General features: G+C 39.8%; 3 protein-coding genes across 4 annotated transcripts; 1 reads left to right on the top strand and 2 right to left on the bottom strand.

The window, feature by feature from the left end:
- The first annotated feature begins 6,007 nt into the window (after positions 1–6,007).
- Positions 6,008–51,188, top strand: AKNAD1 (AKNA domain containing 1). Its single transcript, XM_052638036.1, has 12 exons — positions 6,008–6,994; positions 9,101–9,140; positions 9,304–9,452; positions 9,550–9,612; positions 19,039–19,172; positions 29,083–29,239; positions 37,504–37,589; positions 43,037–43,134; positions 46,239–46,361; positions 46,485–46,589; positions 50,237–50,364; positions 51,057–51,188. The coding sequence occupies exons 1-12, from the start codon at positions 6,008–6,010 to the stop codon at positions 51,186–51,188; spliced, it is 2,202 nt and encodes a 733-aa protein (XP_052493996.1).
- Positions 51,189–57,408: 6,220 nt separating this feature from the next.
- On the bottom strand, positions 57,409–104,597 carry STXBP3 (syntaxin binding protein 3). 2 transcript variants are annotated; one of them, XM_052637401.1, is made up of 19 exons: positions 104,549–104,597; positions 91,960–92,009; positions 91,265–91,346; positions 90,395–90,471; positions 87,584–87,662; positions 86,249–86,349; positions 82,318–82,472; positions 79,118–79,208; positions 77,947–78,071; positions 75,863–75,958; positions 75,665–75,722; positions 71,186–71,251; positions 70,326–70,406; positions 69,300–69,438; positions 68,197–68,303; positions 67,531–67,623; positions 65,549–65,634; positions 58,585–58,733; positions 57,409–57,688 (listed from the first exon to the last, which is right to left on the bottom strand). In XM_052637401.1, the coding sequence occupies exons 1-19, from the start codon at positions 104,595–104,597 to the stop codon at positions 57,594–57,596; spliced, it is 1,779 nt and encodes a 592-aa protein (XP_052493361.1). In that variant the 3' UTR covers positions 57,409–57,593. The 2 variants fall into 2 exon arrangements, with proteins under 2 accessions (XP_052493361.1, XP_052493362.1); XM_052637402.1 differs by having other exon boundaries at positions 91,265–91,333; positions 104,549–104,574.
- A 5,094-nt stretch (positions 104,598–109,691) lies between these two features.
- FNDC7 (fibronectin type III domain containing 7) lies at positions 109,692–138,854 on the bottom strand. The gene is made up of 12 exons (XM_052638117.1): positions 138,792–138,854; positions 138,264–138,282; positions 133,959–134,213; positions 132,723–132,983; positions 128,491–128,748; positions 127,615–127,869; positions 125,901–126,158; positions 124,933–125,187; positions 120,914–121,168; positions 117,855–118,115; positions 114,870–114,899; positions 109,692–109,723 (listed from the first exon to the last, which is right to left on the bottom strand). Exons 1-12 carry the CDS (start codon positions 138,852–138,854, stop codon positions 109,692–109,694), a joined length of 2,202 nt encoding a protein of 733 aa, XP_052494077.1.
- Between the last annotated feature and the right edge of the window lie 5,325 nt (positions 138,855–144,179).

Consider the following 144,179-nt stretch of genomic DNA (forward strand, 5'->3'; position numbering starts at 1 on the left):
TCTTCTTTCTTTTCCTTAAGAGTCATAGCAAAAAATAAATTTTATCAGTTTAAGCAGAATGATATTTTAGAAATTAGGATCTGGCTAACAAAGGGTCTTTTCCAGCAAGAAGGGCTTGGAGCTCAGCAATGAGCACCTCAAGATACAAAGAAGGCATGAGGATGAGTTTGGGGGCCACAGTTTGGGTCATGAAAAGTCCTGCAAATCTTAGAATTCATCTTTCTTTTCTTTGTAGGCATTTAAAGATGCTCTCCCTCTCAAAAATTAGACAACTTTTAAAAATTGAAATATTTTGACATATTACAAAGTATAATTTTAAGGTATATAATATGTTAATTTGATACATTTATATATTGTAGTGATAACTAGATCTCTATCATGTTACATAATGATCATTTATTTAGTGGTTGGAGTAACTAAGTTCTAGTCTCTTAGAAAGTTTGATGATTATAATACTATTGTCTATATTCCTTGTACTTTACTTTAGATCTCAAGGGCTTACTTATGGCCTGTTGCAAGTTTGTTCCCTTAAACAACATGTCTTACCCCTCCATCCGCCACCCTCTGGTAATCACCATTCTACTCTTCATTTGTATGAATTTGGCCTTTTTAGATTCCACATATAAGTTATACCATACAGAACTTGCCTTTCTCTGTCTGACTTATTTCACTTGGCATAATGTACTCAAGGTCCATTAATGTTATGGTAAATGGCAGGATGTCATTCTTTCTTATTATATACATATGTATATGGCAGGAGTCATTCTTTATTATATACTTATGTGTACCTATATATGTATACATGACATCTTCCATACATGAACCCTCATGTTCATAGCAGCACTATTCACAGTAATCAAGGCCCAGAAACAACTCAAATGTCCACTGTCAGATAAATGGATAAAGAAGATATGGTGTGTATATACAGTGGAATACTACTCAGCCAAAAACGAAAGAATGCTGTTTGCAGCAACCTGGTTGGCCCTAGAGATGATCATACGAGGTGAAGTAAGTCAGAAAGAGAAAGGCAAATATCATATGATATCACTTGTACGTGGAATCTAAAATATGACACAAATTAACTTATTTATGAAACAGAAGCAGACTCACCGACATAGAGGACAGGCTTGCGGTGGCCGAGGGGAGGCGAGAAGGGCAGGCTGAGGAGTCTGAGACTGGCATATGCAGGCTAGTATCCACAGAAGGCATAAACTTCGTTGCTGTTGTTCAGTTGCTACGTCGTGTCTGACTCTGAGACCCCATGGACTGTAGCCCGCCAGGCTCCTCCATCTGTGGGATTTCCCAGCAAGAATACTGGAGTGGGTTGTTATTTCCTTCTCTGGGGGATCTTCCTGACCCAGGGGTCAAACCTGTGTCTCCTGCATTGGCAGGCAGATTCTTTACCACTGAGTTATCAGGGTAACTTAGACAATGCTTTATCTAAAATTATTTTGTATTGGTTTTCACCATCAAACAATAAATTCACTTAAAGGTAGATTTTTTTTAAGTAGTTTTGAGACCCCTATAGAGGTCCTGTCTCATACAGGCCATTTCTTCCTTTATCCTGCCGATATGCCACAGATAAAGAGTACCTAGCTTTTTGTACTGGGCATTCTTCAGCACTCCAACACTGAGACTGGGTCTGTTTCTCATTTTTAAACTACCCTTATTGATTGCTCCCTCTGTGCCAAACACTATGTCAGAACTTTGTATACCTTATCTCACGTTCATCTAGCAATCCTGTGACCTAGGTATTATTCTTCTTATTTTTCAGAAGAGGAAACTAAAACTCAGAAAAGTGACGTAACTTGCCTGATGGCATAGAGCTAATGAGTAAGGGAAGCCAGAATTCAAATCCTGGTCTCCCAACCCCTTCTTTCCCTCCGTGCTTTTGACCTTCCTGGGAAGCATTTCCCTTGTTCTTCAAGTTCAGTTGCAGTGGCCTATAATTCTGTTCATACACCTCACTTTACAGTAAATGTTAGACTGCCAAAGTAATCCTGCAGTGATGATGATGGTTCTTTTTCTGTGTTTCTCTTTCTCTCTTTAAACAAAATACGTTTATTTGAATACTCTAACATTGACACCTATCTATAAATTCAAATTTTTGTACAATGTTTTATAGATATCTTTACCACATTTTATTTTTCGTGCTTTTTTCTCCCCCTCAGAAAATTTAGCTCGCTTTTTTGGGTCAAACATATCCCTTTAGCTTTTTAGGTTATATAAATAAAGTACAAGTTATAGACTCATAAAAATTTAGATGGGGGAGACAACCTCAGAGAAATGCTTCTCCAACCCCATCATTATATGGGCAAGGGAGGCCGGCCAGTGGTTGTGGCCTCTTAGTTGACTCAGAGCTTCAGTTATTCCAGCTAAAACTGGAGGCAATTTGACTACTTCTATAAAGTTGTCCCAAAAGTTTATAAATCAAGAAGAGATATTTAAATGGGTGCTTTCAATTTTGTTTAAAAGAATACAGTGAAAGTGTTAGTCACTCAGTTGTGTCTGACTCTTCGTGACCCCCTGGACCATAGCCCGCCAGGCTCCTCTGTCCATGGAATTCTCCAGGCAAGAACACTGGAGTGGGGGCTTCCCTGGTGGTCCAGTGGTTAAGAATCCACCTTGCAATGCAAAGGACATTGGTTTGATACCAGGTCTGGGAAGATCCCACATGCCAGGCAGAAACCAAGTCCATGTGCCACAGCTGCTGAGCCTGCTGGCTGAAACTACTGAAGCGCATGTGCCCTAGAGCCTGTGCTCCGCCACAAGAGGAGCCGCCACAATGAGAGGCCCACACACTGCAGTGAAGAGAAGGCCTTGCTCACCGCAGCTAGAGAAAGCCCGTCTATCACTGAAGACCCACCACAGCCAATAAATACATAGTTTAAAAAAAAAAAAAAGAATACTGGAGTGGGTAGCCAATCCCTTCTCCAGAGGATCTTCCTGACCCAGGGATTGAATCCAGGTCTCCTGCACTGCAGGCAGATTTTTTACCATATGAGCCACTAGGGAAGCTCCCCCAAAGAATAAAAGACTCATACCAGATGGCAGCTGGTTTTGCTCTGAACATTTTCAGGAGTATCCCTAAGATGTGCTGCTACCACCAAACTGTGGCAGCTTGACAGGACTGCTCAGACTCTTCTTCGTTGCTGTTGACTTACAAATTTATTTTAGCTTCAGGCATGCTGCTGCTGCTAAGTCACTTCAGTCGTGTCCAACTCTGTGCGACCCCATAGACGGCAGCCCACCAGGATCCCCCGTCCCTGGGATTCTCCAGGCAAGAACACTGGAGTGGGTTGCCATTTCCTCCTCCAATGCATGAAAGTGAAAAGTGAAAGTGAAGTTGCTCAGTCATGTCCGACCCTCAGCGACCCCATGGACTGCAGCCTACCAGGCTCCTCTGTCCATGGGATTTTCCAGGCAAGAGTACTCGAGTGGGTTGCCATTGCCTTCTCCGAGCTTCAGGCATATAACATAGTAATTCAATATTTTTACACATTATATTCCATTTAAAGTTATCATAATATATTGGTTCTATTCACTGTTCTGTATAACAGATCCTTGTAACTTATTTATTTTATACACAGTAGTTGGTGTCTCTTAGTTCTCACTGCTAATTTGACCCTTTCCCTTTCTCTCTTCTTACTGATAATCACTAGATTGTTTTCTATATATGTGAGTCTGTTTCTGTTTTGTTTTGTTTCATTTTTTAGATTCTACATATAAATGATTGCAGTTATCTTTGACTTATTTCATTAAACACAATAAACTCTATGTCCATCCATGTTGCTGAAAAAAGTAGAATTTAACTTTTACAGCTGACTAATATTCCACTTGGAAGGAAAGTTATGACCAACCTAGAGAGCATATTCAAAAGCAGAGACATTACTTTGCCAACAAAGGTCCATCTAGTCAAGGTTATGGTTTTTCCTGTGGTCATGTATGGATGTGAGAGTTGGACTGTGAAGAAGGCTGAGTGCCGAAGAATTGATGCTTTTGAACTATGGTGTTGGAGAAGACTCTTGAGAGTCCCTTGGACTGCAAGGAGATCCAACCAGTCCATTCTGAAGGAGATCAACCCTGGGATTTCTTTGGAGGGAATGATGCTAAAGCTGAAACTCCAGTACTTAGGCCACCTCATGTGAAGAGTTGACTCACTGGAAAAGACTCTGATGCTGGGAGGGATTAGGGGCAGGAGGAGAAGGGGATGACAGAGGATGAGATGGCTGGATGGCATCACTGACTCGATGGACTTGAGTCTGAGTGAACTCTGGGAGATGGTGATGGACAGGGAGGCCTGGCGTGCTGCGGTTCATGGGGTCGCAAAGAGTCGGACACGACTGAGAGACTGAACTGAACTGAATATTCCACTGTGTATTGTGTTAGTCACTTGGTCGTGTCCAACTCTTTGCAAGCCCATGAACTATAGCCCACCAGGCTCCTCTGTCCATGGGATTCTTCAGTCAAGAATACTAGAGTGGGTTACCATTCCCTTCTCCAGGGGATCTTCCTGACCCAGGGATTGAACCTGGGTCTCCTGTATTGTAGGCAGATTTGTTAACTGTCTGAGCTTATATATATGTATCTATAGATCTATAGATACATATATGTATATATATATATACATCACATCTTCATTATCTATTCATTTGTTGACACCTGGGTTGCTTCTATATCTTGGTTCTTGTAAATAATGTTGCTGTGAAGTTTGGGGTTCATTTATCTTTTGAATTGATATTTTATTTTCAGATGTATACCCCAAAGTGGAAGTGTTGGATCATATGGTAGTCATATCTATAGGTTTTTGAGGAACCTCCATACTGTTTTCCATAGTGGCTGCACCAATTTACATTCCCACTAATGGCACAAAGGTGAAGTGTTCTCCACATCCTTGTCAACATTGGCTATTTGCAGACTTAAAAAAAACCTTTTTATTTTATATTGAAGTATGGCTGATTAACAATGTTGTGATAGTTTCCGGTGGACAGCAAAGGGACTCAGCCGTCCACACACATGTACCTAGTCTCCCCCAAACTCCCCTCCCATCCAGGCTGCCACAGAACTCTGAGCAGAGTTCCCTGTGCTATACAGTAGGACCTTGTTGGTTCTCCATTTAAAATGTGGCAGTGTGTACAAGCCGATCCTAAACCCCCTAACCACCCCTTCCCCCCATTCTTCCTCTCTGGCAATCATAAGTTCATTCTCAGAGCAAGGCAGCCTCTTGAACTGGGTGCTGTCTGGATTCTAATCAGAAGAGGAATGCTTGAAGGCAGACTAGCCTCCAGGTGTTCAAAAGACCTTTTTGTTCCTTGTTCATATTTCTGTCAGTCATTCTCTGCCTTTCGCCAACATACGAGGGAAAACCAGAAGAACGGGACCAGAATGTCTAGGGGGAGACGGATGAGAAAGCACTAAAACAGAGAAAGTCGGTGCTTTGTTTGAGCTGATCCAGCTCTCAGTTCCACACACTGAGGCTTATCAGTGGTATGTGGACAAGGGACAGCCATGGTACTTAAAAAAAAAAAAAAAATCCCTTACTTGCATCCCAAGCTGCTATTTTGGGAGCACAAATTTCAAATAGTACTTCCTAAGAGAAGTTGATAAACATTTGGTCATTAACTGGAAATGATGTCTTCCTCAATGTTTAATGAGTGAAATATTTAGCCTCCCCCTCCTTTCTAATTCCTTGATTATATACCATCAATTATGTTAATGTAATATTTAGGATCAGTTCTTCTTGGCAGAGCTTTCTGCCTTAACGTTTATAACTGCATTTCTCTAAATGGAAAACATCCACTTTGATCTGCATAAAAATGATCTGCATCCACTTTGATAAGCATAGTTTCATACATTACATTAATTATATTTAACAATGATGTTCTTTTCATTTTGCACAGATGAGGACACACAGTGAAGACAATTAATGAAAACTAGACAATGTATTGCTATAATTAAGAACATCAAGATCGGGAGCAACTGATAAAGGAGGTCACGCTGCACATACATGGACAAAGCCTATTTCCTGGAAGACACAACTTCTAAGCAACAGGAGGATTTGCCTTATGATGAGGGTTTCTTCCAAGTTAAGATATACCATGGTTATAATCTTACCTCAAGACATGACATCCTTGATGTCTCAAATCAAACGAATTTAGCAGAAGATGAGTCTCAAGAAAAGGCTACATATAGAGAGACTTGCCAAGAGGCAGATATGACCATGATTTTGGATAAAACGACTGAAAATGCTGTCAGTGAAACATGTGATAAAGAGAATCAGTGCACCATAAATCTTCCTATTCCAGCTAATCAGGAAGACACTTCAAAGTCAAACATTTCTGATATTTTACTCCATCACCTTTGCAAAGAAGAATTCTCCAAAGATCAAGGCATTAATTGTGAAACTCTCCCAGAGATCTCTAATAATGACAGTTTTGATGAGACTATTATTAAAAATATTATTGTGTGGCATGTTAAGAATTCTTGGCCGACAGAACAATCCTCAGAACTCACTGACCAACTCAACTCTGAAAGCGATGATAAAAATAGCAATAAGCCCAGTTGTTCTCTGACCGTGACAGAAGAAAACACTTCTGATTCAGATGAGTTAGTGGCTGCTGGAGAAAGCAGCCAGGAGGAAAATTCAAATTTTCTATCTAAAATCAAGAGTCTATGTGATAAACAAAAAAGTTGCCTATGGCAGACACCACATAATCAGGCTGAAAAAGCAAACTCTGGCAACAAGTTCAAATATGGCCATAGTCAAATTTATTACTGGTTCTCTAATTTCTCTAAGGTTGCTCCCAAAGTGAAAATTCCTAAAAATTACATAATTGACAAACCACTTATAACAGATCCACAAGCCAGCTTTTCTCCTGAATTGAGAGATAAGTCATCTGTTGGGCAAGATATTTCAGAAAGCACATCTAGATCAAATTATGTTGAAAAACAAGAGCAGAGGTGGGAAACTACTGAACCTTCACAACTGGTAGAGGTAAGTGGAAGCAGTCTTCAGGAAACACACCCTCAGGACCGCTGCTCATCCATATGAGTGTGGGTCTTCAGAAGGTGCAGAGAACTAAGCTGTAGTTCTGAGGTTCTGAATTCTAGTTCTGGGCCGGTACCCTGACCTCTCAGGAGCGCAGTGGTTGTCCTTATGAGAAGAATCTGGAACTGAACTAACAATAACACAGAATAAAATCCAAATTCTTCAACCAGGAATTTGCATGTCCCCATTTTTCCTGTCATGCTAGCCTTCTGAACTCAGCTCCCCTCCCCCAGGAGTCATCCTCAGTTAGTGGGCTGGCCCCACCTTCTCTGAGCTCCTGCCTTACCGGGAACATCCCACCTCTGCTTATCAAACCCCTGCTCATTTTCATGGTCTCCTTCAACTCCACACTGGCCATAGGACTTTTCAGAATCCCACAGCCAGTCTTTTGCATCCGTGTTTCTTAAATATTCTGTCAGAGCTTATCTCAACCTGCTTGCATCATTACGATTTCCAAACATCTGTTCCTTCGACTAGATTTCAAGACTCTGGAGGCAGCTGCCTCGTCTTCATCTTTCCATCACCCAATTCCCCCAGAGCCCTGGCCAGGTGTTTGCATATATTATGCCCTTGGTTATGAATGCTAACTTAAATTATGATCTTTGATAACATATTTCAAGATTGTTATACTGGTAACTATTTAGTACAACAGTTTGTTAACATTTAATCTATACTTTTTCCCCTTTCCCCATCTTTCCATCCTTCCACCCACCTTCCCAAATGCTGAGGCTGAGGATCCCATTGACTATTTGAGGTTCTGTAGTTCAATAAGTTCACATTAATGATCAAAGTAAATACTTGAGTTCGGCACTTTGCCAGGACTGTATGATCTTTCTTTTAAGCAGTCTATGAAGGGCACCCTGCCTGAACACTCTCTGCCTGTCTCTATTTCCACCCCTTCATCCACCTTTTCTTTTAACTGAAACTTCTGGGGAATTTGAATAGAACCTCCCTTATCCCTTGCAACACACACACACACACACACACGTGGAGTCAGCAGCCCACTCAGCCTTGACCGGGATGCTTCTCTCAGTCTTAGAGAAATCTGTACCCCTGTGACACCGGGAAGTCTCCACATTCCTCATTCTGCTCGCAGAAGAACCCTCTTGGGTGGGCACAGTTCTCAGTGCCCTGTGGGTAGTAGGGGCAGATAGAATATCAAGTTCATCTGTCTCTGGTAATGGGAGTCTGAAGTGGGGCATCTTCTTTTCTCTTGTCCCGTCCATTCAGGTTGGTGCACTGGGCTCTGTAGTTTCCATAGCCATTGTGTACCCGAGATATTCCTAGTAACCACAGTCTAGTTTGACCACAGCATTGGCTATCTGTCTCTAGTGTGTTTGTGCGCTGTGTGTGTTGGGAACAATGGGAAGATCATCAAGGTGAATCACTCTGGAATTTGAACTCTTATCCAGTTAGCCTCTGGTGAGTAGGAAAGGGAATGTCCTGTGTGAAGTCACTATCTTGCTCCCAGACACTAGCCACCATGTATCTGGTGTTAGTGAGAGCCCTAGCAACAAGTCAGTGACGAGACCAACAGAGGTCCCTGCCCTGGGGGAGCTTGTGGTCGAACTGTAGAAGGGTTTGAGTATTCCATATAATAGTATCAAACATGATAACAGTAACAGCTAACATATACTGAATATTTACCACGTACTGGGTGAACTCTGGGAGATGGTGATGGACAGGGAGGCCTGGCGTGCTGTGATTCATGGGGTCGCAAAGAGTCGGACACGACTGAGCAACTGAACTGAACTGAACTGAACTGAACCAGACTATGGTAACATTTAATTCTCATCTTGACACTATGAAGTAAGTTCTGTTACTATCCCCATTTTATTGCTGAGGAATTTGAGGTTTATAGCAATGACGTAATTGCTCTGGATCACCCAGCAGATAAGTGTCAGAGTGGAATTCAACCTTGGCATCAGGGCCTCAGCTCTTGACATAAACCTGGGTGGCCTCCATGATGACCGGAACACATTGGGTCATCCTGCATAATGGTGTCATTGGTTAATATCAACAGTAATGTTTTCTTATCCTTTCATTGTGCAGATGGAACCCACAGTACATATCCACCAAGAACATCTCACAGGTACTAGCATTTTTAAACCTCTTTGGCTTAGATACACCTTTTGAAAGGAGATTTTTTAAATAGCAAATGGTGGTGATTGCCACAGACTTCTGTTTTTAGTACTTAACAAAACTGCAATGCAGTTGAGATGAATGGTAGCCAAAATTTATTGTTTCTTATATAGGAATAGAATCTGAGCCCGGTCTCTCTAAGCTGCCATCGACTTCTCAGGAAGACCCTTCCTTGAGTTCTTCTTACATATTTCAAAAGATATCTCAGGGGAAGCAGATGTGTCAGAAGTTAAAAGAACAGACTGATCAACTGAAGGCTAAAGTAATACTTTTAAAGCTTATTATGAAAAATAGAAGTAACCAAATTCAAATATAAGACATCAGGCCCTTAATGAAATAATCCATGTTTTTCACTGCAGGTACAAGAATTTTCCAAATGCCTAGCACAGGAGTCTCCCTATCATTTTCAACACAGAAGGCTGGTAATGAATTTTATCACATTTCAAAAATCTTTATTAGAGAATTTGACATGTGAAAATATGACAAATGACCTTATAGCATCATATTTTCTCTACACTGGTGGGAGTAGGAATGTTCTAGTAAAAAAAATTTTGCTGAACATTGAGCTATCTTTGTCTTACAAGGAGTAAAAGAGACTAGAACTTTCTATTTCAACATATATTTAGCCCCTTTTCCTTCTCAGGGGGATCTGTATGGCTGTTTTTCCTCAGCAGTCATCCCATAATAAATCGGAAACCATGGTAGGTTCAAGAAAACAATATGTCAGCTATTGTAAAGGGCAAGCACAACCAGATTTGATGGGCCTGGGAGACATGGGCTATAAAAATTGCCAGGATCTGCAAACTCAATATATAAAACTTAAAAACCCTCAAAGTCAATCCTGAAAACATGCTTTTCAGATCAAAATCTTTGGCTTTTACATCCTCGCTTTTTGTCACATTTCATCAAATTGCTCCTTTACATTGGAACCCATCAGCGTCAGGGTCGTGTGAAGCAGAGGTGGAGCGTGGCAATGGGGCAAAAGCTGAGACTGCTAGAACCAGGGATGTGTGAAGTTGAAGCTGTAGTTTTTAGGCCATTGGGCCAGCAGCGAGATGGGTGATCAGATGTCCTGACACAAAGGGCACAGGCAAAGGTCAGGACAGGCTGTGCTTCAGAAGCTAGACAGACAAAATCTAGGAAGATTCAAATGCTAAGGCACACAGTTCATTATTCTTTCATCATATGAATTAAATAACTCACATTCATTCAACAACATTTGTGGGGTACTCCCTATGACTCAGACTCTGCAACAGGCACCAGGAATTTGAAGACAAAGAAACAGTCCCTTTTTAAAGTGAATTATAGACTCCTGGGAACAACAGACCAGTAAATCCACAAGTAACATACAGTATGGAAAGGTTACCTATGATTACATATGATGCTAATGGCAGCACGGAAGAGGCTCACCCTGACCAGTGGGAGAGTGCTTTGGAAGGCTTCCTGGAAGGGATTTCTGGACTGGGCAGTGTAGGAAGAATATGGTGGAGTAGGGCAAACGGGTGTTCCAGGAAAAGGAATCAGCAGGTACAGTGGCACAGGGGCAAGACAGTGCTGAGAGCGTGAGGAACCGTGTGGCAGTATAATTGACCAGATGGAGATCACAGGGAAGGGAGGAGACTGCAGAGAGGTCCTTAGATAAGGACTACCATGAAAAGCCTTTATGCTATGCTAAGGAGGTTAGATTAATTTCATCTTGAGGTGGCATGACGGGGCAACACTGGAGGGTTTAAAGCTGAGAAACAGCAACAACCATGGGGGCAAGACAGTAGGAAATAGGCTAGAAAATTATAATCCAGGTAACAAATTATGAAGTCCTAAACCAAGGCTGGCAATAAGGATGAAGAGGGGGACAAATCTAAGAGTTTAAGGAAGCGGTGGCAGACTGAATAGGGTAAATAAAGGGAGGGAGGAGGCGTGGATGCATGCCAGATTTCTAGCTTGGCTAACCAAGGTCAGGAATGAAAGTGGAGGATCCGGTTAAGAATGGGTGTGGGAGGCAGGCAGGAGGCCAGATGTCAAGTTCAGTTGGGACATTTTGAGGCACCCGTAGGACATCCAATTGGAGGGGTCCAGTAGACATCTATTTCTGCTTTACTGACTATGCCAAAGCCTTTGACTGTGTGGATCACAATACACTGTGGAAAATTCTGAAAGAGATGGGAATACCAGACCACCTGACCTGCCTCTTGAAAAATCTGTATGCAGGTCAGGAATCAACAGTTAGAAATGGACATGGAACAACAGACTGGTTCCAAATAGGAAAAGGAGTGCATCAAGGCTGTATATTGTCACCCTGCTTATTTAACTTATATGCAGAGTACATCATGAGAAACGCTGGACTGGAAGAAACACAAGCTGGAATCAAGATTGCCGGGAGAAATATCAATAACCTCAGATACGCAGATGACACCACCCTTATGGCAGAAAGTGAAGAGCAACTAAAAAGCCTCTTGATGAAAGCGAAAGAGGAGAGTGAAAAAGTTGGCTTAAAGCTCAACATTCAGAAAACGAAGATCATGGCATCTGGTCCCATCAGTTCATGGGAAATAGATGGGGAAACAGTGGAAACAGTGTCAGACTTTATTTTTTGGGGCTCCAAAATCACTGCAGATGGTGATTGCAGCCATGAAATTAAAAGATGCTTACTCCTTGGAAGAAAAGTTATGACCAACCTAGATAGCATATTCAAAAGCAGAGACATTACTTTGCTGACTAAGGTCCGTCTAGTCAAGGCTATGGTTTTTCCTGTGGTCATGTATGGATGTGAGAGTTGGACTATGAAGAAGGCTGAGCGCCGAAGAATTGATGCTTTTGAACTGTGGTGTTGGAGAAGACTCTTGAGAGTCCCTTGGACTGCAAGGAGATCCAACCAGTCCATTCTGAAGGAGATCAACCCTGGGATTTCTTTGGAAGGAATGATGCTAAAGCTGAAGCTCCAGTACTTTGGACACCTCATGTGAAGAGTTGACTCATTGGAAAAGACTCTGATGCTGGGAGGGACTGGGGGCAGGAGGAGAAGGGGACGACCCAGGATGAGATGGCTGGATGGCATCACGGACTCAATGGTCGTGAGTCTGAGTGAACTCCGGGAGATGGTGACGGGCAGGGAGGCCTGGCGTGCTGTGATTCATGGGGTCACAAAGAGTCGGACACGACTGAGCAACTGAACTGAACTGAACTGAGTAGGCAATTAGAGCCATGGATCTGAACTTCAGAGGATGTATTTGGATCAGACACGTAAATTTGGGTACAGCTGTAGGTTGAAGCTGTGCAGTATAGAGATTGCTCAGGCAAACAAGTGGAGTAAGCAGTGAAGAAATTCAAGGTAGAGTCATGGGAAACAGCAACCAGGGGCAGGTAAGAGATGGATAAGAAGAAACTGGAATGGTCAAGACAGACCTGGAAGGGGCAGAGCTACAAAAGCCAAGAGAAAAGGGTCTGAGAAGGGGAAGTGGGCCACACCATCCAGTCTTCAAAGAAGGAAGGAAAGCAAGATGTGCATTGGATTTGGCCACTGAGAGATCATGAGGGACCTCGGCAGCCCTGATTTCAATGAAGAGGTGGATCTACCAAAGCCAGATTGCAGGAGTTAAGGAGTGAATGCCAGGCGAGTACAGCGAGTGAGTGAAAAGCCGCTCGGTCGTGTCCAACTCTTTGCAACCCCGTGGACTGTGTAGTCCTGAATTCTCCAGGCCGAATGCTGGGGTGGCAGCCTCTCCCTCCTCCAGGGGATCTTCCCAACCCAGGGATCGAACCCAGGTCTCCCACATTGCAGGCGGATTCTTTACCAGCTGAGCCACCAGGCAACCCCAAGAATACTGGAGTGGGTAGACTGTCCCTTCACCAGTGGATCTTCCCGACCCAGGAATTGAACCAGGGTCTCCTGCATTGCAGGCAGATTCTTGACCAACTGAGCTATCGGGGAAGCCCTCCTAAAACCCAGGCTTTCAGAAACCGGGAGAACATAAATTTTGAAAGGGCCAAGCAAAGCACAGGAAAGTGGTTCGAGGCACTAGCCTTCTGAGGCCTCGTTTCAGGAAGTTTCTTCCTATGTTAGAGGCAGTGTGGGGATTCGTACTGGGACCCAGAGAAGAGGAGAGGTGATCTCTGACAGTGTTAACCTTGGCCTGAGATTTCCAGGCCCATTTGGTTCAGTGAAGGAAGGCCAGACAGGGCTAAAACTAACCTTCTCAGCATGAGCAGCAAATGTACAAAGCACCTGGATTTTGGAGCAGACATCCTGGTTCTGTGTGTTGACTGTACAAGCTTAAACCTTTCACATACCTGCCCATCTCAGAGTCAAATTTGTTAAACAAAGTACATTTATGGTAAGAAAACTATGTCCTAACTTCTTCTGAGGGTAGAACACAATTAAAATTCTGAGATTCCAAATTATAATTCATAATTGGCTTTCTTCACTTTTCTCTTTCCTTTGAACACCTCATTCCTTCTCCTGGCTTTAACCACCATTTCCATGCTGCCAATTCCCAAAGACTAGTCCTCCCTTCTCATCTATAGGGCCACACGCTGGTCCTGATTTTCCTTTGGATCTCCTGCTCTCACTGAACATTGTACCTTGTCCAACACTGACATCTTCATTCAGACTTGTTAGCCTTTTCAAATTCCTTGTTTCTGTCAGGGGGTTCACATTCTTTCTACCTCCCGAGCTAGGAATCTGCGTACTGTCTGTGAGATTTATAGTGCCAGTCAGGGTCCTGGCAAGAAAGAGATGACTTACTCCAGTGGAGGAACTGAGGAGGGTTTAGGAAGGTATTATTTTATAACCAATTAAGGCACAGAAAGGATCTCATGGAAGGAACAGTGGGGCAGAGGGCTGGAGGAAGAACAGATAAAGGTGTATGAGGAGAGCAGCGGTAGCTACAGGAGTAGCTGACGAGCTCCGTGGCTTTTGGTAGAGACACAGCCAATCCGTGTTAATACCGGCAGGAGGAAATCAAGGAAATAAAGACCCTACCTCATCCTTCTTCAGTTCCTCTCTCCTGCAGTTGCCTTCCATTGACTGAAACCAACCAAAGCCAAGGGCGCTGGAGCCTGCTGGTACACTCCATTGAAGGCCAGCCTCCTGGCTGGGGCACAAAATGGAGGATAGATCTGGAGGAAAATGGAAAACATGCACCACTTTTGCCATTTATGCCCTTTGGCCAGTATGCTTCTAAACTTGTTTATTTATTTTAGTAATAGTAAGAGTAATAATGAAGATGCTAGTTACCATCTATTGAGTGTGTACCATGCTCCTGGTGCTAAGCAGTATCTCATTTAATTTTCACAATATGAGGTGAGGGCTATTATGCTCTCAAATGCGAAAACTGAAGCTTAGAGTTCAAGGTGACTGAAATCATACAATTAGTAGGTAACAATCTGAACTTGAACTCTGGTGTATCTGCTTCTCTAACCCCACGATGCAGCAATTTTGCCGTTAGTAATATCTCTCCAATTCATCCTTTCCTGTCCATTTTCACTGATACTGCCTGGTCTAAGCCCTCTTGAGCACCCTTTAAGCTGAGTTAAGTCTCACTTCTTCCATTGAGCCATGGCAAAGTATTCTATTCCACAGTCTCTATTCCCAACTGGATTAAAATCTCTGAGACAAGAGACTGTGCCTCATATAACTTTTGTGTCTCTCACACTCTGGGCACAGGACTAAACATGGGCAGCACTCAGGGAATGCTTAGCAACTGGGGCTTCACAGCTGTAGCCTCTATACATCAAGACCCTGACCTGCACAGTTTAAATATTCATCTGCATGAGCTACATCTGGAGGACTTACTCAAAGCTTCCGGCTAAATTTCCTGATATTCCTGCTCCATCACATCCTCCAAGCCATTCAATCCCAGGTCCTTTAACTTCAATTTTTTTAATTGGATTATTAATTTATATTTTATTGTCATTGCTTTACAAAGTTGTGTTAGTTTCTGGAGTACAATGAAGTGAATCAGGTATATGTATACACATATCTCCTCCCTCTTAAAGTGGTCAGACAGGAGATGGCAAGACTGAACATCAACATTCTAGGAATCAGTGAACTAAAATGGACTGGAATGGTGAATTTAACTCAGATGACCATTATATCTACTACTGTGGGCAGGAATCCCTTAGAAGAAATGGAGTAGCCATCATGGTCAACAAAAGAGTCCGAAATGCTGTACTTGGATGCAATCTCAAAAACGACAGAATGATCTCTGTTCGCTTCCAAGGCAAACCATTCAATATCACAGTAATCCAAGTCTATGCTCTGACCAGTAATGCTGAAGAAGCTGAAGTTGAACGGCCCTATGAAGACCTACAAGACCTTCTAGAACTAATACTCAAAAAAGATGTCCTTTTCATTATGCAAAGTAAGAAGTCAAGAATCTCTGGAGTAACAGGCAAATTTGTCCTTGGAGTACAGAATGAAGCAGGGCAAAGGCTAATAGAGTTTTGCCAAGAGAACACACTGATTATAGCAAAAGCCCTCTTTCAACAACACAAGAGAAGACTCTACACATGGACATCACCAGATGATCAACACCAAAATCAGATTGATTACATTCTTTGCAGCCAAAGATAGAGAAGCTCTACACAATCAGCAAAAACAAGACCGGAAGCTGACTGTGGCTCAGATCATGAAATCCTTATTGCCAAATTCAGACTTACACTGAAGGAAGAAGGAAAAACCACTAGACCATTCAGGTATGACCTAAATCAAATCCCTTATGATTATACAGTGGGAGTGAGAAATAGACTTAAGGGACTAGATCTGATAGAGTGCCTGATGAACTATAGACAGAAGTTTGTGACATTGTACAGGAAATAGGGATCAAGACCATCCCCAAGAAAAAGAAATGCAAAAAGCAAAATGGCTGTCTGAGGAGGCCTTACAAATAGCTGAGAAAAGAAGAGAAGCAAAAAGCAAAGAAGAAAGGGAAAGATACCCATTTGAATGCAGAGTTCCAAAGAACAGCAAGGAGAGATAGGAAAGCCTTCCTCAGTGATCAGTGCAAAGAAATAGAGGAAAACAGTAGAGTGGGAAAGACTAGAGATCTCTTCAAGGAAATTCGAGATACCAAGGGAACATTTCATGCAAAAATGGGCTTAATAAAGGACAGAAATTGTATGAACCTAGCAGAAGATATTAAGAAGAGGTGGCAAGAATATACAGAAGAACTGCACAAAAAAAAAGATCTTCATGACCCAGATAGTCACGGTGGTATGATCACTCACCTAGAGCCAGACATCCTGGACTGTGAAGTCAAATGGGCCTTAGGAAGCATCATTACAAACAAAGCTAGGGGAGGTGACGGAATTCCAGTTGAGCTGTTTCAAATCCTAAAAAATGATGCTGTGAAAGTGCTGCACTCAATATGCTGGCAAATTTGGAAAACTCAGCAGTGGCCACAGAACTGGAAAAGGTCAGTTTTCATTCTAATCCCTAAAATAGGCAATGCCAAAGAATGTTCAAACTACTGCACTTTTGCACTCATCTCACACACTAGTAAAGTAATGTTCAAAATTCTCCAAGCCAGGCTTTAACAGTACATGAACCATGAACTTCCAGATGTTCAAGCTGGTTTTAGAAAAGGCAGAGGGACAAGAAATCAATTGCCAACATCTATTGGATCATTGAAAAAGCAAGAGAGTTCCAGAAAAACATCTATTTCTGCTTTATTGACTATGCCAAAGCCTTTGTGTGGATCACAATAAACTGTGGAAAATTCTGAAAGAGATGGGAATACCAGACCACCTGACTTGCCTCTTGAGAAATCTGTATTCAGGTCAGGAAGCAACAGTTAGAACTGGACATGGAACAACAGACATGTTCCAAATAGGAAAAGGAGTACATCAAGACTGTATATTGTCACCCTGCTTATTTAACTTCTATGCAGAGTACATCATGAGAAATGCTGGCTGGAAGAAGCACAAGCTGGAATCAAGATTGCCAAGAGAAATATCAATAACCTCAGATATGCAGATGACACCACCCTTATGGCAGAAAGTGAAGAGGAACTAAAGAGCCTCTTGATGAAAGTGAAAGAGGAGAGTGAAAAAGTTGGCTTAAAGCTCAACATTCAGAAAACTAAGATCATGGCATCTGATCCCATCACTTCATGGCAGATAGATGGGGAAACAGTGGCAACAGTGGCTGAGTTTATTTTGGGGTGCTCCAAAATCACTGCAGATGGCTTTGCAGCAATGAAATGAAAAGATGCTTACTTCTTGGAAGGAAAGTTATGACCAACATAGATAGCATATTAAAAAGCAGAGACATTACTTTGCCAACAAAGGTCCATCTAGTCAAGGCTTTGGTTTTTCCAGTAGTCATGTATGGATGTGAGAGTTGGACTATAAAGAAAGCTGAATGCCAAAGAATTGATGCTTTTGAACTGTGGTGTTGGAGAAGACTCAAGGAGATCAAACCAGTCTATCCTAAGGGAAATAAGTCCTAATATTCACTGGAAGGACTGATGTTGAGGCTGAAACTCCAATACTTTGGCCACTTGATGTGAAGAACTGACTCAACTGAAAAGACCCTGATGCTGGGAAAGATTGAAGGCGGGAGAAGAAGGGGACAACAGAGGATGAGATGGTTGGATGGCATCACCGACTCAGTGGACACGAGTCTGAGTAAACTCCTGGAGTGGGTGATGGACAGGGAGGCCTGGCGTGCTGCAGTCCATGGGGTCGCAGAGTCGGACATGACTGAGTAACTGAATGAACTGAACCTCTCTCTTTGACCTTCCTCCCACTTCCCCACCACATCGCATCCAACTAGCTCATCACAAAACACTGAGCTGAGCTCCCTGTGATACACAGTAGGTTCCCAGGAGCGATCTGTTTTACACATGGCAGTTCACATGTCAATCCCAATCTCCCAGTTCATCCCTTTGACATATCCACGTCTTCATCCTTTACTTCTGCATCTCTATTCCTGCCCTGCAAGAAGGGTCGTCTGCACCATATTTCTAGATTCCACGTACACGCATCAATATTTGTTTTTCTGACTTACTTCATTCTGTATGACAGATTCTAGGTCCATAAACATCTCTGCAAATGACCCAAGTTATTCCTTTTTATGGCTGAATAATATTCTATTGTTAATATGCATCATATCTTCTTTATCTATTCATTGGTTGATGGACATTTAGGTTGCTTCCATGTCCTGGCTATTATAAAGAGTGCTGCAGTGAACACTGGAGTGCACGTGTCTTTTTGAATTATGGTTTTCTCAGGATTTATGCCCAGTAATGGGGTTGCTGTGTCATATGGCAGCTCTAGCTTTAGTTTTTCAATGAATGGCCGTACTATTCTCCATAGTGGCTGTGTCAGTCTGCATTCCCACCAAGAGGGTTTCCTTTTCTCCACCCTTCTCAAGCATTTATGGTTTCTAAGTTCTATGTGGCTTCTGACATACTTTCTAGAGCTTCAATTTCGTCCTCTATAAAACTGAGATAATAAACCTGCTTTGTGACATTTACAACACTGATGGTGGATTAAATAAGATAATGAATGGGAAAGTGCTCTATACGCTAAAAATTAGTCTGCAAATATGTAGGATTATTAATGTCCTATTAACAAAATTCAAAGGCCTCTGAGTGGGTGCTAGGAACCAAATCAGAAGCCACTGTAAGTCTCAGCTATGTGCTGTGGGGGTGTTGTAAATGTTAAGACGGCTCTTGGGTTGTCTGTATTTTAGATGTCAGACTCTGAAACACAACAATTGCCAGGAGAAGGATGGTGGCTTCATTTTAACACTCCTATAGGGTACACTCTCATTGTGTTTTGGAGGAAAAACTACTACTACACACATGGGCTTACACGTGAATGATTCCAGCGTGTCACCGCTACAGGTCCTGGAGAAACTGCAGGAACGCCTCAAACTGCTGGAGCAGGAGTTTCTGGCCAACAAGGAGAAATACCTGGCATTGAAGGAGCAAGTCCCCAGGCACAAATGCCCAGCCGCCAAGGACTTTGATCCAGAAAGGTAGGGCAGGCTTCACCTCTGTGGGGTGAAGTGTCCGAGGTGAGCTCCTTCAGGAGGGATTCTGCTGGGGCTGCTGGCCTAGCGCTTGGAGAGCTACTGTTCTCGGGCCAGCAAAAACAGTGTCACCGCTGAACTGGTGTCACCCATGCACCAAGTGTGAAATTCCTGCTGTGTACAGTCCTGTGGGGGGAACCGACCCAGATGGAGTGTCCCAAATGAACATTGTCCGCAGGAGGAGACATTGCCACTGCCTTGCATTTTTCTGGATGTCATGATAATTGGTCCTGAGACCCAGAAGAGCACAAGGAAACAGCAGAAATGCTCATCTGCTAAGCCCAGAGGGCCCTCTCCTCTCCAGGTGCCCCCCGCCCTGCCCTCTCCTTTAAGCCCATCTCATTCCTGCCTTTATTTCCCCTGCCTAACTCTTTTCTGTCCCTCTTTTCCCCTATCCATAGACAATACCCAAGGGATAGCAGGCAGGAAAGAATCACTGTTAGGCTGGTTAATGTTGGGGTGAGGGACCCACGAATCCTGATAAAGGCAAAATGTTAAAACCTGAAGTCAAGTGATTCCTGAATTAATTCACATTAGAAACTTGAGCACACGAGCATACTGAGGATTCCAGCTGGCCATTTTGATGGCCCCGTGCTCTGTTCTCTCCAATACAAATAATTTTAAAAGATATATTCTAGGACTCAAGACTAGGGTTGGTTCCATGTAATTTCCTGGTATGAATCTAAAGAGCTCATTTAGTAGGCTTCATATTTGTAAATTCAGCTCTTTCTATTCATAGTATTTTAACACGAATTCATTCTTGATGCCAAAATATTTTAATGGCTTATATTTTGGCACTAGTGTCCTGAGGTAATTTTCCCAAAGTACAATCTTACTTCTTCAAAATGAATGACATCTCTGTCTATGGTTATTTCAATACTGAGTAATTAGACAGCAAAGATGTGGTTTTAATATTGATTTTTTTCCCCCCAAAGGCTTTTTTTTCTCTTGGAAAAAAAGATCTCCACATGCTTTCACTATTTGTTTAAAAACTAATAGAGTGAGGATATTTATTTTCCAAGAAATCCCACTTGTTTTGGCAGTCATTTTAAAGACAGGCCTCTGTGCACATTAAGACCAAAACTATGCAAGGCCTTATTTATATCCTAGTTACACCCACACTGTGCCTGGCCCTGGTATAAATCAAAAGTGTTTCAGCTGCAGTTATATCCCATATACAGGAAAAGCTTTCAACACTGGGGCAAGAAAAAGACTTGGCCTCTCCCAAAACTCACCTCAGAGGAAGCCAAGCATGGTGAGCTTCCCTTGTTCTCAAATGGGCAAAAAGGCAGAACCCAGTCCAAGCCTCAAGGTCTTGCCATGTTGCAAACCTTCTAAATGATGGCTACAAAGGCCACTGTCAATGGCTTTCTGTAAGCGAAAGAATTCTGCAAATTAATGGACAAACTGCTTAAGTCAGCTATTGTGTGCTTATTCAGTTCAATTCAGTCGCTCAGTCATGTCCAACTCTTTGCGACCCCATGAACCGCAGCACACCAGGCCTCCCTGTCCATCACCAACTCCCAGAGGCCACCCAAACCCACGTCCATCGAGTCGGTGATGCCATTCAACCATCTTATCTTCTGTCGTCCCCTTCTCCTCCTGCCTTCAATCTTTCCCAGCATCAGGGTCTTTTCAAATAAGTCAGCTCTTAGCATCAGATGGCCAAAGTACTGGAGTTTCAGCTTCAACATCAGTCCTTCCAATGAACCCCCAGGACTGATCTCCTTTAGATCTCCTTGCAGTCCAAGGGACGACTCTCAAGAGTCTTCTCCAACACCACAGTTCAAAAGCCTCAATTCTTCAGTGCTCAACTTTCTTTATAGTCCAACTCACATCCATACATAACCACTGGAAAAACCATAGCCTTGACTAGACAGGTTTGTGACACTGTACAGGAAACATGAATCAAGACCATCCCCTAGAAAGAGAAATGGAAAAAAGCAAAATGGCTGTCTGAGTAGGCCTTACAAATAGCTGTGAAAAGAAGAGAAGTGAAAAGCAAAGGAGAAAAGGAAAGATATACCCATTTGAATACAGAGTTCTAAAGACTAGCAAGGAGAGATAAGAAAGCCTTCCTCAGCAATCAGTGCAAAGAAACAGAGGAAAACAATAGAATGGGAAAGACTAGAGATCTCTTCAAGAAAATTAGAGATACCAAGGGAGCATTTCATGCAAAGACAGGCACAATAAAGGACAGAAATGGTAGGGACCTAACAGAAGCAGAAGATATTAAGAAGAGGTGGCAAGAATACACAGGAGAACTGTACAAAAAAAGAGCTTTACGACCTAGATAATTACGATGGTGTGATCACTCACCTAGAGCTAGACATCCTGGAATGTGAAGTTAAGTTGGCCTTAGGAAGCATCACTACAAACAAAGCTAGTGGAGGTGATGGAATTCCAGTGGAGCTGTTTCAAATCCTGAAAGATGATGCTGTGAAAGAGCTGCACTCAATATGCCAGCACATTTGGAAAACTCAGCAGTGGCCACAGGAATGGAAAAGGTCAGTTTTCATTCCAATCCCAAAGAAAGGCAATGCCAAAGAATGCTCAAACTACCGCACAATGGCACTCATCTCACACGCTAGTCAAATAATGCTCAAAATTCTCCAAGCCAGGCTTCAGCAATACATGAACCATGAACTTCCAGATGTTCAAGCTGGTTTTAGAAAAGGCAGAGGAACCAGAGATCAAATTGCCAATATCCGCTGGATCATGGAAAAAGCAAGAGAGTTCCAGAAAAACATCTATTTCTGCTTTATTGACTATGCCAAAGCCTTTGACTGTGTGGATCACAATAAACTGTGGAAAATTCTGAAAGAGATGGGAATACCAGACCACCTGACCTGCCTCTTCAGAAACCTGTATGCGGGTCAGGAAGCAACAGTTGGAACTGGACATGGAACAACAGACTGGTTCCAAATAGGAAAAGGAGTACATCAAGGCTATATATTGTCACCCTGCTTATTTAACTTATATGCAGAGTACATCATAAGAAACGCTGGCCTGGAGGAAGCACAAGCTGGAATCAAGATTGCCAAGAGAAATATCAATAACCTCAGATATGCCGAAGACATACCACCCTTATGGCAGAAAGTGAAGAGGAACTAAAGAACCTCTTGATGAAAGTGAAAGGAGAGTGAAAAAGTTGGCTTAAAGCTCAACATTCAGAAAACGAAGATCATGGCATCCAGTCCCTTCACTTCATGGCAAATAGATGGGGAAACAGTGGAAATAGTGGCTGAGTTTATTTTTCTGGGCTCCAAAATCACTGCAGATGGTGACTGCAGCCATGAAATTAAAAGACGATTACTCCTTGGAAGGAAAGTTATGACCAACCAAGATAGCATATTAAAAAGCAGAAACATTACTTTGCCAACAAAGGTCTGTCTAGTCAAGGCTACGGATGTGAGAGTTGGGCTATAAAGAAAGCTGAGCACCAAAGAACTGACGCTTTTGAACTGTGGTGTTGGAGAAGACTCTTGAGAGTCCCTTGCAATGCAAGGAGATCCAACCAGTCCATCCTAAAGGAGATCAGTCCTGGGTGTTCCTTGAAAGGACTGATGTTGAAGCTGAAACTCCAGTACTTTGGCCACCTGATGCGAAGAGCTGACTGATTTGAAAAGACTCTGATGCTGGGAAGGATGGAGGGCAGGAGGAGAAGGGGACAACAGAGGATGAGATTGTTGGATGGCATCACTGACTCAATGGACATGGGTTTGAGTGGACTCCAGGAGTTGGTGATAGACAGGGAGGCCTGGTGAGCTGTGGTTCATGTGGTCACAAAGAGTTGGACTTGACTGAGCAACTGAACTGGACTGACTAGACAGACCTCTGTTGGCAAAGTAATGTCTCTGCTTTTTATTATGCTTTCTAGGTTGGGCATAACTTTCCTTCCAAGGAGTAAGTGTCTTTTAATTTCATGGCTGCAATCACCAACTGCAGTGATTTTGGAGCCCCCCAAAATAAAGTCAGCCACTGTTTCCACTATTTCCCCATCTATTTGCCATGAAGTGATGGGACTGGATGCCATGATCTTCGTTTTCTGAATGTTGAGCTTTAAGCCAACTTAACACCTTCTTATTGCTGTCTTTGAAAGGTAACATTCAAAAACACTTGGATTTCATCCATCTTGTTTGTCAGAATGTAGTCTGATAGATATTTGATTCTTTCACACACTTGCACCAGAAACCAAGGAGTCAAGAAATGAAGTTCTATCTCCATCAATTCTTTTCTTTGATATTATCTGCATATACTCTTGTCTTCTATTTTACAGAAAATATCACAAATTCCTTCAAAAAATGTCTTTTCTCTACCTCTGGATCTGCATGTTGTCACCTCCTCTTTCTTCATTCACTTTCCAGCCTCTACAGGTTGAGCCCATCCTTGAGCCCATCTCTTCCTGCTATGTTGAGAGTTTGTTCCATCATTTCACTTCCTTTAAATCTTTAGTGTCCTTTGCCACCTGCTGAATTTTCTTCTTCCTGCCAGACTAGAGCACATTTTCCTATATTTTATTTATCAGTCTGGCTTTCCATGCTTAGATCTTTGTCCCAATACTCACTGAACAGGGCAGTCTTTTCTTACTAGTGTAAAGCCACTTTAATCATGTACAAAACCCGCATGTGTATTAATACACATACGCATGCAGTGTGCTCAGTCATTTCGGTATTGTCTGACTCTTTGTGACTCTATGGACTGTAGCCCGCCAGGCCCCTCTGTCCATGGGATTCTCCAGGCAAGAATACTGGAGTGGGTTGCCATGCCCTCCTTCAGGGGATCTTCCCAACCCAGGGATCGATCCCACATCTCTTATGTCTCCTGCATTGGCAAGTGGGTTTTTTTCTTTACCACTAGCGCCACCCAGGAAGCCCAGTTTGGGGATTGGTTTTATTCTCCCCACTGATCTATGTTTCTATTTCTGCATTAACCACATAGTTCTAAATTACTATAGGTTAAGTATATTTTTTAATGTTTCTCCTTTTTTAAACTTTCTTTAGCTATTCTTATTCATTCTTCTTACTAATTAACTTCATAATCAGCTCAAATTTATTTTTCCATTGATAGTCACTTTTATTGAGAAATATAGTTTTAGGAACCAATTTTAATAAAATTCCATTTGAATTTTGTTTAAGATTTCACTGAATTTATAGATTAGTTCAGGAAAAGTTAAAATCTTTGCAGTGAGTGTTCTCATCCTATTCCCATGAAAACATCTCCAGCAAGTTTTTTTCATGTAGATTTTATACACATTTTTATTAAATTTGTTCTTAGCTATTTTAGACTTTTCTCTGTGTTGTTAATAGATGTTTTCCGTAATTCGCATACAGGAAATAAAGAAAATTATAAATTTAACTTATGTGGGGCTACCTGATGCAATTCTGCTCTTAGTATTTCACTGATTTTCAGTTGATTGTCTTAGTTTTTAGGTATGACAATCGTAGCATCTGCAAATGATAGGTCCCCTCATCTTCCCTTTTCTCCTTAAATATTTATATATCTTTCCTTCTCTCCAACTTTTCTATATCACATTTCTTTACTTCATTTGCTATTTTTTCCAAAACAGTACTGAATAATCACAATACTAGTGAAAGCAATCATTCTTCTCATATTCCTCATGGTATTGGGAATTCTTCCAAATGTTACTGGGTATGAGGATTGCTGTAGGTTCAAGTAGATAAGCTTTATCAAGAAAGTTTCCTTCTATTACTCTATTACTAAAATGAGATTTTTTTTTTAAATTTAGGAAAAAGTTTAATCCATGGGATTTAGAAATCTATTTAATCTCTTTTAATCTATTAATATAATGAAATATATTAATAAATATCCTAATATTTATCTATAGAGTGAGTTGGGATATTTTCCCTTTTCTTTTTGTACTCCAGAAGCATTACTTAACATCTTTGTTGAAGTCTTATATAATCCCACTTGGATTTGGGGCCTTTGAGAAGGCAAAACCAGAAAACCCCTAAAAGATAACACAGGAGAATACCTGGATGACCTTTGCTATGGTGATTATTTTTGAGATACAACATCAAAGGCACCTTCTATAAAATAAATAATTGATAAGCTAGACTTCATTAAAATTTAAAAGGTGTGCTCTGTGAAAGACTGTGTAAAAGGAATGAGAAGACAAGACTGTGACTGGGAGAAAATATTGGCAAAAGCCACTTCTGATAAAGGATAGTCATCCAAAACACACAAGAACTCTGACAACAATAAGAAAACAAACAACCCAATAAAAAAGTGCTAAAGATCTTAACACCTCGCTGAAGAAAATACAAAAAAGGGAAATAAGTATATGTAAAAGATGGCAAAAACACATATGAAAAGATGTTCCATACTGTATATCATGGAAATGCAAATTAAAACAATGAGATACAACTACACACACTATTACAGTGCCCCGAATCTGGAATGCTAAAAACACCAAATGCTGGTGAGCATGTAGTACAATAGGAACTCTCCTTTATTGCTGGTGGGAATGCAAAATGCTGTAGCCACTGTGGAAGACAATTTGGTGGTTTCTTTCAAAACTAAACATACTTTTACCATATGATCTAGCAATCACACTCCTTGGTACTTACACAAAGGAGATAAAAACTTATGTCTAAAAACATGCACACAAATGTTTCAAGCAGCTGTATTCAGAACGGTCAAAACTTGGAAGCAACCAAGATGTCCTTCAATAGATGGACTATACTAATAACTATGGTATATTCTGACAATGGGACATCATTGTGCTAAAAGGAAATGAGCTATCAAGTTAGCCAAGACATGGAGAATACCTAAATGCTTAATACTGAGAAAAAAGCTGATCTGAAAGGGCTATATATTGCATGATTCCAATTATGTGAAATTCTGGAAAAGGCAAAACTATGGCAACAATAAAAATATCAGCGGTTGCTGGTGGTTGGGATAGGTGGAAGTTTGAATACGTGGAGTACAAAAGATTTTCAGGGCAGTGAAAACACTCTACATGATATCATAAAGATGGATACATATTATACATTTGTTCAGACATATAGAATATACAACACCAGACTGAATCCCAGTGTAAAACGATAGACTTTGGGTGATTATGATGTGTCAGTGTAGGTTCATCAGTTCTAGCACAGGTACCACCTTGAGGGGATGTCAATAATGTTGAAGACTATGCATGTGCAGAGGCGGAGAATGTATGGGAAATCTCTATATCTTCCTCTCAATTTCACTGAGAAGCTAAAACTGCTCTAAAAAAAGTATTAACTGGGAGAATATTAACACGTCTAAATAATTATTGCATTAAATAAAAATCGATATTAGGACTAATCTACAAGTGAATAATAAATGAGAAAAGCACATATGAAAACCAATGTATTGTAGCTAAAAAAAAACAATACTTTGAAGAAAATATAGTTTTAAAATGTATTTAACATGGGGGGGGTGGTGAAGTTCAAAATCGATAAACTAAGTACTCAAACCAGGAAAGCAGAAAAAGGACAATAAAATAAACTTCCAAAAGGAAGAGATTCATAAAAAGAAGCAATGAATACAATTTACAATAATTTGATCAATAAAATAAAATAGTTTCTTTGAAAATATCTATAAAATAGCTAATGGAAAGTTTGAGTGGAAAGCATAAATAACATCAAGAATGAGAAAGGAAAAATATCAGAAGAAAAATTTTAGATTGATTGGGATTGAACAACTTCCTATCAACACATTTTAAAATCTGGATGAAATAGACAAGTCTCTGGGAAAATATAAATTATTAAAATCTACTCAAAAAGAGGTAGGAAATCTCAAAAGACTAAAAACAAGAGGAAACTAGAAAAGATCTAGTTTGTTTCTAGAAACAAAAAATCTCCCAAAGACACCTAATCTAAGTGGGATTATGGCTGAGTTCAACAAAGACTTTAGGTAACTCTCCTGGAACATTAAAAAAAAAAAAAGAAAGAAACATTTTCTAACTCATTCTATACCTAAACATGATCCTTCTATTCCTGGCCTATGACCCATTCCAAGTTGATTTTTGTGAAGTGTATAAGGTCTGTATCTAGACTGATTTTTTGTAATGAATGTCCAGTTGTTCCAGCACCATTTGTTGAAAAGATTGTCTTTGCTCAATCCTATTGACTTTACTCCTTTGCCAAATATCAGTTGACTGATTATATGTGGGTCTATTTATGGGCCTTCTGTTCTGTCGATCTGTTCGTCTTGTGGTTCATCAGTACTACACTGCCTTATTTCTGCAGCTTTATAGTAAGTCTTGTGATTGAGTCCTGTCAGTCCTCCAACTTTGTTCTTATCTTTCAGTATTGTGTTGACTGTTTCAGGTCTTTTGTCTCTACATATAAACTTTAGAGTAAGTTTGTCAATAGCCACAAAAGAAGTTGCCAGAATTTTTTTTTAGTAGGATTGGTTAAGATCAAGTTGGGAAGAACAGACATCTTGATACTATCAAGTTTTTCAATCCATGAATGTGTAATATCTCTCCATTTATTTGCTTTTGTGATTTCACCCAGAGTATTGTAGTTTTCTCCATAATGATCTTGTGCACATTTTGTTAGATTTATACCCGTTTTGAGTTGGACAAAAAGTTCCTCCAGGTTTTTCTGTAAGATAATATGAAAAATCCAAATGAACTTTCTGGCCAATCCACATTTAATTTTTTGGATCTTAATGCAAATGATACTATGTTTTTAATTTCAAATTCCAATTGTTCATCAAAGATATTTAGGAAAGTGATTGACTTTCATATATTAACCTTACACCCTGCAACTTTGCTATAATTTATTATTAGTTTCAAAGTTTTATGGTTCTCTGGAATTTTCTACCCAATCATGTCATCTATGGACAATTTTATTTCTTCCTTTCCAATGTGTATATTCTTTGTTTCCTTTCCTTGTCTTATTGCGTTAGGTAGGACTTCCAGTACAGTGTTGAATAGGAGTGGTAAGAAGGAACACCTTTGCATTGTTTTGACAGCTGTGATATAATTTTTAAAGTTTTGGAATTTATTTATACTTTTTTGGGGGGGTAATAGATAAAATTTAATAATTTTAATGAATTTGGGGAAAATTAATTCTTGGGGGCAAAATATATATCCTTATATATGTATGTACATATGGAGTCTCCTGCCTTGGAGGCAGATTCTTTACCATCTGAGCCATCAGGAAAGCCCTATACATATATACACATATACCCATATGTACATATACCTATGGATCGAGCTTATTATTCAGATTTCTCATGTTATTCTTTTTCAAGTGATATAAATCATTTTTTTCCCAGAATTATAGCTCCTAGGACTAACTGTAAGGGACCTCAAAATAATCAGATCCACATATGTAGGGTATTATCTCATAGTTGAGACACAGAATGATTAAATAATTTGCCCAAGGATACACAGCTAATGAATAACAAAATAAGAAATATACAACATAATATAACTAATACTTCTGTATGTTATATATGAAAGTTGAGAGTAAGTCCTAAGAGTTCTTATCACACACACAAAATATTTTTTCTTATTTCTTTAATATTATGTCTGTATGAGATGATGGATGTTCACTAAACTTGTGATAATTATTTCATGATGAAAGTCAAATCTTTATGCTGTACACCTTAAATTTATCCAGTCCTGTATGTCAGTTATATCTCAGTAAAATTGGAAGAACATAAAGAGAACCGAGTCCAGGCCTTTGAAGTGAAACTATAAACAGAATGTCTGTCAGGGTCCATCATCCTTCCTGTCTGAAGACAGACCACCTTAAAAATGTAAATCAATGCTATATTCAAGAACAGTTGTTACTAGTAAGAATATGGACTGCATACCCAATAAGATGCCTGTTTGTTTATATCTACCTAGAAAAGTAGACAGTGAAATCTTCAAGTTGGAGACGCTACTTAAAGATTTTAAAGAGAAAATTAATAAAAGCAAATGTACTTCAGCTGTCTCTCTTCCCATGAATTCTCCAATCAACCTGGATGACTTGTCATTCACATCCTCTCCACCCTTATATGAGGTAATACAGCAACCTACAGCTTAATTTCATGCCAGGAAAAATGGTTTTTATGTATTTATAGAATCCTAATTCATGGAATCACTGAATTCTATCTTAACATTTCATGAAAATTTAACTTTCCAAAGGCCTATGAATCATTATTTAAAGTAGAACCAGATTTTAAAAATTAAAAGCTATTTCAAGTGCTGGTTTTTGAAATTTCTTATTGGTTTAGGGTGTAACAATGCAGCTTAAACAGATGAACTGCTGAAGAACTGCTGAAGAACTATTTCTTCTGGATGAATAATAACAATTTTGTAGATTTTGTGTGCCTGGAAGAAATCATTTTTCTTCTTAATAGCTTTGTACTCTCCCTACTACATAATAGCACACTCACTAAAAGAACTATTTCCCATGAGTCCACTTCTACATTTTCTTTCTCTCAAGTTAAATTCTTTTGGATTGTCTATGCAAGATCACGAATTCAAATTGATCACCACAGTCTCTCCATTCTTTTTGTTAACCTCAAATATCAGACCATTTCAGACCAAATTGAAATTCCAACAAATGGAATCATCTGAATGATTGTGAATGTTACTCAAACTTGAATAGATTTTAGTCAGAGTTAAGGACAGGATGTTTTCAGTTCAGTTCAGTTACTCAGTTGTGTCTGACTCTGTGACCCCATGGACGGTAGCACACCAGGCTTCCCAGTCCATCACCAACCACCGGAGCTTGCTCAAACTCATGTCCATCATGTTGGTGATGCCATCCAACCATCTCATCCTCTGTCATCCCCTTCTCCTCCCGTCCTCAATTTTTCCCAGCATCAGTGTTTTTTCAAATGAGTCAGTTCTTCACATCAGGTGGACAAAGTATTGGAGTTTCAGCTTCAGCATCAGTCCTTCCAATGAATATTCAGGACTGATGTCCTTTAGGATAGACTGGTTGGATCTCCTTGCAGTCCAAGGGACTCTCAAGAGTCTTCTCCAACACCACAGTTCAAAAGCACCAATTCTTCAATGCTCAGCTTTCTTTATAGTCCGACTCTCATATCCACACATGACTACTGGAAAAACCTTAGCCTTGACTAGACGGACCTTTGTTGGCAAAGTAATGTCTCTGCTTTTTAATATGATGTCTAGGTTGGTCATGGCCTTTTTTCCAAGGAGCAAGCGTCTTTTAATTCATGGCTGCAGTCACCATCTGCAGTGAAGAAGCCCAAAAAAGTAAAGTCTCTCCCTACAATGTTTCCCCATCTATTTGCCATGAAGTGATGGGATCAGATGCCATGATCTTAGTTTTCTAAATGTTGAGCTTAAGCCAACTTTTTCACTCTCCTCTTTCACCTTCATCAAGAGGCTCTTTAGTTCTTCTTTGCTTTCTGCCATAGGGTGGTGTCATCTACATATTTGAGGTTATTGATATTTCTCCTTGCAATCTTGATTCCAGCTTGTGGTTTATCCAGCCCGGTATTTCATATGATGTATTCTGCATAGAAGTTAAATAAGCAGGGTGACAATATACAGCCTTCACGTCCTCCTTTCCTGATTTGAAACCAGTCTGTTGTTCCATGTCCATTTCTAACCGCTGCTTCTTGACCTGCATACAGAATTCTCAGGAGGGAGGTCAGGTGGTCTGGTATTCCCATCTTTTTCAGAATTTGCCACAGTTTGTTGTGATTTACACAGTCAAAGGCTTTGGCATAGTCAATAAAGCAGAAGTAGATGTTTTTATGGAACTTTCTTGCTTTTTCGGTGAGTCAGCTGATGTTCGCAGTTTGATCTCTGCTTCCTCTGCCTTTTCTGAATCCAGCTTCAACATCTGGAAGGTCACGGTTCACATACTCTTGCAGCCTGGCTTGGAGAATTTTGAGCATTAATTTGCTAGCATGTGAGATAAGTGCAATTGTGCAGTAGTTTGAACATTCTTGGGCGTTGCCTTTCTTTGGGATTGGAATGAAAATTAACCTTTTCCAGTCCTGTGGTCACTGCCAAGTTTTCCAAATTTACTGGCATATTGAGTGCAACACTTTCACAGCATCATCAGCAGCATCTGGAATTCCGTCACCTCCAGTAGCTTTGTTTGTAGAGATGCTTCCTAAGGTCCACTTGACTTCACACTCCAGGATGACTGTTTCTAGGTGAGTGATCACCCCATGGTGGCTTTCCGGGCCATTAAGATCTTTTTTGTATAGTTCTGTATATTCTTGCCACCTCTTAATATCTTCTGCTTCTGTTAAGTCCATACCATTTCTGTTCTTTATTGTGCCCATCTTTGCATGAAATGTTCCCTTGGTATCTCTAATTTCCTTGAATTGATCTCTAGTCTTTCCCAGTCTATTGTTTTCCTCTGTTTCTTTGCATTGATCACTTAGAAAGTCTTTATCTCTCCTTGCTATTCTTTGGAACTCTGCATTCAAATGGGTATATCTTTCCTTTTCTCTTTTGCCTTTAGCTTCTTTTCTTTTCACAGCTATTTGTAAGGCCTCCTCAGACAACCATTTTGCCTTTTTGCATTTCTTTTTCTTGGGGATGGTCTTGATCACTTCATCCTGTACAATGTCACAAATCTCTGTCCATAGTTCTTCAGGCACTCTATCAGATCTAATCCCTTGAATCTGTCAAATCCCTTACAAATAATCATAAAGGATTTGATTTAGGTCATACCTGAATGCTCTAGTGGGTTTCCCTACTTTCTTCAATTTAAGTCTGAATTTTACAATACGGAGTTCATGATCTGAGCCATAGTCAGCTCCTGGTCTTGTTTTTGCTGACTGTATAGAGCTTCTCCACATTTGACGTTAAAGAATATAATCAATCTGATTTCGGTATTGCCCATCTGGTGATTACCATGTGTAGAGTCTTCTCTTGTTAGAAGAGGGTGTTTGTTCTGGCCAGTGCGTTCTCTTGGCAAAACTCTGTTAGCCTTTGCCCCACTCCATTTTGTACCCCAAGGCCAAATTTGCCTGTTACTCCAGGTATCTCTTGACTTCCTACTTTTGCATTTCAGACAGGATGTTGAAGATTATACAATGTTAGCCCTTCCAAACAAGTTAGGTTTGCCTCCTCAGAACACTTAACCACCTGGCAAAATCCCATTCATTCAAGCCTCATCTTCAGAATTAGGCCATTTATATGACCCGACCCTGATGCAGAGCCACCCGCCCCAAGGCAGAATTCTTTGCCCCAGCCCCTGTGTCCCCATACAACTGTGTCTCATTTGTCTTGCACCTTTGTACCCATCTTTGCAGCCCAAACATCTAATTGAATGCCCAATAAGGAGTGCATACTCAGTATAGTAAACTCTGAGCCAGGGTGGTTTTAACAAATGATCTCAAAGGTTCACAGCTGGTTCTCTCTCTTGTCCTGAGCCAAAGTTAGCTTCAGTATGGTGTGAACGAGCCTAGTGAGGCAGCCCAGCCGGTCAGCACTCTGTGAGGTCTGGGTTTGCTCTTAACTGGTCCCAAGTTTACAGCAACTGTTGCAAGATGATGAGGACTCTATAACTTTGTGATAAATAGCCCTGAAAAGAGAGTCTACTGCTAGTATTATCCATTCATTCAGCAAATATTTATTGCTAAATGTTAGGTACTTTTCTAAGTATTGGGGATACAATATAAATGACACAGACAAATCACCTACTGTCAAGATGCTTACATTTCTGTGAGGAACACATACAATGAACAGATAAAATTAACGTGGAACTACAGAATGTTAAAAGTGTTATGCAAGTGCCAATAATAACGCATTTTTATGACTCTGAAGTCAGACTGTCTGGGTTCAAATCCAGGCTCTATCACTGATCAGCTTTGTGACCTTAAAAAGTTATGTAACCTCTCTGAGGCTGTTTCCTCCTGTGTAAAGCAAGGCTAATAATACCTGTCTAAGCTTCCAACTCCTCTTCAGCAAAAAGACTTTGCAAACTGTGAAGGTGTGAACCAGTAGAACTATTATGTTTGCTATAATTTTGTCTTTTTCATTTTAGATCCAGGGGTTTTTAATCCCAGTATTTCTAGGGTGTTTATAATGAAATATCTCAAAGTTGGTCCCAAGACTAGCAGCATTGGCTTCACCTGGCAGCTTCTTAGAAATTTTAATGATATAATGAGGATATTTAAATGAATTAATATATATACTTAAAACAGGACCTGACTCATAGTAACTATATTGCCTGGGGGTAGCTACCTTGGTCATGATGGGATGTGACCAGAAGTAACTCACTGCGGGAGGTTAGGGTCAGAGGTGAGGTGTGAATTGAGTACTGGGGGATGAGAAGGAGGCAGCTAGGTGAGGCATCTGGGGAAAGGGACTCCAGGCAGGAGATGACAATGCCTTAAGGACACAGAACTGAGTTGAGTTCATTCCTATGGGACTGCAGCCCTAAGGGCAAGTCCTCTCGTGGCTCCTCAGTTATTCAAGGACCACTCCCGCTGTTCTGCAGGGCTCCCAGGCCCGTGTGCGTGAGAGGGAACAGGAGGCCCCCTCTTCTGAGGAGCTGGCCTCGCAGCCCTAGCAAAGAGTGCAGCGACGGGCTCCTCCTGAGGGTTCAAGAGGGAGAAGTGGACCGTGGCTTCCATGGGAGCCTGGCTGCCCGGGTTGGGGGAACCCTCTGCACAAAGGCGTCTGGGGGAGGGAGGGTGAGAAAAAGGCAAGTGGTCACTTGACATCTCCACCACACTCTACCTTAGACTACTCCTTCCTACCATCCCCGGAGTATTGAAATTAAATTCTCAAGGACTTCACCAGACTAAACAAAAGCCGAATAATCCCCCAAAGTGGGGCTCAAGAACTGACTCTAAAATTCAAACTGCCTTTTTAAACAAAAAAACAACAACAAAAAACCCAACAAAACAAAACAGACGAACCGGAGCAAATGGCCATGAGGTTGTCTTCTGCTCCAGGGTAGCGTCTAGGAGCCCCGTCCTGGCTCCGTTCAGCTCATTGCCTTGGCATTTTTACCCACCCAGTATAGCTGCCTGTGACTCTGAAATTAGCATAATTAAGATCACTCTGCTCTCGTTCTAATGGGTGTCCCGGACATTAGTGCTGGTGAGAGCTGCCCACATGGCTAACCCTCCCCACTCTCTGAGCATGCAGGAGAAACCTTCCTGAGGCACCTGTTCTAGATCAGGGCTTGTCTCCAACTGCAGCATGTCGAGGACCCACCTGCGGGTCTTACTGCAACGCTGGCTTTGATTCAGTAGGTCTGGGGTGAGCCTACAATTCTGCATTTCTAACAAGCTCCCAGCTGATGCCAATGCTGTTGGTTTGGGGACCACATTTTGAGATAATTCCATTATAAAGGAATTGGAAATACCGGGATTAAAAACCCCGGGGCCTAAAATAATAATGACAGTTATAATAAGCTGTAGACAATAATAATTCTGCTGGTTCAGAACTTTGCTGCTTGCAAAGAGTTCTTGAAGAAAAAAGTTGAAAGCTTACAAAGGTGAAGAGACTTGTCCAGCACAAATGACGGGGGGACACTGGATCCCAGGTCTCCCAACTCAGGTAGAGGGCACCCCTCTACATTCTTCTAATATAGTGAAAGTGGAAGTGTTAGTCGCTCAGTTGTGTCCGACTCTTTGAGACTCCATGGACTGTAGCCCACCAGGCTCCTCCGTCCACGGATTCTCCAGGCAAGAATACTGGAGTGGGTTGCCATGCTCTCCTCCAGGAGATCTTCCCAACCCAGGATCGAATCCAGGTCTCCTGCACTGCAGGCAGACTCTTTACCATCTGAGTTACTAGGGAAATGTGACGTGCAGGGGTATCCCCTGTAGGCCTATGAGTGATAAAAGAAAACACAGAGGGACAGTGAAATAAAAAAAAAGCCTCATTATTTTTTAAATTATAACTATACAGGTTCATAGCAAAAAAAAAAATCAGAAAACAGAGAAAAGTATAAAAAGGAACATTTCTCTGGGAGAAAAACTATTGCCAATGTTTTGCCAATGTTTTAGCATATATCTGTCTGGTCTTTTTTCTCTGATACACATGCTTTTTGCAAAAGTAGAGTCATACATGTATTGTTTTAGAATATACTTTTTTCATTTAACATTATATTGGGGGCCTCTCAACTGTTATTGAATAAACCTACAGCTGCATTTTTAAGCACTGCTTTGTATTTCATTGTATGGGTAGACCCTGACTTATTAAACCAATCTCTTATCGATGGACATTCAATTGTTTCCGGTTCTTTGATAGGATAAACACTGCTTCAGTAAAATCATTTAACATGGAAACATTTGGCCAAAGTTGATCAGTTCCTTTGGACAAAAATCTAAGATTGCAAATGATGGTTCAAAAGGTACACAGCGAAAATTTGATAAACTGGCCTTTAGCAAAGTAGTGGCCGCGGCAGTGCCTGGGAATGAAGGTGCCTTCAGCCTGAGCCAAACCAGGGCATCTGTTTTTTCTTTCCAACCTTCACTAAAGTGATAAGTGAAAATTGATATTGTGCTAATCTGTATTTCTTTGACTAAAATTTACCCATTTTTGTATGTTTCTTGGCCATTTCTACCACCTCTTTGACGGTATCAACATTTCAACTAATATTTGCGAAACCACAGTCAATATTTTAACAAAGGTGGACAACCTAGAAAACACTAAGAGCAAACAGTGCTCACTATTGAGATCTTTATCATACAAAGGGCTTTGACACGGGTACAAAAGAGCCATAGATGTGTGGTTAATGACACAAGTATATGGGAAGGGCTCAGATGCCAGCGAGGTCACACACTGTGTGTGACCCCAACAAGCAGCTTAAACTCTCTGAGTCTCAGATTATTCATCACTAAAATGGGGACACCTGCCAGGATGGTGGGAAGGGATAAAGGAGACGATATGAGAGGCACCTGGCACAAGGAACGATCAACACATATTTTTGCCAATAAGAAAACACTGAAACCCTCCAAAAAATTGATGGATTAAAAAAATAACTAAAAGTCACAAGTAGGGAATATGACCAATAAATAAACATATGGGGAAACACTTATCTCCTTTAACAACAGACGAAACGTTAATAACACAAGGAGCCACCCCTACTTTTTAAATGAACAAGAACATTTTCAAGAGAGAATTCCTGATGCAGAGGAAGGTGTGGCCAAGCAAGCTGCCCATGTTGTTGGCAGCATCCAGTTCGTGCAGCTTTGGTGGAAAGCAATCAGGCCACATGTATCATCACACAAACACGTTCGCAACCTTTGACCCAGACACTTCCTAAGGAAGTAATTCAAAATATGGAAAAAGCTATCTGTACAATGATGCTTCTTTCTCACCATTGTTTGTAATGGTGAGAAAAGTGTTTATTTTTTTGTTTACATAAAGAGTAAAACCATAGCAAGGGTGGTGTCAGCTCTTTCAGTTCCATAGTGTGATTTTTGGGTGTGTGTTAAATGGGGACATATAAACAATAATTTAGGCCTCTCAGTTCAGTCGCTCAGTTGTGTCCGACTCTTTGCGACCCCATGAATTGCAGCACGCCAGGCCTCCCTGTCCATCACCAACTCCTGGAGTTCACTCAGACTCACGTCCATCGAGTCCATGATGCCATCCAACCATCTCATCCTCTGTCGCCCCCTTCTCCTCCTGCCCCTAATCCCTTCCAGCATCAGAGTCTTTCCCAATGAGTCGACTCTTTGCATGAGGTGGCCAAAGTACTGGAGTTTCAGCTTTAGCATTATTCCTTCCAAAGAAATCCCAGGGCTGATCTCCTTCAGGATGGACCGGTTGGATCTCCTTGCAGTCCAAGGGACTCTCAAGAGTCTTCTCCAACACCACAGTTCAAAAGCATCAATTCTTCAGCGCTCAGCTTTCTTCTCTAGACAGTCTCTTGTTTTAATTCGCAGTTGAATACAGTGCTTTGGAAAGGCTTTTAGACTCTGCTGAACAGTGATCAGATTTAAATCAGTGAAGGATTTAAAAACCATCCTCAGTCCCTTCATCCTCTAGTGGAGTTTGTGGTAATTCAAAACCAAAGGAAAGAAAAAGGCGGGGTTGGGGGGAGTGTTCTGTTATCTGTAAACTAGACTTTTAAATGTCTGGAGAAGGAAGGAAGTCAAGGCAGGGTGGAATCTTCCTTTCTGTAAGCCCTAGGCCATTACAGCACAGAAACCCCGCCCCCACCTCCCCCAACTCTCGCCCAAGCCAGAAAGCAGAGCCGAGGCGTCCTGAGATGGTGAGTCTGGCGGGGTCCGCAAGCGTGCTGGGCTGTGCCCGAGCAGCTGAGGAGTGAGTCAAATCCTTGGTCGCATCCATATCTGTGTGTGTTTTGTGGTGCAGGAGGAGCCCAGCACCGCCTCGGGGAGGCAGGACCGTGCAGAGACGACCAGTGCAAGCTGTGCCTTCTGCCTCCGCGTACTTCAGTGGTGAGGGTTCCCGGCTGCTAAATTCCCAGGGTGGGCGGGAGCCTGTCCTGGGATAATAACTCCAGCGAGGGTGGGCATCAACTCGCTGAACGACCAGCAGCCACGAGCCAAGTTACAGAATCACAGAATTACAGAGTTACAGAATCTCTCTCAACTGACAAATCCCTTTAGCAGTGGCCCTCAGCTGGGGAGAGCGTCAACCTTACCGTGCACGCTCAGGTGCATCAGTCGTGGCCGATTCTTTGTGACCCCCTGGACTGTAGCCCGCCAGGCCCCTCTGTCCATGGGATTCTCCAGGCGAGAATACTGGAGTGGGTAGCCATTTACTTTTCCAGAGAATCTTCCCGATTCAGGGATCGGACCCTCATCTCCTGCATTGGCAGGCGGATTCTTTACCACTTCATCACCTGGGAAGCCCTCAACCTTACCAGGGGAGTTGAAAATAATGCACATGCCTCAGCCCCACCTACTGTAGTAGCCTCCCGGCGGGTGGAGCCCTTGTGGGAATGTTTCTTCTAAATTTCCCCTGACTCTGATAGGCCCCTTGGTTAAGAATCACAGCTACAGCATATGGAAGGTGGTTTGGCCTGAAGGCTCCCTTTGAACCTTGCCCACCTGGGAGATTATTATACACCACTGTATACTAGCTCCCACCCTCACTACTCTCCCCTCACAATGACTGAAAAATCTTCCCTATTGGGTCTCACCTCTGTCCCCCAATCCCACCAGAAAAAAAGCCTAATCCCACATCTCAGGGTTTACTTCTCCCCCATCCCTCAGCAAGGAATCATCCAGGTGACAAGCTGTAAACTGGGTAAAAAAGCATAGATGTGAAACCCTAGGGAGAAACCCTTTATGAGTTTGAAACACTCTTAGGTCAACTGTTAGTCCACATGGATTCAGAATCATTTATTTGAAGCTTCTATCAATAAGCCAGACGTGCCTCCTCCAAGCTCCCGGGGTGCAGTGGACTGAGGCCAAAGCTTGACTAATTGACCTTAGAAAGGTTGAAAGTCAAGGAGGGAGGGGCAGTTTAGCTACCACAATTATGTGCACGTAATGTACGCTAATAAAGGCAGATGACAAGGTCTGAAAGCCTGCAGCTTCCTGTTAGAAAGCATTCCAGCATGGGAACAGGTACTTGTCATCAGGGTTCTATTGAGTTTCCACCCCCTAAAAAATCACCATGTGTCATCTGGTGTGGACCATCACTCTAATAAACCAGCAGCTTTGACTCTCAGGGATAGAAGGGCCTTGAATAATGCCAACTCCCTCAGTCAACCCAGGCTCACTATTTTTATTGATTGAATTAAAATCTAGGTTTTGAGGTGTTTTGTGTTTTTAGGTTTTAGTAAATATAATAAAGGGGTTTTCTGGTGGCTCAGTGGTAAAGAATCCACCTGCCAATGCAGGAGATGCAGGTTTGATTCCTGGGTTGGGAAAATCCCCTGGAGGAGGAAGTGGCGACCCACTCCAGTATTACTGCCTGGGAAATCCCATGGACAGAGGAGGCTGGTAGACTACAGCCCATGGGGTCACAAAGAGTCGGACTGTTTCTGCTGCTGCTAAGTCGCGTCAGTCGTGTCCGACTCTGTGCGAACCCATAGATGGCAGCCCAACAGGCTCCCCTGTCCCTGGGATTCTCCAGGCAAGAACACTGGAGTGGGTTGCCATTGCCTTCTCCAATGCATGAAAGTAAAAAGTGAAAGTAAAGTCACTCAGTCATGTCTGACTCTTCGCGACCCCATGGACTGCAGCCTACCAGGCTCCTCCGTCCATGGAATTTCCCAGGCAAGAGTACTGGAGTGGGGTGACATTGCCTTCTCCAAAGAGTCGGACATGACTTAGCAACTAAACAACAGTAATAAAAACAAGTATAATAAAAATATTCTGACATTTAAAAAACATTCTGATTAAGCATTCAAAGTACTAGATATTTCTCTACCAAATTTATAGTCTAGACCTCACAGGAGCACTTAAGTACCAATACAGGGACTGATGTTCCAGACTACATTTCCTCTTTTATAACAAACAAGTTAGAAGGTAAAACACAACCAAGTGTAAAATCAGATCTAACAGTAAATCTATTGCTGGCGATAGGCATGATTTATCATTTGAAATCTTGGTAAACTACATCATCCTTGAGGAATTAGTTGAACAGAAGACTGTATAGACTCTTTACTCTTTTAGAAGATTAGAGTTCTCTCAGATGGGGTGTATTATTTATTTAGCCTACTGATGCACATACTGTTTGAAGGATATTTATATACGTGCAGATAAGTAACAATTATGCCACAGGTAAAATGTTTATCCCTTTATGTCTGATGCAGAATTTTGGATTTAAGAGATTTTGGATTTACATGTCAGCTACTTTGTCTTACTGAAAAACTGTCTTCTCAAGTAGAGTTTCCCTTAGCTGTTTGGCAAGAAGATTTTAGTGCACAAAGAAGTTTCAAAGAGGCAGAAAAAGAAAGTCGTGTTTTAGACTGAGCTCACTTGAGTGCAATCCAAGTTTTCCACTTTGGAGAGCAGATGTTCACATGCCCCAGAGGAGGAGGGTGGAGACAGAAAATAAGGTGTGAGGAAATATGTGACTCAGGAGGAGAGCATGTTTTTCCAAGAGGCAGGAAAGTGCCTGGCTTCTCATCCCCGAGCCTCACAGACTCCAAGCAGGGTTGGAGTCCCCCGCAGCAGGCCCAGGCACAGTTGGATGCGCCTGCATTTGCAAGCAAGGCCTGAGGCTCAAACCCCATTTCCGGGAATCAGTCTCATTCCTGACTCACTGGCTATGTCCAGGATATCTTGGGCACGGTGCCCTCCACACTGAGAATGAGCAACATTCCCTAGGGGCTTATTACAGTATCCTAGGGGCTGAGCTAGAACTTTCTTAAGAATTTTTATCAACTAAAATCCCTTTCAAGGAGTTAGAGTTTCTGTGAAGAAGGGAGACTGAAGCTACAGATGGCTGGGGGAAGTGTCCCAGTATGACTACCATAGGGCGTCTTTCTGATGCCCCCTGGTGGCCTTCCATCACTAAAATGAACACCACATGGTCTTGACAAAGCATTACTATGAACAAAGCTACTGGAGGTGATGGAATTCCAGCTGAGCTATTTCAAATCCTAAAAGATGATGCTGTTAAAGTGCTGCATTCAATATGCCAGCAAATTTGGAAAACTTGGCAGTGGCCACAGGACTGGAAAAGATCAGTTTTCATTCCAATCCCAAAGAAAGGCAATGCCATAGAATGCTCAAACCACCACACTACTGCACTCATTTCAAATGCTAACAAGGTAATGCTCAAAATCCTTCAAGCTAGGTTTCAACAGTATGTGAACTGAGAACTTCCAGATGTACAGCTAGATATAGAAAAGGCAGAGGAACCAGAGATCAAATTGCCAACTTTCGCTGGATCATAGAAAAAGCAAGAGAATTCCAGAAAAAAACATCTGCTTCACTGACTACGCTAAAACCTTTGACTGTGTGGATCACAACAAACTGGAAAATTCTTAAAGAGATGGAAATACCAGACCTGCCTTACCTGCCTCCTGAGAAATCTGTATGCAAGTCAAGAAGCAACAGTTAGAACTGTTGGACCTGGAACAATGGACTGGTTCCAAATTAAATGAATACATCAAGGCTGTATATTGTCACCCTGCTTATTTAACTTCTATGCAGAGTACATCATGAGAAATGCCGGGCTAGATGAAGCACAAGCTGGAATCAAGATTGCTAGGAGAAATATCAATAACCTCAGATATGCAGATGACACCACCCTTATGGCAGAAAGTGAAGAGGAATTAAAGAGCCTCTTGATGAAGGTGAAAGAGGAGAGTGAAAAAGCTGGCTTAAAACTCAATATTCAGAAAACTAAGATCATGGCATCTGGTCCCATCACTTCATGTCAAATAGATGGGGAAACAATGGAAACAGTGACAGACTTTATTTTCTTGGGCTCTAAAATCACTGCAGATGGTGACCACAGCCATGAAATTAAAAGGCGCTTGCTCCTTGGAAGAAAAGCTATGACCAACCTAGACCACATATTAAAAAAGCAGAGACACTACTTTGCCAACAAAGATCCATCTTGTCAAAGCTGTGGTTTATCCAGTAGTCATGTATGGATGTGAGAGGTGGACTGTAAAGGTTGAGCGCCGAAGAATTAATGCTTTTGAACTGTGGTGTTGGAGAAGATTCTTGAGAGTCCCTTGGACTGCAAAGAGATCAAACCAGTCAGTCCCAAAGGAAATCAATCCTGAATATTCATTGGAAGGACTGATTCTGAAGCTGAAGCTCCAATACTTTGACTACCTGATAGGAAGAGCTAACTCATTGGAAAAGACCCTGATGCTGGGAAAGATTGAGGGCAGGAGGAGAAGGGGATGACAGAGGATGAGATGATTGGATGGCATCACTGACTCAATGGACATGAGTTTGAGCAAGCTCCAGGAAATGGTGAAAGACTGGGAAACCTGGCGTGCTGGCATGCTGCAGGCCATGGGGTCACAAAGAGTTGGACACAACCAAGTGACTGAACAATAGTGGTCTCATAGCCTTTAGCCCCATATTTGCCATTTAGTCACTAAGTCGTGTTCAACTCTATGTGACCCCTTGGACTGTAGCCCACCAGGCTCCTCTATCCACAGAATTTCCCAGGCAAGAATACTGGAGTGGGTTGCCGTTTCCTTCTCCACAGGACCTTCCTGACCCAGGGATTGAACTTGAGTCTCCTGCATTGTCAGGCGGATTCTTTATCACTGAGTCACCAGAGACACAGAACAAAATCCAGGACTTTTTGGATCGCTCAGTTTGTACTTTTGGATACAAACTCATGTGATCTGGTACCAACAGGTAGCATAGCTTCTTCCCCTGATAAGAACTGAATTTGAAGCATGAATATGAAGGAAACTCTAAGTTTTATAACTTTGTATTTCATATTTCTAATTGTGTATGTGGATATGATGACTAGATATTATCCTCAGGAAAACGAAACAGATTTAATGTTTGGTATACATGTTCTTGGGCTTCCCTGGTGGCTCAGACAGTAAAGAATCCACTTGCAGTGCGAGAGACCTGGGTCGGGAAGATCCCCTAGAGAAGGGAATGGCTACCCATTCCAGTATTCTTGCCTGGAGAATTCTGTGAACAGAGGAGCCTGGCAGGCTATAGTCCATGGGGTTGCAAAGCGCCAGACACGACTGACCGTCTAATACACACACACATACATGTTCTCACCAGGCCAGACTGTGCTGGGTGCAGTTTCTCATTAGGAAAGCTCTCAAACAGTCAGGCAGAGGGTTGAGGGTTGGCTGTGTTGAGAATGATATAGATCCTCCATTGTTACTGGCTCTGAGCTAAGAAATTTCACATTTCACTTTTACCAATTCCTTCACTATCTCTATTAGCAGTGTACTAAACGTTTCTGGAATCTTCTGCATCTTTTTTAGGGAGCAAAAAATGGAGAAAAAAGATCACAGAGGAATTGACTGTGAAAGGTTTCCTATTGCCATTCAAGACAAGATGCTGCACCCAGACTCAGTTCTCGGTAAGTTGAGGGGTCTAGGGGCGGTCGTCATGGTTCTGGTCCCTCTTTGGGTTCTGCTCACTATGGGCAGAATACCTGCTATGCTAAATAGCTTTACCTAGACTAGGGTGTTGCATGTCAATTTTTGTTTCTGCAAAATGTAAAGAATTAGTGATGAATTGATTCAAGCGAGATGTGGTCAAGCAGGGTGAAAGTGCCCGCACCTGTCTCTGCCTGGAGTCGCAGGGCTCCGTGACTCAGTCATGAGGTGGTCTCAGTTCTGTGTGGCAGCCCCCCAGCATGAACAGAATCTGCACCTGAGGAGCTCACGTACATGGGAGCTGCTGAGGACTTGTCCAATACATTTCATAGGAGCAGAAAGAGTGGAGAAGAGACCCAGAGAGCACCAGTGCGTGGAATTCAATGATTTTTAGTCACAAGGACCTTTCTCCGAAGATAGTTTAAGCAGAAAAACAACCGCTGGCAGGACTGCCCTGGATGAAGAAGAGGTGGGCCTGAGGCCTGCAGCTTAGGCAGCTCTGAGGGAGAAAATCAGCACCCAAGCCTAATCTACCCAGTTTATACAGGAGGAAACGGGGGCCAGAGAACTAAACAGGCTTGCTTACGTTCCCACAGTCTGACAGCCAAGAGCCTTTTCTTCAGCTCAGTATTGTTCCTACTCTGCCACATGTAGCTCTATTTCTTTGTAGAAGACACATTTTCTAATAATAATAATAGGTTTCTCGGACTGAATACTTACTCTATACACCAGAACTGGGCAGAGACTTTCAAAGTGTGGTCAGAGGGTCCCTGGAGGGCTGTGAGGTCCTCTCTTTTCCCTGAAAGAACAATACTGCAACAGGTTGAGTGGAGACACACCTGTGGAAGCCAGCTGCCTTCGGTTAAGCTAGATATTCTAGGTATTTGCCAAAACACAAAACACTGCCGCTCTTCTCACTGGTCACTGATTTTTTAAATTTTCAAAATAGCTGTTTTTCATAAAAATGTTATTTTGTGAACATGAAATGATTATTGTTTGTAAAGTTTTTTTTTTAAATTTCTCAATTTAAAATTCTAAAAAAAGACAACCCTTGGGACTGCTCATTCAGTCTTAGGAAAATCTAAATGATTCTACCAAGTAAAAATGACTTAAAATTTATAAATAAATACTTCTCTACTAATCCATGTTCAACCAACTGAATGTTGTATGACAGTTCTCCAGTGCAAGAAGAAGATAGACTTTTAGCGCAGGTATGAAAAACACCACATATTATGATATATGAAAATGTTAGTCACTCAGTGTGTCTGACCCCATTGACTGTAGCCTGTCAGGCTCCTCTGTCCATGGGATTCTCTAGGTGAGAATACTGGAGGGAGTAGCCATTTCCTTCTCCAGGGCATCTTCCTGACACAGGAATCGAACCTGGGTCTCCTGCATTGTAGCATCTGAGCTACCAAAACTAGAATAAACAAAAGGTCTTTGGGGTCCTCAATTTTTAGAGTGTAAGAGGGTTCGGAAATCAAAAATTTGAGAATTGTTGACATATAGTATATTATCACTTAACTGTCATAATACCCTAAAGGGTAGGAATTATTGTCTTTATTGTATAGATAAATAGGAATTAAGCAACTTGCCAGGGTCAAAGAGCCTGGTGTATTATCTACTGCTGTGTAATGATGTATCCCAAAACTTAATGGCTCAAAACAACAAACATTTGCTATCTCATTGTTTCTGTGGGCCAGGAATTTGGGAGCCATTTAGCTGGGTGGTTCAGGCTCAAGGTCTCTCATGAGGCTGCAGTCAAGATGTTGGCCAATACTACCATCATCATCAGCTTTACTGGGGCTAGAGAATCTGCGTCTAAGGTTGTTCTCACACGTGGCCATTGGCCAGGGGTCTCAGTTCCTCGCCAGGCGGGCCAGTAGGCTGTTTGCATGTCATTATGATCTGGTAGCCTCCTTCCCCCAGGCAAGTGATCCAAGAGAAAGACTGAGATGGAAGTTTCAGTGACTCTTACAACCTAGTTTTAGAAGTTATACACCATCATTGCCACTTTATTCTATTTGTTAAAAGCAAGTCACTAAATCCAACCACAATTGAGAGAGGACTCATGTTCTATCCTTTGAGGAGCATGTTAGAGTTTGTGACATATTACCAACCATCACAGTCAGTACAAAGCAGAATCAGGCTTCAAACTCAGGCGCACGATCTTTCCCTTGTACAACACAGCCAGCCCAGGGTGTACATCTTTCCTCCTCTATTTGTAATTTCCTTGAGTTCTGAATTAGAAGGCATTCAGTGACTACTGACTGAGACTTGGGGAAGGGAAAAAACCTTCCTAGAGCTCACTCCATTTGTGATTTACACTTTGGTAGATAATGTTACAAGGAGTGTAACCATGAGTGCAGCAAGGTGCAGGTATTAATAGCACTGGCAGCAGTTTTGTCCCCCAACCCCTTCTTTGCTGGAATTGCTTGGACACCCAAGTGTGACTTACTCACCTGCTGGGGCCCAGGCTCCCATGCTCTGGCCTTACTGGAGAGTGCCACTGCCCACAGCCTGCCAAACAAGACCCAGACCTGCAGCAGATACACACGCTCTCTACTGCTAGCCTCTCTGTGGTTCTGATGAGGGCAAAGCTATGATTCAAGTTCCCATATGGATTTATGAATGTGTTGTAGAGGAAAACCATCTTTCCAGTTGCCTGGATAATAAGCTCTTGGCCACTGTAGGGTCTGAGAAGAAAATGTGGATGTATCAGGGCAAATCTTGAGAAATAATTACAAACGCAAGATGGTCTGATAATTCAATGGGCCAAATTCTCACAGATCCTTCCATTCAGAAGACCTTTACTAAACACATACATATGTGCTGGGCAAATCTTGAGACTTTCCTATCAGAACTGTTACTTATCAAAACATCTCTCAGTTGTCATAAGAGGGGGGGTGTCCCAAATATCACCCCTAGGCTGGCAACCTGTGTGATAAATTTCCCCCCCGGGAAAACTGAACACCCTGGGGCTAATGCATACTTTGCATGATCAGAGCTCTACTGTCCAAAGCACATTTTAGGATTATAATAATAAAAACCTCACACTTCCTTTGCATAACTTGGGCTTTTTCAGGTTCTGATACAGGATACAGCTGCTGTTCTGCATCTCAGATTGGACTGCAGAGTAGTAAGTGTGAGAACTGTGGCACTAAGATTCATAACTCCCAGAGAGTCTGCAGTAAAGAACCACCTAAAGGTGAAAGCAACTGGGCCAGCTCAGGAAAAAAAAAAAAACAGGCTGGATCTGGTTCTCTGTCCGTAAGTGAGCACAATGGTTATTTGCAGGCAATGAGTTGCATTTTTAATCTTTTCTTTTCAGAATTTCATTATAGATACAACACCCCAGGACAGAATTTCTTTAATCATACGGAAAGAAGTGCCTTTGCTCGGCTCCGCTATTTAAATGAAAATAATTCTTCACCTAGTAAGTACATCTCCTGCATGATCCCATCTTTGTAAACAACCTAGACTCCCTCCGTGGGAGACACATATCGCACTGGCCACTGTTACCCTATGCTGAGCACCTGCTGAGTCTGCTGCCCGGGCTCCAGCACTCATCTGACACTTCCATATCCAGCCTGACACCGGGATGGCAAGGGGCTGGGCTGCTAGACATGCAGTCCTAGCAATAAAGGACTTTGAAAGTTACCAAGTGCTATACCGGTGTAATCTGGCAACAAGTCATAAATATTTGATGAACAAATGACTAACTGCCACTATTATTGTTATTATTCAGAAGGGGAAAAAGCTTTAAATATATCCCCAGTAATTGGAGAAGGAAATGGCAACCCACTCCAGTGTTCTTGCCTGGAGAATCCCAGGGACAGGGGAGCCTGGTGGGCTGCCGTCTATGGGGTCGCACAGAGTCGGACACGACTGAAGCGACTTAGCAGCAGCAGCAGCAGCAGTAAAAGTCAGTATGTAAAGAAATAGACTATTTTTACACTCCTTAAATATCATGTTGCTAATTTCAATGCAAAATTTTGCTGTCTTTGGAAATATCTAAAATCCCACAAACATTTATTTACAAAGATGAATAAGACAATGGCAACCTCCTCTCAAGGAGTTTACAACCTGTTGAAAAAAAGGAACTCATACCCTAATTAGTCCACGGCAAGATGTGGTTAAGTGCTAAGAGAACAGAGTGCACTAAGGGAACACAAAGTGAGGAGGGCATACCCTTGTCTTGCTTCTGAACAACTGGGTCTGGTTCTCTGACATCCTTTCCTCATGGGTGAGTTCATACCTTCAAAGCTCTTTCTCTCCATTGCTGGGGACAGGGCGCCAGAGAGAATGTTTCTGACCTTTCACAGTTGCAATGCCCAAGACTAAAGAATTGTGTTTATCAAACTCAGCTGTGTCTCCCCTACCTACCCCCGGCTGCCCAGTCCTCCAACTGGATGTGTTCTGTTGAGGTGTCTTAGGAACACTTCTGTCCCCAAGACTCCACAGAAGCAACAGGCACATTTCTTTACTATCTCCTTGGTTTTGGGGTCAACAGTGAATGAGACTTCTCATTCTAACATATGAATGAGGAAAGCAATTGAGTCGTTTGAAAAGTGATGTTGAAATGCCATTAGTAAATGTACAGTGGCCAAGAGGGTAGAAGTCTTAGGGAGGCATCTTTTGTTCAGTGTTTAAGAGACCCTCCAGAATGGACAGAAAATGGAGCAGGCTGTTGCAGGAGGTCGTGAGTTCCACTTGCAGACTGAGATACACGGTACTTTGTCAGGATGTTGTAAATCTATAGACTGAATGGGAATGGGACCCTTTCCAACTCTCAGTTTCTATGTTTCAAATAAAGAATGAGATGACCAAGGAATTAACACTGAGATCATCAGTACCACTGTTTGTCATGACAAATAAGTCAGGGTGCAGTGTGACTAAATTTGGACTTTCTGGCTCCTGCCTTGCCTTCCATGTCTGAGGGACAATGCCCCCTGTCCCCTTGTCAAGTGGGACCCTCCTGAGAGGGAGTGAAGCCAAGATACTAGAGACCAGTGGATATGGCAGGAGACCGAAGGAGAAAGAGGGGAAGACAGAGAAGAGAGAAGGAGAGGCAAGAGAAGCGGGGAAAGGGAGCCTCAGCGACAGAGAAGACATATTTGTTGCCCACTGTGCTTCCCGGGTGGCTTAGTGGGAAGGAATCCACCTGCCAGTGCAGGAGACACTGGAGACATGGGTTTGATCTCTGGATCGGGAAAATCCCTTGAAGTAGGAAGTGGCAACCCACTCCAGTGTTCTTGCCTGGAAAATTCCATGGACAGGGTAGCCTGGTGGGCTGCAGTCCAAGGGGTTGTGATGAGCTGGACGCAACTGAGCACACACACTTTGACTCTCTTCCCTTCCCTGGAGCTCTTCGTGTCTTCCATGGTGACTTTCCCACATTTATCTCATCTGTTTAATCTCTGTTTCCTAGGACTGTCTTAGTAACGTAATGTTTTAGTTTCTGACTCCTAGAATCCTTGCTCCTAAAGTAGAGAGGACTTTAGAAATCCATTTGGTCCAAGCGCTTGGAAAGTATTATCCCTCCATTTGCCAAATGAAGAAGTTGAACCCATACACATGCCCAGGTCACCCAGCTAGCACCAAAGGAACTTAGACTCCTGGTTTCTTGTCTGCTAATAAAACTCCTTTTAAATGTTGAATTTCTTTCCTTGAATTCAGAATACTCAATGGCTACTTTCCATGTTCCCTAGGTTTATTTCCTTATTAAAACTTTATGAAATATTTCACTTATACAGAAAAGTTCAGGAAAGGATAGCCATATACCCAGCATTGGATTTGGGGATCATTTTTGTGCTCTGAATCTGACCACAGCTAACTTTTTTCAGCTCATTCAAAACCAAAATGGATCTGTTTCCAGAGAGCAAACCCAAAACCCTCTAATGATGGATGTGAACCCATACCAAGAAAGTAAGTATGATTAACAAAATGACTGCCTGTTTGGTGTATGCAGTGTGCTCAGTGCATTATTGTCTGCCCATGATCACCTACAGCAGCGGTCCCCAACCTTTTTGACTTCAGTTTTGTGCAAGACAGTTTTTCCATGGGGGTTTCGGGATGATTCAAGCACATTACATTTACTGTGCACTTTATTTCTATTATTATTACATCAGTGCCACCTCAGATTATCAGGCATTAGATCCCAGAGGTTGGAGCCCCCTGACCTAGATCTTAAGTAGGAGTCAGGATTCAAACCTACATCTGGCTAATATTCAGTTATTCTTTCAACAAATATTTGAGTGTCAATAGCAGGACATTGTGCTTGTCCTGAGGACACAGTGACAAAGTCAACTACTGTCTCCGCCCTTACTTTTTTGGTAGAGGAAAAGGGGGCATAGAGTACTATTACCTAATATGGGGGTTTGGAGAAGCTGAGCTCCAAAGAGTAAGTATGAATGAGTCAGCAAGGATGGAAGAGCACGAGCAAATAAATGCCAGTCTGAGAGAGCCTCCTGGTGTGGAAAAGCCCTTGGCAAGTTCAGGAGCAATGTGGCAGGAGCCTAAACGAGGGCGAGGCAGTGGGGCAGGATAGGTGAGGGAAGGCTGGTCGGGGCTTGTGGGCTGAGGGAAGGATTTCAGCTTCTCAGGTTTAATGGGTAGCCAATGAGATTTTGTTTTTTTTAACTGGAGTGTTTTTTAAAGCTTCCTAGTGTTTGAAAATATCACCCTAACTACTAAGGGAGAGGGAATGGATTAGAGGAGTCAAGGACTGGAGCACAGAAGCCAAGTAAGAGACCAGTACAATAAGCCAGGTGGGATGATGGCCGCTTAGCTAAGGGTGGTAGAAAAGGAAAGAGAGAAGACTAGTATTTAAGAGCTATTTAGGAGGCAGAGTTGACAGCATAGCAGAGAGTTCAGGCTGTGCAGTCACAGTCATTCAGGGTGAACCCTAATACGCACTGCCATGGTGCAGCGCAGTGTGTATGACTACAGCCAATGGCTAGTTCTTGGGTTTGCATCTTAGATGGCACGACTCCTCGCCCCCAACACACACACACACCCCCCCCCCCCACACACACACACCCATTACTGAACCAGAGAGTTGAAGAGGGTGCTTTACACAAGTATTAATGTGCTTTCGCCTTTCTTACAGGTCAGACCTTGCTACACTCTCACCCCATTCCCACTCCTGCAGGATTTCTGAAAACACATCCTCCAGCAACTTTAGCAGTAACAAAGAATCGGAATCTGAGGTGAGGACCTTGCAGCTTTTGAGTTTGGTCTTCCTAACCACAAAACTGATGGCTTTTAAATTATTACAGTATGACAGCATCAAAAAATGTTCTGCTGAAACAAATTGTGCTGAGCACCAACATAAAGACACACAGCCTGAGCAGCCGCATGGTTTGTATTGTTCCTAAACTGGTTCCAAGGGAAATTTCCTGGAGAAAGTGTTTTGTGGGTGGTGCCTCAGCTACAGGATTTCCCAGTGTGCCATTCACAAGTTTGTTCCAGTGACACTAGGGTTAGAGCTGCCAGCAGTTTTCTATTTTCAATCAGGTCACTTTCAATGTCGCCACAAGCACGCGCTGCGTGCCCCTCAGTGGCTATGGGCCCTAAATCCCCTTCAATGCCCCTCATGTTTTTCTTCCTTCTCACAGATCTCTTTTTCCACAGCAGGGAAACAGCCCAGCAGGTTGCTGACCTCATCCTCTGATTCATGCTCATCAGTCACGTGTTTATCTTTTTTTCTGTCCCTTTCTCTACAAAATATATTCCATCTCACACTGGTTTCCTAGGAAACTAGCTCTCAAAAACAGAAATAGACTGGGTGGAAAACAGAATACTCCAAAAATTCCACTTTGAAATGTTTAATGAGATAACCCAATTACCAGGAGCAGTAGTAAATTTCTGTAACCAGAATGTGTGGACTTTCCCTCTGTAGATTTTAAACTCGTCTTTGGATCATGCCCTAAGGACAGCAACCATTTTGAAACAAACTACTGATCAAATGATTAGAACTATTGCAGAAGATCTTGCCAAAGTACAAAGATGGAGGAAAAAGCTGAAATACTAGTTTGTCTCAAGGCAACCAAGGATTAAAAAAAAAAAATGCAGAGAAAACTTGGTCTTCCCTCCAAAGGTATTCTACTTATTATACAACTTATGAAGATGACTTTCTAGAGAAAACACCAAAATCGCAAAAAATGGGGGACACAATTTAAAAAAAAATGGACCTCTGATTCTTAAAAATCAAAGTCAACACATATTTGTTTAAAAATAAATGTTACTAACTCATAATAAAAGAAATGAAAACAGTAAAATATACTTTTACCTGTCAGTATGGCAAAAACTAAAGTTTGGAAAACCTAGGCTGTGTCAGGGAAGATGGGGGAGATGAGTGCTCTCATACACTGCTGATAGTACATATTAGTGCAACTCTGTTGAAAGACAACTCGATTAATTGCTACCAAATTCTACAAATTCTGGAAGTATTACCTTCTGAGCAGCAATTCCACTACTAGGATTTTGCTTTATAAGTCACTCAAACTATATGTCACATAATGTGTATGAGGATGGCCACTGATGGGAAGGGCTCACAAATGGAACATATCTAATACCCTCTATGATGATTCAAAAACAATGTCAGTCAGGACTTCCCTGGTCATCCAGTGGCTAAGACTCTGAGCTCCCAAAAGAGGGGGCCTGGGTTCGATCCCTGGTCAGGGAATTTGATCCCACGTGCCTCAATTGAAAGATTCCTGCATGCTGTACTAAAGATCCTGCAGGCTGCAAGGAAGATCAAAGATCCCACATGTGGTGGTGAAGACTTGGAGCAGCCAAATAAATAAATAAAGGTGAAATTTAATTTCAAAAATGACAATCATACAGTTAATACTCTGCAGCCACTGAAAAGAATGAGGTGTATAATCTGTAAGATAGTGAAGAAAAGCAAGCTAAGAAATATGTGTGACTTCACTTGTTTTTCAAAGGGCATATACATTTTCTAGAAAGATACACAAAAATATTCAGTGGGCTTCTAGGAAATTCAATAGAAGCCTCAAGACAAGGCTCTTTACTTTTCATTTACTTTCAGTACTTAATGAAATTCTTATGATTGTTTTATATGTTATTTACTTAGAGATCTCCTGAAGTCAGAAATATGGAAAAATAATAGTCATGGATTAATGAAATTTACCTAGGCCAAAACTGCATGCAGGGATTAAGTCCTGATTTGCTGCTTTTAAGGACTGATGCTCAACCTCCTTAATGACAGAGTAGCAGTTTACTGGCTCTTTCCCTCTTTCCTGGGACTGAGTGAGTGAGTGAATGAAGTCACTCAGTCGTGTCCGACTTTTTGCGGCGCCATGGACTGTACTACTTAAATTTTTGGGGATTCAACCCTCTTTGAGAATGTGATGAAAGTTAGGGAGCCTCCCTGCCCCATGCTCCTCTAAAAGTGGTATGAACATGCATGATTTTGCACACAATTTTTAAAAGTTCGTGGAGACCTGAAGCAAATCCATGGCATCCAAGTTAGAAGGGACTGCCATAAATGAATGTCCCTTACCCCACAGATTAACCTTTATAGAAACTTACTATTGTATTTATTTAAAAATATGGCCCATACCTGCCTTATTAAACCATATTCCAAGTGTAATTTATATTTCCTTGAGGAGTGAGTATCATTATAATCTCTGAATCATCTAATCTAAGAAACAGAAATTGGGCCATGTCCTTAAGGAATTCTGGAAGAGAGCTAGACTCTGATTTACAAGGATAATTTTATATTTACTGACTCAACAGTTTTTGGCTGTCTCCTCTCTCATGACACTTCTTTGATAGATCTAATTCTGCTGCAAAATAAGCCAGAACAAGCTTCTAAAGTAAAAGTAATTGTATCTAGGACTTCCCTGGCAGTCCACTGGTTAAGACTCTTCCAATTCAGGGGGCACAGGTTCAATTCCTGGTCAGGGAACTAAGATCCTGCATTTTGGGTGGTGCAGCCAAAAAATTAAAAAAACAAACAAACAAGTAATTGTGTATCTAATGCTGAGTCCAGGGACTCAGCAGCATGAGTGGGACTCTTGGTAGAAGGTGTTTACTGTCTGAGTTAACTATTAGATTTTTACAAATGAAAATTCATCTTTACTCTTAGTGAATTATTTAAAATAGACCAAATTCATACTAAATAGAAATATATATTTATATTTAATAACCAAAATGTTGTTTTGGTAGTAGAACTTTTACTGTGGGAGGAAAACATTTCTTGTTCCTTTGATTTTAAAAGAAATCCACCTGCATCCTGAAGGGACTCACAAAGGGTACAAATACCTATGGCAGAACTGAGTTATGGAAGCATCCCAAGTTACCAAACATACCACCAGGATCTGGCCCGCTTGGATTTAGCTCAAATTTTAAGAATTTTTGTGAACTGCTATTTTTATTAAATTTTTGTGAATATGACTGAATGATATGAATCCACTACACTTTACAAACCAAGTACATCTCAACAGGAAGCAAAAATGTGCTTCATAGATTGTGAGTCAATCATTTCAGTTAGGAGCAACAACAAAAATGTTTTTCAGGGCCTTTGTACCAGAATCTGCACAAAAAAAATCCACAAATCTGGGTGGGGAATCCGTTTATAATTTATGTGTAATGACCTCTTAGATCTTTAAATTCAGTAAGAAATTAAGTCTAAAATGTATATGAAATGTGGGCCTAAAGGATCTCTTATCAGAGTGACCACTCTGATAAGTGGCACAGTGACCACTGAGGTCTGAAGTGGCTGAATGGACCAGCATTTGCTGCCATCACACTCTTAGTTCCACTTGTCACAGGGCACTGGATTAGTATGGATCTGTTCCATACACACACTAATCCTGGACAGATAGCTACCAAGGCATATGAAGATCTCAGATAAAATGCAGACACCAAAAAATTAGCCTTCTCACTGGCAGTGTCCCGTTCTCATGCTCAACATTCAAAGAAAGCTGTTTATTAGACTGCTGGTTGCCAAGGGAGAGGGGGTTGGAGGAGGGACAGAGTGTTGGGCTCGGCAGATATAAGCTTTTATATAAAGCATGGATGAACAACAAAGTCCTATTGTATAGCACAGAGAACAATATTCACTATCCAAAAGAAGTGTACATGTATGTACAATTGGATCATTTTGCTGTACAACAGCAGTTAACACATTGTAAATCAACTATACTTCAATTAAAAAGACACAAAGAAAAGTTTATTAATGTCAAAACTTTCCTCTCCACATATACATGTCATCCAGGTTAAATTATATAAACTTTTTGTACCTTAGCTTTCCTAAGCTTTAAAATGGAGATGATAATAGTGCCTGTTTTCAAAGGATTAAATGAGAAGATTAAATGATGTAATCTGCTAAGTCATTTCAGTTGTGTCCGACTCTGTGCGACCCCATAGACGGCAGCCCACCAGGCTCCTCCATCCCTGGGATTCTCCAGGCAAGAACAATGGAGTGGGTTGCCATTTCCTTTTCCATTGCATGAAAGTGAAAAGGGAAAGTGAAGTCGCTCAGTCGTGTCTGACCCTCAGCAACCCCATGGACTGCAGCCTACCAGGCTCCTCTGTCCATGGGATTTTCCAGGCAAGAGTACTGGAGTGGGATGCCGTTGCCTTAAAACAGTGCCTCACATATAAAGCATTTGCACATTATTTTATTAGCATTACTTAGAAAAATAGCAAGTTCTGAAATATGTCAAAACAGTAACTTTCCTATATATAAAAAAATTCTGTCTGAAACACATGATAGAAGATCCAACTTACGTGGAACCATGAAAAATACTATGGCGATATGCAATACCTGTATAAAGAAAATAATGATTCTTAAGGTCCTATTTTCCCTGAATTAACCTATAAGTTCACTATGAAGGTGAAGGTGAAGTCGCTCAGTCGTGTCCGACTCTTTGAGACCCCGTGGACTGTAGCCTACCAGGCTCCTCTGTCCATGGGATTCTCCAGGCAAGAATACTGGAGTGGGTTGCTATTTCCTTCTCCAGGGGATCTTCCCGACCCAGGGATCAAACCCAGGTCTCCCACATTGGAGGCAGACGCTTTAACCTCTGAGACACCAGGCCTAATGAAAATATCAAAATAACTTCTGGTATTAACAAAATGATGCTAAAGTTCACTTTTTAAAAATGAAATGCCCAGAGATTTTCTGAAAAAAATAATGGTAATTCTGGTATGGGTGGAATAGAGATTATGTCCACCTGTTAACACAACATGAATTAAAATAGGGAGGCACTTCCCTGGTGGCCCACTGGTAAGACTCCACTCTCCCAACGCAGGGAGGAGCTCAGGTCTGATCCCTGGTTGGGAAACTATATCCCACATGCCCCAACTAAGAGTTCGTATACTCCAACCAAAACTCCCCCATGCAGCACAAAGATCAAAGATCCTGTGTGCCGCAACTAAGACCCAGCACAGCCAAATAAAATAATGATCATTAATAAATTAGACAGAGGGACTTCCCCGGGGGCCCAGTGACTGGGACTTTACCTTCCAGTGCAGGGGGTGCAGGTTTGATCCATGGTTGGGGAGCTGGGATCCCACATGCCTTGTAGCCAAAAGGCCACAACAGAAGCAGTGTTGCAAAAAATTCAAAAAAGACTTTTAATAAAGTGGTCCACATTAAAAAAAAAAAACCCGGAGATTGGGATTGACATATATATTCTACTAAATATAAAATGGATAACTAACAAGGACCTACTGAATAGCACAGCAAACTCTATGACTTACATGGGAAAAGAAGCTAGAGTGGATAGATGTATAACTGATCCACTTTCCTGCACACCTGAAACTAACACAGCAATGTAAATCAACCATACTCCAACAGAAAATTTAAAATATAAAATAGAAGAAAATAAACTGTAAATTAATAAAAAAGAATGTAGAAACAGACCAAAATTCAAACTTAGTTTATGAGCAAGGTATTTCAGATTAATTGGAGAAAGAGGGATTGCCCAATGAAATTTGGTAAGGTACCTATTTAGAAAGAAAGAAAAACGGATCTCTGTTAAATACTGTTATCAATCAGGGTTCTCTGAAGGAACAGAAACTCCTCTAGATATTTTAAGAGTGTGTTTCAATACAGAGAATTTAGTCCTTAAAAATCATGGGAAAGCTGCAGGGGAAGAAACTTGGGGCTCTGTTTTTAGTCTCATGCCATATCACAATCTGATGCAGGGAACAGGAAGGTAGTGCCACCAGCTGCCACCAGACTGCCTCATAGCCATGCAGCAGCAGGTGACAGACACTAAAGCGTGCAGTCTGGTTGCTGCAAACAACTCCTGTAGGTAGGAGCTTACTTGTCCACTGGCACAGCCACAGCAGATGGCCTCTGCCTCCTTTTTACCTTCAAAATCCTGACCAAATGCAAATAAAAAATAAGTAGAATCTAACCTGTTCAGAACCCCACTTACCTTTGAGTCTGAAAAACTTCCTTTTTAGTTTTTCATCCCTTGTGACATGGGATGGGGAGGCATGGGACATAATGCCAGATGCTGAGAGACAATATCTAGCATACATTCTCATACTAAAATCAATTCTGGAGGATGGTGAGAGTTATTTATGAAAAATAAAATGAACTTATCAAAATGCTCTAGAAGATCAATGGGTGAATTTACAACCTTGGGTGCAAAGATAGCTCTAAGTACAATACAAATTTGGAGGCCATTTATCTAAATAAAAATTTTAAATGGTGGTATCAGTATTTTAAATGCACAAACATTTTGACAGCTATGTCCTCACTAGAAATTTACATTAAAGAAATATTTGCACAGGTATGTACTCACAATGCAGCATTATTTGTAAGAGCAAAATTCTGAAGATAAGTGATATATAAAATTAGGGTCCATTATATGACAGAACATGACGAGGCCAGGTAAAAGGAGATATCGGGAATGGAGAGGAGGGCTTCCCTTTGTACACCCATATCTTCACGTTATCCAGCCTTATGCAAAGACTATATCATTATCATCTAAGTCAAAAGGAGTTACCTTGGTAGGAAGATTATGATACATTCTTTTACTTCTTTGTAATTCTCTTGGAAATTTAAAGTTTCCCAATGTTTCCATCCTCCCGGCCAAAAAACAAAGATAATTTTTGTAAGTATGTATTTATTTTCTCTTAGAATGTTCATTATTTGTTTGTTAATTTAAACATTTCAAAATTATATAAAATTGTGATTTTTAGAAATACCTAGCAAGACAGTAAATGTTGTAAAATATTTCAATTAATGATTGAATTACTTTACATATTTAAATTAAAAATGGCAAATCCAATGATATGTAATCATAGACAGTCCCTTAAGAAATACATCTGAAAGTCATTATTCCTTAAAATATTTACACTGTTTAAATTACATGAGAGCAACAATGTCTTGATCTATTTTAGTTGAACAAATTAATAAGAATCTCTAAATTGCTCCCCACCCAAAATGTTATTCATCTTTAGTAAAGGAGACTTTATCCTTGGGCTTATTCAGCATCTTTATATCATCCAACAGTTTTCTGGGTGTTAAAATATGCGTGGATCCTGGAAGAGGAAAAGATAAATCTTCAGAGGCCAGCAGTCAAATCAATTTTCACTGGCTAACTATATTGCCTTGTCCTTCAAACATACAAAGTGCAGTAGCCTGGGGCAGCTTAACAAAATTTCTGTAGGATGCGTTCCTAAACTACAATATTTTAATCCTTCCTCTTCATTAAGCACACTCAGTAGCCCTTCACAAACAACACCCACTACTATATTTTGTACTGTAGTTACCACTTTGTACTATATATTGATACACTGAAGAGCAAAATCGGAGGTTAGCCTGTCCCCCTGACAGAACAGCAAGAGTCACTGTGAATTCAGTCACAGGGAACTGTTAAGCAGAACCACAGACTGAAGCTTGATGTACAGATGCTGCATCTCCACAGGCCAGGAGAGTCTAGGCATCAGTGGCTTTGACTGAAATTCTTAAAACTAAATTCCACACAGGCTCGGCCAACGTCAGGTCCACAGCCACAAAAAGTTTCAAAATATTTCTGTAGTAGAAATAAATGTTTCAAAAAGTATTTAATCATGAAAGCAAGAAAAGGATAGGATGAAATATTTTTCATATGTCATATGAAATGAAATTTCATATGAAATATTTCATATTTCACATATTTCATATATTCATAGGATATATTTAATGATATTTAAAGAATGCAATATTCCTGAAACTCATTCTCTCAAAATCAGAATTGTAATTTTAAAAAAGCGTCAAAAGGTCAACCAGGAAAAAACTGGTACATCAGATAAAACACACTGATTCAAAATATTTTTTTTTGCACTCAACAATTTAGTTCTAAATGTAAATTACAAGATAAAAGTTTTACATATATATTTTTGCATCTAAGAGTTTGTTTTAAAAAAATAAGACAAAAGGAAAACACAAGTCTTACCAATAATAACTTCACAGGACTTATGTGCCTGAGAAACTTCATAGGCACAGCGCATTTCAGAGTATGTAATCCCTCCGATCACAAAAATAATCAGCTTAGACCCATTTTTTCGATCCTCTAAATAATTAGTTCTGGGTTTCTGCCGAGCACTAAAAAAATAAACATGGACATGTTAAAAATATTTCCAAAGCCATACTGCTTGTAGTCTTTTGAAAGAGCCAAACTCAGGCAAACTCAAATTTGGCACCAACTGCATTGATTTTAAGAAAATGACTTAACTATGGTATGACTGGAGCACCAAGAGTGAGGCAGGAGAGCCCCACTTTAAGTTCAATTTTGATCTGAGAGAGTTTGGACAAATGACTCACAATCTAGCTCAGCATGTTTACCTATAAAACAGAGCTGTGTGTGTGTGTGCGCTCAGTTGTGTCCAACTCTTTGCGATCCCATGTACTACATCCCACCAGGCTCCTCTATCCATGGGATTTTCCAGGCAAGAATACTGGAGTGGGTTGCCATTTCCTCCTCCAGGGGACTTCCCAACCCGGGATCAAAGCTGAGTCTCCTGTGTCTCCAGCACTGCAGATGGATTTTTTACCTCTGAGCCATCTGGGAAGCCCCAAACAGAGCTAAGGGCCTGTCTTATTTATTTCAGATAAACACACAGTATACCTGGAAAGTCTATAACTTACTAAAGTTAAATAAAAGCAGGGCGGGTTGCACTGAGACAATAGTAGAGTTTAAAAGACATAGTGGAGGTGGGGAAGCACAGGCACTGATTTGGAGCTAACATGGTCCTGGAATGCCCCTTGCTGGAAGTCGGTGAAGTGCTGACATATCCAGATATCCAGACAGGAGCTATCCAACACATCTGCATGCCTGTGTTCAATGCAGTGTTAGTCCCAATAGTCAAGATATAAAAATAACCTAAATGTCCATCAATGAACAAACTGACCAAAAAAAACTGTGTATATATACTGTACAATATTGTTCATCCTTAAAAAGGAAGCAAATTCTTCCATCTGCAACAACACGAATAAACCGGGAGGAAATTATGCTAAGTAAAATAAGGCAGACTCAGAAAGACTGCATGATCTCACTTATACGTGGAATTGAAAACAGTCAAACTCACAGAAGCAGACAGAAGAATGCTGGTGGTCAGGGAAGGTGGGCAGGGAAAGAGAATGAGACAGTATTGGTTCAAAGGGCACAAAATTCAACCATGCAAGATGAGTAAGTTCTAGAGATCTAATATAGAGCGTGGAGACTATAGTTAACAAACCCATACTGTATATTTGAAATATACTAAGAGGACAGATTTTAATTAAGTCTTCTTGCCACAAAAGAAGAAAGGGAAGAAGGGAAAATGGTAATTATGTGTATGTGGACGTGATGGATATATTAACTAGCTTGTGGTAATTTCACAATGTATGTGTGTCAAAACATCAAGCTGTATACCTTAAACGTATGCAACATTATGAAATCAATTACCTCAATAATGCTGGTTAAAAAAAAAAAGAGCAATGTGGGTTCCAATTCTGATTCTGCTTCTTTTTAATTCTAGATTATTTTTAGTAAGTTACTTAACCTCTCTCTAAACCTCAAGGGTTGTTTTCAAGATTAAATGCAATAATATACAGAATATACTGTATGGAATCTGACACTGGGAAACCACTAAATACACAGCTGTTATTTCTACCTCCTCCCCCCTTAGAATGCTCTAGATCTGCACTGATCAAGACAGCAGTCACTAGCCACATGAGGCAATTTAAACTTAACTAAAATTAAAAATTCAGTTTCTCAGTCACACTAGCTACATATCAAGTGCTCAACAGTTATATATGGCTACTGGTTATAAACAGGACAGTGCAGATAAAAGACATTCCATTATTGTAAGAAAGTTCTATTGGGTAGCACTGCTTTAAGTTATAAAAATCACTATATTTGTTCCCATACCGTCTGGTAAAAATTCTGAGCTTTTATTTGAAAACTAAATATTTAAAAATAAACATTTATGTAATCTATTAAAAATGTCTAAATTATATATGTGCTCTAGTAAAATAAACCTTAACTTCTCCTTTTCTTAGTGTAAGAATAATATCCAATGTATTATCTTATACATACTTTGGAAACCATATTCTAGATACCTCTAAGACATACAATATAGGATATCATGGTAAACTTTTAACAATGTTCTCAGTCTAGCCTTTCGGATGGTAATTTCCATCTGCCATTCTAAGGAATGATGAGGTAGTAAAAACAGAAAAAGTAAAGAGATTTAGTAGCTGGTTTTGAAAGGCGAAAGAGGAACAAGACAGATTCTTGGTTTCCGTACAGAATAAATCAAGGACATACTATAAGTACAACTGTGATTTTAAAATGTCCAAAAAAGGCAAGATAAAGCTAGAAAGCAAAAGAAAAACAAGTAATATTTGCTCAAAATGATTATGTGATTCTAACAATTTTTAAGCTTCTGAATAGCAATTTCAGGACATCAGGATTACATTTAATGTGTTTCATATGTATGTCTAAGACACTGTGCTAGTTTTATACTCTGAAAGACACATAAATGATTACATCTCCGTATCCTAGAACTCTCACTCTAGAAACCACCGAGAAGCTCCTTTTAAAATAAGAGCAAACATCTTTTTAAAAGCATAGCTGAAAGATGCATATGCAAAACCTCTCTGCAGGTAACACTCTTGATCCTGGGTACTGAAATAAGCTCTGAATCCAAAACAACAAAGCGCATGAGGAAATAAGCAACCGTAAATGTCTGCAGAAATGAAAAGCAGTGAAATTAGAACCCAAAGAACGTCAGATGTTGAATTCAGTAAATTTCAGTATTTATCATTTTAGTAAACAATAGACTATGTTGAAAATGATAAAGTAGAATAGAAAGCAGACAAAATAAGGACAAGGAAATCCAAGCATATCTGAAAAAGAAACGAGGACAATTTCTAAAAAAAAATAAAGAAAGAAAGAAGGAAAAGTAAAGTCGATGAACACAGAAACTAAAAAAATAAATAAATATAGCTTACTCAGCAGTTTAGGTACAAATATAAGACGGAACTAAAGAATTGAAAATTAAATCCAAAGAAAAATTTCTAAAATGAAATACAAAAAGTAAAAGAAATATTAAAACTCAAGAGATATTACAAGGCATGAAAATAATATGAGATGTTTGAATAAAACAAGAATTTATGAAAGATATGAAACCTCAGATTTTAGGAAATACATTTGAATCCCATGAAAGCAACGAAAACAAACCCTAGGTAAACATAGCATAGGGAATGTACAGGATATCAAAGACAAAAAGCAACCAGAGAGCAAAGGCAAACTACCTATATAAAAGTATGACGAAACTGACAGAAAACACCCCGCCCCCATACACACACCTTCCCAAGAGCTAAACTGGAAACCAAGGTACAGCAGAATAACACCACAGTGTTGCGTGAAAATTACCATGAGCCTAGAAATTCAAAGCTATCATGTAAGAACAATAATACAGACATTTTCAGACAGACAAAACCATAGAGACTCTACCACTGAGAGACCCACACTGAAAAAATTTCTAAAGGATACACATCAGAAAAGAATATAACTGAGCTCAAAATAGGGGATGCAAGCAGAAGCGGTACACAACATAACTAGTTAACATGCACATACAACTAAAAGACAATAGTGTTCATCATTAACTCTGGAAATAAAAAAGACTAAGGTGAAACCATAAAGAATTAAGAGAACATTCAAGGAGTGTATAGTTTAAGTTTTCTAAGGCTCTGTACTGTTCATCAAGAGGGCAAAGATACTAATCTCAAGATTTTGGTGAGTCAAAGATGTATACTATAATTCTAAAGATAACTGCTATGAAAGTACAAGTAAGCTATGTAACTTCTAAAATAGGAGAAAAGGGGAAAATGAAACTAAATAAAAGGTCCTTAGACCAAGAGAATTACCCTAAAGAAATACTCAAACACACATAAATGTTTAAGACCACTTACTGCATATTGTTAGGAAGTGTGCTAGTTTTGACCTAGTCTAAATTTCCATTGTGTGGAAAATACATGAATAAACTGTGAGAATCATATAAGAATACACCAAACAGCAGTAAAAACTGTATACATGTATCAATTTGGGATAAATATCATGAGGATAATGTTGAGAGAAACTTAAAAGCACGTTGCAGGACTTCCTGGTGATACAGTGGATAAGAATCTGCCTGCCAATGCAGGGGACGTTTGATCCTTGGTTTGGGAAGATCCCACATGCTGCAGAGCAACTAAAGCCCATGTGCACAGCTGCTGAGCCCGTGCTCTAGAGCCAATAAGCTGCAACTACTGAAGCCCACGTGTCACAACTGCTGAGCCTGCGTGCTGCAACTTCGGAAGCGCATGAACCTTGAGCCTGTAGCAACACGGGAAGCCCTGCAATGAGAAGCCCATGTACAACAAGGAGCAGCCTCTGCTCACCGAACTAGAAAAAGCCTGTACACAGCAACAAAGACCCAGTGCAACCAAAATAAATAAGTACATAGATTAAAAAAAAAAAGTTGCAGGAAGACACAACATGACACCATTTATATTAAGATTAAAAACACAAAGACAGCTTGGGGTCATGATAGAGTAAGATGGTCAGAAGACTGCCCACCAAGAAAACAAGTATAAACCTGGATGAAACTGTGGGGGAAAAAACCATTTCAGATCACTTGGGAAAATGAACCACAGGCAAATGACAAATTAAGAAGCATTTACTCTTAAAAAATGTTAGTATATAGGTAAGAATGGTGGTCACCACCATTCTATGCGACCTTTCGGCCTGAGGTTACATCCAACCTGCACAGTTCTTCCAACTCAGCAAAAACTGTAGCTTTACTGACTTGAAGCTGGCTGCGAGAACCACCAATTCTACTGCCTAAGGTGGAAGACTTGATACAAGGTAGGAAGCAAAGTAAGTACAAAATCCTATAGCTTTGCTAGTTAAAGGCAGACCTGGTTTAGAGTAGATCTGCAGCGTTGGTAGCACAACACCCTGGTCCCAGGATGGGAGAGGCAGCATATCAGCCAGAAATTTAATGGGGAAACCTTGAGAGTAAGAAAGCCAAAGAAGACAAAGCCCCCCCACATCCTTAGCTGACTGCCAAATTATGCTTGTGCCAGGGTAAGCCAGAGAAAGCCCAAGGAAAAAAATAAGAAAAAAAGAAGGGGGATAGTGGGGAGAAGACTCAAGAACTGACTATGACTTGTAATGCAGTCCTTAACCCACAATCAGACTGATCAGCAATCGATGAAAGGTTTACAGGCTTGAGGTTGTCTAAATACAAACTCTGCCTAGATAACTGGCTGACCTCTAAACTATTCAGACATAGGGCAACTGCTAGTAACCAAGCTAAAAAATTAAATTTAAAATTAAAAAAGCCCTACAATGACATCAGTGGTTACACTGCAAGGGGGCATTGATCCCAGGGCTTAAAATCTATACAAGTTACTAAAACAAAAAACAACTTAGAGTTGCTGTTACATAATACAGTATCTTAAAGGCCTAATTTTCAGCCAAAAATTAGTAGATGTGTAAGAAAACAATAAAGGGTGATCCACATGCTGGGAAAAAACCATCAACAGAAACTGACCCTAAGTGAATCCGGATGTTGGATTTAGCAGACTTCAAAGATACTATTATAAATATGATCAAATAATTAAAGAAAATTATGCTAATAATATGTTAATCAATGGAGAATTTCAAAAGAGAAATGGAAAGTAAAAAAGAAGCAAATGGAAATTCAAAAGGTGATTAGTACAATAATGAAATGAAAAATTGAGTAGATGGGCTCGATAGCAGATTTGAGATGTCAGACTAAAGAATCAAAGAACTGAAGATGGATCAATAGATACTAGCATATCTGAAGAACAGAAAGAGAAAAAGTGGAAGAAAGGTAAACAGAGCCTCAGTGACCCATAAGACAAAGTCAAACTTTCCAACATCTGGGTGATGGAGTTTCAAAAGCAGAAGAGGGAGAAAGAAGTGGGCAGAAAAAATTTGAAGAAACAGCAACTGAAAACTCCCCAAATTTTGATGAGCACTATTAACTTGTAAATCCAAGAAAATTCAACTAACCCCAGGAAGAACAAACACAGAAAGAACTCTACTTGGGCACATAACAGTTTAACCGCTAAAAGCCAAAGACCAGTAGAAAAATCCTGCAAAACAGAACTCTATACATTGTTTAGAATACAAATATATGTGGAAAATGTATGAAGATATATAGGTCAATGATAAACAGCAAATTCAAGATAGTGAAGAAGGGAGAATAATAAAAATCAGAGAGTGATATACAGGAAGCTTGAACTGTATTTAAAATGATTCATTTGTTAATCTGGGCACCAAGTATAGGGTATACATTATAATACTATCTACAGCTTTCTGAATGCTTCAAATATTTTCTCACCAAAAGTCATCAAAAAGGATTATGTCATCTGCTAATGTGAAGAAAGAAAAAAGGGGAGAAACTCTTCTCTAGTTTCATGAAAATATTTTTTATAATAAAGCACATTTTCATATTGCTTATCTGTGGAATGTTTGTCTGTATGTGTGCATGTGTGTCTGTATGTCAGTCGCTCAGTCATGTCTGGCTCTTTGTGATCCCATGGACTTTTCTGTCCATGGAATTTTCCTGGCAAGAATACTGGAGTGAGTTACCACTTCCTACTCCAGGGGATCTTCCCAACCAGGGACCAAACCCAAGTCTCTTACACTGGCAGGAGGATTCTTTACCACTGTGCCACCTGGGAAGCCCCATTGCGTATCTGGATGCATTAAGACAGGTTACAGTTAAAGAAAAACTACCTTTTAAGTGACTACTTGCTTCAAGGAGAGTTATCAATATAGGAATATCTGTGTACCATTTCAGTTATTAGTCTGCAATATCACAGTGAAAATTTCACTGACTTTTATTTATAGATTTTACCTTACAGCTCCTGAGCCATTCCAGACTGCTGGGCACTGGGAACAATATGGCCACTCTTTGGAATCTAATCTGTTATCAATGGCATCCTAGGGAAGATAAGAATTAAATCCATCAAGAAGATACTATAAACTCCAATATTTTGCTTTACATAAAACTCAAAACTTGTATTTACAATTAAAGAACATGAGGACACATATTTAATAAAATAAGGTTAGCCCTCTTTTTGAAACTCACAAATCTTATCTGCTACAAAATTAATGCAATTATTAAACCAATATTTATTGCATGCCTACATTTCTTATTTACAGGGTTCCCACTTTGGTGTGAAAATCCCAGGTACTTTATCAGGGTATTTATCTCGAGAATGCTAGGGGCTTCTAAATACTGGCTTAATCCTGACAGACCTCTTAGGCTACCAGAGTTCAGGCCTTGCCTTTCATAACTGAAGTCGTTCAGTTGTGTTCAACTCTTTGTGACCCCATGGACAATAGCCCACCAGGCTTCTTCGTCCATGGGATTTTCCAGGCAAGAATACTGGAGTGGGTTGCCATTTCCTTCTCCAGGAGATCTTCCCAACCCAGGGATTGAACCTGGGTCTCCTGCATTGTAGGAAGACACCTTACCATCTGAGCCACCAGGGAAGTCTTTGCCCTTCATAGTGATGGCTTTAAAACAAAACATGTATCCTGGCCTAGGTGTATTCAAGACTATCTGATGAGATGGAAGAAGCTTTCTTTTTCATCTAAAAATGTTTCCTTCTTTTTACTGTTAACATCTTATGATATTTATGTGTATGTATATAATACACACATAGTGTTTTATCAGTACAGCATTTATATAGTTTATAAATAAATGTATAGTGTTTTAATCAGTACAGCACTTACATAGTTTATAAATGGCCACATACTGTAGGCTCCTGATCACATTTATTATGAGAAAGTGTACATAATTAAAAGTTTGAAGACCACCGATTTAGAACACCACAGCTTTAGAACATTAACAGTAACAATAAGTAGGAATGGACACAAGGTCCTCCGTAGTCCTAGAGTATTTCAATAAGACTGCAAGATGTGAAGAATCAAAGCTTCAGGAGAACCCTAAAGGCCTTAGGTTGCTACTGCGGTAAAGTGGAGTTTTTGAATTTAACATGCAAATCCTTGTTAAAGGGTTTGAGAAGGTCAATTCTTATTTTTAGAATACTATCAGTAGCAAAGAAAAACTCCTTAGTTCTACATCCTTGTTACAGATCAGGAAAAAAAATCTTACATTGCAAGGAAAAAAGTCTAAACTCTCTGAAATCTTCATATATCAAGCATGTGTAAATGACATAGAATTAGTCAAGCAAAACAGAAAAATCATGGGATAAACTGTACCCAATTTCCAAAGAAGAAGAGAAATTAATGTTTAATAAGTTAAAGGCAAATTGGAATAAACAGAACTATCTGATTATAACTTTATTGAGCTCATAATGCAATTATTAGTTCATTTTCTAACTTCCTAAAATTGAAAATTATTTTCTAAAAGCAAACAGTACTAAAAGAATCAGCCATCTGTCAATTATAAAAGCAAATGATAGTGAGGTTTACATTTTAATCACAAATCATTTCTAAGAATATTGGAATTTAACACTCTAATAGTGGTCACAAAAAATGTTATTTTGTTGAACTTTCATTCAACTAAATTATTTATATTTCTGCTATATAGTAATTTCAAACAAGAGTCTTTTTCATAAAGCATGCATGTGCTTATCTTTTTAAATTTATTTTGAGGCAATTAGTGGTATGAATTGGCAGTCTTTAAGGGAGAACTTTCAAGAGCTTCCGCTCCTCCCTAGACATCAGATACAGTCTTCTTTTATGAACCCTCTCAGTACTACAGATAATTCCTGACCCATAGATATGCTCAAACTGACAGATAAATGGACAGAGAGTAAAAAATATTCTACAAAGGGCAGAGTATAAATAAAATTTAATGAATTTTACCTCTAAAATATCTTTGATGAAAGGCGTCCATCTAGACAGTTGAAAAGTTTCTTCTGCAGACCGATCCTTTCTTGATGGTTTGCCTTGTTGAGACTAACATAATTAGAGGAAAAAAACTAAAAATCAGTGATTTTATTTAGTGATACTCTCTTTATCTTTTCTATGAAGATGTTTAATTTACAACAAATACTATGTTGCATCTGACTTAAAACTAACAGTGGAAAAGTCCACTAAAAAAATCTGAATAGGTGTAGTCACATAACTTCACAGTATTTCTGTACATTAATGATAAAATTTATGATAGTATCAGAAAGTATGTTTTCTCCAAAATGCTTATATAAAACTTGATAGGAAAGAGTAATTCTACAAGGAAAGAGTAAGATTCTACAGACTTCTTCAAATTTTTCTATAAATAAATCATAGAAAGAAAAGCATAAATAGAAAATTACAACAGAAGCTAAAAGATATAAATTCACTAGAAAAATGTATTTGTCCAAAATTACCCATACATGGAAAAGAAAATAAAATTTTTAATATTTTACTTACCAAATCTACAAAGGAAATAAAGAAGGCTGTTCACACGGATTCCCACATAAGAAAACATATTTAATGCAAACAACCATGCACGCACATGTATAAGTCTATACAGAATGTAAGATTTCTTACTGGAGGGACAATGGGAACACCAAGGTAGCTCCAGTTACGAATCATGTCACTCTCATTTTCTATCTTTACATTCTGGATCAACCTGTCCAAGTTTTCTTCTGTAGTTCCTTAGATAAATAAAAATGAATGCACAGTCAAATAACTGCTACCACAATCATTTCTAGGTTTAGGGACCCAAGAATAAAGCTTTTTTAAAAGAAAGCAAACATTTAAATTATATAACCTTCAGTTTGCTCCCAATTCCACATTTTTCCTTTTATTTACCTTAATCAACTTTAACCACTACTTTTGATTTTCCTGCGGGAGACCTGGGCTCAATCCCTGGGTTGGGAAGAACTCCTGGAGAAGGGAAAGGCTACCTACTCCAGTATTCTGGCCTGAAGAATTCCATGGACTTTATAGTCCACGGGGTCACAAAGAGACACGACTGAGCAACCTTCACTTTCACTTTTCACTTTAATTTTTCTAAGATTCTCTTATGACCAGTAGTAAACCACTTACTGTAAAGTGATTTTAGATCTGGGTACTCCTTGGAAGGAAAGTTATGGCCAACCTAGACAGCATATTAAAAAGCAGAGACATTACTTTGCCAGCAAAGGTCCATCTAGTCAAGGCTATGGTTTTTCCAGTGGTCATGTATGGATGTGAGAGTTGGACTGTGAAGAAAGCTGAGTGCCGAAGAATTGACACTTTCGAACTGCAGTGTTGGAGAGACTCTTGAGAGTCCCTTGGACTGCAAGGAGATCCAACCAGTCCATTCTAAAGGAGATCAGCCCTGAGTGTTCATTGGAAGGACTGATGCTAAAGCTGAAACTCCAACACTTTGGCCACCTCATGTAAAGAGCTGACTCACTGGAAAAGATCCTGATGCTGGGAGGGATTTGGGGGCAGGAGGAGAAGGGGACGACAGAGGATGAGATGGCTAGATGGCATCACCGACTCAATGGACATGACTTTGAGTAAACTCAAGGAGCTGGTGATAGACAGGGAGGCCTGGCGTGCTGTGATTCATGAAGTCACAAAGAGTCGGACACGACTGAGCGACTGAACTGAATTGATCTTTATCTTAATATATTCATTAAAATATAAACAATCTATATTACCATTAATACTGAAGATATAAAGTAGGATTGCTCTTATTTTATCATAATTATCATGATTTTTGCTGAGTAGAACTGGAAGGAGTACTCGCATAGCATCTTTGACTTTCTGTCCTTCTGCATCAGTTCCAAGTGCCAGGTCCTTAATGAAAATGAAATATAGTCAGTGGTCTATGATCTAAATTCATTTTTCAGTTAAAAATATTACTAAAATTTGCCAAATTTTAATGGAACATTGATGATATTTCCTAGGAAATGTGAGCATCACTTGTAAACTATTACTGTATAAAATGTAAAAAGTCAAAACAATTCAGAAAGGAAGAAAATCATTAATCTAAACTTTTGCTAACATGGGAGACAGGAACTACATGTGGCTACTGAGCACTTGAAATGGGTCTAGTCTGAATCAAGATGAGCTATAAGTTAAAACAACAGTTTGAAGATTTACATTTAAAAAAAGTATTAAAATATTTCAATAATTGTTTTATACTGACTACATGTTGAAATGATAGTATTTTGGATGTACTGAGCTAAATCAAGTATATTATTACAATTAACCACACTCATCTCATTTTACGTTTTTAATATAATGACTAGAATATTTAAAATTACATATGACTTGTGTTCTATTTCTATTAGACAGTACTGATTTGAACAGTTTTGGCATCAGAGAGGAGCCTTTAATTAAATGTGCCTACACAGTACTCTGCAGGGTGTTACCTGAAATGCTGCACCCACTGAAAAAGGCCAGCCAACAATGTTACCCTGAATTAATGCTCCAAACATTGAAATCATCCCATTCACCCAAACATGCAGATTAGGAGGGACAGCCTACTATTAACATGACACTGTATAGCCACTTGTTGGAATTGGTAAGGAATATTGTATTAAATACTAAGTGGGTGTATCTCCTTCTAAAAGAGATTGTATGGTTTAGGGCACTATATTGAGCAAAAAGTTAGGTTTTGCCTTACAAAGTTAATTCTGGAAATCTACCTTAAATATAGGTGTTTCTGACTCTGCACTTACCTGTTCAGTTTTGCAGAGCTTTTCTATATTAGACTTGAACTTATTCATGCAATCTTCTGCTAAGTTAAGATGAACAACTTGCTGAAAAACAGAAAAAAATAAATTATTTAAAGCATTTTCATTTCTTTTTGTGTAACTGATAATACTAAACTTTTGAGATGGGCCTGAAGGGAAGTATGAGCTTAGGTGGGAAGGAGGTACCATGTAAATCAAGGGAAACAACTCAAGAAAGAAAAAAAGGGGAAATTATCATGATCTAAAGGGGATAATCAACAGACCACAAAAAACAGAACAAAAGGGCTGAACTTGTATTGGGTATACAAGTAGTGAAAAATAAAGTGAGAAAAAACCAGTGAAGCCCATAAAGTCAAGCAGAAAAAGTCTGAATTTACATTATTGATTTTTGATTAGGGAGTAATACGATAAAAATTTTTTTTAGTATTATTCTGGCAATGACTTCTGAGAAGGATCGGAACAGCAAAAACAAACAAAAAAATAATTTACCTGCCCACACAGCTTTAATTGCTTTAAAATTTACTAATATGTAACTATTAATTCAAAGAAGCAAGCATAATAACAAGGACTTGTCAATGCAATGTTGAATTTTCTTATTAAGCTGATAAAAAATAAAGTTTCTCTGGCTGTTCAAGACAAAGATATAAAAATGTTTTGGATGGATTTGAACAAATATAGAGAACTCTATTGGGTAGCTTAGACATTTGGGGTATTTCTCAGACCTAAAGTAAGGGTTTAAAGGTCAACTAATACCAAGTATTCCATGACACCCACTGCTAAACTTGACTACAGAACTGAGTGGACTAATAAATTAAAAATGATTTCTTATATATGATACCTCTTACCTTAGTAATCTGTTTACGGAAATGGGGCATCTTTTTCATCAGCTGGGTAAGAGCACTAAGTGATGTCTAGGAAAAACCAAACATTTTAAAAAACTAACTTATGATTCAGTTATTTTATATAATAACTTTTAAATCCTATAGTTTTAAATTCTTATTAATTTACTAAATATTTGCCAATTTAAAAAAAACAACAATTTCAAAAGGTTTCCAGTTGAGCCACGATAAAAGCAGCTGATATAAAAATTACTCTCCCACCATAAACAAAACCAAAATTGGACAAAATAAAAAAAGACAACAGCTTTCAAGCAAAGGCTGTCTTAAAAATAGTTAAAAGTTAGGTTACTTGAACAAAGGGAAGCACAGGAGGTGATCCCTGCACTCATCTGGCTCTCCTCTGGAACATTTTCCAAAGCACAGTAAAAGGAAGTAGAATTCAAGCAGAAAAAAAGTCTCTCTGAGCAGAGGAAAAAGAGATCCGAGTTTGGGGCTACTGAGGTAGGGTTTGCAGTCCAGGGTACTTGAGAGTAAAAGCCAGTCACAGCATAACTCTCAGATGTGTAGAGGAGATGCCTTAGGGTTCCTGGCCAAATACTAAGCTGCATGCGTACAGGGCATAAGTCTTAGAGGCCTAACAGAGAACAACTGCAGAGATTTCACATGGTCTTTACACTAAGACAGTATTGGCATTCTCTGATCCAGACAAAGTAAAGAGCTCTAAGTGAACATCCCAGACATTCAGTCCTCGAAGGACTATGTCTTTGAACTAAATGCAAAAGTGAAATACACCCAACGTAACAAAAGCCTCACATGAAATTTCCACACAATCTAGGTTATTCACCAGCAAATTAACTGACTGCTAGAAAAGAACTCAGCACTCTTTGTAGACAGAACATCATCAACAGCCTCTGCAATATAGCATCCACAAGGTCCAACATACAATATATAACTGGACATGTAAAACAGGAAAAAGTGATACTCAAGTGGTAAAAACAGTCAATAAAAGCAGACTCACAATAATCCAGATGCTGGAGTTAGCAGACACAGAATTTAAAATAACATATTTATGTTAAAGAAAACAGGGGAAAAGATAAACTGTAAATGAATGAAAAGATGGAGTATATCAGTAGAGAATCAGACTTCATTAAAAAAAAGTCAATGAATGTCCCAGAACTAAATGCAATCTTTGAAATTAAAAACACAATGAATGACATACATTATTGGTGAGACCATAAAATGGTACAGCAAACTAGTAAGTTTGGAAGTTTTCTATATGATTAAATATACATTTCCTATATGATCCAGCAATCCCACTCTTGTTTAAACAAGTGAATGAAAACATCTGTTCACACAAAACTTGAATGTTCATAGTGGCTTTATTTGTAATAGCCATCAACTTGGGAAAAACCTAAATGTTCTGCAATATGTGAACGGATAACATCCATACAATATATCCATACAGTGGAATACTACTCAGCAATAAAAATGTCGAAGCTACTGTTATATGTCACATGGATGAATGTCAAGTGCAATAGATTAAAGGAAAAAGCCATATTGTTATTATTATGTTATTACATAAATGACACTTAGCTGTCATTCTGGAAAAGGCAAAACTATAATAATAGAAAAAAAGAATAGTGGTTCTAAGGTGGAGAGGTTGCCTACAAAGTGGCAGAAGGCAATGGGGGATATTGATGGAACCGTCCTATATCTTGGTTGTGGTTATGAGAGTATACATTTGTCAAAACTCACAGAATCATACACTATAAAGGGGAACTTTACTTCCTAACTCAGTTTTAAAAAGCACTAGTCAAAATAAAGCAGGTATGGCTATATTAAAATCAGACAAAGTAGAGTTTAAGGCAAGGAATACTGCAAATGAAAATGAAAAAGACATTTTATACTGATAAAAGATAAATTCAATAGAAAGAAAACTATCTTAAATTTATAGAGTCTAATTAAACAAGGGTGCATCAGTTGATATAGCTTTGAGAGTTGACAAGATTATTAAAAAAATTAGACTAATTCAGCCATACATTATACCATTCCTGGTAACTGATATAAAAAAACAGATAAAAAATTTGTTAAGAGATAGAATATTTGAATAACATGATAAACCAACTTGGCTTAATTAACATTAACAGAATTTGTATTCTTTTCAAGTACAAATAGGGTATTTACAACAGATCATATGATAGGTCACAAGCCAAGCCTGAACAAATTTCAAAGGACTAAACTCATAGACTCCATTCTCTGACCACTATATAATTAAATTACAACTCAGTAACAGTAAGATAAGTAGAAAACTCACAAACTCTTTGAAATAAAAAAAAAAATTCCCATATAACACATGAGTCAAAGAAGAAATTATAATTAGAGAAAATATTCTGAGCTAAATGGAAGTAAAAATAGGTTATTCCAAAACTTGGGGAATGCAGCTACTTAATGTTAAGAAGGAAATAACTAAATATATATAGGAGAGAAAAAAGTCAAAAATCAATGTTCTTAACATCTGACTCAAGAAGTTAGAAAAAGAAAAACAAGCCAAAGAAGGTTGAAATCAATTCAATATAAAACTAACATACAGAAGAAAAATCAGCAAAGCCAAAAGTTGGTTCTTCGAAATACTATTAATATATAAATAGGGGATGTTAACAGTAAAGAGGCTGAAACACAAATCAACAAAATTAGGATTAAACAGAACGTAGGTACAGGTTCTACAGACACTGAGAAGATAAGAGGATATTTGAAAATGTAGATTTAATAGACAAATCCCTTAAAAATGCAATATCCCAAAAGTGATATAAGAAAAAATTAAAATCTGAAGAGCTCTGAACCTATTAAAGACCTTATAATTAAAGACTTCCCCATAAAGAAAACTCCACGCCCAGACTGCTTCAGTTGTGAAGTCTTTCAAGCAATGATGGGAGAAGTAACGACGCTATACAAACACTTCCAGAGAATAATGTGACAGGGAAAGCATTACAATTTATTTTAGACCAATGTAATTTTGCCACCAAAACTGCCTAGAACATCACAAGAATAAAAAGAATTATTGCTTGTAAATCTAGAAATACTATTGCTCATAAACCTAGAAGTAAACATTCTAAACAAAATATTAGCGAGCAGAATCCAGTGATATAGGAAAGGGATAAGGTATCATAACTTAGTGGAGCTAATTCTAAGAACGCATGGATGGTTTACTGTTAGAGAACAATGAATGTAACACATCACATTAACAGAATAAAAAAGGAAAAAATAATTAATAGGTGTTGAAAAAGCATTTGATGAAATCTGACACTCATTGTTGATTTAAAAAAACAAAAAAAACCTGTTGACAAATATGGAATAGAAGGGAACTTCTTAATCTGACAAAGGATGTATCTAAAATAACCTAAAACTACCATAATACCCAATGATGAAATATCAAAATTTCCCCCGAGGCTGGGAATGAGACAAGGATATCCTGTCACCAGTTCTACTCTATATTTTACTGCTGGGAGGTATTAAGAAAATACCAAGTAGGAGGTACCAAGAAATTAGTGTAAAATGTATAAAGAGTCAAAAGGATAGGCTGCTGCTGCTGCTGAGTCGCTTCAGTCGTGTCCGACTCTGTGCGACCCCATAGACGGCAGCCCACCAGGCTCCCCTGTCCCTGGGATTCTCCAGGCAAGAACACTGGAGTGGGTTGCCACTTCCTTCTCCAATGCATGAAAGTGAAAAGTGAAAGTGAAGTCGCTCAGTCGTGTCCGACTCTTCGCGACCCCATGGACTACAGCCTACCAGGCTCCTCCGTCCATGGGGTTTTCCAGGCAAGAGTACTGGAGTGGGGTGCCACTGCCTTCTCCAAAGGATAGGATAAATTTTCTTTATTCATAGATATTATTGTGGAACTTTCTGAAATGACAGAAATGTCCTATATCTTGATTTAGGTGGTAGTTCCACATGGTGTGTGTTTACATGTGTGTGTGTATGAATACAAATATATGTATGTAAAAAGTTATTCAGTATACACTTAAGATTTGTGCATTTTATTTAGGTAAATTATGAATGTGAAAAGTGAAAGTGTTAGTTCCTCAGTTGTGTCTGACACTGCAACCCCATGGACTGTAGCCTGCCAGGGTTGACATTCCCTTCTCCAGAGGATCTTCCCGACCCAGGGATCAAACCTGGGTTTCCTGCACTGCAGGCCAATTCTTTATCACTGAGCTACCATACCTTAATATTAAAAACCCTAACATGAATACGTTTATGCAATTGGCTAAATGGTCTTTTAAAAATAAACTTTAAATGTAGAGACATTTAAAGACAGATAAAACATTGCTAAGTGTTGAGGCTGGGTAATGGGTATAAGAAAGTTTATTATCTCTATTTTGTGTATGTTAGAAACTTCTCAAATGGAAAGTTAAAAAGATAAAAAATTTTACACAAACTTTAAAATTCACATTTGTCATAACCTGAAAGTTATATTAACACTCTTACCTTTCCTTCTGTTGCTTTCTTTGTTGATGAAATTTCCTTCATAAGCTTGGGAATTTCCCTGTCAAATTATAAGAAAATTCTTTAAATTTCTAAAGTGTAATTCACAAAAGTATCTTAAGATTAAAAAATGTACTATTGGTACTCTGTAATTAGTATTTTTTTAAAATATGGAACGAAAATTAGAACAGGTTCACATACTCTAATACAACTGCAATATGGCGATGTCGAATTTTGACCCAGAGGTCATCATCTTCTTCAAGGATTGCCTCCTTTTCCTTCCCATCTGTCTTATATCTACAAGTAAGAGAAGTATGAAACTTTTGGATTATTTTGTGCCAGATAAAGTAAAAGAAAATTTTTATAAATAACAATTTTAAGACACAGCTCAAGAAACTGAAGATTTTAGGAGGATAATGAAGACCTACTCAAAACTAAGGCATATTGCTATCCATACAACAAAAATCAAGTGCTACGCCCACCATGACCTTTTTACTTTCAATGTTATTTTTTGCTGTCATTATTACAGAGTTTTATCTCAGTATGTTAGAAACAAAAATTCAGTGTTCCACAGTCAACTTTAACAAGAGTGAATACATTAAAAACTTGTATTCTAATTGCTCAAAACAATACTTTTGATGTACTAATAACCATCAACACAATTGTCAAACAACCATTAAGAAATGTCACTCCCTAATGAAGTCTATTAAGTACTGAAGGTATTTCAGAGTTGGTACAAAATTCACAAACACACATATTTATCTATTTCTATATTCTTTCCTTACCCTATAAGTACATCTCCTTTAAAGAACTGGGAAAGGCAATGAGAGAAAAACTAATGTAGCCATTAAAAACTCTGATTGCTTTAATGAGTTCTACTGAACTGAGAGGCAATTAAAGAGATTCAAGAAATTACTCCAAATGGATACTTAGAAATTTCTGCTCTGTATTATTTCCATTAAAAATCATGATGGAGCACAATCCATAGGAAGTTCATGCTTCCCTCTAGTCTGATCCCTAGACTTTCTTGACTCATAAGAAAAGGAGTATCTCTGATTTTTGTTTTTAAATAAGTCTCTCCACTACCCTTAAAAAATTAAATCTTGCTTTCCTTGCCAGCAAACCTAGGGAGATAATTATTTTAAGTACTAGGTTAGAAATGTCTGAAAGTTAATGTCAACAGACGGGAACCAAATCCTTTAGTGTCCATTACTTTAAGTCATTTCCAAATCTCTTGAGCAATGCAGGTTTAGAGACCTAAAGGGTAAGAGAGATTAATAACATCCTTTCTGAAAATTCAGAATAAACTGCTTAAAACTTTTATACTAGAAAAATAGCTATGTTGCTCTGTCAGCTAACATTAATACAAATAACAAAGAAAAACTCAGAATTTGACTAGAAGGCAAATAAAAATACAAGAGAAAATACAAAATTAGTTTAAACAATATTTAAGAAAAAATATTAAATATAATTAGCACAAATTTTTGGATTTTTTAATCTATAAAATTACGAAACATAAGATTTCAGAAAACTAATTTTCATTTTTATTACTTCCAAGCAGTAACTCTTGGCTGAAAAATGCCAATCTGGATTTTGAAATTATGATATCAAATAACATGTTATATATATGTGTGCATGTGGTACATACACTCAAATAACATGTTATATATATGTGTATGTATGTACATACATAAATGATATACAAAGGTGACAATAAAATGGTTCCTTAATAGAAAAATAATTTCATTTAACTATTTGATATTACTTTTAAAGTTAATATGTTTATATCAGAGTTAAATCAATAGGTACCAAACTGGTAAAACTGCTTCTCTTCTCAATAACCATCCTATATAGTTTTCTCATCTTCTAGTATTTTTAAATACATTATGGTGACAAGACGCACGTTTACATACTTTTGAATGTCCAATTCAGAATAATCACATCCTAACCAATTTGAATGTGTTTTCCACTTCAATAAATATTGTAGTGGGCCCGGTTTATTTACTGAAAAGTACAATTCCAGCTATTTAAAATCTATTTTTGTTGCAAACATAATTAATGAAGCAAATATACCAAAAAAGCTTCAAAGCAGTTAAATTACCTATTAACTAACAAGGTCAGGATATTTTTAATAGATTATGATTATAGGTGTAAGAGAAAGATTAAAGCCTTGAATAAAAAAGGTTATAGGGGCTTTAGATTTCTGTTGCCTGCATAAATCATTAAATGCTAACATCCTATCCTGTTTGTATATGCCCTATATATTCCCTTCAAGTTATACTTGCTTGTATGTATCATTCTCAATCGGCAGTAGATCGTATGCCATTGCCTGAAAGGTCAGTTCATGCACGACAGTGGACACAGGATCAAAGCCACGATCAATTATTATGAGCTGGGAATGAGTTTTACCCTGGAATAACAAGATAAAATTATCTTAAGAAACTTCCATTTCTTTCTGTGAACACATTTTTAATATCTTAGAAAACAAAATCAGACTTATCCTAAGTTCTGCCACATTCTTAAACATGAAGCTATATTAAAAAAGAAAAATATGAGAGGTACAAGAGGGGAAGAAAATAAGACTACAAAACCAAAGCTTTCATAATTAGATTAACAGGCTTACTTAATAATATGATACTGTGAAAAATCTATTAAAAATATAACATTTGGCTTTCACTAAATCTATTTTCTTGGAATTCAGCTTCATAAACACTAAAACTGATCTAAGTTATGAAAGGAAGATATTACCTGAGCTCTTTATGTTACACACTGCACTAAACTAAGCTTCCTAGTCCTCTGATGCCTCCTCTGTCAAGTCTACTCAGACTCCTCACTCTCCAACCCAAGCTCAAATGCTGGAATTCCCCAGGTTCCAATCTTAGTCTTTGATTATATTATCTTGATAAGATAGTAGTAGCTGTCATTTATTAAACTCCTATATGTGCCAAACACATGCTAATCTGCCTAATCCTCATACCAACCAATGAAAGTACATATCATATGATCCATATTATATGAAAATACAACTCAGAGTAAATATGTCCAAAAACACAGAGTTGGTGATAAAAGGAAAAACTATGTTTATTAAACGTTTACTCAGCTGCAAGGATTATTCTAAAAACTTATGTATTAATGCATTTAATATTCTATATTATAAAATAGGTATTCTCCTATTACCCCCATTTTATAGATATAAAACTTAACAGAACTTGCTAATTGATATATACATGACTTAAATGGCAGAGCAAGGATCTAGACAAAGAACTTAATTCAAAACTGTTATCTTCCCCACTAAACCACATTGTCTATTAAGATTTCTACTACCATTTATATCAGTGATATCCAAATCAAAATTCTCAAATCAATACTGGAAAATAAATGAACAACAGTTTCCTTGGTTTACAAAGAAATAAGTCAGATTTTAAGCATAACCACTATTTGTCTTTTATATGTTACCTTTATTAGGCTCTTTTCATCAATCTTGTAGTAGTTTTCAAGCTTTTTTTCAACCAGCTGAGCAAGCTTACTGGCATTATCTAGAGGTTTACTAGAAACGAAAAAGATATTCAAACTATCTTTCAAGACACACTTTATATTATCAAGTTGAATTCTAAAATTAAACCATAAATTAATTTAAAAGATTTTATAAGCATGGAGAAATTTAGATAATAATACTAAACAAATATAATGCTATATCAATTAGTTTGGATTTTATCAATGTAAACCTTATCATATGTGCTTCAGATTTTTTTCATATGAAAGAAATATAAATAAAACTATAGTTTCTTCATTCCCCTCCCAATTCCCAGTCTTCACTCCTACCCCTAGCCACTCCTGCCCCAAAGCAACTACTACCATAATTTGATGTATATTCTTCCTATCATTACAATTATACATATATTTACTGTTTTATATGTATTTTAACAGTATATGTTTTTACTGTCATATATGTTTGAGATCTATGTTGACACTCACATCAAAAATATTTACTCATTTTAGTTCTATATAGTTTTCCATCATACGATTATACTGGATTTACACATTCACCCCCCTAAAGATGGACATTTAAGTCATTCTCCATTTTATACTATTGCAAACAACATGGAAACAAATATCTTTATACATAAATCTCCATGTAAATGTTTCTCTAGGTATATTATTTCTAAAAGTAGAATTGTGGGTCATATAGTATATACGTTTTCAACTTTCCTACCATATTACTCTTCAAATTACTTGACCAATTATCTATCCCATTTCTATGAGACTTCCCTATATGCTAATATTCAGTCAACTTTCCAATATAGTTGTTTGTATAAAATCATATATCACTATCTTCTAAAATGATAAAACCATATTCTAAATTTTAACTTTAAGACCAGTGACATTAGTGTAACTTCTGAATCTATGAAGAAAATGTTGAAAAAGACTCTTCAATTAGCACACCAACCTCAAAAATGGAGGAACTCTTTGTAAAGGCTTCAAAGTGTTAAAGATCCTTTAGGTTTTATACTTCAAAAGTAAGTAAAGCAACAACTATACAGGATAATTTATTATACATTATGCCTTAAAATATTTTCAAAAGGAAATAATTTCATGTTAGAATTACACTTGAAAAGTTCTTAAGACATAAAAGAATACTTTACAAAAGAATAGGATAGGATTTTAAAAGCCTGGATTATTATTAACTACCACAATAACTGGTAAGCTTATTAAACTATAAACTGGCTACAGTTATCCCTCAGGAGGGCTTCCCTGGTGGCTCAGTGGTAAAGAGTCCACCTACAATGCAGGAGACCTGGATTTGATCCCTGGGTCGGGAAGATCCCCTGGAGAAGGAAATGGCAACCCACTCCAGTATTCTTGCCTGGAGAATCCCAAGAACAGAGGAGCCTGCCAGGCTACCATCCATGGGGTTGCAAAAGTTGGACACGACTTAGTGACTAAACCACCACCAGTATCACAGGGGATTGGTTCCAGGACCTCACTCAGATATTTAAATCCATTGACGCTCAAGTCTTGTATAAAATGGTATAGAATTTGCATATAACCTATGCACAACCCCATATACTTAAAAATCATCTCTAAATTACTTACAACACTAATATAATGTAATGCTATGTAAACAGTCATAAATACTATGTAAATGCTATGTAAATAGTTGTCTGCATGTAGCAAATTCAAGTTTTGCTTTTGGGGACTTCCTGGAATTTTTTTTTTACATTATCAATCCACAACTGGTTGAATTTGAGGATGCCGAACTTATGGATACAGGATAGTGGATTATATTACATATTCATTTCCCTAAACAGAACCAAACACCAAAAGCAGAAGCTTAAACAGAGACTAAACTCTAACAAAAGATAAACCACTTAGTTCAGAGTGTAATTAGCAAAGCACCTATAAGAAAAAGAATGGTTCTAACACTCGAGGCATGAGTAAAGAGCCTGTCTGGTCACATCTGAATTAAGGAGATTTACAGTATTTCTTCTAAGTAATTAAGAAAACTTTTTAAATGGTTAAGGATAATGAAACTTAAATATAAAGCATTACATGAATTTGAAATTGAACAATTACACCAACTACCTTGACAAATGTCAGTGTTTAAATTAAAGAACACTTTAAAACAGAAACAAGTTATATTATTTATTATTAGTAGTAATAGTAGTACAGTGTATTTACTTCTACCATTTCATTAACACCATGCAGTATACTGAGTGCTTTATAGATAGTAACTCATTTAATCCTAAAAACAACTTTATGAGGTGATTACTATTATTTTTCCCATTTCATATACAAAGATATTGAGGGCAGAAGAATCACAAAGCCAGTAAACGGTAGAGATTAAAATCCAAGCTGTTTGGCTATATAGAACAACATGAAAGTCTAAGAATATAATATTGAGCAAAGCCAGATATAAAAAAATATCATGACCCCATATATATATCAAGTTCAGTAACAGGCAAAACTGAAATACATGTTAGAAGTCAGAATAACAGTTACTTCTGAGGAGGAGACAGTGGGTGATGACCAAAAGGGATCATAAAGGGGGCCTCATAAAGGGCGCCTCTGAGACGCTGTTAGTATTCTATCTCTTGACCTGGGTGAAGTTAGATGTCTGTGGTCACTTTGGAATGATTTATCAAGCCACATAAATATAATTTATGCACTTTATAGTAAACTTTACTTTTAATAAGGAGCAAATAAATAAAGGTACATAGTACTAAAGTCAAACTTTAACTTAAAAAAAAAAAACAACCCAAATCTGTTTAAAATGGCCACTGGAATTAGATACCATGGATATTTAGACACTATAACCAGTATCCAGATACTATGACTATTTCAATTTGGTGGAAATTTAATGAAACATTAAATGTAAGACAGTATTCCCCAAAGGACAACAAAGACATACTTCAAAGCATTCCTTAAACTCATGAAAAATATTCATGTAAATCATACAAAATTTAAGCTCTGAAATTCAGTAACAGAGGCTGTCAGTTACTCTGAAATTTAAGCCTTAAACTTTAAATCTCCTATATATACAGCATAATGTTATAAAGAAAATCTGTAAAACAACACACAAAAGCACAGAGACATTACCTCTATACCAAAGAGCAAATAGACATCATAACATATAATGACACCACTGGGTGCCTTACCTTTTATATCTTACTCCAGGATTTTCATCCAGGGTAGCACATACTGTAACTATCTGCTCAGCCATTGCTTCCATGATGGTATCTTTCCCATTTGCATTACTTGGGTCTGGACTGTAACAGTAATAGAATGCATCTGGTACATCAAGAGTATATACCTAAGTTAGGCCAAAAAAGTCACACTGTCAATTTAGAAATTTGATTAAAAATATATATCAAGAAAAGCACAGTTATTCCTTGGGACTCTACAAAATACTTGTAGTAACCATGCTGCTTCCTGAAACAACTGTGTCTTTACCTTAATTAAATCTCATTTTCTCTGTCATCTTGATTTCATTCCTTTTCTCACTCTCCTTTCTTGCTTAATCTACCTCTCTCCTTCAGTTCTTGTTTTATATATAGATTGTACTGTTGGATTTTCTCTACCTGTGCAGCAAATAAAGGGATCTGAGGTAGTCAAAGAACAATAGAAACCTAATTACCTGGCAAGAAGAAATAAAGCCAACATTGGTCTATATATCTGACATACATTAAAATCTCAACCCATCAGAGAATAACCTATAAATTTTCCAAAGTTAGTATGTATCTTCAATTCCTTAGCTTATACTCTTGATATTAAGAGTATAAATAAATTTCTCTCCTAAAGTAGAAAAATACTTCCTCAAAGAACACAGCATTGTGCCAGACATAGTACTGGTCTTTGTATACATACAGTGAAATCTCACAGACATTTTTCAACTAACAAAAGCATTTACCTACATGCAAAGAACTGGATTAGAGATTTACTATTGCGCTATTTGAGGAATACAAAAGAACAGGCGCTCTAATTGGAGGTGAGAGTTTCACATTCAATTAATTTTAATTTTGTTTTTAAACAACTGGATTAGAGATTTACTATTGCGCTATTTGAGGAATACAAAAGAACAGGCGCTCTAATTGGAGGTGAGAGTTTCACATTCAATTAATTTTAATTTTATTTTTAAACAATGGTAGTAATCCCTCTTAGTCTAATGTATTGAGTATAAAAGTAGACATGTAATAAATAATATAGGTTAACTAATAAATTATGGATAAACTTCCCTGCATTTCCTTTCACACAAAGTAATACATTTCTCTGGCCATAACCTATCACTAACAGGAGGAGCCTGAACATGGACTGAGACTGAGCTAAAGCTAATGTGCTGTTTATGTCTGTCCTGCTCAAAGTTTTAGCTGCCATAACTGCCAACAAGTACCCTACAGCTGGACTGTGGCTTTCTCACAGTATTCTATCCCACTGCAGTAGAAAATATCTGTTCAAAAATATTTATTGCCCTTCCTGACAGGGCCTCTCCTTATGGGAGTATACTTCCCACTCATGGATATCAGGCTATCTATGGTCACTGGAATGTAAACAGAAGTGACATGTGCCTACTTCCCTGCAGAAGCTTTAAAAGCCATTGTATGGCTCCACCATTTCTCTTTTTTTTCTGCTATGTCCCAGAAAAGAGTTAACTCCACTCCTTCAGCTTACATCCCAGAATGAAGAGGATATAGAGCAAAGACCCAGTCAAACCACAGTGGACAATAACATGAATGAGAAATAAACTTCGTTGTTGTGAAACACTGAGATTTGGAGATTTGTTATCACATCTTAAATTAATCTAAGTTATTATCTAATATTCCAACTGAGTCAAGTAGAACTCTGGAGCTGGTTTTCTTTCTACACTCACATCTTGTCTTTCCTTCCCTCTCCTCCCCCTACTTTCCATCACCAACATAATGTGTTCCTTTAGACTATTACCAAATGCTTTCTTCATCTCCATGACCCACAACCAGTTCCTTAAATACAGGAATTCTCTGTTACCTCCACTCACAACTTCCATTTACTTTTCTTGCTAAATTATAGCTAGGTTAGATCTATTTCTATCTAGACACAATCTAGCACCTTCTCCACTAACTATACCAGATTTTTTGTACTCCCTAAGGTCCACTGTAAACAAACTTTCTTATATTGATGCTTTTCATCTAATTGTCCTAATTTATATGTGATAGTATTAATTAAACCCTTTGAAAGGGAAAGCGTTTTCTTTAATCCCTTTGACTCATGGATTTAGGAGAAGTCAACCACTTTTCTCTCCATGCAACTTCTAAATATGTTTAATGTACAACTTCTCTTCTTTGGAAGACTATCATATTTGACTACCAATTTCCCTTCAATGATCTCCCAACTTCTACTTTTCCTTAAAGACTTTGGTACTCTTCTGTATCTGCCCATTTTCTACCATCATTCTTGATGGAACCTGGTGCCTCCTACAACTTGGTCCCAGCCTGCCTACAGACTTATTTATCATACCATCACCCCTAATAATCCATAATCCTGCTGCTTTCTTGCACTTTTCTGCTTCTGTATCTCTGCACTGAGGCTATTCTCACTTTCTAGAGTATTAAACTAAACTTACATAATATATTCGGAGAAGGCAATGACAACCCACTCCAGTACTGTTGCCTGGAAAATCCCATGGACGGAGGAGCCTGGTAGGCTGCAGTCCATGGGGTTGCTAGGAGTCGGACATGACTGAGCAACTTCACTTTCACTTTTCACTTTCATGCTTTGGAGAAGGCAATGGCAACCCACTCCAGTACTGTTGCCTGGAAAACCCCATGGACGGAGGAGCCTGGTAGGCTGCAGTCCGTGGGGTTGCTAGGAGTCGGACACGACTGAGTGACTTCACTTTCACTTTTCACTTTCATGCTTTGGAAAAGGAAATGGAAACCCACTCCAGTATTTTTGACTGGAGAATCCTAGGGACGGCGGAGCCTGGTGGGCTGCCATCTCTGAGGTCACACAGAGTCGGACACGACTGAAGCGACTTAGCAGTAGCAGTAGCACATAATATATTAAAGGAAAAAATCTTAAAGTAACCTTTGTTACTTTAAGAAAACAGTTTAATGTTAAACAGATATCTAAAGATTTTATGATTTTGATTATGGCCTTCATCAAAAACAGCAACAGCTTAAAAGAAAAATTCATTATCCAGGACCTTTTTATTTCTTAAAATATCAACCTTATAGTTCTAAGAAATAGTAAACTATTCCAATTCTACAAAATATTAGAATCCAAACACAGAGAACAGAGCTAAACAATACACTAGCTGAGTGATTAGGGCAAGTTACTTAACCACTTTGATTTCCCCATCTTTAAAATGTAGACAGAATTACCATCTACTCATAGGGCTACTGTGAAGATTACATGAATACATTTATGTAAAGCATTTAGAAAAGCATCTGACAGAGAAAGTACTATGTGTTTGTAATTATTATTATTAATTGAAGGCTCATTAACTATTCCAAAGGCAAACCAAATCTATGAGAATCCTTCATTTTATAAAGCAAAATAAATAATAGTTTATATAATGTTGTGTAAACAGTTTACTAAAGAATTTTGTTTTAATATCACAAATGGTTACAGAATATAAACATTTTTCTTTGGAGTCATTTAACAAAGATTATGCTTAAAATCTTTTGATTTCATAATGTAACACACACACAGGACTTAGAGATGTGAAATTTAAGTCCAATTTTACTATTAATGCTATATTCCAATTTAGTACTCATGTTCCTCCCTTCATCAGAGTAAATGCTTATTTGTGGATTGTTTAAAATTAACCAAATACACAACACATAAAATATCGATAGGGTAAGTCTTTTTAGCAAATAAGTTCATAAAACTGCATTTTAAAATCGTTATTACAACGGTCAAGCAAGGAGAATGGGCAGCTTGTGCTTAAGAGTAAAACTCTTTTTAATTTTAGTTTGTAATAATCCAAAATAAAAGGAGTTTTACTCTAAGCACAAGCTGCCCATTCTCTTTGCTTGACCCTTGTAATAAGCCTTTCAATGCTCAAAAAAAATTTTTTTAATAAAACATTTAAAAAATAAAAGTAGAAAGTACCTGAGATTCAAGTGGAATGAAGGAAATATTTATTTCTTTACATCTTCTTACTGACTTGGAGCAAGAAGCCTTAATTTTGTTAAAGAGACTGTCAGGGCAGACTGAGAGGAGGAAAAACATCAAAGTATATAACCGCATTTAAATTTTCATTCTTTTGAATAAGTCATTCCAACATCCAAGAATATTTATTTTTATATATAATTACTGATTTTCACAAAGTAATTTACTGTGAGGACAGAGATAATATGTAAATACTGCTTTTCACTTTATACAGCAGGTAAAATTCCAGTAATGAGCACTGTAACAGAAATTCCATTTTCCCCATTCATATCCACCATAACCAAGATGTGTTTCGTTATAGAGCTGTTAACACAGCAAGCTAAAACTGTCAGGAAGAAAAATCAAATCCAAACTAAGGACTTAATAAACTTTTGAAGGACTTTCAGAGCTTCTTAGGAATTTACACTTTTCTATATCTGCCACTAAGTGTAGCCGCACCATACAAATTTTTCATCTTTCCTTGCATTATAGGGCCTTCTTCAATGTGAGGAAATTCTAAGCCTCCAAACTAGTAAATTCTGCACCCTAGAGCCGTCTTCCCCTTGCTCCTGCCTTTTACCTAACTGCTTATAGTTTCACTAAATCTAGGTTGGAGTATTAACCTTTGGCTTCTACTATCTTTTAACACAATGTTCTTTACTTTCAAGATTCCTTAGATTAAAAGAGGCTTCACACATTAAAGTTTATCAACTCCATAAACATGATTTCTGTGTAACAAGGTTACTTAAATGGCAAATACTTATGATATGGCATTTTGTAAAATGCAAACTGCTGCTAGGTATGAGATAAATAATAATTTACAGGAAAAATAAGCTAGAAAGCTGCTTTTTATTTGAATCTACAGCATAGAAAAAGAAATGTGGTAGATTTTCTCCCTTACTGTTAGCACACAGATGACAGTTTCTTCACTGCATCTCCCAAAGGGTCTTATAATATAGTTTATTATACAGTCAAATCCCCAGTTGTAACTTTGATTTAAAGAAGAATTCTCCCTGTTATTGGAACAGAATTTGAGGGATAGCTGTCTCCGTCAAACCCCTCTCCCTTGTACACCAGCAAAAATGACCATCTTTTGAAACTAGTTTGGAATGATTTAATTTTCTATCACCTTATCATGAATTAGGATAGAAATAACCTTACATTTTTAGATTCTTTCTAACCTAACTAGAACGAACAATATATAGAAAGTCACTATTATTAAAATTAGCATAAGAAATATTTCATAATTAGTAGGATTTGAAATAATGAAGCAATAACTTTTACAAAGCTACTTACAGTCAGTGAAGTAGATATATGCTGCTTTATATTTGTGCTCTGATTTACCTCCAAAATCACGTAAAAAACAGTCTACAGACTGAAAAAAGGTTGGATGTTAATATACATTTTATCAAATACTAATTTAAATGTGCTACTTTTGAAATAACTAAGATTATTTTGATGATAAAGTTAAACCTTAAATGTCAAAACTGTAACTTACAAACTGATTTTTTAAGATGCTATGTTATCTGGCCACTTACAGTGAGAAGTGTAATAAGTAGTAACGTAAGATATATGAACAGAGAGTGCTCTTTTGGTGATGAGGAGACCTAAGAATGGTCAAGTGACTAAGAAGCTGAAGCAACATAGAAGACAAGACTACTGGAAGAAAATGAATGTACTGGGTAGTATTACCTACACAGATAATGAAACCATTGAGACTATTACTGGAGAAGTGCTTAAGAGACTGCCAGTGAGCTAAGCGCTAAAATTGCCAAGAGGGATTCGAATGAAAGACTAAAAGGTTAGCAGACTACAAGGAGGAGGGAAAGTGGGTAATATACTCTAACAGTATCTGCCTCTCTGCTGGTAGTTTTCAAGCTACAACAGTCTGAAAGCAAAAACAATTTAATCTTCTCATCCATCTGTTCCTTTCTGTCTCCCTGCAACTCCTACAACCAGTATATTTCTGTTAGAGCTCATTAATGTATCCTGCAAGTCTCTTATCTTTCCCACCATGATTTCCATGATTTTTTTTTTTGCTTTGAGATACTTTGTGTTTATCTTCCAGACTATCTATTAAAATTTCCAGTGATTATCCTCCTCTACAGTCAACTACTTAACTAAGAAAATATACTTCAGAGCTTCAGAAAGTTTTTACATGTTACACCAGACTCTTTAGTGTACTATTTTCTGTTCAGATTATCACCGTTCCTTCCAAGCTCCTGTATTTCGCTATATGTATCCTTTTCTCATTCTTACTAAACCTTCTCTCTGGTCACTTGACCCACTTAGACGTGTGGTTGCTTCTATGTCAGCTCAGCTAACACTTAGGTTTAGTTGTTGGAGTAACCTAAAGAGAGGCAGTACCATAAGAAGAAGGTAAACAGGTTTCTCCTCCTGAGGGCTATAAGTATAAAAGAAAACAAACCACCCATCTGACCTTTCCCTAGCTTCCCTGGTGGGTCAGAGGTTAAAGCGTCTGCCTGCAATGCAGGAGACCTGGGTTCTATCCCTGGGTTGGGAAGATCCCCTGGAGGAGGAAATGGCAACCCACTCCAGGATTCTTGCCTGGAGAATCCCATGTGCTGAGGAGCCTGGTGGGCTACAGTCCATGGGGTCGCAAAGAGTCGGACATGACTGAGCAACTTCACGTTCACAGATCTCTCATAACCAACTCCTCCTAAAATCTGTCATTTCATGACCCTTGCCTGAGAACTCTCTGTAGCTAGTCTCCAGATGCTTGCCCAGCCCCTGAGGAAGGAAATCTCACACCAAGTTTCTCTACAAGTGGCCAAAGAGTCCAAGGCCTCACATGCACCCATAGGTCTATAGGACCCAAAAGATAATTGATTTGGGACAGGAAGAGAAACTGGAGTTGGTTGTGGGAGATAAAGGAGTCACACTTAGATATCATTTTCTCTGAATTCTTTGATCCTTTCCTGAATACTTAATTTTGTATCCTACTTTCTGTCACTTACATTTAAAATGAAGACTTACATAGATCATTAAAATTTTCTAGAAATCTCATTTTCAATGGTCACATGGTCTTTCCTACCATTATGTGTTAATACTAAGAATTTCTCTGGATTTTTTTAACAATAAATTTTACGATTCAGAACCTTTTAAGGTTCTGATACGGCGAATTATTTTCCAAAATGGCTGTATTAATCTATACTCCCACTAGCAGTATATAGTAGTTTCTGCTCCATTATCCATTGATAATGCATACTGAGAGCTAGATAAGATACATAGATAAGACAAATAAATAGATGTCTAAATATATACACACTTTTTTAATCCCTCTGCAAATTTAGTATGTGAAAATGCTGCTTTTAACTTTCATTTTTTTCTGAGCATAAATTTTCTTATAACATTATATTACAGATAAGATACAAAATGTCATTAAAATCTACCAGCAGCCAACATGTAGAGACTACATTGTAAATATCTCGGTTTTTCCCTACTGTCTGCCAGAGTTAGAAGAAATGAAATTGGAATTGTAAAATTAACATTTTTATTCTAAGAATAAGCCAAAGGATGTGTTGGAAAATGCACTCTCAGATACTATACAGAATAAATGAATCTGATACTTTATATAACTCTAAAAGCTTGACTTTAAGTACGAATTAAATCATGGTTAGATTATAAATTTTAAAAATTCCTTTCCCATAAAAAATATGCACACATGCATATATGTGTGTATACACATACATATGTGTATGCCATAGGGAAATGACTAACATTAATGAAAGATTAATCCAAGACTATTTCTTTCACATACACTTCCATTCTCCTAAAATCATGGTTGACTAGAAACTACATGAGTACCAAATTATTGAAAGAAACTTATTTTTTTGAAACTCTGTTGTTTTATACAAATAAATTCTGCTTTCATATAGGGGGAGAAAGGAATTCTTTCACATTTATTCCCATTGAGAAGAAAGCAAATAAAACAATCTTCTAACTCAGAAAGATTTTCTTACACAAACTAGTTTATAACACTACCTGTCTAATAAAGGACATTTTATTACTTTAAATTTTCTAAGAGAAAATCACATCTATGGTGAAAGTTTTGAAGAACATACTGTTTAGATTCAAAACACTCACCTTTGATGTTGGAGAGATAAAATAAAGAGCTTTCATTTGTCTGACAGGTTCTCGATTTTTATAAATATTCTCCACAACTAACAAAAAAAAGTCCAAAATATAAACAAAAGAATTACATTTGACTTGGAGTCTGTTTTCACATTACAAATTATGATATTTAGTATCTGTCTTTAAAAGTCTATTATGAAGAGCAAATTTAAATAAATGAGTTAAACAATGAAGAGTTTTGGATGATAATATGATTATGAATATTAGAAGATACTGATACTTTACCCAAAATGTAAGAAAAATTAAAATCTCATTAACACATTCCTGCCTGGTGGAAGACAGCAACTGTGGCAGTGTTATTTTTCATAACCCTACACTACAGCTGATTTAAATTTGCAATTGCCTCACTTCTAGGTAATAAAGAGAAGCTTAAAAAGTCAGTATTACACACTTGGAAATATGCACAAAAGTTGATTTTATGACATTAATCTTACTATCCACTTAAAAACAAAACATGAAAACCACAAACATCAGCCAAAATACTGAAGTAAACTTCCTGCATCAACATACAAAACTATAACAAATATATATAACAATAAAAAATTTGAAGAACAAACTCAACAAGGCAATTGACTTAGTCTTGGTTAGGGGTGCTTAATTATATGTCTCAGCGGAGGGGAAAAATCTTGACTTACAGAGGTTATTCTGAAGATTCACAAAGAAAAGAGTGTCCAAAATAATTATTATAGCTAGAGTTACTAAAAAAGTAAGACATAATCCCCTGAGAAACACAATTACTAACTAAAATTTATTAATACTTTAAACTCTCCCTATCATAATAAAAAAAAAAAGTTTTTCATGGTGAGTATTTGAAACACTTACCAGTTATACCCTCTGCTAGAAGATCTGTCATTTTGCAACATGATGCCAAAAGCTTAGTGGTAAATTCATCTAGAAGCAATATCTTAAAATGAATATAAATTAAGCAACAGTATAAGCATTTGACTGCCAAGAATTCACAAAAGACAGAATTTAGTGCATTAAATATACTCAAATTCATAACCTTTTTTATAACATAAAATTAAAATATCAGGAGAGCAAGCAAAATTATCTCAACTCATTTAACTTTCATGACTCAGAAATTTATTTCCTCAATATATGATCATATAATATTATACATAAGCAATATTTTCACTTTGAAGCAGACTTTGTTCACTTCAAATATATCTTATGTTGAACATCAAATTTTCTTAAAATCATAAAATGCTGCTTGTGGTGGAGTAATTGTTCTAGGCACTGTTCTAAGCACTTTACATGAATTAATTCATTTAAGATTTATAACTACTCTATGAGGTACTACCATCTCTGTTTTACAGATAAAGAAACAGAGGCATGGAGACATCAAGTAATTTGCTCAAGAAGCCACAACTAATAGGAGGTAAAGCTGAGATTTGAAGGCAAACACTATGCTTCTAACTCTGTACTTTTATACAAGTATAATAAGTAAAAAATATGTACAAGCCCTCAATAAAGGTTTCTAGTGTTATGCAAATTCTATGTGAATATGTAAATTCTACCTTCCATTCGCCTTCTTTCTTGCAGTCATCAAACACTGTTGCTTTTATCTCTGCAAAGAAAAAGAGAACTACTTAGGAATCTTAATAAATTGTTAGAACTACTCAAGATGGCTGGGAAATATCACTTGGAATTGCTCAGCTTCATAATTGCTCAGCTTTTCATATACACAAGTAAAAATCAGTTCTCTTTAGTACTTAACCTATACGGTACATTTAAACCGTAATATATTTTAACTTTTTGAGACTAAAAATATTATTAAAAAGGCTAATGTAATTATTGTCCTTTACAGCATCGGACTTTAGTTTCACCCCCAGACACATCCACAGTTGAGTGTTGTTTCCACTTTGGCCTAGCCACTTCATTCTTTCTGGTGTATGAGGGCTCAGGCACTCAGTTGTGTCTGATTCTTTGAGACCCCATGGACTATAGCCCACAAGGTTCTTCTGTCCATGGGATTTTCCTGGCAAGAATACTAGAGTGTGTTGCCATTTCTTCCTCCAGCAGAGCATGTTTTGTCAGAACTCTCACCACGACCTGCCCATCTCAGGTGGCTTTGCACAGCATGGCTCATAGCTTCACTGAGTTATCCAAGCCCCTTCACCAAGACAAGGCTGTGATTCATGAAGGCAATACGTGAACCGAGAACTTCCAGATGTTCAAGCTGGGTTTCAAAGAGGCAGAGGAACAAGAGATCAAATTGTCTATGTTTACTGAATCATGGAGAAAAGGAGTTCCAGGAAAACATTCAATTCTGTTTCATCCACTACGATAAAACCTTTGTGTGGATCATGACAAATGGAAAAATTCTTAGAGATGGGACTACCAGACCACCTGACTTGCCTCCTGAGAAATCTGTATGTGAGTCAAGAAGCAACAGTTACAATCGGACACAGAACAACTGGTTGAAAACTGGGAAAGGCGCAGGACAAAACTGTATACTATGATCCTGCTTATTTAACTTATATGCAGAGTACATCATGCGAAATGCCAGGCTGGATGAATCACAAGATGGAACTAAGATTGCTGGGAGAAGTATTAACAACCTCAGATATAGAGATGATACCACTCCAATGGCAGAGAGTGAAGAGGAACTAAAGAGCGTCTTGATGAGGGTCAAATAGGAGAATGAAATAGCCGACTTAAAACTCAACATTCAAAAAACTAAGATCAGGGCATCCAGTCCCATCACTTCATGGCAAACAGAAAGGGGAAAATGGAAGCAAGGACATATTTTCTTTTCTTGGGCTCCAAAATCATTGTGGACAGTGACCACAGCCATGAAATGAAAAGACACTCCTTGGAAGGAAAGCTACGATAAACTGAGAAAGCGTATTACAAAGCAAAGATATCACTTTGCCAACAAAGGTCCATACAGTCAAAGCTATGGTTTTTCCAGTATTGGATGTGAGAGTTGGACCATAAAGAAGGCTGAGTGCCAAAGAACTGATGCTTCTGAACTGTGGTGCTAAAGAAGAATCTTGAGAGTCCCTTGGACTGCAAGGAGATCAAACCAGTTAGTCATAAAGGAAATCAACTATGAATATTCATTGTAAGTACTGCTGTTGAAGCTCCAATATTTTGGCCACCTGATGTGGAAAGCAAACTCACTGGAAAAGAGCCTGATGCAGAGAAAGACTGAAGGCAAAATGAGAAGGGGGCAGCAGAGGAAGTGATGGTTAGACAGTATCACTGATACAACGGACAAGAATTTGAGCAAACTGTGGGAGTCAGCAGAGGACAAAGGAGCCTGGAGTGCTGCAGTCCATGAGGTTGCAAAGAGTCAGACACAACTTGGCAAGTAAACAACAATATTTAATTTAAACACATCTGGAAAAAATTTCTGAAAGTATTATTTGACTTGGTTTCCCAACTCTACTTAAATCCTAAGTAAACAAGATGAAAACAAAAAACCTGCAGGAAAATCCCTAACCAGCTCATTACTAAATTACATCTGACAAATGAAACCAGGTAAGTAAGATTCTTCCTGATTTACTTCATTACAATTTAAAAAAATGTGTTACAGCATTCAGTTCAGTCACTCAGTTGTGCCGGACTCTGTGACTCCATGGACTACAGCACGCCAGGCTTCCCTGTCCATCACCAACTCCTGGAGCTTGCTCAAATTCATGTCCATTGAGTCAGTGATGGCATCCAACCATCTCATCCTCTGTCGTTCCCTTCTCCTCCTGCCTTCAATCTTTTCCAGCATCACGGTCGTTTCCAAAGAATCAGTTCTTCACATCAGGGGGCCAAAGTATTGGAGTTTCAGCTTTGGCATCAGTCCTTCCAGTAAATATTCAGGACTGATCTCCTTTAGGATGGACTGGTTTGACCTCCTTGCAGTCCAAGGGACTCTCAAGAGTCTTCTCCAACACCACAGTACAAAAGCATCAATTTTTCGGTGCTCAGCTTTCTTTATAGTCCAACTCTGACATCCATACATGGCTACTGGATTAACCACAGCTTTGACTAGATGGACTTTTGTCAGCAAAGTAATGTCTCTGCTTTTTAATATACTGTCTAGGTTGGTCATAGCTTTTCTTTCAAGGAGCAACTGTCCTTTAATTTCATGGCTGCAGTCACTGTCTGCAGTGATTTTGGAGCCCAAGAAAATAGTCAGTCACTGTTTCCATTGTTTCCCCATCTATTTGCCATGAAGTGATGGGACCAGATGCCATGATCTTCACTTTCTGAATGCTGAGTTTTAAGCCAGCTTTTTCACTCTCCTCTTTCACCTTTATCAAGAAGCTCTTTAGTTCCTCTTCACTTTCTGCCATAAGGGTGGTGTCATCGGCATATCTGAGTTTATTGCCTTCTCCGCTTCTAATCACTAGGCAGTATCAATTGTTCTTCTTGGTGATTGCCACCATCTCAGACGGTAAAGCGTCTGCCTGCAATGTGGGAGACCTGGGTTCGATCCCTGGGTTGGGAAGATCCCTTGGAGAAGGAAATGGCAACCCACTCCAGTACTCTTGCCTGGAAAATCCCATGGACTGAGGAGCCTGGTGGGCTACAGTCCATGGGATCACAAAGAGTTGGACACGACTGAGGGACTTCACTTTCACTTTCACCATCACTACCAATGCCCTGATTCTTACTCTCTCTCACAGAATTACTACAATAATCTCCTATCTGGATTTCCTGCTCCCTACCTCTAACCCCTTTACCTTCCCCAGTACGTTGTCCACACTGCAGTCAAGAGTCCTCTTCCTGAAGCACAGCCCTGTCACTTCAATACCCACTTCAAAATTCTCTCAAATTCTGTTACCTCAGAATAAAATCTAGATTCTACTATTCAACATCCTCCATCAACTGGCCTTCACCCAATCTCTAAATTAATCTTCCACCAGTCCAAATGCTACCCAATTAATGACCTACTAATACCAATTACCCTAACTTTTCTCTTTCTGTTTCTTCTACATATGAAGTGAAATATATTTTAAATTTTAACACAAAAGAGGGTGTGAAAATACTGATGGAAAAAATGAAAGGAGAACTAACGAAGTAGTGTATGGCATCAGCAATGCCAAATGTGTATTCAGAAGGGTTCTGGGGTTAACACTTCATAGAGGTGGTAGTTACATGAATAAAAATTTAACCAGCTATACATTTAACAACAGTACACTTTACACCACCATTATACTTAGTGAAAACTTTGGGAACAAAAAATGACTTCCTTTCAGCATTTTTCTAGTAAGTCCCCAAAATGCTGACAGCTGCTGTTGGAGGAGGAAAACAAACTTTTCATCTTTAATGGCTTCCCATTGCTAGAGCATTTTAAAACAATTTAGCTCCAACCTACCTTTTATAGCCTTTTCCCCCCTATTCCTTGCAATAAATATTCTGTACTCAAAGAAAAGAAATTATTCCCTCTTCCATAAACAATCACATACTTTGATGCCTTTGGGTCCTAGTTCAGATTTTCCTGTCTGGCAAAAACCTACTACCTTTCAATGTTACCTTCTATTTAGAGTCTTCCCTAATGCAGTTCCAGAGAGGAAAAAATTTTTTTCCTTCTCTTTTTCTGTGAAACTTCTTCATGCTGCTAATATAGTACTTAGTATGTGTATACCTGTCTCCTCCCACTGAACTGTAAATTCCAGGAGGTCAAGGAATATGAATACAGAAGGGGGAAATGTGCGAACAGTGACAGGTTTTATTTTCTTGGGTTTCAAAATTACTGAGGACAGTGACTGCAGCCATGAAATTAAAAGATGCTTACGCCTTGGAAGGAAAGCTATGACAAAACTAGACAGTGTATTTAAAAACAGAGATGTCACTTTGCCAACAAAGGTCCATATAGTCAAAACTAGGGCTTTTCCATTAGTCATGCAGGAATGTGAGAGGTGGACTACAAAGAAGGCTGAGCATTGAAGAATTGATGCTTTTGAACTGTGGTGCTGGAGAAGATGCTTGAGAGTCCCCTGGACTGCAAGGAGATCAAACCAATCAATCCTAACGGAAATCAACCCTGAATACTCATAGGAAGGACTGATGCTGAAGCTAAAGCTCCAATACTTTGGCCACCTGATGCAAAGGCTAGAAAAGACCCTGATGCTGGGAAAGACTCAATGAAAAAGGAGAAGAGGATGGCACAGGATGAGATGGTGGGATAGCATGAATGGACATGAATGGACTCAGTGGACATGAATCTGAGCAAATGCCAGGAGACAGGGAAGGAACGACAGGGAAGCCTGTGCTGCAGTCCATGGAGTCTCAAAGAGTCAGACACGACTTACTGACTGAACAACAAAAGGAATATATACCTAGAACAGTGGGTGGCACAGGTTACTCAATAAAAATTGGTTTAAATGAATACATGATTCTGCAAATATCCAAAAAGGAAAAAATTGTGTTACAAGATAAAGAAGTAACCAGAATGAAAAAAGTCATAAAGATAACAGATTAAAACAGAAAAACAAAAAAATATTTTCTATATGCCTGTGTGTGTGTGTGTGTGTATGTACGTGTGTGCATGCATGCTCAACTGTGTCCGACTTTGTGACACCATAGACTGTAGCCCACCAGACTCCTCTGTCCATGAGATTTCCCAGGCAAGAATACTGGGTGATTGCCATTTCTTTCTCCAGGGGATTCTTCCTGATCCAGGGACTGAACCCAAGTCTCTTGCATCTCCTGCACTGGCAGGCAAATTCTCTACCATGAGCACCAGCTGGGAAGCCCTACATTTGGGGAAAATAAGTTCTCAAGGAATTTATAAAACAAACCTGACTGGTTGCCTCTGGGAAAGGAGTCTGGGCTCTGGGTAGGGATGAAGATTAATTTTATATTACAATCTTTTCTATTATCAAAATTTTTTGCCACATCAAGGTATTTAAGAATGATTAAAAATACTAATTACAAAGATTACAAAGGATGAAGAAAAAGTTATATCAATGTTAAGCATTTAAAAAAGGAAGCAACAAAATGACCAATAATAAAAAATATCTGAAGGTATATAAGGACTAGAAGAAAAATATGAAAAGCAAAAAGCTTTTAAGGTGTCAATTTTAATTTGTAAACAAATTACTTTGATCTGTAATTTTTTGAATTTCACTTTCTCCAACATTTCCTCTAAAATATACAAGGTAAATTATAGACATTAGACTATTGTTTATAATAGGCTGTACTGAATAAGGAAAAATAAAATACTGTAAGTGGCTTCAACTTGCTTTACTTAGTTATTGTATTTAGTTACTATTGTTCTGCTGTGTTTTTCAAATAAACTACATCAAATTTTTATTTAAAATCTTTTATCAGTGATAGCTTTGCTACCACTCCCCTACAGCAAAAAATGGCAAATGAGCAATACCAAGCACTAAAAATTTTTACTGATATTATGTAAAGGAATTAATTTTGTAAATAAATGCAGCCCTTTGCACTCGAAACATTAAATTTTTAAAAGGGGTTTTAATGTAGTCCCTAAAGGCTGATTCTTTCTCATGTTTTAGGTCTCAGCTCAAATGTTACCTACTCAGAGAAATAGGGCAAAGGCTAAGAGACTTTTGCCAAGAGAATGTAATGGTCATAACACCCTCTTCCAACAACAGCAACAGACAACTCTACACACAGATATCACCAGATGGTTAATATCTAAATCAGACTGACTATATTCTTTGCGGCCGAAGATGGAGAAGCTCTATACAGTCAGCAAAAACAAGACTGGGAGCTGACTGTAGCTCAGATCATGAACTCCTGCAAATTTCAGGACTTAAAAATTCAGACTTAAATTGAAGAAAGTAGGGTAAACCACTAGACCATCAAAAATGAAAGTGAAAGTGACAGTCGCTGAGTTGTGTCTGACTCTTTGCCACCCCATGGACTCCTCCATGGAATTCTCCAGGCCAGAATACTGGAGTGGGTAGCCTTTCCCTTCTCCAGAGGATCTTCCCAACCCAAGGATTGAACCCAGAACTGCATTGCAGGCAGATTCTTTACCAGCTGAGCCACAAGGGAAGCCCTCTAGACCATTCAGGTATGAACTATATTAAATCCCTTACAATTATACGGTGGAAGTGACAAATAGATTCAAGGGATCAGATCTGATAGAGCACTGGAAGAACTATGGACAGAGGTTTGCAACACTGTACAGGAGGTGATCAAAACCATACCCAAGAAAAAGAGATGCAAAAAGGCAGAACAGTTGTCTGAGGAGGCTTTGCAAAAAACCTGAAAAAAAGAGAAGTGAAAGGCAAAGGAGAAAAGGAAAGATATATCCATCTGAATGCAGAGTTCCAAAGAATAGCAAGAAGAAATTAGAAAGCCTTCCTAAGTGACCAATTCAAAGAAATAGAGGAAAACAACAGAATGGGAAAGACTAGAGATCTCTTCAAGAAAATTAGAGATACCAAGGGAACATTTCATGCAAAGACGGGTACAATAAAGGACAGAAATGGTATGGACCTAACAGAAGCAGAAGATATTAAGAAAAGAAGGCAAGAATACACAGAAAAACTATACAAAAAAGAGCTTAGTGACCCAGATAATCATGATGGTGTGATCACTCACCTAGAGCCAGAAATCCTGGAATGTGAAGCAAGCAGGCCTTAGGAAGCATCACTATGAACAAAGCTGGTGGAGGTAATGGAATTCCAGTTGGCCTATTTCAAATCCTAAAAGATGATGCTGTGAAAGTGCTGCACTCAATATGCCAGCAAATTTGGAAAACTCAGCAGTGGCCATGGAACTGGAAAAGGTCAGTTTTCATTCCAATCCCAAAGAAAAAAATGCCAAGGAATGTTCAAACTACCACACAACTATACTCACCTCACATGCTAGGAAAGTAACACTCAAAATTCTCCAAACTAGGCTTCAACTGTACGCAAACTGAGAACTTCCACCAGATGTTCAAGCTGGATTTAGAAAAGGCAGAGGAACCAGCTATCAAATTACCAACATCCACCAGATCATAAGAAAAAGCAAGAGAGTTTCAGAAAAACATCTACTTCTGCTTCATTGACTACGCTAAAGCCTTTGACTGTGTGGATCACAACAAATTGTGGAAAATTCTTAAACAGATGGGAATACCAGACCACCTGATCTGCCTCCTTAGAAATCTGTATGCAGATAAAGAGGCAACCGTTAAAAGCAGATATGGAACAACGGACTGGTTCCAAATTGAGAAAGGAATACGTCAAGGCTCTATATTGTCACCTTGCTTACTGAACTTCTATGCAGAGTATATCACATAAAATGCCAGTCTGGATGAAGCACAAGCTGGAATCAAGATTACAGGGAGAAATATCAATAACCTCAGAGACACAGATGACACCACCCTTATGGCCAAAAGTGAAGAGGAACTAAAAAGCCTCTTGATAAAGGTGAAAGAAGAGAGTGAAAAAGCTGGCTTAAAACTCAACATTCAAAAAAATAAAAAATAAAACTCAACATTTAAAAAACTAAGATCATGGCATCTGGTCCCATCACTTCATGGCAAATAGATGGGGAAACAATGGAAACAGTGACTGACTTTATTTTTAGGGGCTCTAAAATCACTGTGGACGGTGACTGCAACCATGAAATTAAGACGCTTGCTCCTTGGAAGAAAAGCTGTGGCCAACCAAGACCGCATATTAAAAAGCCAGAGACATTACTTTGCTGACAAAGGTCCATCTAGTCAAAGCTATGGTTTTTCCAGTAGTCATGTATGGATGTGAGAGTTGGACTACAAAGAAGGCTGAGCGCCGAAGAATTGATGCTTTTGTACTGTGGTGTTGGAGAAGACTCTTGAGAATCCCTTGGACTGCAAGGAGATCCAACCAGTCTATCCTAAAGGAAATCAGTCCTGAATATTCATTGGAAGGACTGATGCTGAAGCTGAAGCTCCAATACTTTGGCCACCTGATGTGAAGAACTGACTTGTTAGAAAAGACCCTGATGCTGGGAAAGACTGAAGGCAGGAGGAGAAGGAGACCACAGAGGATGAGATGGTTGGATGGCATCACTGACTTGATGGACATAAGTTTGAGCAAGCTCCAGAGTTGGTGATGGACAGGGAAGCCTGGTGTGCTGCAGTCCACAGGGTTGCAAAGAGCTGGACACGACTGAGTGTCTGAACTGAACAGAGAATCCTTTCCTGACCTACCTATCCAGAGCAGCCTCTTTCTATATATAGATATTAAGGACTGAAATAACCACGTTTATTCTTTGTTTACACACTTCTTTTCTATTATTCACCACTTGAATAGAAGATTTCAGGAAGACTGGGAACTTATCTCCTTTCTATTGCTGTATTCCCATAGGAATTCAATATTTACTGAATAAATTGGGGGGCATTACAGAACTGATCTGTTCACTTTTTTCCTGTTTACTTTTTAAAAATATTTATTTATTCAGCTTCATTGGGTCTCAGTTGTGGCACATGGGCTTAGTTGCTCCCCAGCATGCGGGATCTTAGTTCCGGGATTGAACTGCCATCCCTGGCATTATATGGCTGATTCTTAACCACTGGACACTAGGAAGGTACCCCCTTCCCACCCCATCCCCACCCAACATTTTACTTTTAACAAGCATTATTACCCATTACATTCTGCCAGGGACTATTTGGAATTTAAATCTCTATAAGACACAATAGTGGACCTACCTTCAAGAAGCTTATTAAGAGAGTCACATCAGGCACCATTTGCAAAGGATAAACCACACATGTTACAGAAATATGAGACACGGGATTAAAATGAGAAGCTGCTATGGAGGTAATTGCCCCATTTGTGCTGCGACTTGAAGGCTGGCTAAAACTTGGATAGTTGAAGAATAGGAGCAAGAGGAGTATTCGAGACAGAAGAACTGGCATCAAGATGTGGAGGCAGAAGATGTTGAGAAGAGTCAACAGGATGGACTAGCCAAACATCAATATTATATTAGGAAAAGTTGGTAACAAAGTAGGCTGGAGCACGTTATAAATCTTCAAATGCAGACTAAGTGTCTGAAAAGATCTTTAGGCACAAGTGTAGGGTATCTCTCTGCAGGTCTTTTTAAGCAGGAGATCAGCATGATCATAGCTCAATACTATTACAGGAAAACCAGTCTGGTCAGATGAACTGGAGTGAAAAAGAACAAGGCTTGGAGGCTCAGATAGGCTACTAAAACAGACGGGGCAAAAAATAAGGCTCTGAACTGTGGTTTAAACATTATAGAAAGTCATAGACAGGTCACACAGAAACTCTGCAGCCAAAAAGATCTGGGTTGGAATACTAAGTCTATACTTAACAGTTGTATAAGGTTTTCTTAAAAATGGCTTTATTATGATTTACGTATCATATAACTCATGCAAAGTATACAATTAAATGGCTTTCAGTATATTCAGAGTTGTATGCTTATTAGTGTAATCAATTTTAGAACATCTCATTACTTCAAAAAGAAACCCAGTTCCTAAGCCATAGTTCCCACATCTCCCCAGCCTCCCTAGACATAAGCAACCACAAATCTACTTTCTACTAATCTCTATATATTTGCCTATTCTGGACATTTAATATGATTGGAGTCATATGGTTCTTTATGCCTGGCTTTTCATTTGGCATAGTTTTTCCAAGGATCATCAATACTGTAGCATGTATCAGTACTTCCTTCTTCTTACTGCCCAATAATATTCCATTATATGGACATACCACATGTTATTAATCCATTCACCAGTTGATGGGCATTTGGGCTGTTCTGACTTTTTGCCTATTTAGAATAATGCTGCTATGATAATAGGTATATTAGCTTTAACATCTGTTAAAGAGATAATAATTCTTATTGTTTTAATGTTTGTAAAGAATAGTGCCTGGCACAGAGTAATGCTGAAAAAATATTAATTCCCTTCTTCCTACTTTGCAGGTAAATTGAAAGTTACTTATCTTTCTACCCTCATCAAACTGTACTACCCTGCTACTGCTACTGCTAAGTTGCTTCAGTCGTGTCCAACTCTGTGCGACCCCACAGACGGCAGCCCACCAGGCTCCCCCATCCCTGGGATTCTCCAGGCAAGAACACTGGAGTGGGTTGCCATTTCCTTCTCCGATGCATGAAAGTGAAAAGTGAAAGTGAAGCTGCTCAGTCATGCCTGACTTTTAGCCACCCCATGGACTGCAGCCTACCAGGCTCCTCCATCCATGGGGTTTTCCAGGCAAGAGTACTGGAGTGGGGTGCCACTGCCTTCTCCGATACCACCCTAAACCTAGCAAAACCTTTTCCCAGTCAAATATGATTCTTCTACCTCTGAAGAGATTTCTTCCTCTTTTCTTTCAGACTCCATCTTCTTGAATTCAGAGGCTCCCATTTCCCTTTCTCTACTCACTAAATGATGAGTGAATATTATCCTTTCAGTTATGTTCCTGTTTACACAGGACTTCCCTGGTGGCTCAGAAGGTAAGGCGTCTGTCTACAATGCGGGAGACCCGGGTTCAAGCCCTAGGTTGGGAAGATCCCCTGGAAAAGGAAATGGCAATCCACTCCAGTACTATTGCCCGGAAAATCCCTTGGACAAAGGAGCCTGGTAGGCTACAGTCTATGGGGTCGCAAAGAGTCAGACACAACTGAGCAAATTCACTTTCCTGTTTATACTACAATTCCAAAAACTATTTTTTTGAATCCTTATAACACTTTTCTTCCGTTCATCATGCCCTCTTCTTTATCTTACACTCCATGTTTATATCGTGGTGCTACCTCAAGTTAACAGCACAAGATGGAAATTTTGTATCTGTAAACACTCCCTCTTGCCTGGTTTCCATGCTATCAACACTAATGTTACTAACATTAACCTTTTTTTTCCTGATAAATGCTGATGTTAAAGACCATCTTAGAAATTATACAACACAATTCATTACCTATTTTCATATATATATATTTAAATACGATTTGATTTTAAAACATTACCAAATCTTAAAAGTGACCTATATAAATTTTGAAAAACAAAATGGTAACCTTATAATTGTAAGTAGCTCAGTTGTATCTGAATCTCTGGGACCCCATGGACTGTCCATGGAATTCTCCAGGCAAGAATACAGAAGTGGGTTGCCATTTCCTTCTCCAAACCTTATAATTATCCAATTTAAAAAAATCTGTTATAACTTTTCCCCCCTTTCTATTTATACACTTGTTTCTAGTACCTGATATGTTAAGGAATATGACAGCTACCGATTTGGAGTTTTAATTTTACACAAGAAACTCTGTAATCCCCAGAATTTTATTAACTCAGTCATTATTTCTGTTCCTTGCTCAACAAGCCAGAACCAGAAATACTAATGAGATGTTATACCCCTTTCCACTAGCGGGCCATAATTACTTTGAACCCAGCAAGGCCAAACAATGATGGTTCTTCCTGTCTGGCGGTTTCCTTCTCTCTCCAAGGTCGCAGACACAGGTTCGGAGTGATATTTACGAAAGTTGTGGACGACAAGGCAGAATGGCAGAGTATCAGTCACCAGTAAGTGGTGAAGCCCTAGATGAAAAAAGGAGTGGCTCCAAGAGTGTAAAGAAAGAGGTTAAGGTGCAACTTTACCCCGAGATACACTCATTCCCGCGGTCCCTTCTCAAGAACTCTTGAGAAAGTGGGTTCTTCTAGAAAGAAAGAAGGGTCTGTTTTTTTTAAAAGGACAGGCATCGTAAAGTACAGGTGTAAAACTCTCCCGGATGCTAAGACGAATGAGCAAAATACGCAGTCTTCGGAAACTCAAGTGTGGGGAGACGCGGGGGGACGGGATAAAGGAACACAGTGCTCAGATTGTCTCGGGTGGAGAGACATCGCCTACTGGTGGGACCCAGGCGGGGGCGCGGCCGAGATCCGCGCAGGGGCCCCGCGCGGAAAAACTGGGCTGGGGGGCCGCTCATCCAGGACGGGACTTCGCTGCCAGGGCCCAGCTGAGCAGAGCCCAGAGGGTGCCGGACGCCGGCATTCAGGCCTCGTCCTCCCGCTCCCCGCCCATCTCTGGCGCCGCCAGAACGAGGGCCGGGAAGGAAAGCAGGAAGAAATTCTAATAGGGACCTGGGAGCCAAAGCAACAAGTGCCCACCGCGGCTCTCCAAGATACTGCTGGTCTAGGGCAGGAAAGCAGGGCCTGGAGCCACGGCATGCTGGCCTTCCCTTTCTCAGCCTCTGCCCCACCACACTCACTCTGCCACACGACGCTCTTCAGCCCCCTTTCCGTCACCGGCGGCGCCATCTTCCCAAACGCTGTGGAGGAGCAGCCGCCGCCTCCCACTCGCAACCTACTTCAGCTGTGAGAGGGCGTTCCGGAGGACCCCGCCCTCCGCTGCGGGGACAGCCCCGCCCACACCCACGGGTCACGCCCACAAGCGACGTCACGAGCTTCTCATGGGATTCCCGCCCAACCCCGGACTGAGGCTGCGCAGTGTGGGTGAATTCTCCGTAGGCAATTGCGCGCCCCCTAGCGGGAGGCTCTCAGACAAATTTCGATGTCCTGGGATGTCAGAAAGTGAAACCGTACCAACGGATTGTGAGCTAACACCACCTCAGAAACGCGAATTCACGCATACGATTCATGAAAAAGAGAGGGGTTCTTCGGTTTACAAAAGAATTCTTCACTTTGAGAAGCGATTTATAATAGACTTCAGTCAGTCAGCTACCGAATAGAAAATTTAGCCTCCAAAAAGTTTATTCACTTTTCAAGGACGTAATAGGTGCAGCCCACTGTGCCCAGAACTCTGCAGGACTTTCAGGCAAGGCAAAGAAAGGAGAGACCCACTTCTGAAGAAAAATCTAATTAGACAGCTCAGTTCCTGGCATGCTTGAAGGCAGTCAAACATTGGTTGAAATTGTGAATGCCATAATGATGACAACATACATAAATGAACCAATAAAACAATACTTAGTCAACTAACGTTAATTCATGTGGAAGGGACGATCAGTGCTTTCGATTTAAAACAGGGGAATTATTGCTGATTCACACAGGAGATGATCTGAGCTCAGACTTAGAGAAAGTTGAGGCAGAGATCTGTTTCTTGAGATGGTTATTTTGAGACTTGAAATCAAGGTAGTCAATCATAGGGGAACTTCCTGGAGGTTCAGGGCTTAGGATTCCAGCACTTTCACTGATGAGTGGGTGGGTTCAATCACTCATCCGCGGAACTAAAATCCCAGAAGCCCTGAGACCAACAACAAACAAGTTATCAATCATGAATTAAAGCAGTTTAGTTTCTGAGACCCTCAACTGTAACATAAACATCATATACACTAGCAAAAAGCAGACTTTCTCACACTGATTTGCAAAGAACAAATGGTCTTATTTCAAGTTGGTCATATAAGGAAGCGGAAATTGTTAGTTACTACTAGTAATAATACTGGCTAACATTTACTGTGGATGTAGTATATGCTAGGCAGAATGCTAAATGAATTATCTCACTGATCCTCAAAGCAGTCCTCACAGTCAAGGAACCTGAGGCTTAGTGAAACTAAATAACTTGCCAAGAATGCACAGGAGTGGTGCAGTGGGAAGGAGAATAAGGTTTGAGTTACACAGATACGGCAGGCTGTGAGATGACTTGCAATTTTTGCTCTTTAGGAGAAGCAAAATGAAGCATAAAAACAACCATAAAATGGGTTCAAGTAAAAACCCATGGCATGAATGGCTTTCCATTCTAGACTTAATTGGGCGCTGGGGCTCTGGCCTCTTTCAAATTTACTTTTAATAGACTTAGCTGCTCAAAATTTTAAACAAATGCATACATTATATTTCTCTACCTTTTCAATTTTAAACCAGATTCTGCTCTGTATAGCAGGGTTGAGCCCCCAGCCATAAGAAAAAAGACATGTTACAGACTCACACTTCTAAAATGAAGTTCCTTGTCCTCAAGGGTCAAACCAAGACAGAGGAATGAGGTGGGTGAAAGTGTCTTGAGAAGAATGACCACGTGCCAAGGGTAACACAGAAAGGACCTTCTGGGTTGGAAGTCTGACTTGGGTCACATGGGGTATAGCTATGATTGTTGCTCCTGAAGGCCAGATTCCAAGGTGGCAATGCGGTATAGTGGAGCAAATGTGGGCATTAGGAGCATGTAGACATGTGTCCACAAACCCTGGATTGGCCTCTTATTAGTAGCATGACTTGAAACACTTCAGTGTCATTGCCTTTATATGTTGAAAGTGAGTATAGTATCTCAAACCTCACAACAACCCAACAAGATGATAATCTTTATAGCAATTTTACAGATATGAAAACCGAGATTCAGAGGGAGACATTAAATTACATAAGACCTCAACATGGCTCCCAAACCACTGGCTTTTCCATCATACTATGTTGCCTAACCTCACTTGCCCCCCTAGTTTCACATAACCTCTTTGAGCTGTCTCTCTAGTCTCCTCTAGTTGGTTTACCTAAACAGATTGAACGAAAAATTTGAATTCCCTGAACAGGATATAGCAGAGTGGAAGACAGAGTCCACCAATGCTAATCAGAGATGAAAAATCTGCACCGCATAATTTATAGAGCAGATACACAGTTGAAATAATTGAGACTGAATGTAAAAGCTCTTGAGTTAAGGCAGATCACTCACTCACCATCCTATATCCAGGTCTTCTTCTCTAATAATTTATCAATTAATCATGATAACCCAGATAAATATTTTCCATAAAAATATCATAGATTAGCAGGTCTGATGAATGCTACATACTTACTTGGCCCCCTGATAATCTGTGTTTCAACTGGTTAGCTGTGAGAACACGGATGAATTCTTTGACCTTTTGGGTCTCATTTTTGTTACATATATAAAGGAATATTATCATTTAGCTCAGAAAGTTGTTATGAGAATGAGTATAGGAAAAGCACTTAAAAGCATGTAGTATGTGTGACATCCATGTTTTGGTTTTACGTTCACCCAATGTGGACCACATTGTTTTCTGTGGAATTCTAACCAAAGCAGCCCAGACCTAGATACCTAGCTAAGTAGACAGCCATTTCATTTTTTCTGTATTCTGGTATTTATAGGGTATGAGTGCACTGGTCCCAGCAGCCCCCTAGTGTCCTGTACCAGGGATCCTGGCCTTCCATTTGGCTTTTGCCCTGGGCTCTTTGCCTGTTCCAGTCAGCCATGGACACAACTCTTATCAGAGGGCCCACACTGCCAGAGACTGGGCTCAGCACACAGTCTGCCATGGGCTCTGAGCCACAACCTGGAACACTGCCCCAGTTCATTCACGGTCCCCTCACAGGGCACGGGCCCACTCTGAACCCTCCAGATCTCGTCACCAATCTTTCGTCACATGCCACAGCCCTATAGCTTCTGTTAAATTAATTGAACAAGGAGGCCATTAGATTGAGGTGGCTGTAATACCTTAGCCACCTTTGTGAACAAACCAAAACCTAAGTCTTTAAGTGTCTCAATGTTAAGAAATCAAAATCTAAGGACAACTGATCACAAAGAGCCAACTAGGATTTCCCAAATAAGACAACCACTATAGCTACATACCTATTGGTTTTATAGCCAGTCAAATAATATCCTTGCTTTGCTTTCACCTCTTTTTAGTAAAAGTCTACCCCCTCCCACCAACCCATGCCCCCAGCTCCTGTCAGTAGAGTATTCCTAATCATCTTGGTTTTGGTGCTGCTGAATTCAAATCAATTTTTGCTCAAATAAACTCTTAAAATTTTTAATATTCCTCAGTTTATCTTTTAACATGTTTCAGCTTCCCATCGCTGAAATTTTGCTTCAAGGGAGAATGGGGCCAACACAAGTCTTTTAAGGTTCCCAAACTTGGCCACATGGCAGAAACACTTTGTGAATTTGTTAAAAGTATAGATTCCCAGGTCTGGTCCCAAACCTGCTGAGTTAGAATCTCCAGGGGATGATACCAGGAAGTCTGTATTAAATAATGAATTCCCCAGCTGATGTCAATGCACCTAGTCTGACTCCTGTTCATCCACTAGTACTTAGGAACAAAAGTGAACTAAATTCGGTCCTCTTCTGTGTGTACTGTCTGACTCAGTGATTTCTATTTTTCTGGAATCTAAGTTCTTTGACTTGCCTTCTTTTCAAGTGCAAATGCTCTTGAGAATCTCATCAGTGGCACATTTGTATCTCAGTCTCACACAGAAAGGGAAAGCAGACGCAGAAAAGGAAGTTTGCTGCTCCCTCCCAGCGTACCTCAAGCCTAATTCCATGCTCCAGTTCCCTCTGGGCAGAGATCCATGGTTGTTCCTAACTATAGGCAGTTCCACAGCTAGGCTTCTGGGGAGCAAACACTTTAGTTATGTGTGTTACACAAGTCCAGCTTGCACTATCTTTTAATAAGGTTACTGGCACTCGAAGGACAATTTTTTTTTTTTTAGGTACAACAGAGTTATCATTGCCTTTTCTCTAAAAAAAAAAAAAAAAAAAGCAATTACAGTGTGAGTGAGGAATACAGCCAACAAGATCAATGGTCCTTCCCTTCAAAGATGCATGTATGTCAGTCTGCCACAGTTTGGGGCTCTGGCCCTGACTGTCCCTCCATCTGAAGTCTTCGCTCATTAAAAAGCATGACTACAGTCATTCCAGTAACAGGCTAGCAACTCTGCTTTCCCAGACACTCACACAGAGGTGTCAACACATGATGCTTTCTTTCGCTTGGGAAAGCCTGCAAGTGGCTCGGCTTCCTCCTAACTTTAGATGAGGGTGTGATTTCCTACAGGTGGCCCTGGCAGCTGCTGCTATCCAACCTCAGCCGAAGTCCTTGTCGAGTTTTGTTTTGGATGAGTGCAGTCAATGTGTGGTGGCTTGATTTTGACTTCTCTGGGAGTGGATGCTTCCAACTCTTGAATGGCTAGAGAGCCGCACGGCAAGTGCTGGGTAGCTGAAACACTTATGAAGTGGGTGTGTTGTAGTATGTACTATGTCTGGGTGTAAGAAATCTCCAAGAATTTCTGCTACGCAGACCTTTCACATCTCTAGGACTTTCCCAGTGTGCTGGCTCACTCTGGCAGCCTTCCACACGACTTTCTGGATTAATTTTTCCCCCAAGTCTTCTCTGCAGCAGATCTTGAACTCCTGTGCCCTTGAGGACACACCTGACCTTGAACTCAGGAAGTGGAGTCAGAGCAGTTCTTCTAAAGGCCAAAAGAGCTTGTCCTATCCTAGAGGAATTTTATATTCTAATAGACCTTTTCCAGCTCTAATCACACCAACAATTAAGGAACCTCTGCAAAAGATATGGGAAGAAATTTTTAAAGCAAAGAAAAAATAACATTTTGCCTTTGAATTATAACATTTCAATTTAAATTACTCACTAGTCAAGTCACTGTTTTTATCCTTGGTTTACTGTGTCATTCCACATTTCTCTTCCCTCTGTAAATCACTGAAAAGGCAAAGAAAGGAGGAAGCCACAAAATGTATTAGTATGCAGACATTTTAAGTTAAAAAGCCCTCAGATGTCACTGAGTTTCAGATTAGCGTTTCAATTTGAAATGCTATTTTTGCAGCACTTCACAGCAAGTAAGCAGAAAAGTAAGATAAACTGAACCGTTCAAAGGGCAAGAAGAAACTGACCATCAGGTTCTCTCTCTGGTTAGAGAACTAACCAGGATGTTCTCTTTCCTGCTTTGTGAAATGAATCCTCCCCAAGAGTCTCTTGGAGCTCAGACTACTGACCCAAGACAAAGGACTTTCCTCTCCACCCTCAAGCCTTTTATTTACTGAGCTTACTTTGAGCCTGTCATTGGGTCTAACAATTTATATCTCCTTTAATCTTCATAACATCTTATGAGAAGTTTGTTCCAATTTTCAGATGAGGAAATCTGTACTTAGAATTGAAGCACCTTGCCTAAGGGAAAGGGACAGTGGCAGGATTTGAACTCAGATCTGTCTCTTAAAAAATACATTCATGCTGTTGAAAAGCTTTAGGATAACCAAGAGTTAAGCAAGACCAAAAGCCTTAGACCAACAAGACTCCCAAGGCTTCCCTTAGCATATCTAGAGGCCCCATGCCAGCTAGGGACCTACTCTGACTAGTCCTGTGTATAGAGAGGAGAAATACTGAAATTGAACAGCAATTTAGAATTTCTCCCTTAATACAGTGAATTCTGTATGATGTAGAGACCCCCAAATAATCCTTTTTGAGAGTCTTGCAGAATTTCTACAACAATCTCTTAAAGAAAAGGTCAGTCTTCAGGTTGAAGACTGAAACTCACTTAGAAAGGAGAAGTAATAATCAAGGCCAGTCCAGAGGGACATAGGAAGTGGACAGCAGTGACCTAGAGCAGTGCTTCTCAAACTTGGAGAGTGTCAGAATCACATGGGAACCCAATAAAAACACAGGGGCCCACTTCAGCAGGCATGGGTCCCTACAGCCTTTGCTAGCTCTCCGAGAGATTTTGATACACACCAAAGTTTGAGCACTACTATCTAAGCAGTAACCTGCAAACTTTAATATGCATGTGAATCACCTGGGGATTTAGTAACTCTGCATGGGGCCTAAAATTATGCATTTTGAATAAGGTTTCTGGTGATCTCAAATAGCAAGGTCTAAGAGTGACGGTTTTCCAGCATTTTTTTTTTTTTGGAAGTATTATCTCTTTAACAAAATCTTAGGGAAGACCAATATATAATACACAACTCTTCACCTCCTAGGGATCCCCAAGATACTTCTACTACCCCTCTGAGGCTCAGGAGAAATATTGAATTAAAACCGCCGTAATACTGGAAAGATGTTCCAAGAATGCAGACCCAGGCCCATGTACATTTTACTGAAGACCAGAGCTTATGGGCATTAGTACTTTGGGAGTTTTTTTCAAGTAATTATAATTTGGAACTTTCCTCATAATTTATTTTTAATAAGCCAGGTCTGTTTCCCTGTAATCAATGGAAATAGAAACCCTTTAAAAATTAATAGGGATTATGGGGTCGCAAGTAGTAGTAGTACAGAGTCGCAAAAAGTCGGACATGACTGAGCGACTGAACTGAACTGATTCTTATTTCAGAACTGGTGGTGGGGCTTCCTCGGTGCCTCAGCAGAAAAGAATCCTCCTGCCAATGCAAGAGATACAGGTTCAGTCCCTGGGTCGGTAAGATCCCCTGGAGAAGGCAACAGCAATCCATTCCAATATTCTTGTCCAGGAAATCCCATGGACAGAGGAGCCTGGTGGGCTACAGTGTATGGGGTCACAAAGAGTCAGACACGACTTACCAACTGAAAAATAACAACAAATCAATTACTTCTAAGCTCTCCGGGTGACACAATGTACAGCAGGCTAGAAACCACTCTCTCAAGTGAGGCATGAATCAGTTGCTTCTCTGAAGCATATTTTTATTATCCTGTGGGACCCTGGAGGACTGAAATAATTTCAGCATCCAGTGGAGTTCCTCTCCACTGGAGGAATCTGAGGGGAGGCAACGTAAGAGGGGAGAGTTATGCAAGAGGAGAACAGGGACCCCTTAAATCACAGAAAGAAAGCATTTGCCTCTATAATTGAAGAGTCAGCTTTGCTTCTGACTTCATTAAGTCACCCTAAAGAACAACAATGAAGAATGAAGAGGTGGAGCCAAAGTAAAAACAGCACCCAGTGGTGGATGTGACTGCTGATGGAAGTCAAGTCTGATGCTATAAAGAGCAATATTTCATAGGAACCTGGAATGTTAGGTCCATGAATCAAGGCAAATTCGAAGTGATGAAACAGGAGATGAATAGAGTGAACATCAACATTTTAGGAATCAGTGAACTAAAATGGACTGAAATGGGTGAATTTAATCCAGAAGACCATTATATCTACTACTGTGGGCAAGAATCCCTTAGAAGAAATGGAGTAGCCATCATAGTCAACAAAAGAGTCTGAAATGCAGTACTTGGGTGCAATCTCAAAAGCAACAGAAAGATCTCTGTTCGTTTCTGAGGCAAACCATTCAATACCACAGTAATCCAAGTCTGTGCCCCAACCACTAATGCTGAAGAAACTGAATGGTTTTATGAAGTCCTAAGGCCTTCTAGAACTAACACCTAAGACAGATGTCCTTTTCATTATAGGGGACTGGAATGCAAAAGCAGGAAGTCAAGAAACATCTGGAGTAACAGGCAAGTTTGGCCTTGGAGTACAGAATGAAGCAGGGCAAAGGCTAATAAAGTTTTACCAAGAGAACACACTGGTCATAGCAAACACCCTCTTCCAATAGCACAAGAGAAGACTCTATACATGGACATCTCCAGATGGTCAGTATCTGGATTGATTATATGCTTTGCAACCAAAGATGGAGTAGCACTATACAGTCAGTAAAAACAGGACTGGGAGCTGACTGTGGCTCAGATCATGAACATCTGATTGACAAATTTAGACTTAAATTGAAGAAAGTAGGGAAAAACATTAGACCATTTAGACTTAAATAAAGTAGGAAAAACCACTAGACCATTGATTACCTAAATCAAATCCCTTATGAATATACAGTGGAAGTGACAAATAGATTCAAGAGATTAGATCTGATAGACAGAATGCCTGAAGAACCATGGACAGAGGTTCACGACATTGTATAGGAGGCAGCGATCAAGACATCTCCAAGAAAAAGAAATGCAAAAAGGCAAAATGGTTGTCTGAGGAGGCCTTACAAATAGCTGAGAAAGAACAGAAGTGAAAGGCAAAGGAGAAAAGGAAGTATATACCTATTTAAATGCAGAGTTCCAAAGAATAGCAAGGAGAGATAAGAAAGACTTCCTCAGTGATCAATGCAAGGAAATAGAGGAAAACAATTGGATGGGAAAGACTAGAGATCTCTTCAAGAAAATTAGAGACACCAAGGGAGCATTTCATGCAAAGATGGGCTCAATAAAGGACAGAAACAGTATGGACCTAACAGAAGCAGAAGATATTAAGAAGAGGTGGCAAGAATACATAGAACTATACAAAAAAGATCTTTATGACCCAGATAATCACGATGGTGTGATCACTCACCTAGAGCCAGACATCCTGGAATGCGAAGGAAGCATCACTACGAACAAAGCTAATGGAGGTGATAGAATTCCAGTTGACCTATTTCAAATCCTGGAAGATGATGCAGTGAAAGTGCTACACTCAATATGCCAGCAAATTTGGAAAACTCAACAGTGGCCACAGGACTGGAAAATGTCAGTTTCCATTCCAATCCCAAAGAAAGGAAATGCCAAAGAATGCTCAAACTACCCACAATTGTACTCCTCTCACATGCTAGTAAAGTAATACTCAAAATTCCCCAAGCCAGGCTTCAACAGCACTTGGACCGTGAACATCCAGATGTTCAAGCTGGATTTAGAAAAGGCAGAGGAACCAGAGATCAAATTACCAACATCCATCGGATCATCAAAAAAAAAAGAGAGTTCCAGAAAAACATCTACTTCTGCTTTATTGACTATGCCAAAGACTTTGACTGTGTGGATTGCAACAAACTGTAGAAAATTCTGAAAGAGATGGAAATACCAGACCACTTGACCTGCCTCCTGAGAAATCTGTATGCAGGTCAAGAAGCAACAGATAGAGATGGACATGGAACAATAGATTGGTTCCAAATCAGGAAAGGAGTATGTCAAGGCTGTATATTGTCACTCTGCTTATTTAACTTATATGCAGAGTACATCATGAGAACTGCTGGATTGGATGAAGCAAAATCTGGAATCAGGATTGCCAGGAGAAATATCAATAACCTCAGAGATACAGATGACACCACACTTATGGCAGAAAGCGAAGAACTAAAGAGCCTCTTGATGGAAGTGAAAGAGGAGAGTGAAGAAGTTGCCTTAAAACTCAACATTCAGAAAACTTAAGATCATGGCATCTGGTCCCATCACTTCATGGCAAATAGATGGGGAAACAATGGAAGCAGTTTGAGTCTTTATTTTCTTGGGCTCCAAAATCACTGCAGATGGTGACTGCAGCCATGAAATTAAGACACTTGCTCCTTGGAAAAAAAGCTATGGCCAACCTAGACCACATATTAAAAAGCAGAGACATTACTTTGCTGACAAAGGTCCATCTAGTCAAAGCTATGGTTTTTCCAGTAGTCATATGTGGATGTAAGAGCTGGACTATATAGAAAGCTGAGCACCAAAGAATTGATGCTTTTGTACTGTGGTGTTGGAGAAGACTCTTGAGAATCCCTTAGACTGCAAGGAGATCATACCAATCCATCCTAAAGGAAATCAGTCCTGAATACTCACTGGAAGGACTGATGCTGAAGCTGAAACTGCAATACTTTGGTCACCTGATGTGAAGAAGTGACTCGTTTGAAAAGACCCTGATGCTGGGAATGATTGAAGGCTGGAGGAGAAGGGGATGACAGAGGATGAGATGGTTGGATGGCATCAATGACTCAATGGACATGAGTTTGGGTAAGCTCTGGGAGTTGTTGATGAAGAGGGAAGCCTAGCGTGCTGCAGTCCATGGGGTTGCAAAGAGTCAGACATGACTGAGCGACCGAACTGAACTGAACTGAACTGAAAGAGCAACAGAAAATTTCTTTCTAGTTTATCCATGATAAAAATGACTTACCCATTCCAAGTGTACTTCCAGAGCAGGTTACTGTAATAAATAAAAACACAAGCATTTAAAACAGATTCACTGATGTATTTGAGATACAATTTAAGAAAGAATAATAGGAAAGGGAGTGAAGAGTGAATAAGAACCAACTTGTGTAATAAGAGAAGGAGACACCTGCTAACAGTGTTAACTTGGATAAGTCATTTCACTTTTCTGTGCTTCACTTTGTTAGGTGGCAAGAATAAGAATGCCACCCTCATAGGGTTGTTATAAGTATCAGTCAAGCTAATTCACATAAAGCCCTTAGAATACTGGCTAGCACAGAACACTCAAAAAATATTAATCATTGTTATCATTTACAATATCATCCTAATTATAAGATAAAGGCATCGCTGATATTGGGGAAAGAAACACCAAAAAACAAAACCAACAATCTTCCCCCAAATGCATGGTTTTTATCAAGGAGCCAGAGCAAAGATAGATTCCCTAACCTGAGTCTGGACACCTTTAGTAAAAGGGCAAAGACTATAGGCTTGAGATGGCACCCCACCAAAGGATATCAGAGTTCCAACTAACAAACCATCAGAGAAAAAGTTAAAAGTTAAACTGTGAGTATGAATTAGGAGAAAAAGCAAAGACTTCAATCACTCATTTACTGGCTGTATTATCATAGAGAAACACATAAACTCTTATTCATTCTTTTTTTTTTAGCTTAAAATATATAGGGCAACAGTTATATGCTAAGTACTGCGAGTCTAAGAGATTGCCATTTAGCAGAAATTACAGACATTCAACTCGCAGAAATACGGTGTGGTGACAATAATGTGTGCTGTGGCGTTATAAAGGAAAGAGGCAGATGAACTCAGCCTGTGAGAACTGGAGAAGACTTCACAGAGGAGAGGGAATTTGGGCTGGTGGAGTTCCCTTCGCGAGGAGTGCTGCATTAGCCCAGAAGCACGATGTGGCATAGTATGCATGTGTGGTAAGGGCAGAGGGGTGTGAGTGACTCCACATGAGTAGAGAATAGAGTCCTCTCAGTAAGGATGTTGGGGAATGAGCCAAGAACTGTACTGTCCAATAGAGTAGACACTCATCATATGTAGCTATGAGCACTGCAAATGTTGCTGGTCTAAACTGATATATGTGCTGTGTTAAAAAACACACACAAGATTTTGAAGACTTACTATGGGAAAAATACAAAGTTTTAAAATTGATTCCATATTGAAAATTAGAATATTGTGGCTATATTGGATTAACTAAAATATATTCAAATTAATTTTGCCTGTTTCTTTTTATTTTTTTAATGTGGCTACTGGAAAATTTAAAATGTTCAGACTTACATTAAATTTCTGTTAGAACATGTGTAGAGAGATAGAAGAGGGACAGATTGTAAGGGATGTTAAATCCCATGATCAGAGGTCTGTATTTTATCCTATAGAGCAATGGAAAACTGAGAATTTTGTAGCAGGAAAGAAAGACAATTGGGTCAGTGTCCTGGAATAATAACTCTAGCGATAGTATGAAGACTGGTAAGAGGGTGGGAGGACAGGACTGGTGTAATAGTATAGGGGAGAGGTAGTGAGACCCTGAAGTACTGAAGTAGCTACAGGAATGAAGAGAAGAAGTTGGATTTAGAGACCATCATGGAGTGAAAAGAACAGCGCTCGGAGACTACTTAGATGTGAAAAGTGAGGGAGAGAGGAAGCTGATGCCAGGGTTTTCAGGCTTGAAAGCCTGAAACAAGGATGATGGGAGATCAGAAACTGCATGGGATCAGAAGTTCCTTTTGGTCTTGAGGAATTGAAATGCCTGGGGTGTATCTCTAAGTAGAGATAACATGTTTGAATATGGATTTAGAGATCAGAAGAAGAGAAGGGTTATAGGTAGAGATTTGGGAGCCTTTGAGTCTTAGTTTTCTCATTTATAAATTGGAGAAAATAAAATCTGTTGAACCTAACTTATAGAGTTATTTGAGCATTCAGTGAAATATTGAATATGAAAACACTTGATAAATTTTGAAGCATTATGAAAATACAATGAGGTATCATTATTGACCTGTAGGCTCTGCTTCCTCAGAGCTCATCTTCAACCCAACAACCTACTCCTGTCCTTTTACATAGGGCCATGGTTTGGGCCAGCTTGTCCTCTGGACAAGATAATGAAAAAGCAAGGAATCAGAGCATGACAGCCAAGGATAGTGAGAACACCCCCTGAAGAGGAACTGGCCTTGTTCCATCACCAGGAGCCGTCTTGAACCTTCTTGTCACCTACATATAACTGGAAATTTTAGATTCTGGTTATTAGTAAAGCTTTCTAAGCCAACATTTATTACTCTTCCTGCATTCCCATGCAGAGTTATAGGACCTCATCATCTCTTTATTTTATAAATATATGAAAAAAATATGACAATGCCCTGGGCAAGGTAGCAGAAGGTGCTGGAATACAGAGCAGGAGAATTGCTTGTCTTTTTCTGTCAGCTCTGGTGAAATGGCAGTTGCTGACAGTCATGTTTTGTGATCACAGACTGTCTGCCCACTCGTATTTCCAAACCTAGCTTATGATTTATAAATTTGTTTTTCTCTGATCCTCCAACTCTCCCTCAATCATAAGTCTGAATCTGTGCAAATAAAGGTTCAAGTCTCTTAATTTCAAATATTCCATGTTGTCTGTCATTACCTCTAACCATGATAAAACCCTATCTTCAAATCTCAAAGCAGAAAATTGCTTTAAATCTATTTTACTGTTTAAGCAAGCATCTGGTCCTTTTTCTGAAGAGAGGGAGAGGGATGAAAGGAGTACCTCCAAATCAAATTATAATAAAGTATCACAATTCCAAAGGTCTCCTGTTGGAGACCTGTTGCCAGAATCTGCCTATAGGATGTAGAAATGTCAGGCCCTTTTTGATCTTCCTACATAGCAAAGTGTGATTGCTCTTAGCCTTCGTTCACAGATTGAGTCAAGGTTTAGTTTTAAATAAAGGGTCATAACTTTCTCTACCTGAATATATTTTTTTTGGACAGAAAGTAAGCTTCAGTCCTGTCTCAGCAACTGGTGAGACCATCACGGTATACACATCCCCGCAGGGTATCTCGGTAACATCACAGAAACTGAGGCCAGCGCTTGGGGCACATGTGAAAATGCCTTTGGAACCATAGAGGTCGGTGCTGTAATTGGCAGAGCCCCTGGAGGCCTGCCAGTGGATCCGGATGCCATTAGGGCCCAGCCTATATAATTTCACCCCTAAAGGGCAGCAGGCACCTGAAGAATAAAACAAACACATCACTATTCCACCATCACCACAAACCTAGCCTCTGCTACTATGGGAAACAGAGTAAGTGTCCTACTCTAAATGACAACTGATTAGAGCAAGATTTGAGGGGGTATCAAGTTCCTTCTGTACTGGGCCACATGATTAGAGATCCATGTGTGAGGGTGAGGGCCATGAGTTTTCAATAGAGAACAATGGAGAGTCCAAGTACTTGGCAGATATGAAGTGTATATGACTCAAACTTTATGAGTCAAATACACAGAATCCTTGTCAAGATCCTTCATAACATCCTACCCATAATACCCATAATATGATTTTTGTTGTTGTTTAGTCACTAAGTCATGTTTGACTCTTTGCAACCCCATGGACTGTAGCCCCCCAGGCTCCTCTGTCCATGGGATTTTCCAAGCAAGAATACTGGAGTGGGTTGCCATTTCCTGCTCCAGGGGATCTTCCCAACCTGGGGATTGAACCTGCATCGCCTGCAAGTCTCTTGCATTGCAGGAGGATTCTTTACCACTGAGCCACTGGGAAAGCCCATAATGATTTCCGTGGGATTCAATTTAGATATAATTAACTGCATTCAGCTTTGGTTGAAAAGACCTAAATTTTGCTGAGCTGAGTAACATGGTCCTTGTCGCTGGTCCACACTTCATCTGTGCTAGCTGACTGGGTACTTTCCCTTTTTCCTTTACTGAATACCTTGAGCAGGCCACACATTAGGTGTCAAATGGTGGATTCCTCAGTAAACAAAATAAAGATGTTATTGTATAATAAGTATTAAGATAATTAGGTTCCTTTGATTCATTCTTTAAAGGTTTTTTAGGTGTGAAGGTAAGCAGTGGACCATATTTCCAGAACTGGATATCCAGGTGAGAACTTAGGCAACAACTCTAATGAAAGAAATTACAAAGCAGATTACATATGTGTTCTGGGCTTCCCTGGTGGCTCAGATAGTAAACAATCTGCCTGCAATGCGGACGTTCTGGATTCAATCCCTGGGTTGGGACAATCCCCTGGAAAAGTGAATGGTTACCCCTCCAGGATTCTTGCCTGGTGAATTCCATGGACAGAGGAGCCTGGTGGGCTACAGTCCTTGGGGTCGCAAACAGTTGGTCATGACTGCTGCTGCTGCTAAGTTGCTTCAGTCGTGTCTGATTCTGTGCGACCCCATAGATGGCAGCCCACCAGGCTCCCTCGTTCTTGGGATTTTCCAGGCAAGAGTACTGGAGTGGGGTGCCATTGCCTTCTCCATGGACATGACTGAGTGATTAACAAATGCACACAAAGCAACTTAGGACATAGCACGCAGCAGGTTTTAAATGCTTTCACACCATAATCATTCCTATTTCTCTTACCAATGAGGAAATAGAATCAGGGAATAAGATAAGGCAGGACAGTTTAAGAAGCCATATCTTTAGACTCCTAAGTTGAAGACTCACTCTACTGCCTTTGAAAGTGAAGTCACTCAGTCGTGTCCGACTCCTTGTGACCCCATGGACTGTAGCCTACCACACTTCTCCATCCATGGGATTCTCCAGGCAAGAGTACTGGAGTGGGTTGCCATTTCCTTCTCCAGGGGATCTTCCCTGGGATCAAACCCAGGTCTCCTGCATTCCAGGCAGACGCTTTAACCTCTGAGCCACCAGGGAAGCCCCCTACTGCCTTTGGGATGCCAAAATTTTATTTTTTATTTTATTTATTTTTAAATTTTTGTCAAAAGACTTATGGGATCTTAGTTCCCTGACCAAGGATCAAACCTGAGCCCCTTGTAGTGGAAGCATAAAGTCTTAACCACTGGACAGCCAGGGAAGTCCTATGAAAATTATATTTCACCTCTCCCACCCCATGCCTCAGAACAGATGCAGCTAACTGGTGTGGTACTCACGCCCCATTAAGCCTGAGAGCCATCCCATTAATCTTGAGAGTTTTTTTTTTCCCTGAAACAGTGCTCTAAACAGCCACTGTAGTGGACTAGAATCATACCAGTGAAACCTTATTTGTTAACCCTGTACCACTCCTTACTTCTCCCGCCATTCCCTAATTGTTAGGCCTTTGTGAAGAACAAAATGCAATACTTGCTCTTGAAGCCTGTTAAAATAAGATACCATAGGAGAAGCTGGAGTGGTTTAGAAGAGAGAGGTAGTAGCACAATAATACCGAGAAACAAAAAATTCAAGCCAAATAGAATATATGATCTAAATGCTTTCTGAAAACTCTGCCAGGCTGAGTTACTCTGTGCTACATGTAGCTAGATCATATATAAACCAAGCCTTCTTTCAGAGAAAGTCCACTTGAACCTTGTTATCAAGGAGTTCATTCACCAACTACCAACAGGGTTTCCCAGGTGGTGCTAGTGGTAAAGAACCCACCCGTCAATGCAGGAGACAAGAGACACAGATTTGATCCCTGGGTTGGGAAGATCCCTGGAGGAAATGGCAACCCACTCCAGGATTATTGCGAGGAGAATCCCATGGAAAGAAGAGCCTGGTGAGATACAGGGCTACAGTCCTATGGACAGAGAAACCTGGCAGGCTACAGTCCAGGGGGTCGCAAAGGGTCAGGCACAACTGAAGTGACTTAGCATGGACCAACAGAAGCCTCTGAAGCTTTGAGGTTCTGAATCAAGAGGAAAATTGCAAACATTTTAGAAAGTAATCTGAATTTATCATGCAAGCTTGGTGGAGATGCAGCATGCTTTTAAATGAGATGGAAGGGCTTATGTCTGGATCTATAATAGTCAAGGTCCTTGTTGATACTCTAGAACTAGAGACTAGATTTCACTTACTAGAGGAGTAACTTTGGTAGGCGCAGTCCGCAGTCAACCCAGTGGCACTAACTGCTTTTACTGCCACTGAGTAATTGATGCCGCATGTGATGCATCCCAGGAGGCAGTGGTTTCGATGGGTGTGACACTTTGACTGTCCCGTGTGTGACTGCAGAACCGTCACATAGGTTAGGGCCCCAGTCCCAACCGTCCAGCTCACGTTGATTACTGACTGAGTGACCTGAGTTACCATCAGACTGGCTGAGCAGCACGGTGCTCAAATGGGGAAAAAGAAAAAAATTGGGAATTTATTTCCACTAAGGATTATTTGTGAAAAACAACAAAGCATGGTATTCTGTCTGTCTTTCAGTCAGTATCCTAGATTTCTCAAACCTTTAACTGTTAATCAAAATATCCTTAATAACTATAAATGGAACATAACTTTTAAAAATTGTGAATCACTGTATTGTGACTTATATGACATTGAACATCAACTCTACTGCAATAAAAAATTGTTAAAAACTTTAAAAATGTCCTTTTGTTAAGCAAAATCTCATTCTCTCTGATACATTATTCAACATCACTGTATATAGCAAGTGCTTTCCCCAAGAACGAAGTTCACTAACTGGCTGTGGGTAATTAATGTGTGGTTCTCCCCAACTTTTTTCAGTATAAGAAAGAAATCCTTTGTTGTTCTTCAGCTTTAACGACTCCAGTTGCAAATTTCAATGCAGTGGTTGCATTTGCCTCTTCTCCTAATACGTATTATCACATTTGCAATAAAATGTGTTTCGCCTTTCTCAGGCATTTCATAGTACATAGTTGATTAGTCAGTTCAGTCACTCAGTCATATCCAACTCTTTGCAACCCCAAGGACTGCAGTATGCCAGGCCTCCCTGTCCATGACCACCTCCTGGACCTTGCTCAAACTCATGTCCATCGAGTTGGTGATGCTATCTGGCCATCTCATCCTCTGTTGTCCCCTTCTCCTCCTGCCCTCAATCTTTCCCAGCATCAGGGTCTTTTCCAATGATTCAGTTCTTTGCATCAGGTGGCCAAAGTATTGCAGTTTCAGCTTCAGCATCAGTCCTTCCAGTGAATATTCAGGACTGATTTCCTTTAGGATGGACTGGTTTGATTTCATGGCAGTCCAAGGGACTCTCAAGAGTCTCTCCAACACCACAATTCAAAAGCATCAATTCTTCTGCGCTCAGCTTTCTTTATAATCCAACTCTCACATCCATACATGACTACTGGAAAAACCATAGCTTTGACTAGACAGACCTTTGTTGGCAAAGTAATGTCTCTGCTTTTTAATATGTTGTCTAGGTTGGTCATAGCTTTTCTTCCAAGGAACAAGAGTCTTTTAATTTCATGCCTGCAGTCACCATCCGCAGTGATTTTGGAGCCCCCCCGCAAATAAAGTCTGTCACTGTTTCCATTGTTTTCCCATCTATTTGCCATGAAGTGATGGGACTGGATGCCATGATCTTAGTTTTCTGAATATTGAGTTTTAAGCCAACTTTTTCACTCTCCTCTTTCACTTCCATCAAGAGGCTCTTTAGTTCTTCGCTTTATGCCGTAAGGGTGGTGTCATCTGCGTATATGAGGTAATTGATATTTCTCCCGGCAATCTTGATTCCAGATTGTGCTTCATCCAGGCCGGCATTTCACGTGATGTACTCTGCATATAAGCTAAATAAGCAGAGTGACAATATACAGCCTTGATCTTGACATACTCCTTTCCTGATTTGGAACACAGTCTGTTGTTCCATGTCCATTTCTAACTGTTGCTTCTTGACCTGCATACAGATTTCTCAGGAGGCAGATCAGGTAGTCTGGTATTTCCTATCTCTTGAAGAATTTTCCACAGTTTGTTATGATTCACAGAGTCAAAGGCTTTGGCATAGTCAATAAAGCAGAAGTAGATGTTTTTCTGGAACTCTCTTGCTTTTTCCATGATCCAACGGATGTTGGCAATTTGATCTCTGGTTCCTCTGCCTTTTCTAAATCCAGCTTGAACATCTGGAAGTTCTTGGTTCACATACTGTTACAGCCTGGCTTGGAGAATTTTGAGCATTATTTTGCTAGCATGTGAGATGAGTGCGATTGTGCGGTAGTTTGAGCATTCTTTGGCATTTCCTTTCTTTGGGATTGGAATGAAAACTGACCTTTTCCAGTCCCGTGGCCACTGCTGAGATTTCCAAATTTGCTGGCATATTGAGTGCAGGACTTTCACAGCATCATCATGAGCATCTGTAATTCCATCACCTCCACTAGCTTTGTTCATAGTGATGCTTCCTAAGGCTCATTTGACCTCACATTGCAGGATGTCTGGCTCTAGGTGAATGATCACATGATCGTGGTTATCTGGGTCATGAACATCTTTTTTGTACAGTTCTTCTGTGTATTCTTGCCATCTCTTCTTAATATCTTCTGCTTCTGTTAGGTCCATACCATTTCTGTCCTTTATTGTGCCCATCTTTGCATGAAATGTTCCCTTGGTATCTCTAATTTTCTTGAAGAGATCTCTAGTCTTTCCAATTCTATTGTTTTCCTCTGTTTCCTTGCATTGATCACTTAGGAAGTCTTTCTTATCTCTCCTTGCTATTCTTTGGAACTCTGCATTCAAATGGGTATATACTTCCTTTTCTCCTTTGCCTTTCACTTCTGTTCTTTCTCAGGTATTTGTGAGGCCTCCTCAGATAACCATTTTGCCTTTTTGCATTGTGATATAAAACATATCATAGTTGATATAAAACCTTATAACATAGTTTATATAAAAGCTTAACATATTCTAAGAGTACCACAATCAATTCTCAACTCTTCAAAGATCCATTATACAGCATATAGGATATTGGGAACCTTCCTGCATATTTGGCATTGTCCCTATTCTGCCGCCTTTTATGTTTCAACTCCTCTGTTCCAAAATGCCATCTATTGTTATATATAAGAGAAAATAAGACTCAAAGGCTTTAAGTAATTTGCTATATTTCATTCACACACAATGTTATCAAGTAATAACAGCTTTCTTTTATCAAGCTCCTACCATACAGCAGGCACTATGCTAAGTGCTTTGCAGCATAAAAAATGTAATATTCACAACCACCCAATGAAGCCATTATCCTCTTCTACCAATTAGGAAACTGAAACTCAGAAAGCCTTATTTAGAGAAAGATTTGAAAGGGCTGAATCAAAGAAATAAATAATAAGCCAGCTCATTTGGTCACTTGTTAGATGCTTTGGTAGATTGTGTCATGGGAAATATGAAGTCAAAGAAATGTTTTTGCAGAGTCAGTGGATTCCTCCTTTGATGTTGGTGTATGAATATACTAGAGCCTTCAGATGATATTTATATGGAACCTGTGTTGAAAGTTTTCTAAGACTTGGGCTCTTTGAAAGGCTTCTCTGAGATTAGTGTATTTCTACCACACTTAGGGTAAATCAAGTCATAAAGTTCATGTCCTAAAACAATTCCTAAGGACCCCACTGGAAATAAGTTTCAGGTTGCAGTTGCTACATACCCATTTCTTACTTTTTTAAAATTATTTGTTATTGGAGTATAGTTATTTTACAATGTTATGCTAGTTTCTACTGCACAGCAAAGTGACTCAGCCATACATATACATATATCCCCTCCATTTTGGACTTCCTTCCCATTCAGGTCCCCACAGTGCATTAAGTAGAGTTCTCTGACCTACACAGTAGGTTCTCATTAGTTGTCTATTTTATACTTAGTATCAGTAGTACATACGTCAATCCCAATCTCCCAGTTCCTCTCACTTATTTCCCTTTTCCTCCTTGGTATCTATACATTTTTTCTCTACATCTGTGTCTCTGTTTGGGCTTTGCAAATAAGATCATCTATACCATTTTTCTAGATTCCTCGTGTAAATGATATACGATATTTACTTTTCTCTTTCTGACTTCACTCTGTATGAACCCTCTAGGTCCATCCATGCCCTTACAAATGACCCAATTTCATTCCTTTTTCTGGCTGACTGATATTCCATTGCATTCCACTGTATATAGTTACATACCTGTCTCTAGAGGCACACTGTAGCTGGGCAGGCTCCGTCCTGCGGGTGTTTCGGCCACAGCAGTGACAGAGAACACTGAGCCGCAGGGCAAGCCCCCCAGGGTGCAGGACTCTCCGGTGCTGCTGCACTGGTGCCGCCCTTTCTCCCCCTGGGCAGTCACCGTGTAAGTAGCTTCATCATTAGTGGATCGCCAGCGCACGTTAATCATGGAAAAGTCATCCTTTGAAATGTTTTTGATTTCAGGACTGCAAGGAGCTAAGAGATTTTAGATTATGAACTGAAACAGAGTCAAGAAATATCACACGTGACTTTTGGTCTAACACTTGTACACTTGTTTTCTCCCCTAAATGAGATGATTCCTTTCAACCATACCTTGTGCTCAGGCCAAATTCCTAGAGCCTTTGTGTGGAAACCTTGCTGACATTGACAGATGGTATTAGATTCCCACAGCGTTGGGCTAACTGGAAAATGTTAAGGAGCCATTTGAACTCCAAAAGCAAAAGTAATTAAGACAAACATTTGCACCTTCATGGTATGACTATAGGCAGGTGCCCTAAAGCTGCTGCTGCTGCTGCTGCTGCTGCTGCTAAGTCGCTCAGTCGTGTCCAACTCTGTGCGACCCCATAGATGGCAGCCCACCAGGCTCCTCCACCCCTGGGATTTTCCAGGCAAGAGTACTGGAGTGGGTTGCCAATGCCTTCTCCGGCCCCAAAGCTAGGAGGATGTGAATGGCTGAGGTATCATCAGCCAATCCTTCCACTCTCCCCAGGGTTTCCTGTTTCTTGCTGTCCTCTTTCCCTCTTCCACCTTCTCTTCTGCCTCTCCTTCATAAGAGGGTCTCTCAGGATCCCTACCAAAAGTCATTAATGGCAGTTAACCTTTTTACCATACTTGCTGAATGCCTTTCCTGAGGGACATAGAGGTGAGCCATCCAGACGTCGGTGAACAAAATCCTTGCTGTATCATACCTGTGGTTATGAATTGGGAAGTACATGACGTATTGCTGCCCCGGACTTCGCTGAAGGAATACACCGTGATGTTGTACTTGGTGTCACACTCCAGAGCAGAAAGCGTGCAAGCCGGAGCCGTGTCGTTACACTCAACCACATTGAACCCATCCACAGCCTTTGTTTCATAAAGTTCAGCACCTCGGACGGGAGACCAGACAATCTCTACTCTGTCACTGGACACCAGCACAGGGTTAATGTCACTAGGACAACAGGGAGCTGAAAGCAGGAGTAGAGAGAAGGATGTCAGTACAGGAGCCACGCTGTCAGAGGGCCGTTGAGTCCCGGCGTCTCCATGCCCAGGAGTCTCTGCAGTCACTGTAAGAATCTCCTACAGGTCTGTCCAACAGTGATCCTCCCTGACACCCACTACATAGAGGGTAACTTCTCTCTGCATGACATTCAAGGTTACAGTAAGCTCTACCCTGTCGACACATCCAGCTGCTCCCCACACCCCCTGCCTCACCTGACTTCTTAATTCCCCACCCAACGTGCATGTTTTTTCCCTGTGTTTCAGAGACTGTGTCCCCTCTACTGGAATGTGGGACCATTCTCCTGCCTGACAAAATCACATTTAGTCTAACTTCTAGATTCTATCAGTCTTTCCAAACTCTAAACTAGATAAAACTACGGGGTGGAGGCGAGGAGGAAGCCTTGCATTAGTACATTTTAGAAGAGCCCTACATTACCTCATGGACAAATTGTGGCAAATGTCTAACTCATATGGGGTTTCCCTGGAATGCTCTTGCTCCACCGACATTCCAGCCATCCTTAAAGATCCAGTTCAAAACCACTCCCTCTGGAAGGCCCTTGAGACCTTATTGATGGCCTCTGACTCCAAATTCCAAAGGCACCAATTATTTGATTCCCTCATCCGGATAAAAATGTATGTCATTCAGCTATAATTGTTATTTATATAGTTGTATTACTGTATTCTTATTTGTACATATAGTTAATTTTAAGTCTCTCACTCCATTCATTCTTTTAAAATTGAGCATCTCCCATATGCCAGTCACACTATGATAAGCATTCAGGATGGAAAGATGAATGAGATATAATCCCTGCCCTGTAGAAGGCCCAAGTCTAGTGCAGGAGAATAATAGTAACAGCAATAAAGCTGCTAATAAAAATATTTGCACTGTGCTTTTCTTACATACAAAGACCCTTTCACTTCTGATTATTTGTCCCATTTTGCAGTGGTGGATACTGAGGGACTTAACGAGGTAGACATCATTATTTCCACTTTACAAATGAGCTAGTGGTCAAGTTAGGACTTAAGCCCAGGTGTCCTACTCCAGAACTCTCTACACCATGTGGCATCTTTGCCATTGCACCTCTGTCTTCTGGGCTTGGAGAAAGAGTGAACTCTGAGACCTAAGGATTGCCTTCCCTTCAGCATCCAGAACAGTGATGAACAATGAGTAGATCTGGATGGAGGGTTCAGTTTTTCAGAGCAAGCTTGAATAGCAACAATCTTTCCTTTCTTCTCACTCCTAAACCTTGTATTCTTGTTAAGGTTGAGTCCACTTAGTCCAAATTCCCCAGGAAAGAACTCACTTTCCATTCTTGGACCTAAAATGACTCCCAGGTAGTCAAGGAGTGCAATGGGTGGTCCATTCTGCTACTGACTTTAGTGAACTCAGAACTCCCTTTACAAACATCAAGCGCAACTCACCTGTGGTATAATTAAACACATCACCCAAAGGACTCTGCCCTGCCTTGTTATAGGCAAAAACACTAATAAAGTAAGTGAAGCCACACTCAGATAAGAAATTGCACTGGGTGAGGGAAGTGTTGCAATGTACTTCCAAGCCATCATCACTCTTCACGAAGGCCACGTAGTAATCACCCAGATCCACATTAGACCAAGCTACAGACAGGTGTCCAGGAGGATCTTCTTGGATCGCCACTCTTCCAGGTGCACAAGCAACTAGGAAATGATAAATGAAAAGGAGTGTGAGAGTACTCCAAGAGATTTTCTTTGCAGCTTTGCATAGTAGCTGTTCACTAAATGTTAGTTCACATTCTCAAAACACACAAATATTTCTAAATTGAAGTGTAGACTTCCACATATGTATGTCTTTATCTCGTTGATAAGAATGAAAGAGGGCGGATATCTAAACACATATTCCAAACTATAGACATTCCCTGTTTATCTTAAAGAATAGCTCCTACCAGGCCTAGGTCTGTGAAACATGATGTAAATAAGGGGCTGCACAGCTAGAGTTGTTATCAAACTGGATCTTAGAATATTTACAACTTTACAAATGCAAAAGAAAATAGACTGATTAGTGAAAGATCTAGAAGAGGAAACTGGCCTCTTAATTTTCAAAGTGCTTTTTCCAATGCACGAGGTCTGGTTTCACTATCAACATTATTCAGACTCCTCAGAATGTTCAACTCTATGCTTTCATTTAGAGTAGGCTTTTGCTTTCATTTGTTCTAGTGCATTCTGGAACATTCTGGAACATTGTGATGTAATTATTTGTTTCCCTAAGGTCAGCCACTTGGGCTTGCCAGACCCCCAGTGATCTTGCTCCTGTTTACATACCAGTTTTCAAAGTCACTGCTGAAGTCGACCTGCTAGATCCGGCATCATTACTTGCTGAAACTGAAATCAGGTACTTGGTTCCACACTGGAGAGAGTAGATGGTGCAGGAACTGAAAGTTGTACTGCAGCCCAGCCTGGAAGAGTCACTCAAAGCCATCACGGTATAGTTGAAGGCTCCTTCTGTCGGTGCCCACGAAACAGACGCCTTCAGAGCACCACTATCAAAAGAGACTTGAATGTTTTCAGGAGTACCTGGACCTACATTTTTGAGAAACAATTGACATTTTGCAGTAGACTCAAGAACCCAAGTAAGATTTGGCCTAGCAATATGGAGGAGCTTGAAGGATGAAGTACTCCATTAACAGGATAATTGCAAGTGTACAAAGCATAAAACTGGGATTCAGGGTACCTGAGAACTGGTAATACATCCACCATTAACTATGAAAACTCGGAACTAGCTATGAATTTGCCAGGTTATTTAATCTTTCTGTTATTTTTTAATGTGTAAAATTGATCTAATATCAGTCCCTAGCACATATAAGTGCTGAATAAACATATTTTGAGTCTTTTGCAATTAATTTATTTGGCTATGCCAGGTCTTAGCTGTGGTGTGTGGGATCTAGTTTCCTGACCAGGGATCGAAACTGGCCCCACTGTATTGGGAACATGGAGTTCCCAATGGCTCCCAGTGGCTAAGACCACTTAGCCACTGGACCACCAGGGAAGTCTCAATCAACATATTTTGAATATGTGAATGAGTGAACACACAATCTGATAAGTGGTTGAAGTAATTAAATGAAATTATAAATATGATGGGCTAGGAGAGCCAAGTGGGTATGTCATTAAGATGTAGATAAAGTATTCTATTATAGATTGATAAAGTTAGAATAGCTTCAGCAGCATTTCTTCTTTACTTTTGATACATGCTAAGACATGCAAGAGCTTTTAGCTCCCTGTTGTTAAAAGAAAAGCAGACTTCCTTTCATTCTAAACCAAAGGGAAGGAAGGAAAGTGTCAAGTGTGATGACCACACAGGAAGTCAGTTTTTTATTGTCTCCAAAACAATTTCCTCTACGATATTAAAAGTAGGCCTTCCTTTCCTCAGGGTTGTCCTCTTAAAAAAGCTTGAGGAGTGTTCTCCTGGGCTGGGAAGGAGAAAAGTTGGCCTCAGTCCTCTGGAATCTGTGCTATAATAAGGCCCACCTCACAAACCTTCAGTTCAGTTCAGTTGCTCAGTCATGCCCAACTCTTTGCAACCCCATGGACTGCAGCATGCCAGGCCTCCCTGTCCATTACCAACTCCCGGAGTTTACTCAGACTCATGTCCATTGAGTCAGTGATGCCATCCAACCATCTCATCCATAGACCTTAGAGAACAGCTTATGTGCAGAGACTAGCACCCTTCAGACACATATGGTGGGGTGGGGGATGTGGGATTAAACAGGAAAGGCTCTGTGTGAGGAAACTGGGACTCAGCTCGTCCTCTGCAAGGCAGACACGAGCCATGTTTCTCCTGTAGGCCATCTTGACAGGCCCCCTCTTCTGCTATATGGTCAGCTCATCTGCAGACGCAGATCTACCCTGGGGTAATGCTGGGCCCAAGGCTGGTAGTGGTCATCTGCAGTATTTTAGGACAATCTGATTTTCCCACGTGGGGCATGGGAAGCACCAAAAAGACATATGTCAAAGTCTTCACCCCTAGTACTCCAGAAGGTGATCCCATTTGGAAATAAGGTCCTAGCAAATGTAATCAGTTGAGATCATTAGGTTGATCCTAACCCAATATGACTGAAAACCTTATAAGAGAAAGTTTGGGATGTCCCTGGTGGTCCAGTGGTTGAGAGTCCACCTGCCAATGTGAGGGGAAACAGGTTTGATCTCTGGACTGGGAAGACTCCGCGTGCTGTGGGGCAACTAAGCCTGAGTACCACAACTACTGAAACCTGTGTGCTCTAGAGCCCGTGCTCCACAGTAAGAGAAGCCATTGCAATGAGAAAGAGAGCCCACACACTGTGACAAACAATAGCCCCCACTTGCCACAACTAAAAAAAGCCTGCATGAAGCAACAAAGACCCGGAGCAACCAAAAATAATTAATTAATTAATTTTTTGAAGAAGATAAAATTTGGACACAGACATACACATACAGGGAGAATGCCATGTGAACACGAAGATGACCGTCTACAAGCCAAGGAGAAGGGCCTGAACATACCATTTCCTCACAGTCCTCAGAAGGAACCAATCCTGCCAATTCCTTGATTTCAGACTCCTATGCACTCCAGAGCCATGAGATAATAAACTTCTGTATCACCTAGTTTGTGGTACTTTGTTGTGGCAGCCCTAGCAAACTAATAGAGAATCTAGGTCTAAAGTCTCTAAAACTTTTTAAAACATAGGGAAACAAGTGAAGAGGAAGGCTTTAAGAGACCAGTCATCTTTAGGAGATGGCTCTCCCTGTTCCCCAGCCTGATGTAGATGCTCCCCTGTGCCACCCCATGCCTGTTAGTTAGTGTTAGTCACTCAGTCATGTCCGACTCCCTGTGACCCCATGGACTACAGCCCACCAAGCACCTCTATCCATGGAATTTCCCAGGCAAGAATACTGGAATGGGTTGTCATTCCTTTCTCCAGGGAATCTTTCCAACCCAGGGGTCGAACCCAGGTCTTCTGCATTGCAGGCAGATTCCTTACCATCTGGCCACCAGGGAAGCCCCCCTGTGCCTGTGCATCTTTCCATCAAAGAACCTGTTACCCAGAAATGTAACCATTATTTACACATTGGCCCCTCCTGGGACACAATCAATTCTTCGGGTGTAGCAATCATGCCTTATTTGATTTTGTATGCTCATCAGCTAATGATGCTCAGCATATAGCAGGCCCTCAGTAAATGTCTGTGGAAGGAAAGAATGAGTGAATGCCTTGGAAGAGGCCCAGGGGAGACTGGTTTATCGTAGTCATTCTAACTCACCAGGCCCATCATGAATCACCTTAGGGTCACCTTGTTATAATTCCTTCCTAGAGAAGTATTATAAAAGGCAAACCCTTCTCTTCTCCCTACATTTCAGCCTTGGCTCAGAGACAAGGCAACTTTCACTGCCCTTCAAACTTAGGCACTGTTGGAGAGGACATTTCTGTTTTCTTTCTGCCTTTTCCTTGGACATCCTCAAGAGATGAAAGAGTTAATCTGATTGGTGAGTCTGGCATCTATTAGACTTCATTGTGGACTTTCCTGGTGGCTGGCTCAGTGATAAAAGAATCCACCTGTCAATGCAGGAAATGAGGGTTCAATCCCTGGGTTGGGAAGACCCACTAGAGGAGGAAACGGCAACTCACTCCAGTATTCTTGCCTGGGAAGTCCCATGGACAGAGGAGATTGGATGGGCTACAGTTCATGAGTTTGCAAAAGAGTCAGACATGACTTGGAGACTCAATAACAGGCTTCATTGTCAGAGGATGGCTCACTCTGCCTCAAGAGAAGGGAAAATCTCCCCCCTTCCCTCTCTCTCCCTCTTATTCTTTGGGCTCATAGCCGCACCTCAGTTTGGGCTTCCAGTTATCACGGAGTAGGAGGCCCTGGTTGGTCTCCCTGGGATAGTGATGGTGAGAACACACACCGTGCTCCAGCTTCTCGGCCTACAGCTGGAGGAGAGGTAGTGGGAAGCCCCGTGTTGGCCTCAGGCCTACAGAGAGGGCTTTGGGAAATATGTCTGAAATATCAATTCTCACCACATCAGGAAGTTTAAAATTCTCATCATAACAGGAAGTTTATTTTGCTTGCTGCTATGTCTCTAGGGTAATACCACCTCAAAATTTGGACACACTCATTAAATGTCTGCTGAAAAAATCCTTATTTGGCCCAATTCTTTTTGTCTATACTCTTGGTCTAAACCTAGGAAGGGACAAGAGGTAACTGGAAAGCCTAACAAGAATTGTTTCCTGCTGTGTGATATTGAACATGTATGCTGAATCAGCTACGGGGTGGTGGGGGTGAGGTAGACATGGGGTTACCATGCTCTGTGTACTCTGAGCAGCATTTCTTCACACATGCAGAGTGCATTGACACTACTTGGGGGGAATTGCCAACACACTATAAATAAGCTCATAATAAGTTTAAATATCTGCTGCCAGCTGCTCTGTACTTATCACTTATTGCTGCTCTCATTGGCTGCAGTGCACAGCCCTTCTCATTAATCAAAAAGGAAAATGTACGGGGTTGAGCTGAGAAGTCCTTACTTGTTCTCTGATTGCAGGTGGAGTCATCCCCAGGGGTTCCATTGGCATTCCATGCATAGGCCTTTATGGTGTAGAGAGTCCCGGAGTCTAAACTGGTGAATGTCAAGGAGGTGTTGGTGGTATTTTCTTTCCATATTCTACCCAAACCATTAGCTTGCATAATGGACACAGAGAATCCAATGGCCATATATACAGCTTCCCACTGCACAAGAATAGAGTCTGAACTTGGAGAGCTTACTTGTAGAATAGGTGCCGCCAGTACTGCAAAGACAAGAACATGTCCATTTGCATTATGAAAGTGCGATCAAGGATAATTCAAATTTAGGAATAGAAAATTTGAGCTTGATTATCCATATTATGAAAAAATTATTTGCTTTGCAATAGGATTCATGTCAGAGTTGTTATATTTGTTATTTAAATGTGTATTAATTCCAGATGACTCAGCAGATGACTCAGAGTGGCAGGTGGCGCTAGTGGTAGAGAACCTGCCTGCCAATGCAGGAGACATAAGAGACGTAGGTTCAATCCCTGGGTTGGAAAGATCTCCTGGAGGAGGATATGGCAACCTACTCCAGTATTCTTGTGTGGAGAATCCCATGGACAGAGGATCCTAGCAGGCTACAGTCCACAGGGTCACAAAGAGTCAGACACGACTGAAGCGACTTAGCACACACACACAGCAGAGGAATGGGAACAGAAATTCTAATATTAGAATTCAACTGGAAGTTGGTAAGAAATTAGATAAAACCTCTTAATCATAAAATAAATCAATAAGAGAAATGATCATTTATACTATTTTAATGTGCACACAACTTTTCAGAAGTATGCCAAGGTATAACTTCATCAAACCAATTTAAGTCATGCTGATGACCAACTCGAGCTGGTTTTATTTCAAATAAGTCAAAGCAGCAAAATCACTCCTACGTGCCCATCATATCTTCATAGATAACCGAGGTTAAAAACAGAAATCCCTTTTTCAGAGATTTTAAAAGCAGGGATGCTTTTTAACAATGCCCCCAAATGGGTTTTATTTTCCAAAGCATCTGGAATTTAAATACGACCTCCTCCACAGTTATTTGAATTAAAAAAAAAAAAAGTGTCACTTGGTGGCTTTCACTTCTGGGCCCTGAATCATCAGCACTCACAAGACAAAGAATTACATCATGCATTTGCAGCCTCAGTACAATTGATTCAGGTCACAAGCAATTGCTCAGCAGAGGATGAGCATCTAGCTACCTGTCTTTGCCTGTTTTGGAGGTGATGCCTGGCTTCTCCCCGCAGGACTGATGGATCTGACGGTGATCTGGTACAAGGTTGCAGCTTTCAGGCCAGTCACAGTGCCTGGGGAACTGGCCACCGTGGTCTCAATGACAGTGTTCCCGTCTTCGGCCGTGAGGAGGTAACTGGTGGCCCCTGGCACTGTAGCCCATTCCACAGTGATACTGTTGCTGATTTTTGAATAAGCCTGATCAATAGTGGGTATTTTGGGAGCTAAAAGAAATTTTGAAGATGTACATTAGTTAGAGTACCTATAAAGATTACTTCTTTCATCATTTTACTCTTCAAACTAAGTCATTCTCATGCCATCCTTCAGACATAAACTTTGCCCTTATTTTCCTGATCAAGAAAAAAAAAGAAAGGTGGAAAGAAAAAAAAAGGTAAAGCTACTACTTTTCAGAAGAGAGTCAGAAAGCTCAAAGTTCCCATTCAGGAATAGGATTTCAAAGAGGTTTTTCCCAGTTGCCTCTTTTTGTACTTTTAAAACAGTTAAGTAAGAATGGGGAATAATTTTGAGAAAGAACTCTGAGGGGAGGGAGAGAGTAAGGAAAGGACTTCACTCTGGAGGATTCTACTCCAACTTGGCACCTTGTGAATCCCCAGCCTGCTTTGTCCCTAATCTCGCCTTCCTGCCCCACAACTGTGCTCCACTGCCTCTAGTGATGACCCACCTCCATCCCCCACCCCTGCCATAGCTGTGATTTCCATTCACGCACTTTGCACATTTCCCAAGTGGTATTTCACCTAATGGAAAAGGAGGGAGAATTGAGATGTTTCATAATTGTACTGTTTTAGTATTATCAGAGTATAACAATTTTCAGATTCTTCTATATAAACTTTATTCTCTCCTTCTCTATCAAAATATCTGCCCCAGAATAAGAATGAGTTGCTGTGGTCCCTCCTCATCTGGACCTGGCCATGGTTTGCCAGGAGGCGATGAATGCTTATGTTATGAGTTTACACTAGGCATTCCTATACTTTGGGAATGGGGTAGGAGATACAAGATAGCAATCAGATTGACTACTCTGCAAAACTCCATGGACACAAAAATGCTCTAGGTGTAGGAGGTCCAAGTGGAAGAAAAGGTCAAACCAAAATTGCTGGGTTTTATGTTTAATGAACTGCAATTGTGGGCTTCCCTGGTGGCTCACTGGTAAAGAATCTGCTTGCCAATGCAGGAGATGCAGGTTAGATCCCTGATCCAGGAAAATCCCCTGGAGAAGGAAATGGCAACTCACTTAAGTATTCATGCCTGGGAAATCCCATGGACAGAGGAGCCTGGTGGGCTACCGTCCATGGGGTCGCAAAGGAATCGAACACAACTTAGCAACTAAACAACAACAACACTGGATTTGCTGGGTAAGATCACTGTATGCCAAATTCAAAACTAAAGGGCAGAACAAAACTCTAGGGCAAAGAGGAGAAGGAGTAAATACAGTGTGGATGTGTGATTTGCCAGTATCAACTCCCTCCAGCAGACCCCCACCTGCCAAATTGCCTTGTGCATGACACAGACAACCTTCTCTTTCTGTCCCCAAGGCCAAGAGAGCTGGCTTTGGCAGCATCTCAGAAATAACCATGCTGCAAGAATGGACAAAGAGTCCACTGTGCACTGGCCAGACATTCCTTGAACATCACCCAGGACTGTCTCCTTCACCATCAAAAGAAAACTCTGATGGCTTATATTCTGGGGAGAAGTTGCAGGGATTCATCTTAGCCATTTGCCAGCAGAAGCTGACTCTGCAGGAAGCGCCTATGTCCCCGCCCCCCTGCAGGATAGAAAGCCCCTGCAGGGGTCTCACATTCATTCCTCCCACACACTCATCCCCTTTCTGTGCCCCAGTTACTTGTCCTTGGCTAGTCTTTTGCCTTCTTTCCTCTGACTTTGTGGTATCTCTCAACCTCTGCTTCTTCCTTTGACCCCATTATTCATCTTATCTCCTGTTAGCCAGTCCTGCTCATTGCAATGGACTCATTTCCTGGACAACTGACAACCAAACCGGACTTTGTTGTGACAGTGCCTTCATGGAGTGGTTCATTTGAAAGGCATCTAAAAGGCTGGCATGACAGGCATGTCAAGGAGCCTGAGGACTCCACAAACTTTGTCCTATTGAATTAATCTGGGAGGGGCAGAGTTTCCCAGCATAGTAGTACATAAAGCCAGTATCAGCAGGATGAAACACAGAGTTTCATGGCAAGAAAATAGAAAAGGATTTAGATTCCAGAATACTAGGTTTGAGCCTTGGCTCTGCCATTTGCTTCTCTCTGTGAACGTGTACTGGAGAGGAGCATGGCAACCCACTGCAGTATTCTTGCCTGGAGAATCCCATGGACAGAGGAGCCTGACGGGCTACAGTCCACAAGGTCTCGAAGAGTCGGACACAACTGAAGCGACTGAGCATGCATGAATCGACATGTGCAAGTGATACCTCTTCTAGTTTCAGTTTTCTGTCTTGAATATACAGAATACTAATAATTTCTACATCTTTGAGTTTACTTTGAAATGTAAAATGTCTGCATCTTAAGATAGTAAAGATTAAGTGAAATAGTGAATGTAAGGGCACATCGAAAGGTAGGAAGGGTGTGTGTGTGTGTGTGTGTGTGTGTGTGTGTGTGTGTGTGAACCAGGGCTAGCAAATTTTGGGTTTGGAAAGGCCAGGCCTCATGGTACTGCCATGGGGGTGGGGGTTGCTACCAGAGGAGGTGGGATTCTGGAGGGTCTGGGGTAGGCACAGGCCGGAGAGACAGAAAGCCCGTTTACATAAGGCGTCTAAAGCAGCATCTGACCAGTAATGGCAACGAAAAAAGATCAACATCGCTGTACTATGTTTCCCTTAAAAGATAAGAGATTGAGTAGGACGTGTAAGTCTCCATAAATTAGCAGTGGTTCTTCACTCTTCCTTGGTTCTATATTTGGCCCACTTACTGCATCGATGAAAGAGAAAAATTTATTCCCTAGATTTGCAGTCAACCAAAAGTGAAACCCTTTGAGTCTCAGCATTTGTGCATTCTACCAACTCAGAGATCTTAATTATCCCAGCTGGCCCCAGGGATCAGACACAGATAAGTAGCTGATGCCAAGAGCCCAGAGAAAATCAAAATACACACACACCAAATGAAACCTCCTATGCAGTATCAATAAAACACTTTGCATCTGTTGAAAAGACAGGATAAATCAATTGACAGCATCATCAGTATCTCAGTCTGTCCCATTCCTTCTCTCAAATAGTGTGGATAGTGGGATTGAAAAGGGGCCCATTTTGAGGGCCCAGTGTGTCTGGATGTTCTGGGACCCTCTAAGAGACAGCAGAGCTGGATTTCATCCATTTAAAGGCCACTTATTATTTTAAAAACTACTTCATATCTATGGCCAAATAGTTCTTCTCACAGCTTCCTAGTCAGCCCTGAAGTTGTCTTAACAATAAGTAAGAATAAAGCATGATATAATAATTTTTAAAAACCTATTTTATAAGCACAGATTTTTATGGCTCAGTCATAAATCTCTATCACATATTTTAATTGCTTTATTTACATTTCCGTTTCTGTGGAATGAACAAAATAATAAATAAAAACTGTTCTTACTTGTACTGAATTGCTATGAGAGTTTATTTGTGATATAATTGATATAATACAGTTTCTTCAGATAATCTAAATCTCTGAACATAAATTTCCATTCTAGGGACTTAAATTTCTAGAATGTATGAGCCAGGAGAAGCCTGTAGAGAAACAATCCTTGCCTTTAGTCATTTATTCAAGAAAAATGGTGATAAAATCTTCTAAAAGAGAGACTTTTTCTAGCTCTGGGTTTTTATTATTTATATTTTATGGATGTGATATTAGAGGTATAAAATCTTTTTTATTAAAGTAGAGAATCTTGAAATTTTCATTAGAACTGTTTCTAGCTCTCTCTTCTAATTCCTTAGAAGACAAATAAGAAAACATAAATTAGGCTCTTCACTCTTCACTCTTGTTTCTTTGACTGGAATGATAATCATTGCAATATTTTACTAATGGGTAACTATGTCTGAGAAAAATCTATGACTGCATGACTCTATACAGCTCAAGATGAATATCTTATGAGGATGTATCTTTAAAGTTTGATTGATGTATTTGTCTTACCAGTTATACTCACAATATGAGTACTCAAAAAATGTTGAATATTTTTCTTGGTATAGCCTTTCTATTTTAGGGCAGTATAAGAATTAACAGTGGAAATGAAAATGAAATATGGGTAGGGTAAACTTGCATTTCAGGGACTGTTACCTGTTTTTGTTGAAGCGACCTGAAAAGAAAAGTTTAGAAAGTTAGAACTATAACGAAAAACACCATTTGAGGAAATATAACACCTAAATCAGAGCAGTAATACACTTAGAACAACATGTTTATACATAATGTGAGCAATCTTCCAATCTACACACAGTAGCGATTTGCACAAACTATTTCCCAATACTAAAATCTACCAGAAAGCAATCCTAAACAGAATTGAGAGGCTGGAGGCAGATCGTATTACTATTTCATTTTCCTTCCTGAATTTGCCTAGTGACTAGTTCAGTAGTTGCTGACAGATATTTTAGAAACCTTTGTCCTTAAAACATAATGATATTCTTGTTTCCTTTCACTAGTAAATTGCATTAAATTTCAAACACACAAACATATACAATCTTGGTATGGTCCCAAAGTATTTTGATTTCTATCTCTCCACCCCCAAAGCCTTCAAAAAAAGAGAAAGATACTGAATATATCTTCCCCACCCCCCAAATAGTTACAGGTAGGTCAGAATGGTGAACTCACCATTTTAAGACAGATAAGACTGAATCCAACCACAGATAAAAATTTCACCGGTGCACCAGCCATCCTGTTGGACTGAGCACTCACATGGCACACAACAAAGTGGGCAAGGTCCTCCTTGGTCTCCAGGTGGGCAGCACGTTTGGTTGCTGGGATGTGGGGCTGCAATGCTGGAAACAGACCCTGGGAAGTAGCTCCTCCCCTTCTGTGTGGAGCTGACCTATAACTAGAGGCACCTGGAGACTGGCAGGTACAGGTATTGCAAAGGCTAAAAAAAAGGAGAGTGGAAGTAAGCCATGCCAAGCGGGCCAAAAGGCTACTGTAACCTGGGTGTAGAATGCTTTTCTTTCCTATTAAAATTTTTTTTCTAAATAAAGATTAAACAAAGCTGTATAGAAATTATTGACATAGTGGAATGACTATTTTAAACTTGGGGATTCTGACCAGTTTTAATTTCTTGTCACCTTTATTTGTTATTCTTTCTGTTGTTTCAATGCAAAGTGATCAGTTCTGCTGTTGGCTGGTGCTGGGGGGACTGGAGAGATGTTGTTTATGGGTACAAACTAAAAACTAGTAGAAAAATATATCTGGGGGATTTAACATGCAACATAATGATTATATTAATAGTTAATGATATAATATTTATAAACCTCAAAGTTGCTAAGAGACCAAATTTTAACTGTTCCCAACACAAAAAAGAAATACTTCTGTGATGTGATAGAGGTGTTAGGTAATGCTACTGCAGTAATCATACAGTATGTAAATGTATCAAACTAACACTTGTACACTTCAAACTTATGTCTTAAACTTGACAGTGTTATACATCAATCATATGTTTAAAAAAAGAAAGAGAGAGACAGAATGGAAAAAAAAAGGACAGGAGCATGTCCTACACTGAGGGCAGTGGGAGGTCCTTGATGAGCACATTAAATTCATTCATCCCAGCACTGCCCTGACATTCTAGTACCTTTTAGATCCAGGGCCATCTTTCTAGTTCAGACCCTTAATAATAATTAGCATTTAATCCAAGCACTATAATATTAATTCTAACAATAAACAAGGACATAAACGAGTAATAAACATTGCTAACTGACTTGTATGAAATCATACTAATATTAAATGGTAGAGCTTGGATTAAAACTCATCAATCTGACTCCACTTCCAACCAAAATGGGGTAAAAGGAACTGATTTTATCCTGACTTCAAGACTTTTTATAAATGTATAGTAATTAAGACAAGATTAATTATAAGGATTGGTATCAAGATAGATAAGTAGATCAATAGAGCAGAATAGAGTTCAAAAATAGACCAATATATATGTGACAATTGATTTTCAAAAAGGTGTAAAGGCAATCTAATGGGGAAGAGTCTTTTCAACAAATGATGCTGAGGGAATTCCCTGGCAGTCCAGGGGCTTCCATCGTGGTTCAGACGGTAAAAAATCTGCCTGCAAAGCAGGAGACTTGGGTTTGATCACTGGGTTGGGAAGAACCCCTGGAGAAGGGAATGGCTACTCACACTCCAGTATTCTTGCCTAGAGAATCCCATGGACAGAGCAGTCTGGTAGACTACAGTTCATGGGGTTGCAAAGAGTCAGACATGACTGAGTAACCAAGCACACACACACACCAGTGGTTAGGGTTCCACACTTCCACTGCAGGGGACATGAGTTCAATTCCTGGTTGGGGAACTAAGATTCCGAAACAGAGCTGTGCAGCCAAAAAATATGAAAACAAAAACAAAAACAAAAACCCAAAAACAAATGATGCTGAAAAAATTAGACAACCATATGCTAAAAGCATAAACATTAATCCATACCTCACACCATACAAAAATTAATTCAAAGTGGAGTATAGTCCTAAACATAACATCTAAAACTATAAAACTTCTTTTAGAAAAAAAAATAGAAGAAAATCTTTGTGATATTAGGTTAGATAAAGATTTCTTTGATATAATACTGAAAGCATGATCCATTGCAAAAATTTGATAAATTGGACTTCAACAATATGAAGAATTTCTACACTATTCCAAGAATGAAAAGACAAACCACACTGGGGGAAAATATTTGCAAATCACATGTTTTACATAGGCCTTGCATCCAAAAATTTTTTAATTAAAATTTAGAAAAAAAATATGTGTATGCATGAGTATGTTTATGTATATACTCCCAAAACCCAGCAATAAGAAAATAACTCAGTAAAAAACAGGCAACTGATTTGAACAAACATTTCACAGAAGAAGATATATACATGAAAAATAAGCACATGAAAATGTCCTTAGGGAGCTCCCTGGTGGCCTAGTGGTTAGGATTCCAGCTCTCACTGCCATGGCTAGGGTTCAACCCCTGGTCAGGGAAGTTCCTGCAAGCAGCATGGTGAGGGGGAAAAAAAATCCTTAACATTATTAGTTATTACAAGAATGTAAATTAAAACCACAATGAGATACCACTGCATACTTACTACACATCTAAAATTAGAAAGACTGATGATACCAAATGTTAGCAAGGAAATCTCATTCCTGGTGGGAACATAAAATGGCACAACCAAAAAACAACTTGACTATTTCTTAAAAAGTTAAACACACACTGATCATATGACCCAGTCATTTCACTCCTAGTTATTCACCCAAGAGAAATAAAAGCATATGTTCATATAAAAACTTGCATACAATGTACATACAATGGAATATTACTCAGCCATAAAAAGGAACAAAATTGGGTCATTTGTAGAGTTGTGGATGGACCTAGAGACTGTCATACAGAGTGAAGTGAGTAAAAAAGAGAGAAACAAATATCATATTAATGCTTATATGTGGAATCTAGAAAAATGGTATGGGTGATCTCATTTGCAAAACAGAAATAGAGACACAGACATAGAGAAGAAATGTGAGGACATCAAGGGGGAAAGGTGGAATAGGAGGTGGGATGAGTTGGGAGATTGGTATTGATACATATATACTATTGATACTATGTATACTTTAGGTAAAATTCTGAAGGAAATGGGAATACCAGGCCACTTGACCTGCCTCTTGAGAAACCTATATGCAGGTCAGGAAGCAACAGTTAGAACTGGACATGGAACAACAGACTGGTTCTAAATAGGAAAAGGAGTACATCAAGGCTGTATATTGTCACCCTGCTTATATAACTTCTATGCAGAGTACATCATAAGAAACGTTGCGCTGGAAGAAGCACAAGCTGGAATCAAGATTGCCGGGAGAAATATCAGTAACCTCAGATATGCAGATGACACCACCCTTGTGGCAGAAAGTGAAGAGAAACTACAAAGCCTCTTGATGAAAGTGAAAGAGCAGAGTGAAAAAGTTGGCTTAAAGCTCAACATTCAGAAACTGAAGATCATGGCATCTGGTCCCATCAGTTCATGGGAAATAGATGGGGAAACAGTGGAAACAGTGTCAGACTTTATTTTTTTTGGCTCCAAAATCACTACAGATGGTGATTGCAGCCATGAAATTAAAAGATGCTTACTCCTTGAAAGGAGGGTTATGACCAAACCAATGGTTGCCTGGGATGGCAAAGGGCGGAAAAGAGGGATTACAAAATTAAAATATATAAATGTATCAAACCAACGCTTGTACACCCCAGATTTGTAGTTCAAACTTGACAATGTTATATGCCAATTATATTTAGAGAAAGAAAAAAAAAAAAGGACTGGAGCATGTCCCTGTGCCGAGAAAGATAGTGGGAGGTCCTTAATGAAAACATTAAATTCATCCATCTCTATTACCACCTGCCATTTACAAGAGGGATTACAAAACTGGGGATGAAGCACATGTATGTTATCTGAATTATGGTGATGGTTTCATGTGTGTATACATATATGTCAAAACATTGAGTTTATATTATAAATATGTTCAGTTTATGGTATGTCAGTTTATCTCACTAAAGTTGTTTTTAAAAAATCAGTCTAACTCTACACTCGAAGATCCTTCCACTAAACCACTGTCTTCTGTGAGTTGACTACTATGAATTCAAGACATTTTCACTGTGCATTTAATAAGTTTCTATGGAGCTTCCCTGATGGCTCAGGTAGTAAAGAATCTGCCTACAATGTGGGAAGACCCCAGTTCCATCCCTGGGTCAGGAAGATCCCCTGGAAGCGGGTATGGTAACCCGCTCCAGTATTCTTGCCTGGAGAATTCCATGGAGAGAGGAGCCTGGAAGTATAGTCCAAGGGGTTGCAAAGACTGAGACACAACACGACTGAGTGACTAACACTTTCACTTTCATAGAGTACCTACTGCACATCAGGCACTGTTAGGGGCACAGGGGATATAAACAGAAGCAAATCAGAGCTCTGCACTCATGGAGGACTCTAGTAAGAGGAAGACCAAAAGAAGACGCTAATGTTGGAACTATTTAATGCCAGGTATCGCTAAACCTAAACAAAAAGCCGAGTAACAGGAAAGAATATGGAGGGATGGAGTTTAGTTTGTATACCTCAGTCAGAAAGGACTTCTCCAGCAATGATGTGCTTGAGCAGGGACATCAGGGAAGAGAGGATAAATCCCTTGGAAACAGGAAAAGAACATGCCAGGTAGAGGGAGGAAGAAAGGCAAAGGACCTGAGGAACCGGAGGGCTTGGCCAGAGCAAGATGAGCACTCACGCCCTCTAGCTGCGGAAGTGGTGGCTGGAACGCCAGCTGAGCCTCTCTCAAGCTTGCCTTTAGCCTAGAGTTGCCTTGCTCAAAATGACACACTCTTCCCTGGGGCAACCACATCCAAAGACTGGGAGATGAACAAATGGAGTTTCTCCTTGCCTGGTTTCAGGAGGGGAGATTTACCAAAGTGAATGGTGCACTATGGCATCTACCAGGGTCGGGTGAGGGTGAGGCTAGAGAGGCAGGAAAGGAGCAGAAGTTGAGGCACCACTCTCAGGCTCACACAAGCCCAGGATTCCATGAATTCATGGTCATGGCCATGAATTTAAAGAGATGCCAGTCAGCATGGCTGTGTATTTTTCTGGTCATGTGCAGGCACAGGGAAGACTGAGAGTCGTATTTAAGTAAGACCAGGGTATTACTTCTAGTCCTAATTGGGGGCTTCTCAAGCACCACTATGAACAAAGCTAGTGGAGGGGATGGAATTCCAGTTGAGCTGTTTCAAATCCTGAAAGATGATGATGTGAAGGTGCTGCACTCAATTTGCCAGCAAATTTGGAAAAGTCAGCAGTGGCCACAGGACTGGAAAAGGTCAGTTTTCATTCCAATCCCTAAGAAAGGCGATGCCAAAGAACGGTCAAACTACTGCAAAATTGCACTCATCTCACATGCTAGTAAAGTAATGCTCAAAATTCTCCAAGCCAAGCTTCAGCAATACTTGAAACATGAAATTCCAGATGCTCAAGCTTGGTTTTAGAAAAGGCAAAGGAA

This window comes from Budorcas taxicolor, chromosome 3 (assembly GCF_023091745.1).
Source record: "Budorcas taxicolor isolate Tak-1 chromosome 3, Takin1.1, whole genome shotgun sequence".
NCBI classification, from domain to species: Eukaryota; Metazoa; Chordata; class Mammalia; order Artiodactyla; family Bovidae; genus Budorcas; species Budorcas taxicolor.

Coding starts and splice junctions, on each gene's coding strand:
- FNDC7 (XM_052638117.1), bottom strand. CDS start 138,854: ATGGCTGGTGCACCGGTGAAATTTTTATCTGTGGTTGGATTCAGTCTT. Junction 125,188..125,900: donor TTCCCAATTCATAACCACAG/GTATGATACAGC, acceptor AAAATCTCTTAG/CTCCTTGCAGTCCTGAAATC. Junction 118,116..120,913: donor CTACCAAAGTTACTCCTCTA/GTAAGTGAAATC, acceptor TTTATTCTTCAG/GTGCCTGCTGCCCTTTAGGG.
- STXBP3 (XM_052637401.1), bottom strand. CDS start 104,597: ATGGCGCCGCCGGTGACGGAAAGGGGGCTGAAGAGCGTCGTGTGGCAG. Junction 86,350..87,583: donor ATATATCTACTTCACTGACT/GTAAGTAGCTTT, acceptor TCCTCCTCTCAG/TCTGCCCTGACAGTCTCTTT. Junction 70,407..71,185: donor TCCGTAAACAGATTACTAAG/GTAAGAGGTATC, acceptor TCTGTTTTTCAG/CAAGTTGTTCATCTTAACTT.
- AKNAD1 (XM_052638036.1), top strand. CDS start 6,008: ATGGACAAAGCCTATTTCCTGGAAGACACAACTTCTAAGCAACAGGAG. Junction 9,613..19,038: donor ATTTTCAACACAGAAGGCTG/GTAATGAATTTT, acceptor TCACCGCTACAG/GTCCTGGAGAAACTGCAGGA. Junction 50,365..51,056: donor ACAAAGAATCGGAATCTGAG/GTGAGGACCTTG, acceptor TTCCCTCTGTAG/ATTTTAAACTCGTCTTTGGA.